Genomic DNA, 124,689 nt, shown 5'->3' with positions numbered 1-124,689 from the left:
ATTTGATGTGTACGTTTTTCAACATGGTTTGAAATTTTCTATTTCTTCATAAATTTAGTGACAAATAATACTTTTTTTATATACATAAGGACAAAAGTCCAACATGAATTTAGTTTTATCAGTTGAGATCTACATTTTCAATCAAAATTTCCTATATTCAATCTTCTTATTTCATTTTCTGTGAAACTAAAAATTAAAATGAATTTTTTTTTCAAGAAATTCAAACGTTGATTAAATTTTGAAATGAATTTAAATTTAAACATTTAAATGTTTGGATATAATTTTTTATCAATATTTATATACATAATTTTGTCTTAATTATTTTCTTTGAAATGATTATTTTCTGATCTCATTTTTTAAAAATATATTTAAAAGTTACCAAACACTTTCTTTTTAATAATTTTATTCAAATTTAAACACTTTAAAGGAAACACATTCTCAATTTATTAATATTTGTAATTTGTGAATGAAGCATTCAACATCCACTCCCACAAATTACGTACAAGATTTTTCAAAAATAAAAAACTTGATTGATTTTTTTTTTCCCCTAAAAAACAAGATAATGAGTCAAAAACTTAATGGGTTCCATTTTTCAAAGCAAAAAGTCAAGTTATTTGATTCATAAAAGATTCTTGTACTAAACAAGAATTATTTGTCACAAAAACATTATTATAAAACTTCATTAATTTCTTGCTCCCATTCTTTAGACTTTGTTCTAACCGTTTCACTATTTAATTAACGTTGTCCCATATATCACTACTACTGTCTCTCCATATCTTATTCATTAAAGAAACTAATTTTCAAACAAATTAAATAAATGAGATTCAAATTTACATTTTTCTCTAAAAATAATTCAAACCTTAGACCTTGTACGTAGCTACTAACACGTCTTTATATTAATTATACTATCATCATGTGGATAATTAATCGATATGAATCTAATATAAAAGTGAATTTTATATACGCCTTCTACTAAATAAATTTATTAAACTAGAAAAAATAAATTTAACAATAATTTACTAAAAAAAAAAAACATACATTTCAAATGGGATAATAGTTAACCCATTACATTTTCACTCATCATCCATTATTAAAATATATATCATTTAATTTGATACATATATTTTAAAGTAGGTTTTGTTTTACTTTCCATCCAAATATAATTAATATATTTTCAATAAATTTAAAATTTAGTTCTTATGTTAAAACGATGTTTATATTTTTCTTAAAAAATATTTTGTAATTATTAATATCATTCACTATAAATAGATCACATCCACATGTTATGTCGCAAGAAAATTGATGTTATTAAGTAGATCAACTATTGGATTTTTATTACACTTAAAATCATGGTATTTAATAGACTTTGCATACATAATCTTTTCGATGCAATTAATTGTTTTTTTTTTTTCTTTTAAGAAAATGTCTCTATAGTTGTTATTAGTTAGAAAATTAATTGAGCATTACAAGTTTCAACCTTTTATTGGATATCCTCAAAGACTTTTGTAAAACCTAGCTATATGAATGAGAGACCCTAACAGGTTCTTCAAATCAGTGTAGATTTTGGGGGTTGAAAACCACTTTCAACCTAAAAACTAATTATTTGATTGGTAATTATAGAGTCCCTTTGCATTAATTTTTTCATATGATTGGACTTTAATAGCTATTTCATTTTCACGTAAAGGTTACAATAATTTCAACTACTAATACAATCTACTTATATGAAACTACACTTACTATAGTTATATATAACATGTCATAAATTTTTTGTAAATAACTACATTAAAATTAAAATGATTATCTAGTTTTGAAGTGATCTTTTAATTATGGAGACAAAATCTTTTTTTTTTTTTCTTTTGTCATATTTTGTAGGCTCAAAATGTGCTCACCACTCACAGTACTCAAATACCCTTTCTCTTTAACTAAAAAAGATAACTCCTTTTTCCATCCATTCCAAATCTTTGACCCTAAAAGTATATTTATTTTTTGTTTATGTTTATATGAATCTTATTTATATTAATTTTTTTCCTTTTCCTTAGTTAATATTCTATGAAAACCAAATCAATGTTAATTTGTATGGTTTTTTTAAAAAATTATAACTCATTCTTATATTTATTTTTCGCTTATATTTTAATTTAAATTCTATCCATTCATATCAAAATAAACATATCCCAACGTTAATTTGTATGATATTTTTTAAAAAAGAAATTTATAATTTGTACGAACCTCTTATTCTTTCTCCTATTTCCATTATTTTCATTTAGAGAAGATCTAATTTCATTTATATGAAAAATGAAATGTTTGCTCTTAACCATTTTAATTTAAATTGATTCAACTTAAAAATTTATCCGTGAAAATTTATATTTTCTCTCACGTATTAAATTTTTGTCTTCACTATGTTTTTGGGTATATTTCATGTATTTGATTCAAACATTAGATGTGAAAGATATTTATATTTATGCTGTTATATTGTTAAAAAATTAATAAAACGTAAACAAAATGTTTTTAATTTAGTGGCATATATTTTTAAATATAATATAAGAATAAATATTTTGACTAAAAAAAACAACAAATAACATTTTTTTAACACGTGTGTTTTTTTTCTTCATTATACTGTAACCTTTCTAAAAAATATCAAATCTCCATGCGAATTTTATCGATAATTCCTTTAAAGATTTTCATAAAATTAGTACATTTATATTTTCGTCGACATTGATATTTTAAAAATTACTAATATTTTCTAGAGTGTTGACTATGTATCCAAATAGGCTTAAATAATGCAATTAAAAATTCAAATCAATTATAGTTTTAAAACGACCAAATTTTGTCACTTTGAAAGTCAACTATTAGAATAAGTATCATCATGTCGATCATGTTTTACTTGTCAAACATTCAATGTCATTTTTCCATCCGTGGTTGGTGGATATCATAGTATGTATATGTATCATAAAAATTAGTCTATAAATTTGCATTTAATAAAGATTTATTTTCTAGTTTTATATTTTTAAAAATTGCTCTCATTTTCTCAAAAGAAAATATTATAGTTTTCATATCTCCTTAGAGTAAAAATGTGAATTCTTAGCCATTATACGAAGATAAAAAAAAATTGAAAATATATATGACTGGGTCTGGGATTTTATTATAGTTCTTTAAATTCTATTATTAGATAAAAAAAATCAAAGATTTTAGGGGGGAAATTTTTAAAAGACTTTTGAAAAGTTTGGTGTTAAAACTTATAATTTAATATCAGATTGGTTTTATATTTTCAAATTTATTGAATTCACCAAATATATATTTGGTTTAATTTTGTAGTTAATTGAGATTATGTTTTCAATTCCTTTTTTAGTTTAATACATCCTTAATTAAAATCCTTATACTCATAACTTACTCAAACCAATAAACCAATAAATACAAAGAAAAAGTAATCACAAAAGCCAATAAAAAACAAATTATCCACTTTGTTTTCTTTAAATCTTTTATTTTTAGATTGTATTCAACCTAAATTATTCGATAAATGAGAGTCTCCAAAACATTTTTTTTTTCTTTTTGCTTGGAAAGGCTTTAAAATCTATTCTCTCTTAAACAAATTGAAAATACAAAATTGATTATGATGTTTGTATAAGATCGGATGCAACAAAATGAAGCCGAAATGCTTTTTTTTAATGTAACCTTAGAAAGAGACAAGAAATTGAAGTTTGACTAAGGAAAGAGATGGGGTTGGCCGACATCCCCACCTTCATTCTTCCATTTGACTTTCTTTTTCATTTCTTTCTTTTTCTTTTCAAAAGCATTGTATTTATCTGTTTCAAACTTGAATTATAAAATAATTTAACCATAACATACGTTTGAGTTTCGACATTCTCTCCTTAGGTTAAAAACTAAATGAATAATAATAATAATAATAACAACATCAATTTTTACATATGTTCAGTTAAAATTTTATTTACTATATATGATTTCGAAACCTAATTTTACTATTTCTTAATGAATCATTTCAATTTATACCTAAATTCTAAAAATTAGAAAGAAAAAAAAAATTATACAATGTTGTTTTGATTTTAATAAAATATATAACAAAATCTATAAGTAAAATTAGTATTTATATTAAGAATTTAATTTTTGAAAACAAAAAGTAAAAAAGAAACAAAGAACTAAATGCACCACCAAAAAGGATCAAACTTTTCCTTTCTTTTTTTTTTTTTTTAATTTATGGCATGTAGACTTTTTTTTTCTTTCTAATTTAGACCATTTAGGTTTTTATTATTATTGTTCTTGTTGTTATTTTCAATAAAATTTGTAACATGTCATGTTCTTTTTCCCCAAGATTCTTCTAATGGAAATGGAGAAAAGATAATATTTTTATTACAAAGCAAAGATATTTGTGGGGAAATTGGCCTCCCAACAACAAATATAATGCTTTTGAATCAAAGTGGTTGTTTTTTTTTATTCATAATATAATTGTGATTTAATGATGTTAATCATTGACACTTAGCTTCATATATTAATTTAATAATGGATTTATCTAATTTGGGTAAAGATTGAGAGATTACCCTACTGCCAAAATGTTTGATTTGGTGGTATGTAAGAGTTGAAAATTAGTGCTTTTATAGGTGGGGATAAGATCGTTTAAAATATATTAAAAGTCACGTAAAAGATAGTCTAAAAAGTCTAGATCTTTATTTTGATATCTAAACTTTCATCGTAATCTATTTTATTATAGTTTTCAAACTTTTAGATATCTTGTCTCAAATTAAGGATTAAAATATGGTTGACACATTATATAGGTATGTAGGTAAATCGAATAATTTCACATTGCAGATTCATTGATATCTTCACTGTCTTATTTATAAAATCTAGTAAACTATTAAAAGAAATTGCATCTATTCAATTAGAATATGAACAGAAACATTTAATGATAATAGTCTTACTTAGTTTAATTTGGGAGTTAAAAAAATTATTATTAATCCAAATAATTTATATAATTTTTTACTTGCAAAAATACCTACGGTACATTCGTGAATTTAAAATCTTGATATCGGTAAATCTATCTAACTTCCAAACATGATATTCTAATATGAAAGAAAATTGGAGGATTACTTTTTCTTTGGAGATTCTTTCAAAAATAGAAAACAATAACAAACTATTTACATCTATAGAATAAAAATCATTAAAAAAATTTGTTATACTTAATCTTTTATAAAAAAATGTAAATATTTCGTCAAATATTTTATTTTTTATAATTTTCATTTTCTTTAACTATTTTTAACCAAAAAAGAAAGAAATTGTTATCTTATATTCAACATCTTTAGTAGGTTTACCATGCATGTTTTAAAATATTTGTTTGTGTCAACTATATTCATTAAACATAAAATATTTGTAAATTCAAAAATCAAAATGCTACAAAACATGTTGCTTAAATACTAAAATAAAATTTGAATACAGAAGTTCATTGAATATGTTTTCATTTAACAAATTCTAAAACCTTAGAGTTTAAGAAAATATGAAATTTGTAAACCTATGTGAAAGCAAAGTTTTGATTTGGGGGAATGAAATTGGTAAAAATTTGTCATCTTTAATAATAATAGTAAAAAGAAAAACAAAACTTTAATTTCTTGAACTAAAATTTATTACAAAAGTGAAAGAGTCTTTTCAAATATAACAAAAAAAAAATCATAAAATATTTATACAAAATGACAAAAAAAAATCACATTAAAATGATTTATACAATTATAACTAATTCTTTTATTATATTTAAAAAGATTCCTATCTTGTCAACCAAATAAATACGAATGATATTTTAATGAAAAGAGAAGCGTTATTTTAATTAATAAAACAAACAAAAACATAAGAATTGTTTTATGTTATAACATTTTTGGGGGACCCTTTTAACTAAATTAACTATAAACTATATGGCCATTTGAAATGAATGAAGAAAAGAAAAATAGGAATAAAAAAGGTCAATGTCGTTGAATATATAACAATAATATCAAACCCTTTAGTCAAACTTTTCGCACAAAAGAAGATTAAAAATAAAAAATAAAGATATATAATTATATTACCGACTTCAAATCTCAACTTTTTAAGACAAGCATTAGTGACCCATTGATAAAAGTTGGTCGGAAAATATCCATATTTAATAATTGAAGGAAAAAAAACAAACTTAAAATTAATGAAATAAAATAAGGTTAGCTTGAAATTTAGGGTTTCTCAAATTTTGTGTAAGAAAAAGGAGGTGGGACAAAGCATCTAATGAAGATTGACACTAATATTGGACCTCTTTTTTATTATTATAAATAAGCTTTAACAATATGAGTTTATATCCATTTTTTTCCTCAAACTTTTAATTTCATTTAAAACTTAAAAAACTCATAAAATATGAGAAAAAGAGATTTTTTCCGATTGTATATATGAAGAAAGGGAATCCAACCTTTAATTATGGAGTCAAACTATATTAGTTAAATTGAGTTTATAAATGTTTAACTAAGAAAGACGATAATCAATATTTAATTTCTCATTAATTAGTTTATGATCGCTTTTTTTTTTCTTTTACAAAAGTTTAGTGGGTGATTTGAGAAAATTGAAGGGTAAAGTTATAACCTTTATTTAGTTTCAAAGTTCAATTTGACGAAATTTTTACAAACTTCAACTTCAAATTTAATTTAGCTTCTATATCTATGACATAACTAGAAAAAATGATCGTAAAAAATTTGAACTTCTTTCAAATTTAAATTAGTGATATATATTTTTCTAGACATATGAGTATTAAAATCATGTGTTTGTATTAAATATTTTTTGTTGAAAGGTAGAAAAATCGTCATTACAATGTTAAGACTTTGATATTAAAGTAAAAAATATTAAAAATAAATTATGTTAGAATGTATTTGTTTTTAATATTCAATTTTAGTCACTGTATATTATTTTCAATAATCATATTATCTCTATTATGAAAACAAATTGTAAATATAATAATTGTTTAAAAAGAAAAAAGAAAAGAGGTTAGCTTGTAATGTTGGGTTCCTCAAATTTTGTGTAAAAAAGAAAAAGAAGAAAAAGGAGAGAAAGCACCTAATGAAGATTGATATAATATTGTACCTCTTTCCATTTTTGCTATTATTTTAATTAAAAAGCCTAAAAATTTTCTCCCTTTTTGGACCCCTATCTCTCATTTTCATTTTCAATCATAATATATATCTTTTCCATTTTTTTATTTTTTTTTTCTTTTTAAAAAATATATATACAAACACCTTGATAGATATTAGATATCATGCCCAATCATACTTTCTTCTATTTCTCTTTCTTTTCTCACTCCTTTTAAGACATATCGTATTTAAAAGATTATCGGTCAAATTCAATTTGAATTTGAATGTTTATTCACCAATGAAACGTTGAAGATTTTGCATTACTTTACGTTGAAAAGTTTATGTTGTCGTTTGATTTTCTCATTCTTTAAGTATGTTGAATTTTCTGTCCATTTGATTAGTAATTTGGTTATATCACCCTTTATCATTTTAAGAATGTAATTTTAATCTTCTTGATATTTCCTATGTACAATTTTTTGTGGGCTAAAGGATAAAAATGATGTAACGAAAAAGGAAAAACTTTCGGGTCAAGTAAACAATAATAAATAGAAAAACAACTTAAGTCAAACATCAAACAGTTGCTATATTTATACACTTTTTTACTTAAGAATTTGAGTTTGTGTGTCTGGCACCACACCGACGTATAGATCCTTTCATTTTCTTGGTCATGTTCTTCTCCAAATCATAAAGTTACAATTGTTACCATGTGAAGGTTTGATGTGTTTTTCCATCCAAATTTTGACATCAACTGTTTTGGATTTTGGTACCCATAGGGAATTTGAATTATTCGAGAGGAATCAAATGATAGCATACATCAAAAAGATTCTAACGTTAGTGTGGTGCTTGACCACCCACATTCTAACGATCAAGTTAGTAATCATTTAGAGAGAGAGAGCTAGAGTACAGAGAATTCAAGATTTTTTTGAAGCATATCTCAAATATCACTTTTAATTATAAGAAAATTAATTTCTTAACGGTCACACTTGGCTAAATTTATCTCAAATTTATTTATTACAAACAAAATTTATTCGCTATAAATAATCTCAATGTTAGATCCAAACACATGTAGTTGGCCTAATAGTTTCAGAAGAATCCTTGAACAAACACTTCATCCATCGTCACCAACTTTAAGAGTCGGTCTTCAAAAAAGTTGATCTTTTTATTCTTTATAGTTGATCATTCTCTTGAAACTCGTCCTTCTTAGGATCATACAATTAGCCATATTTTTACCAACAACGACGAATCACTACTACATATCTGTGATATGTTATTATACCAACAAGTTTATATTTGAATTTTTTTTCTACAATTCATGATGTAAATATTTTTTAAAATAAATTACAAAAACGGATCTTCTGATTAATTTTTCACAAACTAATATTAGTTATGCAAAATCGATATGTATATACAAATTCTACATAAACTTCGATCATCTTTTGAAAACTAATTTAATTTATAATTTATATTATTAATTCTCAACCCTTCAATCAATTGGGTTGATCCAAAATTAGTAATTTATTACTCCTTTTTTTGTTTCGGAAATATTATTAGTTTTAAAAATATATTTCTTTATTTATTAAAGAATTATAAATGCATATATATATATCAAATTGTAATTCTTTACCGCTCTTAAAAATAAATATTGAAGTCATTGAATGAAATGGAAAAAAAATGTATATATAATAAAATAAAAATCAGAAAAGGAATATATTTAAAAAAATCATAGATTTAGGATTTGAAAAATGAAGGCCATGAATTTAGAAAAAGAAAAACAAAGATAGCATGATTTTAGGGAATGAAATCCCAAAATTCAGATTTCTTTATTATTTATTCTTTATTTAATTTTCTTTTACACACCTTTAGAATTTAAAGAGAAATGAATTTTAACACATTTTCACACTTACATCAATATGGTTTTTTTGTCGATGGACATTGGTCTACATCATATCTACCCATAAAATAATATATCTTATATTTATTTCATCTTGTTAATTATTAAGAACCAAAAGATGTGATTATTTGTTTAGTATTCTCCACCATTAAATTATGATATTAGCTAACCACATCCATATATGCGAGAATATGTGATTAATTTTATTGTGTTATCATTTCGACTAGAAAATAATGTAATTGTCCATTCCATATATCTTCATTGTTAAGTGTGTTACTTTTTATTTCTATGGACTAGATCACGTTCATTGACCATTTTATCTTCAACCACAATAGTTATATAAAATATCGTTAAAGTAAACATTGTTGGGGTGAATTTGGACACAAGTAAGTATGTCAAAAGAAGTAAAACTTATTAGGATTAGGAAAAAGAAATCTTATCCTATCTTAAAATACAAGATCTTAGATTTAAACTTTTAATTTCTTTCTCTATTCTATAATTTCTCAGTTACACATTGAGATTATTCTATTTATTGTTTAGTCGGAGGTAGAGATAAAAGGTGCATCTCTTTTAGCCAAAGTTTAGCGTCGAACAAACATAGTTCAAAAGTGGGAATGAAAATTGTGGAGGGGAAATTTCGTAAGTTTCACTTCATAAAATAAAAAATCTATTAACTATTTGGTCATTATCTTTGAAATTAATGATATTTTGGAAATGTTATAGTGAGCCCAACTATCTTTTTCAGTGGGCCTAGGTTTGACTAGTTGACCCCACGGCCCAAAGGGAGTCTAGAAGGCTTAATAAGTAGAAGCCCAACAGTTTTTTTTTAAAAGAAAATAGCCCACGTTTTTCCCATGACTCCGTGGGCTAACCGTAAGACAGCTGTCCGAGAGAGAGTGTGAACGCCCACTTAGAGTGACACAACAATAAATACCTTAATTTATAAGATACTTATGATTATTATACCTAATAATAATTTATTGAAAATGAGATTCCAACCTATACATAATTCTTTTCTTTTTTAAGTCTTCAAAATTTTGTCTTACTTCGTTGATTTGAATATAGTTTTGTGTAGGTATAGTTGCCGTTGAATTCAAAACATAAGTTATTAAAATATTTTACGTCTTACTCAATAAATCAACAACAAAAATAGTTATCAAAACCAACCGTCTTTGCTCTCATTAATATCTACAATAATCCCATTTTATATATATATATATATATATATATATATATATATATATATATACATAAAATAGTTATTTTTTCTATTAAGTTATTTGAAATTATGGAGTTATATAATCTCTTACTTATGTAGCAACAATTTAAATATAGAAAATTTGTCAAAAATAGAACATTGAGCAAAATATTTAAATAATCAAATGTAATGAATTTTACCTTCTAATGATTTTGTTCGATGAAATATAAATAGTTTGTCAAATATTTTATTTTTTAAAAAAATTCCTTGTATACATTGATTAACCATATATAGAAAATTACATGTTTTAGCTACTATATTTGTGCAAGAGGTCGTTACCATCAGTAAGAGTAATAGTTTGTTTCGTTTTCTCGATCCAAGAACCTAGTGCGAAATAATTGGTTTTATAAAATAAATAATCAAGCCAATGTTCAAGAAAGGACAAAATCAATAGTTTGACTTTTCATTAAATTTATTTCATTTTGGTTTGGTATTAGATTTTGAGCATAGTTCACCATTTACATTAATTTACATTTTCTTTTTCTTTTTCTCTTTTCTTTTCTTTTTTACTTTTCAATTAAAGTTTGGAATTTAATTTTGAAATGAACATTTTTTGTTTCTTTTAATTACAAATTGGCCTTTTTTTTGTTTTTAAAATTTAAATGTGACAGTTTTTGTTTCTTTCCTTTAAATAATAATAATAATGGAGGTTTTTGAAAAAATAATAATAATAAACATACATGCATTATAATAGTTAAAATACTTGAGAGTAAAAGTATTAAGACAATTATTTTGTTTATTTAACAAAATAAAATACCAATGACACATTGTCCATCCAAATATAAATATATATATAGTTCAATTCAATTTTGATTTTCTCCGTCTACAAACTAAATTTTCCAATTTTACTCTAGAAAAATAATAAATCCAATCAATCGACTCGAATTTGTTCGATATATTAGTTATTTTTTATTGCAAAGCACACCTAATGAGCTATCTATAGTGCATGATGCTTAAATGCATTTTGACAATATATATATTAATAACAAACACTTACCATGCATCGTTTCAAAACTAAAAAAGTTGAGGACAATTGTAATGCATGAAATCAATTAACACATGAATGTTATTTATATTTTTTATAAATAAATAATATTCGAGTATATAAATTTGTATGTATAGTGCATCTCACACGTAAATTCTTGACTCGGACACGTATCATTATTATTGTTTTAGGCACGATAACTCTGGTAGAGTTGCATTGAAGAAGGTGTGTGTACACAAACTTATTTGGCCTTTCTATCTACGGCGCAACATCTCAATTCTATAGCAACCTTTTCCATTTTTGTTTCATCCTTTTTTATGGACGTCTCTCCACATGCACTACCTCGTTTATATAATATGATGTATTATTGCTTTGCAAACTTTCAACCAAAGTTTGATTTTTTGAGGTCAATGCATGCCAAAGACTACGTATTATATATATTGATCCTATGCCAAGTTTGATTTTGTCTTCTTACTCCACTATTTTTGGTAGTTTTTCTTAATTGAATATCATTGATATCAATCCAATTAGGAACAAAGAACCGTTTCATTGAACGTAGAAAAGAGTAGAAAAAAAAAATCATCCACCAAATTGGATATCACATACACAACTTCCTCATGGTTACATTCAACTAATTATCATATAATTGTTGTGATCAACATTGAAAATTGAATCTCCAAAGAATGATTCAACAATGACTCTATATATAATTTAGCTATGTATTTATTTATGTGTGTATCTTATGAACATGAGTACCTAATTTTCTTTTACGTTTGACTAATTGAATATTTGTATTAATCCTTGTGTTTCCATTTTTTGCATGTGTCTAAAGTAGTTCTAACTTACAACAAATTTAAGACTCCTTAAGAGTTTGTCAAAAGAAGTTCTTTACAGCATTCACTTTGTTGTTTAAAATTTAATAAAAATATTGATTTTATAATTTAATAAAGATAAATATTTGTTAACTTGAATCCTCAATTATATTTGAATTTTTTTCAAAGTAATCTGTTTTTTTTTTTATATATTATCTAATTAAAATACTTCCTACGAATATATAAATTTTTTTAATCAAATCATGAAGTTGAAAAATGAAAATTATACACACACTTGTTTATTATGGTTAATTTAAAGCTAAAACATATTAGGGGATAAGAAAATGGAAATTAATTAAAAAAAAAACGTGTTGAAACTAAAACTGTAATTTTAATTATAAAATAATGAGTAGACATTACCAAATGGAATCTTTTTGTTCCTTAACAAAAACCCAAACTTAACACCGAAGATCACACGTCATCAGACACAAACTTCGATAATAAAATAAAAACTTATGTCTTTTAACTTCTCACGTGCGGATTCATTCTACACACAATTCATGCGCTGCTCACACGGCCCTCTAAGATTACTCAAAGCCCATAGAATTTTTAATATTTTTGTACTACAATTTTCCTACCTTTTCGTGGTTTTTTTTTCTCGACCAAATAGTAAAAAACAACATTTCTTATTTCAACGGTAAAAATTGAATCGTTGAAAACTTATATGACTATTAATATACCTAGAGTTGTATAAGTTTGAGAGTTCAGTTTTTATAATTAAACAACGTATCCATCGATGGTTTTTCTTATGTACTTTAATTTAGTAATACGTCTCTAAGGTTTGACTGAAATTCGAATAATAATTAAAAGGTTTGGAACTAAAGGTTCTTTCTATACTAATTTGGATTTTAATAAACAAGGTAATATTTAATAACATTAAAATAATATCAATTAAGGTAGAATTTTAACGTGAACAAATGATATATGTTATGTGTTGGAAAAAAAATTCTACATTCATGGATAATACTCTCGTTATTATAAGTCAATGTTATTTAATAACAAGTTCATTGACATTAATTAATTAAGATAGATTCAATGGAAGAAATATATAAATATTCTCTTAAATGGTTAAAATAATAATTTCAACTTAAATACTCTAAGTTATTTTATCTTTCTTCATATACTTTTATTAATTAACTCTTTTATGGTGTATTTGAATTACATTTTCAAATGTTTAATTTAAAAAATAAGTTATTTTAAAGAAAATTAAAACATTTGGAAATCACTCAATATAATTTTATAGGTGTATTTTAAACTATTGCAAAAACGAATTTACATTTTTTTTAAGTCAATCCAAATCCACCATTATCTTTCAAGGTTTTTTTAATTAAAATGGATCAAAAATTAATTACAACAACAATAGTTTTTATACATGAAAAAGTAGTATATAAATATACTTCGATGAAGATGATTAATAAACCTATAATTCTAAATGTCATTTCACATATTAAACATGATCATAAATATTGTCAAACATCGAATCGACATTATTAACAAAAAAAAAATATAGTTCAAGTTAAAATAACTCGAGGTAGAGTTATTAACCAAGAGGTCGATTGATTGTATAAATCTTAATTCTTCGTTCTTGGTAACTTTTGTTGAATTTAAAAGTTCAATCACTCAAATTCTAACTAAAACCAAAATGGAAAGATTAAAAATAGGTGGTTTTTCTTTTAATGGTTTATTAAGAAGAAAGAGATTATAGTGAGTAAGAAAATAAATAATTTATTTCAAAAGAAATAGAATAAATAAATAATTTGATTAAAATTGATTATTTGAAAAAATGATTAAAAGTAAAAAAAGAAAAAAAAGAAATTAAAAAATTAATAAAAAAAATTACAAACTATTTAAGATAAAAATTCATTATACTTTATTTAACCATAAATTATAAATAATTTGTCGGGCAATTCCTCGAAAGAAAACTGCGGCTAAAATGAACAAAACAATGATAATAATAATATAAATGATGACTTCGCAACGTGGCAGCATTTTATTAGCTAATTTGACTCCTTTTTGCGTGTGAATTTCGCTGCTCTTCACCACGTGTTCAAATCCCCTGCAGCCGAAATATATAAACTGCTCACTCCCAATTTTTCAAGTCAGCAAATCAGAATTTCCCCAATTCTCTTGCAATCTAATTTCAAATTTCACACACACAAAACTTCTATTCAATGGATTGGTTCGCTCAATTTTCTGACCCACTTCCTTATTACCCCAATTGTAGTTACAAATCTGAATCCTCTTCTACTCTTTCCGACGCCGGAACACCTCCTCAAACAGTGGTTAACTCCGACGAAGAAGTTATTCTCGCCTCCAACCGCCCAAAGCGCCGTGCCGGTCGCCGAATTTTTAAAGAAACTAGACATCCGGTTTACAGAGGAGTCCGGCAGAGGAATAACGACAAATGGGTTTGTGAGCTGAGAGAGCCGAATAAAAAGACGAGGATTTGGCTCGGGACATACCCAACGGCGGAGATGGCAGCTCGTGCACATGACATAGCGGCACTAGCGTTAAGAGGGAAATCCGCTTGCCTAAATTTCGCTGACTCTGCTTGGCGGTTTCCAATTCCGGCGAGTGATGACCCGGCTGTGATTAGAGAGGCGGCTGTGAGGGCGGCGAATGAGGGTAGAGATGAGGAATGTAATGTGGGTCGGGAAGAGGATGACGGCGGTTCGAATCAGCAGGAGGCGTATCCTGACCGGACGGATTATGTGGACGATGAGACTATGTCGAATATGCCAATGTTGCTTGCCAACATGGCGGAAGGACTACTTCTTTCTCCTCCATCTTTTTGTGTCAATGAAGACGTGGAGTGGGATGATGTGGCAACGAACGACGATGTGTCATTGTGGAGCTTTTAGAAGTAGTTATAGCGACTAGTGATTTGAGCACCTGCTGCCTGCCAACAAAGCAACCAGACTTTTGTTCGAGGAAGTCAACCTATATATAATTCCATTTTTCTTTTTCAAAATGGACCCTATCAAATTAAAGCTGAAGCTAAAAATTGCATTAAACACCACTAAAAAAATAATTGTATCGAGTCAAGAATTTAGTTCCTATTTTTAGGTTAAATTCTGTTTAGCTTTTTAGTATTGTGGTAAAAGCTATGATTCTGTAAATCATTTGAAGTTATGATTTTGTGAATCATTTTTTATTATTATTTATATATATTTTTGTGAACTACGATCAATTTTCATCAATGAAATTTCAATTATATAGTTTTAGCTTATGTATAATTTATTCTTGAAATTTTAATTAAAATAGAGATGTAAAGAAGACCGAGTATAACTTGATATTGTCACGAGGAAATTCAAAATCTTTGTAGACCGGTTTATTTTTTTTAGGTCGAAGAATAATAATTTGAAAAGCATGGTTTAAAATATTTATTTATAGAAATACACGTGGGAAAAAGAAGTGATGTTAAGGGGAAGAAATGGAAATAAAGGGAAATGGTAGGGGAGGGGTCAAAGAGGGCTTTATCCGTTGAGAAGGATAAGTTAACGGAATAAAAAAGAATATAAAATTGAAAAAGAAGAAACCCGTTTTATGTGTTGGAACCGTGAAGCACGTAGACGACGTTTCCGTTCCGTGTTACAGTCTATGGCATCGGGGAAGGCGATTTTACGATTCTGTCCTTGTGAGTTAGAGTAGGACTATGTTGCCCTTTGCCCTTTGGGGAATGTCACAATGTGAATCTTTGTGTGTAAATATTTTGGAGTATGAAGAATATGGTTCTTTGACTTGGTCACTCTTATTGTTGAAGGGTTGATTATCTTAATTGGATCTCCTCTATTCTTATTGGGTGATGTTTCATTTAATTAAGTATTAATTAGTTTTTTTTAGGAAAAAAAGCTTTGACAATTACTTATTACAATCAATTACTTTGAATTTGAATCCTTAGCATGCATAATTTAATCTTAATTTTTCATGCCAAAATTCGAATAACGAAAAAGTATATGGTCTTCATGTGGTTTGTAAGTTGAGAAAATTTACACGTCGGTATGATGTTTGTCACAAAACACTTTAATACTTGATAATATCAAAGATGTGTTATTTAGTCTCTCCTAGTTCAAGATCGTTTCGTGATATTATGTTCCTATTTTGATATTTTGTAGATTTTGAGCTAACTAATGGTAGAATTTGATGTTGATGTCAAATTAGATTGTCAATGCCACGATGCCTTTATATATATATATATATATATAAAGTGATTTCTCACCCTAGGTTAAGATAAATCTGATTGCTATAGTACTTTGCACGATTTTTCTTTAATGTCAGGGATGAGCTAAGGTACTATTTTCTAACTTAGGTTCCTAGGATTTCATTCTCTTTCTTGGCTTTTGTGAGGATTTGAATTAAATTATCATATTGTTAGATTTCAATTCTGAATCAAATGACTATTAGTGAGATTGTAGATGTTCATGGATTATATGATATGTTTGCTTGATTGTTAATATAAGTTCCTTGATTGCATGAAAATTGCATGAAGCAATAAGTTAGATTAGCTTGATAGCACAAAATTTGTGCATTGTTTTAATCAACTTAGACTTAGATTATTTAATAATTAGCTAGACACATAAAAGTTAACTATTCATACCCTAATTTTCCCTAAATCTTAATGCAATTAAGTTGATTCAACTTGGTATGTTTTTCTTCCTTTCGAATTAAATTCTTGTGTCGTCATTTTTTAATCCTCTTTTAATTTTTCAAAATTTCTACTTATCTTATTCTTGCGGTACAGTAGTGAGAGGTTTTCCCAATTTAGTAGTATACTAGTTTTGATCTTTGTAGGTTGGGTTGGGTAAAAAAAAATGTAAGAAAATTTGGAACGTAACTTTGGGTTGGACCATGAATTTATAAGATTAAGGTCCTGGTCTACATGACCTAATTGAAATAAATTCATGGTCCGACCTGAAAAGCGAGAGGTGGAGATCTGATAAATGAGGTTGAGGACCTGAGATTGGAGTTGATCAGGTCCTCATTTGTCAGATCTCCACCTCTTTCTTTTCCATCTCTTCATGATCTCTGCTTGCCCCTTCAATCGCTCACGCTCATCTATTTTCTTCACGATTTTTGGTCATTCATGATCTTGAGTTCACAATCATTTCTGATTATTCTCAATTTGCTCATGATCTCACGACGCTCACCCAATCTCACTTCACATTTATATATTCTTAGTTCGCTCAAAGTCTCCTCCCATCTTTTCCATCTCAAATTCACACTTGCTCGCTCAATTCCACCTTCTAGTATATCCACCAATTTTCTCCAGTTTTCACTCTCTTTTCACAACCGCCCAATGACCCAACCTGAAAGTCTTGGATTGGGTTGCATTGGATTGACCATTTAAAATGGAACAATGGGATTGAATAAAGCCAACCCAAAATTTCAAATTGGTCCAAAAAAAACGTCTATAGCTGGACCCAACTCAAACGATGTTAATAGTAGATTTCATACAATAAAGGGATGCGGGTTAGGATTTAGGTAGGAGAGGGTAAAGACAGAAAAATGAAAAGTAAACGAAGTTGACTGATACATGATTACTGACCACATTTCACTACTTTGTTTTTCTTTTTCCTTTTCCTCTCTCTTAAGCAATTTTAAAATTGACATTATATACGAAGTTATTTAGAGCAATTTTCCTATTGGAAATAAAAAAAGAAAAAAAAAAAAAAAAACAAAAAATGTGGTCCAATTCTTTTCTTTTTGCTTACCAATATGTATATTTGTCATTTGAGGGACACCATAGTCCAATATAATCCGAACCCACAAATAATTTAATTATGATTGTCAAAGCACTACTAGAGGTGTCCAAACAATTGTATATTTAGCAGTATATATAATTCAATTTATCTAACATATATATATATATATAACATATATAAGATAAATGGCCCTCTTCATTGTTACATCCCCATCAAAATTTAATGCCACAACATGGAGGAAATGGGCTATTATCCAACCTAGTTAGTCTTTTTCAAAGTGTTCTCTCTTTTTCTTTTCTTTTTTACAAATGCATGATTATATAAATTTATGATGTAATATTCTTTAAAAGAAATTATAGCATTTAATCATTGAATGCTCCAATTATAATTAAATAGATATGACATCGATTAACGTCAAATTTGAATATTGAACTAAAAGTCTTTTTTCTTTTTGCTAATTCTTGTTGTTGTGACGAGCTGAGCATCATAAATATGTCGATTTAGCAAGTATACCTACTAACTCGTATCATATCCTCTTTTATAAGGAAAAATGCATCACTTTTTTTATATTAAATTTATCATTGGGTCTTGATATTTTGTAAGAAGGTTGAAAAACCCTAATGTAAGTCTCCAATATTTCTCTATCTCCAACTTTACCTCATAAAATATTCATTTATTAATTTATATAGCTTAATAATATTATGAATTTCTTTTAATTTCTAAATTTTAAAATTCATGTACAAAATTCTTGAACTTTCATATGTCTCTAATAAAAATTAGAATCTGAATAACGATAAAATGTGTGTTTTTAATTATATTATAAAAAAAAATTATACACTACACAATACTAGACAATTAGAAAAATGAATACATTACCTTTTAAAATGCACATATGTCAATGACTTATACTCTTAATCTCCAAAACCAGTATCTTTATAATTGAAAAAAATATGTGAAAAGCAAAAAAAATATATGATTGTTCTCATCAATAGTTGAAGTTTGACAAAAACGAATTCAAGCATATTTAATTTAGATATAAAAGATATGTGACATCAACAAATACATCAGTTTTCTAGAGTGTACAGTAGACATATATATCAAAAGATAACAATGCTTACAAAACTAAAAAAATTAAAATGTGAGTGAATGGTATTTCAATATATAAATCATTTTAAATATATGAGCAATAGATCTCTAATCATAGAAATAAATCTTTCACGAATAAACATCATGAGAGCCTAGACTAATGTAGCGTAGACAATACTATATATTAAAATTTGAAAATGGACTTCTATTCACTTTCTTCAACATAAATAAAAACTTCTGAATATCATGTTGGGTAATTCATGTGCATCACTTCTCAACAACATCGTTGTGTGTGCATGCTTGTATATATATATATATATATATATATATATATATATATATATATATTCCTTTTCCCTCCAAATTTTATAATAGCTAACATTAAAATTTAAAATCAAGTTCCTTTTGCATTTTTATTCACTATTATAATTACTAAAATTGAATTCTTTTTTAACCCATAACACCCATTAAATACATATGAGAAATTTTGAACAGTATCAACTTTAAATTTTGTTGATTTTCAATTTAATCTTAAATTTTTTAAGGAAATTTATCTGAATCTTGAAATGAATATAAAATTAGAGAAACAATTTTTGTTTGAAAATGTAGATTGAATTTGATCACAAAAAATGACACATAATATATATCCAACTCCAGTAGAAATGTTTGCATATGGGAATAATAATAGAGAAATGTAAACCAAATTTACAGAATCAATATTTTTGTCAATGCTGCAAAATCCTTAACACAAAAATCACAAAGGATCCAACACCTAAATTGAAATCAAAATCTGAAAATTCAAATGAATTAAAAACCAAAGGAATAGATATTATATATGAGAGTGATTTTGTAAATGGTCAAAATTGCCTTTTTCATGTTAAAAACTTACCCTCAACATTAGTTTTAATTTTTTCAATATTTTGATGTCGGCGAGGCCTACTGTGAATGAAAAACAAAGAGAGAAAGCCAAAAGGGAAAAAAACCTATCTAAGATTCAATTGTTCAAAAAAGAAAATCACCCAATATTTCTTTAGTAAAATGTAGGAGGTGAGAATTGACAAAATTTAAATTTATTATTTAAGGTAAAAATCCCAGGCCTTATTTTTTTATATATATAAAATAATTAATGAAAATATAAAAATGTAGTGTAGACTGACAAATATGAAAATACAATTGATTCCATTGTAAGAAAATAAAAAGAGAAATAGAAGAAAGCAACAAGATAGTAAATATATAAAATTGAAAAGAAGGTGTAATTTAGTTTGTTTATAATTAAAATAGAGCCATGCATCATGCATGCACACGTGCTACCGCGCGTGAAGAGTGGAAATAGTCAGAAAGAAATTTGAATAAAAACAAAAACCATTCATATTATTTTATTAATATCAATTCTTCTCTTTTAGATTTAGAAGGTCAACTATGGGTCTATCCCTTTTTCAACCGATCCCTCTTTTTCAATTCAAAATATATTTGTCTTCCACTACTTTTTTTTTTCTTTTCTTTTTTTAATTTTGTGTGTAATCTATTTAAGTTGCTTAATCATACTTTATTATGTTATGATCATTTCTTTAAACAAAAAAAGAAAAAAGATTGTTTTTATTGAACTATCTCACCCTTCATGTGCACTCGAATATTAGTCTTTACTAATTAAATTCCTCTCTCTCTCTCTCTCTCTCTCTCTCTCTTTTGTTTTATTTTGTACATATTATTTCCATTGTCAAATATTATTTTGCTATTGATTCATATACTTTTTATTATCAAAATTTTAATTAATCTTAAATTTAGTTATTTTATTATATTTTGTAAATACTTTTAAAAGTTTTTACTATTAAAATAAAATGGTTAATGGTGTTATGAAGCATACCCTTTATAAAAATGAATAAATGAGTTAATTGTTTTTTTTTTTTTTGGCAGAAAATTGCAAAGACTAAAATGAAACATAGAGAAAATCTTAATTAAGAAGATGGACTAACATGTTGAACTTCTTTTTAAATTTAAAACAATAATAAAATATTCCAACTTCAGATTCAAATTTTTAAAAACTTTCACTTCCAAATCCCACGCGAAGAACCATCCTGTAACCTTCTTCTTCTTCTTCTTCTTCTTCTTCTTCTTCTTCTTCATCATCATCATCTTCATCTTCTTTCTCTCTTCTTTTATATATTTTGCTTTCTTCAAACCTCTCCATTTGTATCTCTCTTCATTTAAACAAACAAACTGAATTTATGGATGTTTTGTTTCTTCCTTTTCTATATACCAATTCACCAGTACTTTGCTTTTAATGCTTCACTACCCTTTCTCTATCTCTCTCTCTATCTCTATCTCTCTCTCTCTCATCATTCTTCACAAATTCAAATTCTCTGTTCTTTCGATATCCCCTCTAAATTTTGAATTCTCTCTTCTTCCATTATGGCGTCCACTGATTCTTCTAACTGGACTCTCATTTCCAACCCTCCACTTCAAAAACCCAAATCCTTATTGCTCAAGGATTATCTTCTCGACGATTTCAGCTCTTGCTCCTCCAATGGCTTCCGATCATTTCCCCGCCGCCAATGCTGCTCCACAACCGTCCGATTCCTCCTCGAAATCGATCTCAAAGTTAAAGATTCTTCCTTTACTAAAAAATTCCTTCCTCGAACATCCTCCCGAAAAATCGCTCTCTCTACCATCTCCACTTTGCAAAGAGCCTCCGACGCTGTTCTTAGAGCCTTCAAGCAATTTCCCTTACCTTCTTCACGGAAATCCTTTTTTCCTAGGAGCATTTCGCGGAAACTAATTTCCAAAGCGTTCCGGAAGAAGTCGGATATCGTCGATCCAAACAATAGGCGGTGGAAATCGTTCAAGGAGTTTCTTGATGAGAAAGAACCGCCGTCGTCGTCATCGTTTGAACAGAATCACTCCGACTCTGCCGTGTGTACCGCCATCGCTGTTGCTGGAAGAAACTCGATTAGTAGTTGTAGCAATAGTATTAGTTGGACAGAGAGTGAATTTACATCGGAGATTATTCCGTCGTCTTGTAGCGGGAATTCCGAGAGTTGCAGCGAAAACGGCGCCGTTAAAGATGATAAGGATTCACCTGTTAATCTCATTGGCAAAAGAGATGGCGTAACGTTCGGAAAAGATTCCATGGAGGAAACAGGAACCCCTTCGGCCGTCGCCGCCGCCGCCGGTGAGTACCGGGAGGATACCGTTAAGGTCAGTATTATAGTTTTCTAATCACATGCTTTGCGTGCATTTCATAACCGTTTGTGATTAATTTCTCCATTCCATCTCCACCGTTCATTTTACAAAAAAATAACTAATTTAAAATCTAAATTGTAAATTAATTTGGTGATTTGAAATAATATTCGTAGAATTAAATTATAGAGTTTTCTGTAGATATAAAAATAATAATAGATAGAGAGAAAAATACAGCTGGATTTTGGGAGTGTATTAATTTCACGTGTGGGGTATATCTTGGGAGAAGTTAGACTACAAATCAGGGACATGTTAAATTAAATACATTTGAGTTCATCGAGGCCTACGATCTCGCCATCTGTCTCAAAGCAGCGGGATCTACGGCTTTCAAACTTACAAGACCATTTGATTTCATGGTACACGCGATACTAGATTGCGCCCTCTTTCGCGATATTTACCATTTATGCCATTCCATGGAAAACTAGTGTTTAATTATTAATTGGTCTGTCATCTGCTGGCTTTATAATGTGTCGGTAAGAAAATCGTACGGATTTTTTTTTTTTATTTAATTTAAAAATATATTTTGGAGATTTTGTTAATGCTTTCTTTTTCTTTTTTCCTTTTTCTCTTTTTTTTTTTTTTTTAATATTTGTTATTTATTTATAAATGTTATCTATTGTTGGATATGTCAAATTAAGCCAACATCTTTTTTTTGTTTTTATGTGTGTTTTGGAAAGGTATATTTTATAACCTTACTATTATTATTGATTTCCTTTTTAAGAGATATGAGAATTTGCTTCTCAAGTCTAAAGTAATGAAAATTAGTAACAAACAACATTAATTTAATGCCAATTACTTTCCTCATTAATAATTGTTTTTAATGTGATGAAAAGAAGTAATAATACAACCTAAGTATGCATAGCTTGAATAATTCCTATCTAACCCTTTTGTTAATAAATTTACATTTAATAAAAAAATGACACTATGTTCTAAAGCGTGAGTTGGGGAGATTGAATCTTTTAGATAAACAGTAACATATACTATTATGTGAGGAATTATATTATTGAGTTAAAGAATAATAAACGGGCATGTTCTATTTTTTAAAATTTGTGTACTATGACTTATAATTATAACATTGGAACTAAAAGTTTTGTAGAAGTGTTGGTTTTTTATTTGTTTAGTGAATGATGAACTAAGATAGGTTGTTTATTGTATCATTATCAAAACAGAAATGGCAAAATAATGAAGAAGAAAAGGAACAATTCAGTCCAGTTTCAGTGTTGGACTTTCCTTTCGAAGATGAAGATCAAGACATTTCCTCGTCGTTGAATTGCAATATTCACCTAATGGAAGGTCTATCTCGTCTCTTTTAGATTGTATATAAATGAAGCTTTTAATTAGTAAGAAAGTTTCAATAAATTTCCTATATGATATGATATGGAAAATTTTACATCTATAGATCATTTTATTGGGAGAAAAAAAAAAAGAACTTTTAACAAAATACAATTTAATTTTTTGAATTTTGAATGTTAAAGGGTATTGTGATTAATGACAGGTAAGAAGCAAAAACAAAGAGATCAGAAGACGAAGAGATTGGAGAAAGGAACGGAATTGGAGCCTGTAGACTTAAAGAAACGATTCACAAACATAAGTGTTATTGCTGATCACCAAGATCATTTCACTTTAATAACCAAATTAAAAGAACATCAAATGGAAGAAAAGGCTTTGGAGTTTCTAAAGCTTCTCAAATCCACAACCAAATCAACAGAGAATCTGCTTCTTGATTTCTTTCATCAGAAACTCGACGAACATGAAGCAACTTCAACCAATTCAGATTTTGATCAGCCACAGCTTTTGGAATTCGCCCAAGATTGGGTCGATGGAAACGCCGGGGAATTGACGGTAATGGGAAGATGGGAGTTACCAGAAGAACGGAATTTCTACATTAAAGATATGGAAGTCGCGGAAAAATGGAGAAGTTTTGGCGGAGATAAAGAGGAGTTAGTGGCAGAGTTTGAAGCCGAGGTTTGGATATCTTTGCTTGATGACCTTTTGATTGACCTCTCCCTATAGCTAATTAGACCGGCAGAAACTTGTAGTACTTCTGCAGTATCATTCCAGTTGTCAAATTATGAATGTGAGGAATAGATACTGTGGCAGTACTGAAGATTTTTCAGTAGGTTTTGTCTTAAAATAACGTTTCATAAATCTCTATGAAATTGGAGTTTAAATTGCATTCTGGAGGCTCTATTATTGCTATGTATAGTGTTTCAACCTTTTCTTCATATATTTGGTTAAAGCATTCACTCTCATATCATTTGGCTTTTATTTAATTTAATCACCTTAATGATGATATGGGTTTTTAGTTTTGGATAACAAAAGTTGAACTATACGTTAAAAAAAGGTAGCAATTTTTAGAATAATTATTAAGTATGTAGCAATATTCTAAAAAAATTGTAAATATAGCAAAGTCTATCAGTGATAGACTTATATCCCTATGGTTTACAAATGATATACCAACATTTACTACATAGTCTATCAGTGATAAACTCCTATCATCGATAGATTTTGACAGATTTTGCTATATTTACAATTTTTTTAAAATGTTGTTATATACTTAATTATTTTGAATATAATTGTTACATTTACAACTATCCAGCTAATTACTTCTGGTTGTTGATGGGTCTTAATTGTAGGGCATTAAAAAAGCCCATGGGCATGCCCATTCTTTTGTCTAAGAATATTATAAAAACAGGGACAACTCTATTAAAACACAATTTATTTGTTGTCAAAAGTGACAATTTCATGATGTTTGAATTAGAAATTTGGGATCAACCATAAATAATCAAAACCATAAAATTGTAAATTATAAAACTTTTGTTATCAATCCAAAGTCAGGGTTGAAAATGAGGAATTTACTTGTGAGGAATTTTCACTTTTCTTCTTTCACGTTAAAAGGTTTAGAAGAGGTGAAAGAGCATAAATACTAAAGAAGTTTAATTTGGAGGCGAAATATGTTGGTGGTGATAACAAATTTTATATGTTGGAGGCAATAGCTAATTTTTTTTATTACCTATTCGTTTAAATTTATAATCTTTTTTATTTTTAATTAATTTGGTAATTAATTTTCTTTGGTATCCGGTTCTCCCAGTATTCGGTTCGTTCAGCCGTTCGCCTTCACTTTTGCCCTTCAGTTGTGGTATATAAGACAGTTCGTCATCGCCATTTGGATCATCGAAAACCATCTCATCTTCCAAAACCATCTATATTTTCTCTTTACTGTTTAGAGTATTCATCATTTTGTTTCTATTCCTTATTCCAAAGAGTGCCGTTTGAATAAGATAGTTGCATTAATCTCGAGGAACAATGAACGATACAATTGGTGGCACCTCGATCAACCATAAATACTTTCAGGACAGTGATTCGTAACATTTTCTTTGTTTGACATTCTAATCTTATTTTTCTTACGAGTCGGACAAATAATGACATAGCTTGATAATATCATCTGCCTTCATCGCAATTATTGTATTAAATAAATTGGTTTCTGTGCAATTGAATCATAATATTTGGGTTCTTAGTTAACTTAAAAATAGGTTATTTGGACCCAAAGACCAATAGAATATACCAAGCCCAACTAAAGGAAATTTGTGGCCCATAAACAAGTTATGAACTTTCATTAAGAAAATAACAAATACACTCTTAACTCACATTAATCTTGAATTTGATTAATTTCAAAATGTTTTTATCACCTCGTACTTATATTTTACATTCACATATTTAAATATTGAAATCAATATCTTTACTAAATAGTTTAATTTTATTTCTCATCTTCATTGTTGATTAATTTTCAACCTAATGCATCCAACTTCTCAAAAGTAACCAACCAAAAATCTGTACTTTATTTAGAATCATCATAGTATTGATTACACTTTAAAATTTGATTAATCCTTCCTTAGAACAATTTTATCTTAGTTAAACAGTATAGGAAACTCTCTTCGATCAAAGTTTTGTTAAACTATACTCATTTTAATTAGACAAAATTTAAGTTCTAATTTTAAAAAGTATCTCGTCGTAAAAACAATTTCACAATATATTTATTCATATTTTAAAACTATTGATTTTTAATTACTTGTTTGCATAGTCATGTATGTAGAGGGTATATATGCATTCGTCAAAACATTTATTCTCTACTCATTGTTAATATAGACAATTGTATATTATTATCTATACCATAATTAAAATAGTACATATCAAATATAGACATATAGTATATGTCTATATAGACGTATATTTATCGTTTCGTTGTCTTATTTTGTATATAAGTCTCAACGATCCATTACTAATCGCACCTTTCTTCTTCTAAAATCACATGAATGTGATGTGACAACCACATTTTTCACTCTTATATTATGATTAAGGACTTTGGGGTTCATCGAAATACTAATTATTTTCATTCAATGAGTTTCTATTTCTCAACTCATTTTCATTTTGATTCATCCCCTCCTATTTTGGTCGGTGTTATAATTGAATATTGGTTTGTATTAAAAGAAAAAGTTGCTCATAGGAAAAAAAAAAAAAAGAAGAAGAAAAGCAAGAAAATGAGAGGTTAGGGCTTTAGAGAAACTATTAAAATAGAAAGAATAATATGTTTTAATTTAACACACCTTTATTGAGCATTAATTAATGATAAAATCTTTTTCATTAAAGATAAAAGAATATCCAAAAAAAAAAGGTGTGTGTGAGTGATTACATAATTGTATCCGTCTAAATCATTCATAATTGATATAATGATGTAAGATTAATGAGCTAATTATATATACCTAATTTGAAGAGAGATGATTTTGTGAAAAGAGTATCGAGATTTCCTACCTCATTTGGAGAAATTTAATGATGGTAAGAAATCTAATTTTGGTGTATAATACAAACTCAAATTGTTATTGTTTGAAATAAATTGTCATCTTATTCTAAAATTAAAAATTGTCCCAAAAATGCTCAAAGTCCGACTTAAATGGAATAGGTTATAGGTGATCTTATTAATTTAGTCCATTGTATTTTTGGATATTATCCACCATTATATATTTTGTATTTTTCTTATTTAAAAAAGAAAAAAACTCAACAATATGTATTAATCACCCAAATTAGTGAAGTAACATATAAACTTTAAATGGTAAATGCCTCGACATAAATTATTGGTCAATTGATCAATTACCAAGATCATTATTGTGCTAATAAAAGAATATTAAAAAAGGATTCTTTGGTTTTTTTTTTTCAAAAATTGATTTATAAAATAATAAATTTTGTTTTAAACAACATAAACTCATCATGATATTTTTCTTTTCTTGCATATTAAATTTTGATTCCATGGAAAAAAAAACACGTTAAGATATAATGGTAATTATAAATATATTCTCAATCTTTCAATTATAAAAAATTATAAATGCTTAAAAGGTATAAATTTCATTGTTTAGGAGTCTAATTTCTTTAATGTTTGTATCGTTAGATTTGCAAACTTAACACTCGTATAAGTATTTTATCAATTAATAATGTTATTTTTTTATTTTGTTATTCTCACAATATATTTATCTGAACGAAAGATAATAAATATTTTAAAATAATACCTTAATCAAAGTTTAAAACATTAATATTTGTGGTCCTTCAACTTTTCTAAAAATAATAATTTTGTCCTTGAAATGTATTAGTAGCAATTTATTTTCTATATTAAATTCAATTGATAGGCTGTAATTCGTTACAATTTAATTCCTATAGTATAAAATATTATTATATAAATGTATTTAATATAATAATATTGTGTAATTGGGACTAAATTATTAAAATTGAAGCTTGAAATGGTTCCTTATTTAGGACAACACCTCTATTTTTTAACCTAATTATTATCTTAGAGTTTTAATTTAATATATATATGGATATTTATTTGTCCAATAAATAAAATCGTAATTTCCAAAGCGGCGGTGACTCGGTCATAGAATTTTCTGAGGCGGCTGCCGAACAATCACCAAAGCAGCCTATAAGACTTTTTTCAGCCGAGCCCATTTCTGTCATTTCACAACAGAACTCGGTGGCCATACGAGGCCAAACCGGAAAACACGCCTTGTAATAAAAAACCCATATCCGTAATTTCACAATCCTCTTCCTCTTTCTTTTCTTTATTTCTTCATTCCTTCCGGTTGCAGGAAAGCTTTAGAAGAAAAAGCCAGGCCCACTCACAATCGTTTCTACTTCTCGTTTAAGTTTTTTTTTTTTCCCCTTTCTCTTCTTCTCTTCACAACAACGTTTTCTCTTTCAAAACCTCTGTCTGTAGACTTATAGAGAAGAAGAAAAATTATTAAAAAGTTCATTTGATTCCTTCTCTGTTCATATTCCTTTCTTCCCAATGTAACTGATACCCCTTTTACTTTTTCCACTTAAAGAAATATTACCAGCGAATTAAAGCTGCGTTGGGGGTTTTTTTTTTTGGTTTCTTGGGATTGCTGTTTGGGTTTTCTTTGTTTTGTAACGTTGACGATTGTGGAAGATGAAAAACGAGGACCAAACCAGGTCCCTCTTTGGGATTTTGCTCACTGATCGACCTAAATGGCAGCAGTTTCTCATTTGTACTTCTGGGTTTTTCTTTGGCTACCTTGTTAATGGTGTTTGTGAGGTTTGTTTGTTTCTATTTTCTTTTGGGGTTTCTTTGTTTTTGAATCTTTTTTCTGATGGAATGATTTTATGTCTATTAGTTTAATTTGTGTGATGATTAGTCTTGCATGTGTTTGATTAGCTGTTTGGTAACTGAGAAAACCCAGGGGAATTTTGGGTGCATGGTAATGGAAGTTAATTCTATGTATAGGAAAGTAAACGTTATGGTCCTTGTGAATTCACTTTTACAATTCTTATTCTATTCTCTCTGAGAAATGGCTTTTCAAAAGTTAATCCTCTAGGCTAATAGCCATGATTTTGCGTGTTAGTTTACTGTTAACGATTTGTTTGACTTTCTAATGCCAAATTTTTGTTTGATACTGACACAACATGTTCTTGATTTGCAGGAATATGTGTATAATCGTCTTAAATTCAGGTATTTGATCTATCTTTTTAGTTTGTGTTAGAACTATCCCATCCCTATGGAACTTTGTGTTTTATGCTAAATCCCTTTTCTTAAGAGATTTTTAGTTCTGCAGTTATGGATGGTACTTCACATTTGTGCAAGGATTTGTTTATCTCGCACTTATTTATCTCCAAGGTTTCACCACCAAGCAAATGGTTAACCCATGGAAGACATATGTGAAGCTCTCAGCTGTTCTTATGGGATCTCATGGATTAACCAAGGGCTCCTTGGCTTTTCTGAATTATCCAGCACAAATTATGTTCAAATCTACCAAGGCATGTTTCCTATCCGGAAAATTTGTTTGAGATTTTCAATGACATTTATAGATTTTATACCTTTTCATCTGTCTTTGAATTGAGTTCCGGTAACTTAATTCGGTGATTTTTAGATTGACCCTTGCTATGTAAAACTTCAGGTTCTTCCTGTTATGATAATGGGAGCCTTCATTCCTGGCTTGAGAAGGAAATACCCTATTCATGAGTATATCTCTGCACTTCTTTTGGTGATTGGATTGATCCTCTTCACCTTAGCAGATGCACAGACTTCTCCAAATTTTAGTATATTAGGCGTTGTTATGATATGTGGTGCTCTTGTCATGGATGCCTTTCTCGGGAACTTGCAGGAAGCCATTTTTACTATGAATCCTGATACTACACAGGTAATCTTCAACCCCCTTCAGTTTTACCCATTCTTAAATGCAACAATGAAAAATAATGTACTTCAGATAACTATTCTGTTCTTTCAATTCTTGATATAATTTTTTGATACTCTTTGGCAGACCGAAATGTTATTTTGCTCGACCGTAGTTGGCCTCCCTTTCTTAGTAGTACCGATGGTGTTAACCGGAGAGCTGTTTCGAGCCTGGACTTCCTGTGCTGAAGTAAATAACTTTATCCAAGCTCTCTCTTGATTTTCTCCTCTTTATTGCTAGCCTAATTTACCATTCACCTATTGGCTTAAATTTGTAGGCTTAAATTTGTGGGTGTATGGGTGGCGTAAGACTATACTTGTTTTTCATTTCATTATAAAGAAATGCTTGTCTACAACTTGGTGGCAAGTCATGTAATGGTTAACATGTTTGCCTCCATGTTTCTTTTTTTTTTTTTTTCTATAATTCAACTCTTCATTCAGTCAACGCATCCATTTGATTAGTTCAATTATGTGATAAGAAAATGTCCCACCTGTAACTTAGTCAACATATGCCCTTTCTTATAATATAAAATCAGACACTGCACTTTCTTAATTTATCACTATCATTGAAGACAACAATCTTGGCAAGGTCAACAAAGAGAGGATTGTAAAAAATTTCTCGACTTAGCTATTTAATTATGAATATACAGCTAATATCTTGACTTTTTACTTGATGTATCACAGCACCCATATGTCTACGGAGTCTTGGTGTTTGAAGCCATGGCAACATTTGTTGGTCAAGTGTCTGTTCTATCCCTCATTGCCATTTTCGGTGCTGCCACAACCGCAATGGTATGTCCTTCTTCAACTTCCATCATATAGTTCAAGCGAAACATTTCTTGTTTTACCGTTTGGTAAGCGGGTTTCGATCTTTACTGATATATGCAGATAACAACTGCAAGAAAAGCAGTCACTCTTCTACTTTCATACTTGATATTTACCAAGCCAATGACAGAACAACATGGAAGTGGGCTGCTTCTTATAACAATGGGAATTGTTCTGAAGATGTTGCCTGAGAACAAATTGCCTTCAAGAGCAGCAAAATCATCACATAGAGTAGATGAAAACCAGTTAGATAAGGGAAAAGAAGAAGATGAAGAGAATAGGCCTTTGGTTTAATGGAGAGTTCATGGAGTGTGCCTATCAATAAAGAGTTTTTTTAGGGTTTTCTTTTTTTCTAAAAAAAATAATATATATATTTTTTTACTTAGATTTCCATATGCGTTTATTTATTCTCTTTTAATTTACAAAGTTGTTACTAAAAATGATGTAAAGATAGAGAAAAGAGAGAATATTTATACCCACAAGCTTATTTTTCACTTCTTGTTACTCAAATTCATTTTTGGAAAATTGGAAGTACAAAATGATTGGTAAAGAATATCCTTCTTCTTAATCCTTTTTATTTGTTTATTTTTGTTTAGGTTCGTTTCAATTTCAATTAGTTGTACATTCTTAATTTGAAAAGATATTTGTTTTGACTTTTTGACCTTTTAAGGAATATTTTTGATTAATACAATTTGCAATTTGCAATATTTTCATTTAAAGAAGGTTGATGGAAATCTTTTCAATTTTATCTGTCGTTCTCAAAGTCACATCAAACTCACATCCATTCAAATGTTTTACTACAAAACGTCTATTCAACATCAACATTTTAATTTAATAAATAATCAATAAATTACTTACTCAACATTTTTTTTAACATCAAAAAAAAAAAAAAAAAAAGAAACGAAAATGAAGTTATTCTACAATTCAATTTTGATATTAAATTTTAATTAATTGTAAATTGAATACCGTGAAAATATAATTTTAAAATTTATAATATAATTATTAAATATTAAGTAGATAATAAGATTTTCTTTTTTGGAAATAAAATGATATATAAACTAATAGTTTTTATGAAACTAATAAAGTATAGAGATTAAAAATAAAAATTTAAAAGTAGGCAATTAAAATGGAACAAATTAGTTTAAACCAAAATGATAGTTAAAATAAAATTATATAAAGAAATTTGACAAAAGATTCAGAAAAAGTTTTCCTAAAATTTCTTTTTAGAATGTATTTGTATATTTTTATGAAGAGGGTAGGAGTATATTTGTAATTTCACGTAAATTTTTGTGTAAATGGGAAAAGACGATGGGCTTCTAAGGCCGAGTTGGTGGGCCAGATAAGCAAATGGGCTCCACATGGGAAAGAAAAGACAAACAGCTAAGCAAAGCCGAAGGCGAAGACCACGTGGTGTTTCTCTCCGCGGCGAACAGATCCAAGGGCTCTAATTGAAAATTATGGTTCGCTGATGATCCAAGGGGCGATATGAATTGCATTTAATTAATTAGCATAAATCTCAGTTCCCCACTACCAAAAATGTTCCTTTTCTCCTCTTTTGAGCAAGCTACTCTGAAGCAAAAAAAGTTGTAAAATTTCGGGAAAACCCTAAATCATAATCTTTCACTGTTCTTCGCTTTTTTCACACGATTTCTTCAAAAATCATGGGAGGAACTAAGCGCTCGGCCTTATCTGACTCGATTCCCGACACTTACGATTCTGTGGTGTGTTCCTTTTTCTTCTTCTAACTTGATTCGTTCTTCCTCATATCCTACTTTTGATTTTTCTATATATTTTTTTACAGCTTCGGTGATGATTATGAACTTTTTTTTTCTTTTAATTTTTATTTTTTTTGTGTGTATGAATTGGTATAGACTGTGCTTTGCTTCATTGAATTTTTTTACTTCCTCTGTTTTGTTAGGATTGAGCATTTTCCCCAATCTTTAGAATCTAACTAGCTGAATAGTTCCATCTAGTTGAACTCCGTTGGGTTAATTAGTTTCATTCAGTCGGTGCTTTTTGTCTGCTTATAGTAATCTTAGCTTTTTTTGTGTGTTTGGAAATCTTCCTTTAAGTTATAAGGTTGACGCGTTTTTACTTTATTGAATTATTCATTCCGTTCTATTTGTTTTCTTTTTCTTTTATCGAATTTTCTACAAAAGAACAGGAAGTCAATTAATTACGGGTTTATTGCTAATTGATAAAGCACTCCCTGATTGAAGAATGAATCACATGATGTCTGGAAAGCTTTACTATTGTAATTTTCTCTCTCTCTCTCTCTCTCTCTCTCTCTCACGCAAATTTAATGCAGTTTGGTAACAAAAGAATATTGGCGGGATCCTCATTTGATATTCAGAGGGCAGAACCATCTCAACAACAGAAGACTAAAACACCTACACTTGATGTGCGCCGGGCGGAGTCGTCTCGGCAGCATGTGAGAGCACTTAACACTCAATTTGCAAGGTCTAACTGTGAATACCATAATTCAAAAGTGTTGCTTTTGCTTTATTATTTTCTAATACATGTTCTTGATACCATATATTAATAAATTCAAATGAACCTCTTGATCATTTCTTATCTTGCATTGTCGTTTCTTATACTTACTGAATTTGCTTGTTCTTTTTTAAAGTAGCTAGTCGTACTTGCAATTGTTTATGATTTTAGAATGTTGGAAGTGTTAATATTGGGATTTCATGCCCACATGGTATTAATTGTTTACTATATCTTTTGTTTATACAGTTGGGTGCAGTCACAATTAGCCAATCATCCAGATGAACTTTGGGAGGGTGGTGTTCGTGATTACTTGACTCATGCCTCAAGTATTATGGTAAGTGCTCATCATGTTTTGTTCTGCTTTTATCTGAACTCCAGCTTGGGATTCTATATTCCTGCTTCATGACTTCATCAAGCCCTTGTAGACGTGCAACATCTTTAACACAATAAGAAATCAATTATTTGTCAAATCAGTATCCAAATTATTTGTCAAATCAGTATCCATGACTTAATTTTTTTGTATTCAAAGGAAAAGTTTAGTGATATAGTTGAGTGGCTCAAAGCAAACGCTGTTAAAGGAGAAAGTTCACCTTCTACTGGATCTCCCACAACTGAAAAGAAGACAGAAATTGAACACCAGAATACTGATTTAAAACCATTTCAAGGACAAACTGGTTTTCCACCTACCAGTGCAACTACTAATAGTGCAACTTCATGGACCTCTGGGGCATTCTTCAACCATCAAGCTCCTAGCATATTTGGTAACTACTTTTCTAGCATTGCAACTTCATGGACCTCTTATGTTATGATGTGATCTCAATGAATAATTAAAGATTGACATTTTGTTCAAGTTCCACTTATTCCAGATGTTTATATTTGATTAGGCTCGGACTAATTCTTTTATTTTTTTTATATATATATGAATTGTTTGTAGGAAGAACCACGATAACAACCATGTTTTTTTTATTTTCGGACTCAAGTTTTTGCATTTGATACATGAACTTTTAACATTTACTAACAACTATTAAACTATCCCATAATTCCGTAGTTGGTTCTGAATGGACTCCTTTTCTTCTCTTCCTTTGGCTAGGATTACAAAATTCAGTTCCTGCCAATGGTGTTTCTGTTGGTCAAACTGCAGTCCCAACTTCAGAGAGTGCGGATGATGGTGAGATTCTTGAGTTTTTGCACTTTTCAGTTACAATGTTGCATCAAAGATGACCTGAGACTAACAAATTATAAATGATTTTGAGTCGTCATGTTGATGAAATCTATTATTGACCGTTCTTAATGCTCAAATTTCGAGCTCAAAAGGGTGAAGATTAGATGGATTATAGATCATCTACTGTCAGTTCTTTCCAAATTTGTTGACTTATCTTCTACAGAAAACTTGGACTCAAATTTTATAGAATGACACATCTTATGACTCATAGTTTTCAAGAATCACTATATGTGGGGAGGGAAGGAGTGGGGGAATTCGGTCAGGATTGGTTTTTTGTGTTGATGCAAATGCCTTACAGCATGTAAATTGGGGGAGGGAGAGAGGGCTGTTTTAAATTGAAAGATGGCGTTGAGGGGAGCAAGGATCTTAATTGTGAGTTCAGAATCTTCCTTGGTCTGGGGCATATTTGATTGTTATTTTTAATTATATAGTGCCACGTTCTTAGTTTAAGGCCTTGTTTTGGTTGTAGAAAATGACTTGGAGCAGCCAAGCAGCCCTTCTGTAAAGAAGTCTGAAGAGAAAGGGGTGGTTGTAGTGCATGAAGTTAAGTGCAAGCTTTATGTGAAGGTATTTGCTTCTGAAAAGTGGAATGTAAATGGTTCTATTTTCAGCATAAAGTTAATTAACAGCTCAGAAAGTCATTCTATTTTTCGATGAACACTCTTCATCATTAGCATTGCGAAGATTTGTTATAAAATACACACACACACACATTCATACATAAATAGATATAGATTTGGTTAGATGCATGTTGACTTTATTTTATGACCTCTTACTGGGAGGGGGAACCATTTTGTTTGAATATTTCCTTCTGGTATTCTATTGCTCTCAAAGGAAGAAAAGAGGTAGATGAGAACCAGCACTTGAAATGCATTGTTATGATTGCTGTGAGAGTTGGGAGCGGATAGCTTGATTGAGCTACTTGTTTCCAATCAGAGACAGTAGTCTGTTCTTACTCTGTTGCAGTAGTTTTCGCTTGCAACTTTTATGTACGAGACAGTAGAATTTGAGTATGGATATTATTATATGGTTTCTGCTGAAGGGATGAATGCGAAATGTTGCAAGTGATTTTAGAATATACGGGAAAGTTTGGTGATGAATATAGTGCACGAGTAGTTTTCTGGAGGTATCCTCGGCATTCCAATTATTTTGTGGTTGGCTCATATCAATTGGAGCATTATTTTTGGAAATTGGGGAGGGAAAATTGGATGATCGAATGGATACCAATGGAAGCACAAACACCTTTTGGAGGAGTATGCAAGGCACAAAATTTTCTTGGAGGAGCAGCTGACAAAAGCAGTGAATTAATTAGTGACTAAGAGATATCTTCGGCTTTGGAGTCTAGAAAACCTCTTTAAATTCTTCAAAACTTGTATCTGTTGGTGTTTTCAATAGCCTAATTGTCTGAATATAATCAGTTTATCATGATCCATTAGCCTAACTGTCTTGCATCTTGAATGCGAATGAAGTTGTAAAGTAGTAAAAATGGAAGGAAAATAAAAGTTATATTAGTTGCTTCATGATACTATCCATATATAAAATTTACTGTTGATGGATATATTGCTTCTGTCTTCCGTTATTTTTATTTGCCTTGTGTTTAATCTGACCTGAGCTTTAATTTTTTTAGTACTCTTAGGATATTGATTAGTTACTGTATCCTTGCCACTACATTTGTGTGTTGTGTACACGCAGTCCACCGATCCAGCAGATAAAGATGCATGGAAAGACAAAGGCACAGGGCAGCTTTCCATAAAATGCAAGGAGGGTATCAGCAAGGGTTCAAAGGAATCCAAACCAACAATTGTAATTCGAAATGATGTACGATTTATTATAATCTTTACTCTTTGATAATAATACTTGTTTATCCCCGCTCTCTTCCCTCAAGTCTTTATTAACAACCGTGGTTGTTGGTTCATTTGTTCGTTTGTTTGTTTTTTTATCTTTCTCTATCTTACTATGTGTTGTATATTTTACTTATAGGTGGGGAGACTGCTTCTGAATGCTTTAATCTATCCAGGGATCAAGACAAATACTCAAAAGAATTCCATTGTTGCAATATTCCATACTTCGGTAATGTTAATCTTCATACTGATTATCAACATATTTATATAGCTTGGTCAGAGATAATGTGTGTTTTGAAATTCCCAAATACATCTGTAGCTAATAGTGTTTTTGTTCTCTTGTAGAGTGAAGGCGATACAAACGATAATAGCGATAAAGATAAAGTTGTGGCACGAACATACTTGATTCGATTAAAAACAGAGGACGATCGGAATAAGCTGGCAACAGCAATTCAAGAATGTGCTCCAGCACCTTGAGAGGAGAAACTAAAGATGGTGTCTTCAGAGGAAGGCACTTTTATATGAGAAGAGAATTTTGTGAGTCTTATTTTATTTGCCCCCATTTGTGAAGGGGGTTTCTTCGGAAGACAAGATCAGTTTAAAATTCTAAATTGATCTCTCTACCAAATGAATCTACTTCTTTTAAAGAGAGGCTGAGGCAGTTGTACTATAAACAAGATAATTCAATGCTCTGTTTTATTTAGTGTAGCAATACAATAATGCAAAATTTCTTGGTTTCTCAATTTCATCTTTCTGTTTTGTCATGGCAATTTAGTGGATCGGATTTATCATTCTTTTGCCCTATTCTTACAAACAAGATGAGAAGAGACTCTGATTTCTTGTTTATGTCAATAAATCTGGAGAGAATGGAAAGGATCTTTTAATATACTTTAGACCCATACTCTCAGATAGCGTTTGTAGTCCAACGGTTAGGATAATTGCCTTCCAAGCAATAGACCCGGGTTCGACTCCCGGCAAACGCAATTTCTTTTGCCTTTTTTCATTCCATTTTTCTACCTAAAAACACTTCTTTCTGATTCCACTTCAAATTGAGTTTATAGTTTTCTTTAGATTAAAAATCTTGGAAGTGGTATCAATTTATTATTATTTTTTGCATAAAGTATAGATTAATTTGAATCACTAACTGTTAAGAATTCATTAAGAATGTATACCGACTAAGAAAAACTGAATCTCATAATTGAATAATAGTTTTGAACAGTATTAAATTTGATTGATGCATACGGTTGAATAAAAATTTCCTACTAATCACAAATATTAATTTTAGTTTTCAAGTTAAACTTCTCATTTTAGATAATTCCAAAACTACAGTGTTTTTACAATTACATTTCAGAACTTCCAATATTCTAATAATTTCCCCCAAACTTCCCCCTTGGGTGACATTTGAAAATGGCCAGATCTTGAGAGCTCCTCCAGTACAAGCTTGAAAACAATGTTACACACCCAAAAAGGGGGGGGGGGGGGGGGGGGGGGTTGGAATTCAACACATTGAGGTTGTAATTATATTTTGAGTAACTATGCTAGAAAGTTAGGGGAGTTCTCAGAAAAGGCCAAGCAAATGCAAAACCTCTCACCTTCTGCTTAGTGACTACTTCCAAATATAACAAAGCATCAGAATCCCAATACCACCACATAGAAAATTATAGAACAAAAAGAAGAAAAAAAGAACTGCTCTGCCCGGACTCTATATAACAACAGATTTCACTTTCCTGAGACTGAAACGTTAAGAAATCTCGGGATCGTCGGCTTTTCACGTTCCTCTTTAACAAACTGGAAATGTTAACAGACAAGTGATAGCCTAAGGGATGGAGTTGTTGGGATATGTGTGCATGATGCCCATCGTATAACTGATTCGGTCACGATTAGATTGAGCTGATCGAGCTCGCCAAGTCCGATTGTATGATTCCTTTTGCTGGGAATGTTGGTCCCTCTAGATCCACCTCCCTTTCTAGTTTCTTTCCACTCCATTTCTCCAAACCTGTACTTGGCTGGAATTGTAGGTTCTAGCAGAAGAGAAAGCTTTCTCTTGATTGGTTCTGCATTTAAGATAACATGGTCCGTTGTAAAACTAAGGAAATCATCTCCAACTAAATGATATTCATAGAAATCCCAATTAGTTGCTGCTTTTGAACGAGGTATTGATAGCCATTCCAAAGATGAAGGAAATGGTTTTTTTTTCTTTGGATAAGAAACCGTTTCATTGGTTGCTGAAATATCAAAAGACATACAAAAGAACTCTGAATAAAGGGAAAACAAAACATGAAGGAAAGGTTTTCGAGTTCTTTTTCAACATTTTATTTTACTATACCACTATTCCAACCATATGATCAACATAATGAAAAGGATCTGAAAGTGAAAAAAACAAACCTTCATGAAGCGCTTCTGACAGTGACAAATTCGCTTTGAATCTCATCGAACTGTTTACTTGATCAACTGTTGAACATGGACTGAAGAAAGTAAAACTGGGAAGCTTCGGAATTGGGGATGAAAACTCAGTAGCCGTATCTAACTCAACGCAACTGCTGAAAGAAAATCCTCCGGGAACAGAACTAGGCGTGCCAACGTTGTCTAAAAGGAAAGAAGAGAACGATGATTTGCATGTGAAGACAGGGGAATGCCCCATTTGGTCCTCACAAATAACAGGAGTTCCATCACTGAAGCTAAAATCCCGATTTCTAACGATGAATGGAGCGGGCGAAGAACTCATGCCCATTTCCACCAGTCTGCAATCTCGAGCATCTTGCTTTTCCTGCTCTTGAGATGCTTGGGCAGCATCTTTCATCCATGAATGAGCTACAAGAAACATAAAGTTGTTTGCTTTTCAGAGAAGAAGAAACAAAGAATGGCGCATTCTGTTGGCATGTGATGCATGGGCTTATTCCAAAATTGAAAGCTAACACCAAGCGTAGGCTGACATATTCCAGCACGAATGCTCAAGGGTTGTATTAGTCGATAATCAACAATTTGAGAATTATGCAAAATCATATATGTTAGTTCGTCACACCATACCAAATTCCCAAGTAAACAAACCTTTCTAAAAGCCTGACATTAAAATATAAAGAGTACACTGTACAAAGTACTAGTCTACAATATTCGTGTTCCCATTCTCGGGCCCTGCAGAAGGGCGAAATTACAGATAGTTTAATCTGACTTTTGGACTATGGACAATGATGATAGCCGATAGGACCCAAATGTATTTCGAGGTACTTGAATCATCTCTTCTTGAGATCATTGTAATTTAATGTATTTCCTGACATTAAAATACAACGATGATAACCAAATGGCATAACAAACTCCCTAACTACTTACTACTATACCTTTAATAGCATTCCTATCACATAATGTTTGGCAATGTGGAAGATGGTTCTCAAGGCATCCAAGAAACAAATCTCGCATCCTTCTTCTTTAAGCTCTTCATTGTTGTTTTTTCTTACATGTTTACTAGATTATCTAAACAGATAAATAGAAATTCGGCCAAAAAAAGTCAGAGGATTACCTAGAACCTCCTCAGCAGTGAGCCGCTTTGAAGGATCCATGCAAAGCATCCTGGATATCAAGTCTTTCGCAGATGTTGATACGTGATCCCAAAGATTAGAAGGAAAACGTAATTCTGCAGCTCTAACAGCTTCAAAAATTCTTGATTTCGTCTTACCCCAAAAGGGTGGCATCCCGCTGAGAAGGATGTAAAGAATAACTCCAGCACTCCAAACATCAGCAGCTTGGTTATAGCCTCCTGCAAGGACTTCTGGGGCAATGTAAAATGGGCTCCCAACAGTACCATGCAAATTCTGACCTGTTGTCAGCATAAATGGTCATAAAACAGAGTTTTGAGGGATGGTTTATTAGTTTATGTTAAATACTAACTGGAGAATTTGAAAATTGTAGATGAGTTACCAGGTTTGATATAGGTTGCAAGACCAAAATCTGCCAACTTAATTGGAGATGAGGACGAGGTTGTGGCTAATAGAATGTTTTCCGGCTTTAGATCTCTATGAACAACACCATTCTCATGACAATATTTGACCACTTGAATTAGATGCCTGAAAATAACCCGAGCATCAGATTCCGAAAACCTGCCATGCTTCTCAAGCTGGTGGAAAAGCTCCCCTCCAGCACATAACTCCATTAATAAGTGCACACATTCTTCCTCCTCGTAGACTGCCTTTAGATTTACAACATTTGGATGCCCAGACAATCTGGACATAATTTCAATTTCAAGCTTAACACTGCGCACATCATCAACTGTCATCAATCTATCCTTGGCAATGGACTTGCAAGCCAACATCTCGCCAGTCATCCTATCAGAACATGATCGAATCACGCCAAATTGTCCCCAACCTAATCGTTCCCCCAAAACGTACCGATCTTTTAAACTTCCAACTTGCGTGGTTTCTAAAATTGTTTCACTGAGGCTTGAAACTTTGAAACAGTTGTAGAATTGTATAGATTGCCCAATCTGGTCACTTTCAGTTTCAGCTAGGTCCATACTAGGGCAACAGAGTTTAATGGCAGGACAGCTGAATTAACCTCACTACTATATCCTAACTTATCCAATCACACTCAACGACGTTTCAGAGACGATGTTCCTGAAACGTCTTTCCATGAATAATCAAACAAAAAACATAGAACAATGCAGAATCATGACCACATCCTGGACCAACCAGGTTGAGCTGATACTATCCAAGTTAATTTGCCATATGAAATCCAAGTTCAAGCATCAGCTTCCAGGTACTACCTAGCAAGTAAGGTGCAAGAATTACTCTTTAGATAGCAAAATCAAAATCCAACCTACTTCTCTCTTCTCAATCTCCCCAAAATTTTCAAATTCAAACACACCCAATCATCAAAATTCAACAAATTGATGAAACAAAAATTTCATTTCACAAAAAACACTACAAGAATCACAAGCCACTAAAACGAAATTGAAACTTCGAAAGCTGAAAATTTTTAAAAACAAAAAAAGTCCAAAAAAAAAAAAAAAAAAAAGACCCACCATCAAATACACACTTCAACTACTGATGAAAATCGAAACAGACCCAAATGCAAGTAAATCCAAATTCGGATCAAGAGAAGAAACCAAACAAAAAAACCCATCACGATCATAAGTCCAATATGAGAAAAGAAACAGTACAAGCATCAGAAAAAAAAAAACCCCCAAAACAAAATACAGAAATCGCGTACCAGAAGAATCATCCGAGCTCGATTCCTTTGTCCCCCCAACCTTCAATCAAATGACTGAAAGACAACAAAAATGGACAACTGAGAGATGAAACTGAAGAAAAAAAAGAGAAAGAACTCTTGAAAATGCCATCGTGGAACAAGTCCAATCCATTAAACCTCCATATTGTTCAAACCCAGTCTTCACTTTCACACTATTTCAAAAAAGGCTCTTCTTTTCCTTTGCCTCCTTCTTAACCGGCTACCGGCTAAACCCAACTCCATTTCCCTTCCCCCCACTTAAAATTAATTATTAATTAATTAATTAATTAATCAATCAATAATCATCATTAAGAAAAACACACAAAGCATCCAAAATTAAAGCCATGGGAAAAAACCACGCCACAAAAGTTTGACACGTGTCATCTAGCCGTTCTTTATCTATATAAACAAAAAAAAAAATTAAAGCATAATTACGATTTTGTCCCCCACATGTACATGTGCACCAATTATGGCCTCCGTTGCTGTACAACTGGAAACAGCATTACTTTATTTATTTATTTACCAACATTATCTCTCCTTTAAATTCAACGACACTTTTATTAATATTATTATTATTTCCCTTTTTTAAAAACCTTTTTGCTATGCCACCAAATTTTTAATTTAACCAATACATATATATATAATTTTACAAACAAAAAAAAAGTTGGCATTTTATACATAAGCATGACGAAGTTTAAAGTGAATACTGAATGGTCACAGTACAGTAGCTATCACATGAGCAGTTATATGTTATATATGTTTCATGTGATTCCGCGACGTGGAAGAATGTGAGTGGCTGTCATAACATTTGATTGTACCTCATCGTGAGAATAGGGGTACACGAACCCACTTGAATGGGAAATTATTTATGTTTCCAAAAATAATTATTTTTATTTTATCTTCAAATAAGAAATTGGTCAACATCAAATATTTTCCTCTTTTTTCATATCGTCAACGTTTTAGAAGAGAATAATAATATATATATATATATATATACTTTTTTTTTTTTTTGGTAAATTCACATATGATTGAAAGACTATTAATTTTGTGTGAAAGTATGCATACAATTCCAAGGATATTTCTAGAAAAAAAACATGAACATGAGAAAACACAATAATTTTCCCAAACTAAAAGAATTCAAAATGGAATCTGTTTGGTTGTGTCTATTGAGATAGTTTTTTGTTTTTTTTTTTTTTTAAATTGTTTTGATTTATTCAAAATGTGTGTTTATTAATTAGATGGAACTTAAGTGGAAGATATTATGCCAAATTACTCTATGACAGAAACAAACAAATTTCATCTCTAAGTTTGAGAGGAGACTCTCAAAAGAATATGTATAATATTCAAAGATGATACCAAAAGTTTGTAGCATAGTTCTAAAATGACTTTACAAACTTCAAAAAGATACTAATTTGTCTAAATTATATGGATAATTTATTTTGTTTTTCGCATTTAAATGAAAGTACTTTCCATCTTTTCTATGCAATTCTTTTGAGAAATTAGTTAAAGTCAAGAAAATTTGTTGAAAATATTTTAAAACAATAATAAAATTTTAAATTTCTTATCAATTTTTATTGATAATATAAATTAAATTTTGTTATATTTTATAAATATTTTGATTCATCATGTTATAATGGGTTTACTGAATCTTTCCCATATGTTTTTCAAAACTTAGGTTGAATTTTAGAGTAGATAATAAAACTAAAAAAGTCCACCTATAATTAGGTATAAGTAGTTAACAAGCTTTATTCCTTCCACCTTAAAAATGTTTTTAAAGGTAAGTCAAATATTAAAAGCTAAAATAATATAGTTTTAGAAGAATTTATATTGTTAAGGGTGTGAAAGTTGGAAACAGCTTTGGTATGGGGGCCTTAATTAAACTATTCAACTTGATTTATTATAGTATGGAAAGATTTGAGAATTAATTTGTATTGAGGCCAAGTGTGACAAAGTCAAATTGATCTAAACACTCAACAAATAGTTGACCTTACAGGTTGAGTTTACAATAAGATTATGGAGATATAAAAGATAGCCCTGTATCATCATATTCTTTTAAGCTTGATTTACTACCATATAAGAATAAGATATATCATTGGCGTCAATCCATCTCATTCTAATAATAATCATTAATAACATATATATGTCAAAATTTAAACTAGAAAGTATATTTGTTTGTACAGAAAAAGACGATAGGAGAATGTCTTCCAAAAGAGTGGCATTGCACACACTGTAGTGGATGTACTCACGACCACTTCAATACTCAAGTTAGTAAATTAATTAAAGGAAGAAGGACTAAGCTTCAAAGGATTTTTAACATAAGTCTCACATGCCTTAATCTTTTTAGATTATATGTTTTGAAGATCTACCTATGAGAGACTGATCTTTAAGGTTTTTGAGACTAAGTAAAGCGAGTGAAATATTTCTAGGTTGATTGTCCAGGCTCGATCAAGGAACTTTGATTGGGATCTAACTTACTCTTTTCATTGGTTCAAAAGGTGTAAATGAAATAATTCCCTAGTTGATTTTGTCGATCAAGCTCTAACATATTAATTACTTCCTCTTGAACCACTTCTTAGTTTTTATGTGTTATTTCTCACTTTCATAAATGTATCGCAGTATTTAAAGACTATTAACAATCTACAAAGAGTTAAAATTGGGTAATTTGTACTTGCATACAATATACAATATACAGTACGTTTGTTTATGCATCGTAAAATCTCATGAACTCACCACAAAACTAATAAACTTCTAAAACTCAAACTTTAATTAATATAAAATTTTCATTTTTATATATCTCATAAAAACTTATGAACAAATTACAAAATAAAATAAAACTGTGATCTAACTACAATTTAATTAATATTCATATGATTCAAATAATATATAACTTTATTATAACGAGAAATATCAACTACCTCAATTCACATAAAATTTATATTACAAGTTTCAAATTGAATAGATGCAATGATGAGTTATAGACAAGAATTGGAAAAATGAAAGGAAAACACAAAAGAAAGTGTTTGAGGAAATATATATACACACACACATGTATATATATAGAGAGGATGGTCAAAGGGCTTTTCTTTGGAAGAAAAATAAAAAGAAAAAGAAGAGGTGGGAGAGTTTTGTCTAAGAGAGGAGAGACAATGGATAAAACAAAAAAACATATATGGGAAAAGAAACCAAGTGGGGCTCATAGTCATATACTTAGGGTTTGGTTTTTGTCTTTTAAGGCCATACATTTACTATCTCTTTCAACTTCAATATTATTCAAACCCCTTTTTTTTTTTTTCAAATTTTTGTCCAACGTTGGTAGCCCATAACATATATAAATCATAATAAGGTTTACTCAATTTTTCAATAATAAAATGATAAATTTAATCTTCCATTAACTTTTATGTTCCCTCAATTTGATCCCTTATACATTAAAAAAATGTACAACAAGTTGGACAAGTTGTTATTTTAATAAGTTCTTGATTTTCTAATTTTTGGTCCATTAGATTTCTAAGACATTGAAAATGTGACTAGTAGATATAAATTAAATTTTGTGTATATAGAACTGTAAATTTTGTATTTTGTATTTAGTTGATTCTTGAAATTTGAATTATAATTAAAAAAGATTATAAACTAGATTTATACTAAAATACTTAAAAGTTAAAAATTAAATAAGTACAAACAATAATATAGTTAAAGTAATAAAGATTATTGTAAAAATTGTATTTTTCTCTTCTTTTTTTTCAAGTATTGTCTATCTTTATTTTATTAACTATTTCTTCCATTATTTTTATTTATATGGTTATTGATTCTATTTAGATTTTTCGTTAAGAGTTAGCTTAAATGATGCTTAAGTATACTTTTAACTACGAGATTTATCGCTTGAATCTTAATCTATTTTAATTTTTGGATATTAGGTTTTTTTCATGACCCTTTTGCTCCCAAGCTTTTTCTCTCTCTCTCTCTCTCTCTCTCTCTCTTTTAACTTTTCTTCTCTTTAGTTTATTTAATTTTTTTATTTTTCTTTTTTACCTCCTTCTCTAAATTTTAGCTTTCTTGATATATTTTTTGCTCTTTTTTTCCTCTCTCTTTATAAAGTTATTTTCCACAAATTCTGGCAGTACCCCCCAAAAAAAATGATGTCATTTATATCTAACTTTTATTTCTCTCTTTTTTGAATTTTTGTTCTCCCTATCCAAATTCTCTCTGAATTTTGTCCAGATATAATTTGTTCTTCCACCTACTAATTCTTTTCAATTTCAAAGATTATGTTTTGTTCACAGTGATCATTCTTAAATCGCTTTTGTTCAAATATAGAATCAAATATTAACATAATTTACAACACTTTTCCAAAATATTCAAGTTATTGAAAAACCACTTTTAAAAATATAGAACCAAGCACATTAACAAAAAAAAAAACAAAAAAAACACTTGTTAATAAAAGCAATTTTGTTGAAATATTTACTTGTAAAAATTCTCAAACATCCCTTTGACCACAATTATAAATATCTTTTTTAAAATTCAAATTCAAAAGAAAAGGTCAATAAAGCTGAGAAGATAAGAAAAAGTGAGAAAATAATCAATTAGAAAAAGAAAAAAGTGACATAGAGACCCACACTAAGTTAACCATATCACTCAATTTTAAATTATTAGGAGATGGTTAACCCAATAATAATCAAAGATGCCAAAAATGAAGACTAAATCTGTTTCTTCTTATTTTTAATGATCAGGACTAATTGAGCACACGGTCAGCAAATAAGATATAGGTATCTTACGCATTACTTTGATTTATTACACACCTATTCGATAAATTATAAAAAATAACAAATTTGATAAAATATAGTAAAATTTCAAATTATATCAATACTGAACATTATTATCGATAGATATCGATATACTTCTCTCAGTTATATCAATAAATAGCAATAAAATTTTATCAATATCTACTATTAATAGAATCTAAAAATATTATAATATGTTATAAATATTTTAATTTATTTTATTATATTTAAAAACGTCCTTTTTAACTTATTTAATCAGAAGAGGCGAAATTAGGAAGTGACAGAAAAATAGCAAAAATTAAGTTGCAAATTGTCAAAATGTGTGGGCCAATATCATGGGTTAATTTTTATGTACATCTATCATATTTTCAAATTTTAGGATTTGCCATATATGTTTGAAATATTTCCTATCATATCCTAATAAAATTAATTTGTAGTTAATATTATTGGATGAAAATAGAAAAATATTAAAACTATTTATCAAATATAACCAACAAAAACTTTAATAAAATATAAAATGTTTGATAAATTTTGCTACATCTTGTAAATAATTTCAATATTTTGCTATTTCTAAAAATACTTATAGTATTTATAATTATTTTAAATTATAACATTAGTTCATAATTTTTTAAAATTTGAATTCGTATATAACATCTCTCTAAATTTTAAGAATTATCCAATAAATTTTTAGATTTGTTCAACGTAATTTATTTTAAAATTTCATTTATACTTTTATATTTATCTATTTTTCTTTTTCTTGTTTTCACAAGTCGAACAAATAATGATGGAAAAATAGCTGTGTTAACTCTTAGATCACACTGGCCTCTTGATTGAGATCATACAACGCCTTTTACATTATTTTAAACGATTGTTTTACGTTTTGATCATTATTTAGATACGTGCAATTTTTTCTTATTTATGCTAAAGTAAAGTATATAACATTCCATTTAACATTTATCACTCTTCGCTCTGTATAAAACAAGATCTTAGAAGTATTTATCTACCTTCATATATGTACCCATATTGATCCTATACAATATGTGACGTAATTGTCATCTAGTACTCATTGAATTATTGAACAAATGTCATTTGTACGTTTTAAAAGTTCAAAGTATTATTATTGAAATAAAATTACGATAATTTTCATTTTTATCGTAAGAGTATTTTTTTTAAAACGTGATTTAGAAGTTTAAAGATATTAATAAAATTTTTAAAAATTTAGGTATATTTTTTAAATAAACTAGAAAGTGAGGAGTATTTATTTAGTTCACAAAGAGAGAATAGACTAAAGAAAGCCCAATACGTAGTTGTAAAGACAGCCCAATATACTTTAAAGTTCAGAAGTTGGGTTGGGCCGTTAATGTCCAAAATCTTTTAAGGCCCAGAAAGCTGTGGGCTTGAAGCCCTTCAACAGCAGCAGCTGTTCCAATACTCATACCTATGATTCAATTTCTATGATTTCTGTTTTCTTAAAGAAAAACTTTTTCACCCAATCTCATATCCTTTATTAGATTTATTCTTTAAAAAAATTATAAAAGAAGTATAAGTTAATCTCAATATTTCAAATTCATGTTCAAATAATAAAGGGAACATTTGTATTTCAAATTTAGTATTTGGTTCTAAATACTAAAAATCTGAATAAAATCATACTTTTGTTTGTTGAAGTTTTGATTTTAAAATCAAAAAAGCAAGTCCTTAAAATTAGAGTGTTTTATAGTTAACAGAGATCTTGTATATGAACACAGTAGATTTGAAAGGAGTGATGTGATGTTTTTACTTGGGCGTCACTTTTATGAATACAGAATGTGAAAAATAGACCCACTTTATTATATTTATGGCATTGGTGTTTACCAAAGTAACGAATGAGGATAAAATATGGAGTCTACCTCAAATTCGGAATCACATTCCAATTATTGATTCCTAATCTCATTCTCATTTCTTCTTCTTTTTCTTTTTCTTTTTACAATTTACACCATTTGTTTTTCTTTGTTATCAAAATTATTCACACAACAAACACACAAAATCGTATATGTATTTAAGTCCAACGAATTTACATTGTTTTTTTAAGACAAATTTATTGACCTTAATGTTTGAGTTTTTAGAGTAAATGTCTCCCACGATAGAACAAATTAACTTTCTTATAAGAGTAACACCTCGTCTAAAAGATCAATAAACGAAGCTTTGTGAATCTACCGAATATCAAGATTGTTAATAATTGAGAGAATTCTCTTTGAAGAAGACATTGGATTATAAACAATTGTCTCTTTTCCAACCAAAAAGAAAAATGATTTTATTTATAGATTTATCTGTGGTCATTCGAAAAGTCAAGTCATTTTCTATAATTTAGTTATTAATATTTTTCACGAAGAAATACAAATAGTTATTAGGTTTTCATGATGTAACTTATCCACTCGTGATACATTTATTAACGAAGAAATACAAATAATAACCATTTATTTCAACAACAACTTCTTTTGTCCATCTTTCTTTTTCCTTTTCTTTTTTTTTTATCGAAGGAACAATTTGAAGAACAGATGAGAAACAAAACTCTAACTTCTTGATCAAATAAATATCTAAACATGTCATGTTAGTTTTTTTTTTTTTAGTTTCTTTTGATATAATTTCTGTAGTTAAAGAATTTTTCTGTTTTATCCGTTTTAACTTTTAAGAATTAGTTTGGAGTAATAAAGTTTAAACAATTCGTTTTTTTTTTTTAAAAAAAGTGTGACTATATATAAAAATAAAAGCATCGGCTATATATATATATATATATATATATATATATATATATATATATATATATTCTCTTTTACGTATTTTTAAAGTTTGAATGTCACATCTTTCTTATCTCAACCATAATATTTTCTCAAAAAAAAAAAAAAAAAAAAAACCGTAACTAAGCAACAAATTTGTTTTATTAAAAAAGTGTAAAGGTACATATATTCAACTAATTTTACTGAGAATCAAATTAGAGCACATCCTAAATTTAATAAGAACGTGTCTAATACTTTATTTTATCAAAAGCAAAGTTCAATCTACTGTTCATCTTTATTTCTTGGACCCTACAACCTTTTATATATATATATATATATATATATAAGTCATTTCTCTCTAGCTATTTTAACCTTTTCTTACCTAACAAAGAATTTAAAAAGATCCAACTTAATTCTCAATTGAAAACATGTCTTAACCATTGATGAGAAACAAAAGGCTAATATTTTTCATATCTAATATGCTTCTCATTTTTTTAGTTTATTTTGATGAAATTTAACTATTAATTTAATCTTCTATGGAGTAGAGACAAATTAAAAAAAAAAAAAAAAACGTATCCTTAAAAAGAGCTTAAAATATGAAGATTAAATTTGAGATGTTTATTTATAATTATGATTATAAGGCAATGGAGAAAAAAGAATATTGTTTTAATTAATGAATGTTCAAATGATTTGATTAATAAAGGTGGTGGTCTAGGGGTGGCGGGTACGAATTTTTGGTAACCACATGTAGAAATTTGGCCCACACATTCTTACATTAATCACCAATCTTTTCCATTTTTATTTCTTCTCCTTTCATTTTCATATTAATTAAGCTTTTTATTATTCAATTTTATTTTTATTATTTTGTTCTTCGTAAGTTGTGTCGTAATTATTAGACGTGCACGTTAACATAACCTTCTTTTGTCCCACAAAAAAATAGTAATAATTGAATGTATCCATTTATAAGTTTTAACTAAATAGGTTCTCTTTTTGTTAAAATTGTTTAAACGATAATGAGTGTGAGTTTCAAGCAACAAGGCCAATATACTTGAATTTCAAAATGTATTTTAGAGATTTATTGAAAGCCTAAATACAATAGGATTGAAATATAGAGCATTTAAACCGTTATATATAAAATATTTTATAGTTTGTTATGTGGGTTGTCAAGAAATAGTTCCCTTCGAATAATATTAGGGTTAGCACATTTTGTAGTGGAATTAATGCATATTTTTGGATAAGTGTATCATTGTGAACCTCGTCAAGGAGTTGTTGGCTTTGTGGAAGTAAGATTGATCTGTAAGGACCGATCAAGTTGTAGGCTCTTGTGAGAAGGGTTGAAGCCACGTTATATTTAGAGAAGTCTAAGTTCATTTTTTTTTTTTTTTTGTTGATGGGACTTCATTTTTGGAGAGCCTAAGTAAGTTTGTTTGAAGTATTGTCTCAAACAACTTTTTAGAATGAATGTTGTAGTAGTAGGGATGAAATCTCAAGCTTAGAGTGCCTAATTTTAAACATTAAGGAGTATATTATACGTGAATGATGGTAGAAGATATTTGACTGATGATTTATAGCCAGGTTGATGTTTTTTTTCTTGATTTAAAATTTTCAGTTTGAAAATGTAAAGTGTGTTTGAAGTACATTTTCAAGTGTTTAATTTAAAAGAAAAAGTTGTTTTGAAAAAAATTAAAATATTTAATTATCACTCAAAATAGCTTCTAAAGTATATTTTAAATAGTTATTTCATCCGAATAGTTTAAATAAAAATGATTTTTTAAATAACACTTTTTTCTTAAGACAATTTAAACGATGCATATAGTCGATGGAGAAAAAAAGAAGAAAAAAAGCGTTGGGAATCGAAGAAGATGAAGATAAAACATGCTAAAATGAAGAGTAGGATGAGAAGAGGGAAGAGAATATAATTTTCATGGACGTTTGAATTTTTAACCCTCAAATTAAGAAAAATAATTTCACTTTTCAAGAAGTAAAATAAACATATAAATAAAAAGTCTGTTACTTATAAGATCAATTTTCAAAACAATATAATGGATTAAAATATCTATAAAATACAGTAATTTTTTAAATATATAATAATTTTTTTATATTTTATAAGTATTTATAGTATTTGGTCATTTACAATCATTTTTAAAAAAAAAAATCGTCAAAAAAGAAAGGGTTAATGTAACAAATAGATTCTAAAATGTTTGTATGTTTAAGAAAAAGATATCTACATTTTTTTTTAGAAATCTGTTATCTTTTTTTCTTTTCAATGAATGAGGTAGTCGACATAAAAAGATTATTAATAAACTTGTTATATTTATGCCCTTGTTTTTATTAAATATGAGAGAAATAAATATTAATCAATGGTTTTATAACCTCCCAAGATAACTTATGAGGAAATGAATTTATGAAATTAATTAATTTAAAACAAATTACGTTTAAAATCATTAAAAAATAAGATTTACAAGTGTTTAGTGGTTAATCATTCTTTAATTTGAATATTATATAATATTATCAAAGTATTCTTACTTAATCCTTTACTTCGCTATACCTATTTCTTCAACGATCGAACTCTAAAGACCACTTTTGATGATTATCTTTAATTATTGAGCAACGTAACTGGACAATCTTATTCAATAATCAACCCTAGACGATAACTATATTAGCTCCACCAACCAACTCTATCAACCAAATATGACAATCCAACTACCAAGGATCATCTCCAAAGAGCAACTCAATCTATCATATGATAAAAGAAATAATAAAGAAAAGCTGTCTTAGGGCTTTAGATTTCTTATACTTGTTCGTTTTTAAAATAAATTGCAAGGAATTAATAAGTTCTTTAAAAAAAACAAAAAATAAATTATATCAAGGAGTTTGGCAACTTGAATAATTTGAGAGAGTTAAATTTGGTAGGTAAAGAAAGACCAACTCACCTATAGGTTCACCAATAATTTAAAAGGTTTATTATCTCGTTATTCATATCAACTCACATTCCCTGCTAAAATACTCACATTTCTCGCTTCGTTAGTCATTTCAACTCTCCTAATTACTTTTCTATAATTATTACTAAGTCAACTCAACTTTTTGTTTTTATAGCAATCCAAACATTTATAAAAGACAAAATTTTATTACATCGTATATTTGTCAATTTTTATATGTGTGACGATTTGATAACTGAAACTATTGATTTATTAATAATATATATGTACACACAGTCCATTGCATATCACCATGGTTAATTTAGTATGAGATTATTCTTAATAATTATTATAATTAAAGTATTCACTGATTAATTATTTTGATAATTTGTAAATATTTCATGACCATATTTAATTTATATAAACTCTTCAAATTAATCCCATCCAATTATATTATTAATATTTTTTACTTATAAATGACTCCTTTACAAAAAAAAGAAGAAGCATAAATTATATATTTTCTTGTAATAAATTATTTGATTATTAGTTAATTAACCTTTGCCCATACTTTAAATTGTATTTTTAAAATAATTAGTCCTATAAAATTATATAATGTTATCATGATCAATAGAAAATTTACTTCCGTCGACGAGAATGTTACAAATAGTTATAAATATAACAAAATTTCATAGTCGAAATAATAGATGTTGATAGACTTCTATCAATATCACTGATCGACTATCAATATCAGTGATAAACATTCAAAGAAGTCTATTAGTAACTAAAATTGATAAAATCTAAAATTTTGCTATATTTTATAAATATTTTTTTTATTTACTTTATTATATTATATAACATAACACATAGTTTATCTCTATAATTAAAATCTACGATATTTTCCTACACAACAAAACAAATAATATTTGATCTTCAACTGTAATCTTATACTCAAAACAAATTATCTCCAAATATTATTAATAATTTAGATTCGAACTATTATAATATCCTCTTTTAGGTCTCACGTTATTCTTATATTTTATTCCCATGCAACAACTTTAGTACTATTTCTTTAGAAGAACATGCAAACCGCATTAATTAAACCTCTGTTTTTGAGTTGTGTCGGATAGAAAAACTAATTAGGAAAAAAGAAACCAAAAGTTCATTTATACGATATCAGTTTCTTTTAGCATAATAATTTTAAGGGGTATTTTTTTCCTCTAATAAACAAAACAGGTATTTAAGAAATAATTAGGAATGAGATCTGAGCAAAAGGTGGATCAATAGTATATTAGTACATGTTCTTTTATTCTCGTTGTTCCCACTTAAGACTTTCTACATTTATATTGGAAACAATATAGTCTGTTTTCGTCCCCTTTTTATTTTAACTTTTAAGTATAGTTTTTATTCTAACGTAAATTTGATTTTGATTTAGTTTGTAGAGTTTAAAACATTACATTTTACTTTTTAAGATTTGTGCTTTAAAATCTTGACACTAAATTGAAATTTTTAGTCGGACGATAATTGTAGGTCTTTTCAAGTCCATGGGTGATACACTTTTGGCCGCTTATTATTGTTCTAGTCGATAACAAATTGTGGTTGTGTTTTCTTTCTTACTCTTTTTTTTTTTTTTTTTTGGAATCTTAATTAATAAATAAATAAATAAAAGGTAGTGCTGAAGTCCTACGTGGCGCATGGCCATAGGCAGGGTTGGAACTTGGAATAAAGAAGCACCGAATGGAGACAGGTGTAATATGTGGGTCCCATAATGTCAGACCGACAGCTTTCCTGGTGGCTAAGACTGGTCAACTTTGAGCGGCCACCTGTCTTCCACGTATGATTCTACGAACTCGCATATATTTGTCGCTTCTTCGAATCCCTAGATGCACTTTCCCTTTGTTCGATCTTTTTCGACAATGTCACATTTCCTATAGCATTTGTTTTATATATATAATTTCGATTCAATCTACCTTTATATATTATATAATTTATATTGTAAAAGAATTAATAAAATATTTATATGGACATTTTGTAATATCAATGCCTCAACGTATCTTTAACCTTCCTTCTTCCTTTTTGAGGAGTTTTATCGTAATAATTGGAGGATTTAACTAACCTTTTTCTACAAAACATTTTTATAATGTCAAAAAAATGATTTTAAATATTAATTAAGTGTGTAATATATATATATATATATATATATATTGTAAGTATTTTGGGAACTTATATTAGTTTTGATAGTTGTTTGAAAATTATGTTTTTAGAGTCACAATCAATAAAATAAAAAAGTGATAGTTGAAAAAGAAATATTAAACATTTAGTATTATTCATAGAAACAAATAAATAATACGTAAAGCAAATGGGGTTTTGATATTTAAATTAAATTGAAAAAAAAAGTTGGAAGTTTTCAATATAAACAAAAATGGTTGTGGTGGAATGCCACTTCAGTGGGGGAAGAAATTGAGACAGTGACATAAAATATATTTAATAATAATAATAGTAAATGTGCCATCCATTTACCTCTCATAGTTAATGCAACAAAATAATGCAAAAACTAATATAAATTAATAAGGGGATGTCTTTAAACCTATTCGAAGGCTATAAATTACTTGGAGTGTCAAATAATGAAATTAGTAAAGTACATTATAATTATAACATTTTAATAAGACGAATGTTTTTTCTCCACATATTTTTTATCGATTTTTTTTTTTATTGTCAAAGTCAACAATATTTTTTTTTCTTCTGGGATTTTCGCTGCCTTAATTTAATTTTCTTATATTTTTTTAGGTATTAAATCTTGTCAAGTTTTTAATTTTTATTATTTTAAATAATATAATGTAATATAGTTATTGAAGTGTTCATTTATGCAAATAAACAATTTTACTTACTCAAAGACTATAGCATGATCCAAAAGTTAATCTCTTACGCAAGTTTAATTTATATATTACTTTAACAATGTAGATTAAAATTATAGATTATTTTTAAATATAACAAAACAAATTAAAACATTTACAAAATATTACTAGTTCAAATTAATCTATTATAAATAAAAATTGATATTTTAATATATTTGTAAATTTTTTTAAAAGAAGTTTTGTTATTAAGAAAGCTCTAAAATTTGTTAGAAAGAGTTGATATAAAATCAAAGTTTAAAAAATCCAAATAATAATAAATAAAAATTTTGGAAGAAATGTGGTAATAATTAATAAAGAAAATGAATTGACTCACTGTTCTGCTACCAGCCAACATAAGATATGGTCACCAATTCGTTTCGTCCATAATGATGGCTTCCATTTAATTATTTGTAGGGCCAAATCATTCATTTTTCATTTTTACATTTTGAAAAGAGCAAAAGAAACTCAACATTATCAATATGATACCATTTGATTTTTCATAATCTTTTTAATGCTCTAATTTAATTCCATCGTATAAATTTGTATATTTATTTATATATGTATGCACCATTTTCAACTCGTGTTCATTAAAATAGTAGTTGAGACTTTTTATTTTATTTTTTATTAGTTGTATCTTATTCTATATGATACTGTTTTTTTTTTTTTGTTGTCAAGAATCTCATTTTCTCTAAGGTAATCGTTGAGACATGTTAATTGATTTTTTTTTTTTTAAATAGTTGTATTTATTGAATGATTATATTTAATCAATTCCGTTACAAAATTCTTATTTTGTTGATTGACACCCCTTGCCTAATTAACTTTAGAAGATTTTAAAATGTTTCTTTCAATTGAACTCGAAACTTCGAAAAATTTTATTTAACTTTCGAAATTTCGTTTTTCTTTCTTTTCAAACAAACTACTCTTTAAAAGTTGATGTGTTAAATTTATGAATATGCGTAAATCTAAACATGTTTCGAAAGTAAATTTTATTTTTTATTTTTTACTTTTTTCATTTACATGTGTAAATTTGTTTACATACAAAAATTTCCACAAAATCTTCCAAACATTCACTACAACAACTTTGATTTTAGTTAGTGGTAGCTTGCTTTGGTAGATCTCACGTGATTTTGTAATGGTCCAAATTCGCTTTAAAATAATATCAACTCTAGATTACATCATGAATTGCTTTCACAAAATCATGAAACGAGTATGAATGGAAGTGATGGAGGATTGAAACAGATCTTATAATTTCGCCAGTATACTTTTATTAATTGGACCATCTATTTTGCATAATTTATTGCTGCATTATAATGTGGGGTTTCTCTGAGGGTCGACGAAAAAAAAAAAAAAAGAGTAAAAAAGGAAAAGCCATATTTGTTAGAAGAATATAAGAAAAAAGTAGAAGATATATAAAATAAACAAATTTGTTTTTTCTGATTATGAAATGATGATGCATATGGAAAGTTAGGGTACAAAAGATATAATATAAAAGGAAATGGATGAAAATGATTACAGCCATGGAAAGCTTGTTATATAGTTACAATTTTTGGAAGTCCCAATTTTCTCAATACTTTATGCAAAATTAATAATAAGATAAAGAGAGTGATAGAGACTTTGTGTTGCAACTTGTGGATTTTTCTCTTTTTAATTATTTTCTTTTTCGCCAACAAAGTTACCTAATAGATAATCATCCTATCTCAGAAGTCGTGTTCCTTTCTCATTATTTTAAAATCATTTCAAACACATATTGGAATAATATTTATATTCCTTTTATATAAACTAATCTCTTGTGTTATTTGATGGGTTAATTCTAAATCATGTGAATAATAAAAATAGTCTACCAACTTACAAAACCGTTGAAATCTTGTTGAGCTTAACTAACTTTAATATGTTTTTTAATTGTTAGTTTCGAGAAGATTTAGCTAATTACTATTTCAGAAGTGGAAGATTTGATTCTATTTTTTTAGTACACTTAAAAAAAAAAACGTTACATTTTGTTTTTGACTTGTAAATATTAGAATATATAATCCTTTAAACTAAGAAGATATGCGCAGCACAAATAACATTTAAGGAAAAATTAATAAAATATATAGCACGGGATAAAATAATTGCATATATAGCACAAACACTATTAGAAGACCTAAAACTCACATGCAGCCACTATTTTGTGTGTTTATTTTATTTCTCAAATTAAGAGTTATCATTGGTAGCAACTATATGTGAAAGCAATTGTCGATGATATCTACTATCAGTTGTAGTTACCATCAATTATAACTATTTGTTATAATTACGAGTGTTTCTTTCCAATTTTCTCAAATTAAAAGTTAGCAGTGATAACAATTGATAGCTACCATCAGTTACGTAGATAGGTGATAACTTTCAATTTGAGAACTGTGTTATTAATTGCTACCATTGATATCAACTATTAACGATGGTTAATGAAGAGCATATTTGACATTTTGAAAAAATTTACTAGTTGAGCGATTTACCACTCGGATATAAATTCTTTAGAATTTTATACGTACATTAGTAATGTAGTGGTAGTTTATAACAAAAATTTATTTCATTTACGCTATTTTAAAGTAATCTTACATTGTCACAATCGTTTATAGAATTTATGTTCAAAGTTTAAAACACGTAGGAAATTCAATGTCGATGTTTCAATTTTAAGATGGTCGTAAATATTTCAAAAATGCAAAAAAAGATATTATGTAACTTAGACTACAAATATGTACTTTCTATTGTAGGATATAAATTGACATTTTCTCAAAATTTTAAAGCTTTGTTAAAAATATCTCATTAATGATTGAAAAAATTACTCACATGATGATGCCAACTTGTACTGCATAAAATGCAGCTATGTTCTACTATACCAATAATACACAATGTGAATGTGATGCCATGTTTAAACATGTTTTTATTGAGACTCTTTTTTTAGAGTAAATTTTAAATCTCAGTTTGTACTCTCTTTGACTTAATATTTTTAAATACATTTGATCCATAATTGTTTTAGATATTTCATTATATCTAACCAATATTTATTTTAAATAATTAAATCATTAAATTTGTGTAATCATTTATTTACTTTTTTAATTTTGACGCGTTTTATTATTGAAATTCATACTTATTTTCGTAGTTTAAAATCTATTGACTTTTTAAATTTTGACTTTAATTTAAGAAAAAGTAGGACATATATGTTTACAATCATTCAAGTCCAAAAATAAAATAAAATATGAAACCCAAAATAACAAAAAAAAATAAAAATTGTTAGACTAAAGTGTAACTTTTAATAAGTCATAATAGTATTTATATATAAAATATTCATAGATATATTACAATAATGTGTGAACATGACAAAAATTAGATATAGTTTTTAAAACGTATCAACGATAGACTATATTACGGGTCCTATTAAAATATTTTCAATTTGCTTAATTATTATATATGCTTTATAAAAATTTAAAATTCTATACCATTTTTACTTCAACAACTAAAGAAATGGAGAAATGGACAGATTTTATTATTGTCTTATCCAACCAACCAAGTTAATTTAAATTTTATACTAACGACTCCCAATTAACCAATCATGATTAGCGAAATCATAATTTAGGCGCACGTTTAATGATTTATAAGAAAAATTAATTAACTAATTAATCTCATGATTTACAGATAGGATAAGTAAATCATATTGGTGAAGTGTGATTATTTATTTTATATTTATATTTATCACGGAAAGAAAACCATAAATCCAAGACATGGTCATATTATAACATACAACATCTCCATCTCCATCTCCATCCCCATCCGCATCCGCATCCGCATCCCGGTGGCCTTTTCCAAAAATTTCTCCTCTTGATTCGCCATTTTTTCGAAATTTCTAAATCGACGGAAGGAAAATAAAAAGCGTATCAAAACAAAATCAATATTATTCGAAAAGAGGATTCTCTGTGCGGTTTTTCGAGCTGTCTTCGTCTTCATGATCCATCTTTCAGGTATGTGATTCTCCCTTCTTCGCTGCCATTTCCTTGTTTTGCATGCTGATAGAAGATTGTTTTCTTTTTTGTTTCCATTGCTAGAAACAAGTTCGTTGACGGTCATCTAAACCTCTCGTTTTCACCTCTTTCTCAATCCCAGTTTCCAGATTTTTAGCTCTATTACGGTAAGGTGCTTTGTTTGATTTTGATTTTATTCCGTTCGTGTTTCTGGAATTTTTTATTGGCGAGAGGAGAAAACGAATTCGTTGTATCTGTTGATTTTACCTTCTTTTCCTCTTCTTTTCGTCTGTTTCAGTACTCTGTTATTGTTGTCTATGAATAAGCCTGCTTCTCTTAAGCAAACCAAGTAGAGGTTATGGTTGGAGAGATTAGGTAAACTTACGATTCATGACTAATTCATTCAGCCATGGCGTTTGATGTTCAAGCTTTGATTTAACTATACCTTCTTGTATTATCTTGTTTCGCACAAGTTTTTGTTCGTTGTTGCCTGGCGTACGTGTGAGGTTGTTTATCGAGATGTTAATCTAATCTTGAAATTGTGAGATACTGCGATCTAAGGAAATGACGATTTCTATAACCTTTGTTATTATTTTTATTTTGGCAAATGTTTCTTTCTCAAAATTGTATTGAAATATGAAATTGGATTGCTTACTATCGATTGAAGTGGACTGGAATTTCCTTTTGGAGCTCTTTGTATGCATGTGAGCTAGGGTAGTAAGTGTAAGCATTTAATGTGACATTTGATGCTCACATGTTCATAAACTTTTTTATTTTTAAAATTATACAATGGAGTATTGGGTGCATCTTAAGAATTTAGTAGTTATTCTCATATTTCTATAAGAGATGTCCATTGTTTTTCAAATTGTATATTAATTTCTGTGAGTGGATTAAACTATATTAATTTGTCTGCTCTATATATTCAATGCTTTCCCACAAGGATTTAGCCTCATCTATTTTTGGGACAATGAAATCTCACCTAACTATTTGGCCCACTTTATTGTTATGAAATGCTGTGAAGAATTCGAGAAACTGATCCTAGTAAAATAGGCATTTCACTGTGTGATGGTATCAATAACTTCTTGTTCTCCTTGCAGACTGCATCTCTGTGTATTCTTGGCCTGGTTTTGAGTACTGAAATTTAGAAAGCAAAAGATGGTTGCCTTTGGAAAGAAGTTAAAGGAAAGACAGATTGAAGAATGGCGAGGGTGAGTGTGATGCACCAATACTTGTTTTGCATTCTCTCATTTATCTTTTCTGGTGGTGTGTGCTAGTAACGAGTCTTTTGATTCAAGGGAAATAGTTTGAGTTAATAATACAGCTAAAGTAGATTGATTAAAATGGAATTATGATTTTTTTTAATATTTTTTTTAAGTTATTGCCCTTGCATTTGAGAAGGGAAGGAAAAACACGCTAAATATCAATTTCCAAATATGATTTGGAATTGTTAATTATGCTACAGCTGCTGTTATTCTGTTTCATTATTTTGTTTTTGTGCAGATATTACATCAATTATAAACTTATGAAGAAGAAGGTAAAACAATATGCTCAACAAATGGAAGTTGGAACACAAGATCGTCGGCACGTTCTCAAGGATTTTTCTAGAATGCTGGACAACCAGGTGTATATTGCATATCCCTTTCATGTAGAAGAGTTAATTAAGACTTTGATTAGTGATGATGCATGTGATCGATTAATCTCTTTGCTATGCTTTTTGTTAGTAATTTATTGTATTGCTTGCTATATGATAGTTCATTGTTATAAATCCCAAATCTCTAATTCAACTGATGAGCATTAGGAATTTTCTAATTTCATTAGATTGTTGTTCTTTATGCGGTAAGCTCATAAGAACTGAATGTGGCATCATGCCATTAATTTCAGCAGTCACACACACATGCAGATAAACCTTATGTATATGAAAGGAAGCAAAGCACAACAAATTGTGTGGCAATTACGCAGGAGGCTTAGGAAGTGCTCCCCATCTCTCTTTGGAATTGTGTGTTTGTATAGCACGCTATATGCACTCAACCATGTACAATTCCTTTCCTTCTAATTGAAGTGGTGGAATACTTTTATGAATTTAGGTTTTGGCATTATTTTCTGTGCTGAAAATCACTTTTACTATTTCTTTGCTGCTTTGGAACTACATATATTATATGAAATTGTGTAATCTAAGTTGTGCTCACATCTGTTAACAACTTTAATATGCATTTTCTGAAAAATCAGATTGAGAAGATTGTACTTTTTCTGCTGGAGCAACAAGGCCTTCTTGCAAGCCGTATAGCCAAACTTGATGAACGGCTTGATGTTCTTCAAGAAGAACCTGAAATATCCCAGATAACTGAACTGAGAGAAGCTTACAGAGAAGCTGGCCAAGACCTTTTAAAGCTCCTATATTTTGTTGAGATTAATGCGATTGGCCTGCGTAAAATTTTGAAAAAATTTGACAAGCGGTTTGGCTATAAATTTACCGATTACTATGTCAAAACACGTGCCAACCATCCTTATTCCCAGCTGCAGCAAGTTTTCAAACACGTGGTAATATATCATAGTCCAACTTTTATTTTTGTATTCTTCTTGTCTCATATTACTTCAAAGGACTTCAGATATGACGTCTTGGAATTCTCAATATTGTTTAAGTTCCTAGTTGCACGTCTGATTTTGGCACGACTGTAGTGATTATGTGTAGAACAACTTGTAGACTTAATTTTCGTGAATTTTCACTAGCTAAAATGAACTTTAGGGAATAGGAGCTGTTGTTGGAGCCATATCACGGAACTTGCATGAACTCCAGGACCGTCAAGGAAGAAGCTATCTATCAATATATGATCAGCCTGTTCTTCCTCTCCAGGTTTGCAGGATACTCATTTTATTGATACTGGGTTTAGTTGTTAACACTTCTCGTAGATTTTCTAACAAATCTAGCAGTACTCAAAAAGTCACTTCATCTATTTTATTTATTTGGACTCCCATTTGCAGGACCCTGTAATCGATTCAATTAGAGCTGCTGTGGACAGGCTAAGTAACTCAACAAACTTCCTAAACTTTTTAGCACAACATGCCCTCATTATGCAGGAAGAATTGCCTGCTCCTATCGGGGAACAAGTTGATGATAGCAATTATCATTCCATGTCTCTTTTCTTGAACTTAGCAAATACCTTCCTATACATGGTCAATACATATATTGTAGTCCCAACAGCCGATGACTACTCCATGAGCCTTGGAGCTGCAGCGACTGTATGTGGTATTGTAATTGGAGCAATGGCAGTTGCACAAGTGTTCTCATCAGTTTATTTTAGTGCATGGTCAAATAGATCTTACTTCAGACCTCTAATATTTAGCAGTGTAGCTCTCTTTCTGGGGAACTTGTTATATGCTCTTGCTTATGATCTTCAATCACTCTGGGTTCTTTTGATTGGACGGCTTTGCTGTGGGTAGGGAATCTCTTTTATCCTTTTAATTTATTATTCTTATTTTTCTCTACTGAATAGTTAATTAGAATACAGTCTCTTATGATGTCCATATTTTTATCATTCTTCATGTTCATCATGTTCTAGAATTTTACATAAATCGTCTTTTGGTGGCATCCTTTTCTTTTGCATTCAGAACCTCATATGACCGTCGAGACTCCAAGCATCTGCGCATCCATAAATTTCCTCCAGGAATTACCACTAACTGCCAACTGGAGACGATAAGAAAATGATTGCACAAAATTGCCCTAAATTGTCTATTATTTCATATATGGTTTGTTCCATTTAGATATACATCCACAGTGCTGTATGGCATCTGACTGCCCATAATCTAAGGATGCTTATGTCTCTAAGCTGATGTGCCTTTTCTGATGTTAGTTTTTGGTGTAGAGAATAAATAATACCTTGGCTTATTTTCTTCATGTTAATCATTTTAGTGATGTTTTGTTAATTTGATGATTAGCACTTCAAAATTTTTTAGTTTCATTTTTTTGCAAGGTCTAAATAGCCATGCCTTGAATAGTGTTTAGGAGCTTTTAAACTTAATAAATTAGAAGAGTTAGAGTTATTTCTCTCTTTGTGGAGGGTTCTCCCAATGTTTTACCATGGATTTGGCCTAATCATGAAAACTTACTCCATCGCTCTTATCTACCTTGCTTCGAAGTCTTACATAAAATGAGAGATTGTATTTTTGGGAATGGTTGACATTATTTTGTTATATTGCGTGGAACAAATATTCAGAAGAGACTAAAATCTAGAATGATTTTGAACTCTCCCTGTTGTCTTTAGTAGGGAGACACTGAAGAAGTGTGTTGAGAAATGTTAATTATACTTATGATGTCTGACAAAGCTGTTCTTTTCTAATACAGGTTGGGTTCTGCTCGGGCTGTTAATAGGCGCTATATCAGTGATTGTGTGCCACTAAAAATTCGCATGCAAGCATCAGCGGGCTTTGTTAGTGCCAGTGCTCTAGGAATGGCTTGTGGTCCAGCTCTGGCCGGATTACTTCAAACGAAGTTTAAGATTTACAAGCTTACTTTTAATCAAAACACTTTGCCTGGTTGGGTTATGGCTGTGGCGTGGCTAATGTATCTAATATGGTTGTGTATCTCATTTCGTGAACCTTCACGGGAAAGTGAAGAGAATACACCACAGGAATCACATCAAGGTAATTTTATTTGCTAATTTCTTCAATCTTGTAAATGTCCACATGAATGACATTTCATTTTAATCTATCTTTCTATTTAGATAAAGAGATAAATGAATGGGGTTAGGTCAAGTGCGAGTTTAATAAAGAATAGACTTTATCTGGTCCAATTGGGTCTTTTCTATTTAGATAAAGAGATAAATGAATGGGGGAGTAAAACTCCAAACACCCTATTGGTGAGGTACACCAAGACTGGTCCAGTTGCAACTTTTCACTACTCTGACTACTTTTGGTATCAAGTTAAAGACGTCTCTAGATGATCTAATTGCACATTTCTTCCGCATAGTAGCAATCTTATTTTAGGTTATATTACAAGCTTAGTTCCTAAACTTTCAAGTTTGTTTGTGTTTTATAGTTTTTTGATCAAAAGTACCTTATTGGTCCCTAAAACTTGATTTTTTTGTGTTAGGTCTCTAAAGAGTATAATTGTCTCAATCTTTGAATTTTGTTGTTGTTTTGATTTTGTTTTGTTTAATTTTGTCCCTAATAGGTCTAAGACATATTGGACATTTTCTAAAAATAAATGGATCTGTTAGGCACGAGATTTAATATTATGTCTGATAAAATCTTTTAACTTTCAATTGTGTTTAATAGGTTAGTAAATTTTAAAATATGTTAAATAGGTCAAGAGCATGTTAGACTCAAAATTTGAAGCATATGGACTTCAACATTTACTTAGAGTCAATTAATCCAACATATCATAAAAAACACCCTAAATTTATATTTCATGTCAATGCCAATGATCAGTTCAAAATGACACACTCGAAAAGGGTCTTCACCAGCCATTGCTTATAACTTCACTAGAGAAGCCATCAGATGAAGATGGTGACCCAGAAGTTGATGACAGTGAAGAAGCTCCTGAGGAATCACGCCTACCAGTGACCTCTATTGGCTCAGCTTATAGATTACTCACTCCTTCTGTTAAGGTACCTACTATAGTCTGGAAAGTACTTGGGAGGTTTTACATAATTCAGTATCGTTCGATTAACTGATTGATATATCTGGTGTCTTCATGATGAACTTTTTTAGCCTTTGAGGATTTGAATAAATTATTGAAAATTATGTGACTAAAGTGCCCGTTCTTTCCATACCAACAATCGTTTTCCATGAGTTTTGTTTGTGGTTTAAATGTTTTATGGCACTCAAGTTTTGTTTATGGCCGTGCAATTTAAAAGTTGCAATTTTTTCGAGAGCATTTCAACAAATTGCCACATTACATTCATAATACAGGGCGTTTAAAACCAAAACTGAAACTCTTAATAAATCCTTTGGGATTGTAATGCTGAATGATGTGGTTCTCATTGTCAGTACATATAATAATCTACTAACTGTTGTTGTGAATGACCCTGTTTTTTTTTCTTCCCTTTCTTCTTAAGTGTTCTTTTTTCTTTTTAAAGATAAACCTTTCTATCTAGCTTGCTACTGTTGTTTTAAAATGATGTTTTCAACTTCCTTACACAACTCTTTCTTTTGAGTTTTCTTGTCATCATATTTTAACTGAGCATATGATGTCAACAGGTTCAATTATTGATATATTTCATGCTCAAATATGCAATGGAAGTTTTGCTTTCGGAGTCTAGCGTTGTTACCACATACTACTTCGGTTGGTCCACGAGCTCTGTGGCAATTTTCCTGGCATGCCTTGGTCTGACAGTTCTTCCGGTGAATATATTTGTTGGTAGTTACATTAGCAACATGTTTGAAGATAGGTAATTACTTCAAAGGGATTATGGAGAACACGTTTGTTGGTTTTAAAAACTTTCTTCCCTTGAACTAACTTCTCTCACGTATTTTGTTTTAACATCTTCCTTGCAGGCAAATACTGTTGGTATCTGAAGTTCTTGTCTTGATAGGCATCCTTTTAAGCTTCAATGTAATAGTACCATACTCTGTGGTTCAATATGTGGGCTCTGGACTTATCATGTTTGTGTCGGCAGAAGTGCTTGAAGGTCAGGAATTTACTAAATATTTTTTCATGTTTTTAAAGAATTTACTAATTCTAAACATTTTTCAACTTCTAATGATGGTTGACTGTGTTACAAAAGTTGATTGGTAACATTTTAAAATGTTTTACAAAAAAAAAAAGAAAAGAAATACACAGGTGCATTTTGGACTACATCGATTATCTTTAGATAGGTGCAAGCTCAAGATGCACCAAACATTTCTCTTTTATTAGAAAATCTTTCCCCTCTCCTTTGGTTAGTGAGGAAAATCTTTATACAAGGAAGTCTGAAGAAGTTCTCAAACTCTTGCAATCTAAATTTGAAAAAGAAAAAAATCTGGGAATTTTGTTCACTTGGTGAAAAATATTTACTGAGTTTTATATTATTTATTTATTTATTTTTACTTAACAACTGTTAAAAATAGAACATACGAGGGATTTAACTGAAACGTGCATGGAAACTCGTTTATCTTATTTGGATTATGGTATTCTTTTGGTTTAGGATTTTGCTATTTTCATAGAGCTCAACCACACAAGTTTTTTTTTTATCATCAAGGATTACTTTTTTTCCCCCTTTCATTTGAGAATGACACAAATTTTCTTTTGATCTTGTCTGACACAGGTGTGAACCTTGCACTTCTCTCACGAGTCATGTCATCTCGACTTTCACGTGGTACATATAATGGTGGATTGTTATCAACAGAAGCCGGAACTATTGCACGAGTAATTGCAGATGGAACTATAACCCTTGCTGGTTACTTAGGCCGAAGTAGGCTCTTGAATGTTACACTCATTCCCTCCCTCCTCATTTGTGTAGTCTCCATTGTTTCCACCTGCTACACCTACAACTCTCTATACTGATGATAGACATAGCTCATTACATTTGGTTTCTTCTATCCGTCAAAATCCTCGATTCTTTCCCAGTGTCCATTCCTCCATTTTTCTTTCCTTGCACTCGCTAGTGCCATTTCAATGAAAGCGCTCACTAGTTTAGATCATCTATTCGATTCTAAATTTATACTCCCCTCAGTACGTAATATGTCTTACATGTGGGATAGGAAGGTTCTCGTCTTAGAAATAGAGATTATTTATCTTGATTCCTATGTTGGCAGATTTGTAAGATTTTGTTTGAAGTTTATTGTTCTTCCTCCTGCTTATTGGAAAAAGGCACCCGAGAGATTATGGACCACTCATTTACGTTTTAGAATTAGTAAATAGAAAATGCATAAGAATGGTCCAAATTTAGCTGGAGGCTGCCATTATTGTAGGGTTTCCGAATTGTAATCTCATGGTAATAAAATTTATTTTGGGTCTTACAAGTGATGAACCGTCTTTTCTTTGTATTGCTGACTACACCGATAAAAACGAGTGGGTAGAAGATAGAACCTGAACCTCCAACTTCCAAGTTAAAATGTGGTTGGTATTAAAATGAAATGAAAATTTTCAGTACTTACATTTAGATGGTTGTGATCAATTTGTTGATCGCTTGTGATTTCAACTGAATAAAGTCTAAGTAGTTTTTACTTTTTTTTTTTTTTTTAATTTCCTTTTAATGTATAAATATAAATCTACGGTACGCTTGGAATTTAAAAATAGGGTGGTATACTTCAACAGATTTTTAGTACCATTTATTGTTTCTTGGAATAAGAAATTAATGTGCAGCTACAAGAATGGAAGTGGAATGACTGAGATTTAAATGAAGTTGAGCTAATTTCTAATGGGTCGTTGATTTCAATTAAAGCCTCCTTTTAAGGTGTTTGTTTATTGATCATTGCTTTTCTGTACTTTTTGATAAAGTAATTAAAATTTATACTACTGGATATTGAATTATCAACTTTTAAGGTGGTAATGTTTTTATCTACTAAGTTACGGTCAAATTAAATTAATCGTACTATTATTAAATTCTTAAAACAAGCACTTTGTTAATTGAGTTCAAATTAATTCAATAATTTATTACCCTAGAGAAATCAAAGTAGGTATTTGAAATTAATTCGATAAAAGCTACTTAATTGTAACTACTACGACTTGTTTCAATCTCTATATTGTCTTATATGGATAGTATTAAATATATGTGATTTAAATGTTTGAGATAATGAATTCATTTGGATATATGTAAGATAAGTTTTGAGTTAAATGGATATGCATGATAAGTAATGTTTTAGGATTTAAAGGTGTTTGTTTATTTTGCAAGTTTAGTTCTTGAGATATAGATAGCGTTTGAGAAGAGTAGAAATGTGTCAAAAATCTTGTTTGAGTGATATTTTTTTTTCTTTTTTAGGACTAAATAAGAGATTTTATACAATTATTATATGCATTAATATAAAGAAAATTATTAAATTAAATTGTGTTTGTAGTTTAAAATTTGAAAATAAAAGTTTTAACTAATGTTTATTTTCTTTCTTTTATATCGAAAGTTCAATGTTTTTTCTTCACCTATTTGAAATGAAAAAATTTAAACAATTTAAAAGCAACTAATCTTACCCCTTTCTAGATATTTGCCCTATTTTCAAACTCTCTCCGAATAAAATAACACGGATTAGATTCTTATAATACTTTACTGCAATTGACATATTCTCTTTCATCTAGAATCGTTTGAATTCGCTCAAGAAATAAAAATATTTTTCAAAAGTTTATTTTTATTTAAATATTTTTTTTATAAAAAATGTTTAAAATACATTTCAAAATCAACTTTTAGGGATTGTTTGATCCAAGGTTATTACTATTGCGTTGGTTATGGTAACTCAACCCTTGTTTGGAACAAGGGGTTATCATAACCTCTTTTCACACTCTCTCCTCCTTAAACATTTTTCAACTCCACATCATAATCCTATCTCTTCAACTCTCCCATACAACCACCTTTTTAAACATTTCCCCTATTCACATCTTATCATAAAACCACATTTTAAATCATTCCTCCAAACACATATTATAATAAAATCATGTTTATCATAATACTCCATAATCCAACACTTTTCCCAAACGACCCCTTATTATTTGTAAAAACACCGAAACTTTTTCCAAAATGATCTATTTTTTAAAATTAAACATTCTCCACAAATTTCTTCATCGGTTTAAGCTTATATAGCCTTATAAAAGCATATTACTCCAACTTTCAATCTTTACCCTAATTAGCAATGGATTAGGTGGGATAAATTTATTACACTTCATATCACTTTTTTTCAAGGAAAAAAAAAAAAAAAACAATCCACAAGAAAATAGAGAAGGTAAAATCATATTCATGAAATTCATTGCGTTGACATTTATATATAAATCCAAATCACAGTCCCCGATGATGAAAACCATTTGCCATTTTCTCTTGCAACTCGCAATTACTACAATCCATCTCTCTTTCTTTGAGTTTCATAGAAATTCTTTCAAATTCCCAACCATTGTCAAAGCGAAGGCATCGGAATAGTTTAGGAGTTTCACAAAGTGTGCATTTTCTTTAGACCTCTTTCTTCTTTGATTTCTCCGATATTGCTGAGAAAATAATCTTTGTATTCCCTCTGTAATTTCTCCTCATTGTACTCACAGCTTAGTTTATTGCTAATACTTTATATATAAACCACTCATTTTCTTGGGTTTCATTTCATTTCATTATATTTGTTTTTGTTGACAAGAAAATGAGTGGTTTTGTTTGGGGTGGATTTTTCACTTCTGCTCTTACTGCTTTTCTTCTCTTCCATGGTTTTTCTTCCTCCCAACAAGGTACCCTCTTTCTCCTTGAACAATTCAAACTTCTAACCTAACCTTTTGATCCGATTATAATAACTTTATTGGTTGAGTTTGTATGAAGTAATTCTAAATTTCATTGCTTTCAATGCTATTTTCGATTTTGGTTTATTTTAGTTTATAGTTTTTGAATATTTAATTTTGATTTGAAAAAAATTCATTTCAATTGGTGATGTCATTTTTGTTTATTTTACTCGTGTGCACGTTTAAAATTTGACTATTTGGTTCACTAAAAAGATCAAAATCGTTACTTTTGATAAAGGTAGATACAAAAAAGTTATGAATATTTTAAAAATATAGAGATAAAAATAAATCTTAGAAAATATTAAAGCAATTTTAATTCTCTATGGTATTGGTGATATCAACTAATTAAATTCACTCAAAGTAGTTGTTCTCATCCATCACTGTAATGTTTAGGCTAAATATATATATTCTTTAAGGTTAATTGTACTTTTGAAATTATTTTTTAAGAAAAATAGGCTCTTTTTAAAAAATAAATTTGCTAAATAATATTTTAATTTTTTTTAACTGCTCCTGTGAGATTTGCAAATTCTTTCTTTATATATATATATATATATATATATATATACATTTTTTTTTTGTATTAACGTTTTTTTAATTCTTATTACCGATGAATAATCCTTTCTTCTTCTCCTCTTTCCAAAGTTCCAATAATATTTTGATCTATCATTAGCAAATAAAAATTATTTTTGTCAGATGTTGTCATGGAAAGAGATATTTTATAAACACCTTTTTGGGTGTATTTTACATAACTTAGCCCAAAAACATAAGTTGATGGGTTAATTTGAAGTTATTAATCCCTTGCTTTATTATATAGGAAATAGGAAATCCATTTAATAGTTCCTCTGCTTTCTACAGTTCCAAAATTTAGTTTCTTGCGAAATGCAACCGATGCTCCGATGGTATCATACTACGACTACATAATCGTCGGAGGTGGGACGGCGGGATGCCCATTGGCGGCCACCCTATCGGAAAATTATAAGGTATTGATGTTAGAACGTGGTGGCTCGCCGTACGGAAATCCCAATATTACCAACTTATCGGCTTTTGGGGCTGCCCTTTCTGATTTGTCTGCTTCTTCGCCGTCGCAACGTTTCGTGTCGGAGGACGGTGTTATCAATTCACGCGCTCGTGTTCTCGGCGGCGGCAGCTGCCTTAATGCCGGATTTTACACACGCGCCTCCTCTGATTATGTCAGGTTCTCCTCTCACTAACACTAATTTAATCAATTATGCAATCTAAAAATAATTAGGTATTGTTTGGATAAATTGACAAAGTAACAAAAAGAAAAGAAAGGTACCAAAATATTTTCAACTATAGTAATATTTTTAGTTATTGTTTTGGCATTTAGAATAATTTTTCTTAAAAAATCATTTATAAGCAAAATGAAAATTTAGGATCAGATGAAATCAATTATTAATTGATGTATGTATTTTTAGATTTGGTTTATTTTGAGTTTCTAACTCTTTAAAGTTACCATTTTGACACTGTAAATAGAACACAAAATGAAGAGACCCAAATGGTCACTTCTTAAAAATATAAAAACACAAATAAACACTTGTGAAAAAGGGCCATTTTTTAAAATAGAAAAACGAATCAAAATATCTTTAAACATAATAAAATTTCAAAATATGTTGAAAAAAACCGATAGATTTTTATCAATATACTAATAGATATTGATAGAAGTCTAAACACAGACCAAAATAAATTAAAAGTGAAAACTATCAATAATATTTAAGTCTAAAATTTATGAAAATATTAAAATTGTTTAGGGTATAGTATATAAGAAACGATTAAAGGTTAATATATATAAAATTGTGAATGCTTTTGTTCTTCTTTGTATAGGAGAGCGGGATGGGAGAAAAGGTTGGTGAAGGAGTCATACGAGTGGGTGGAGAGAGTGGTGGCGTTCGAACCGCCGATGGGGGAGTGGCAATCGGCGGTGAGGGACGGTCTGATTGAAGCGGGCGTGAAGCCTAATAATGGGTTCACCTACGATCACTTATACGGTACTAAAGTGGGCGGCACCATCTTCGATCATCATGGCCATCGACACACCGCTGCTGATCTTTTGTCCTATGCCAATCCTTCCAACTTAGATGTCTTGCTTTACGCCTCTGCCCATTCGATCATTTTCCGACCTCTAGGTATCTCAATTTATCCTCTCCTTACATTACATTTTCTTTTAATCTTATGTCATATATTATCATTTACAAGACTATAATTATGGCTGTTACTTCAAAAATTACAGCAAACAGTACCACCATCTAAGAAATAAACTATAAATATATGTTAAACAATAAAATATTTCTAGAATTAGCAAATGTTAGACTCATTAACTTGTAAATTTCTTCGAGCGATAGCAACTTATAGAAGTTATTAATTACTATCACTAAGTAGCTATTAATGATAGTCTTTAATTTGAGAAAACTAAGAAGAAACACTCATAATAATGATAAATAGAAAGTTATCACTAATAATAACCGTCAAAAATAGCTTTTATTTTAAAAAATCAAGAAAGAAGTCACCAAAATAGAGTTGTTTGTGTATTCTTTTTTAGTATTTTATTGATTTTTGTATTATATATGCAATTGCTTTATAGTTGTAATATATATATATATATATTTATTGGCCAAAATGCCACCAATGGAAGATGTACTAATATCTTCGATCTCTTTCATTAATATCCCTTATCGTTTACCTGCTATGTGAATAGGGGAAGAAAGGCCCAAGGCCCACGGAGTGGTCTTTGAGGACTCGAAGGGAATAAAACACAGAGCCTACCTTAAGTATGGGCCCAAGAGTGAAATAATCATATCAGCGGGCTGTCTTGGAAGCCCACAACTCCTAATGCTAAGTGGGTTGGGACCAGCCCAACATCTTAAGGCCCATAACATAACAGTGGTTTTGGACCATCCCATGGTGGGGCAGAGGGTGTCCGATAACCCAATGAACGCCGTTTTCGTTCCATCCCCCGTTCCGGTAGAGTTGTCGCTGATTGAGGTTGTCGGAATTACCCAAAACGGAACGTACATTGAAGCCGCCAGTGGCGAGAACTTCGGCGGCGGCCCTTCTACCAGAGACTTCGGCATGTTCTCTCCTAAGGTACACCTTCGAGGCTATATTCCTAAATTTCATCACTCCTTTTGGATAAACATAGATTTCAAAAATACCTTATAATTTGTTTCCATAATACTTTATAATTTCAAGTTACGTTGTTACTCTTGATTTCAAAAATACTTGGTAAAAATTAAAAAACATTGGGCAGATCGGGCAGCTATCGACAGTTCCACCGAAGCAAAGAACGGCGGAAGCCATAGCCAAAGCCACAGAAGCAATGAAGGCACTGAACCAAGCCGCATTCCGAGGCGGCTTCATCCTCGAAAAAATAATGGGTCCAATTTCCTCAGGTCATCTGGAGCTCCGAACCCGAGACCCGAACGACAACCCCTCCGTCACATTCAACTACTTCAAAGAACCCACTGACCTCCACCGCTGTGTCGCTGGCATCAACCTAATCCGCCGCATAATCGATTCAAAATCCTTCTCCAGGTTCCGATACAACAACGTTTCGGTAGCGACGCTTCTGAACATGACGGCGAGTGCACCGATCAACCTGCTGCCGAAACACGAGAACTTGACGAGGTCGCCGGAGCAGTACTGCAGGGACACGGTGATGACGATCTGGCATTACCACGGCGGCTGTCAGACCGGAGCGGTGGTGGATAGGGATTATAGAGTTTTGGGAGTGGATTCTTTAAGGGTGGTTGATGGATCAACTTTTCATGATTCGCCTGGAACTAACCCTCAGGCTACAGTGATGATGCTTGGCAGGTATCTTCTTTAATTTCCCTTTTTTCTCCCTATGGATTACTTTTTTCAATTTATCAAACTAGCAAGACTTGTGGTTTTGACGTCGAAGTTATGGAGGTTTAATTCTATCAGGAGATAACGAGTTTGGTGATCTTAACCTAATTAGTTTGTTCTTCTTGTCAACGTTGCAGGTACATGGGAGTAAGAATATTGAGGGAAAGGCTTACAGTCAGACACCAAAAATAAAATGAGAGAGAAAATATTATGTTTATCAATGCTTATATATATCTATAATATATATGATATTGTTCTTTTTGCAGTTAATTTTATGTAACTTTGTTGCACATTTGAAACATCATACAAGTTTATGAAATTATTGAGACAAAATTCAGTAGAAGTCAATTCAATTTTTATGTGGTATATATTTAATTAATCGTGTTTAAAAAACTTAACTATTTCATTATATTTATAGCCTTTAAATTTAAATTCTATAGTTAATTAAGTAGAGATACACCAATAATGCTTATTAGATAAATAGTTAAATTTAAGGTTGATTATAACATTTTTAAATATGTAGGTTATTCAATAATTGCAAATTTGATATAATTTAGGAACTGTTCACCATTGTTTATAGTCTTGATTAGAGCATTTCTTAATAAGGTAGATCCCATGCTCAGATAATTCCTTCACTATTGTTGGTGATTTCATGTAATCAACCGTTGGTGACTTTTGCAATCATCCCACCAAAAAAAAAAGAAAAAAAAAATCTAAGAAAAGGAATATTGTTTATGTTTATTTAAGAATGTCCTAAAATAAAAATAGAAAAATACTCTCGAATTTGAAATTAATAATGGGTAAAGACAGAACATAAACTCTTAGAATAGTAATACCATGCTTTAAACTATACGTTAAACTCATAGATAATAATAACAATTGACTTGGATGATTGTCCAAGTATTCAAGGCCCAAAAACATTTTACAAAATTTAAAGAACCATATTTAGACAGCCAAACTTAAAAAAACAAGATAATTTGTAGTAAAAGGGAGGGAAGAAAAAAGAATATGAGATAGGATATTCCAAGTTAGTATAGGTAAAGAAAAGCATCTATCTTCTCTCCATAACTTTCTTTTTGGCCATTGCCCATTTTAGCACCTTCATTTCACGAGGCAGAGAGATGAGAATGATGATAAGTCAAGATCAGTATGAGTAGAAGAATCTGTAAGAGAAATTAGGGCTTTTTACAAGGAAAGGGAATAATAGTGTAAGGAAAGAAAAGGATATCCAATGGCATATGCTTATGATCCCATATTCTTTTTCCGCATGAAATTTGAGTTCCCTATAAAGGTCTCTTAATCGTGGTGCTGCATAAAAGTATAAGCTCCAATTTCCTCCATTTTCATATATATATAAATACACAGACACTCGAAGTGATGCAAATGTTACATATTATTTTATTAAGCAAAATTAGTAGAAGGGCTTCTCTCCATTGGCAGGCATAATGACTTTGGCTTTCATGTTCTGCCAAAGGAGAGTTGCCCTTCATCTAGTTTTGCTTTACTTCTCAAACCACTCTCCTAACTTATTCAAAGAAAAAAGGAAAAAGAATTACATCCTCTAAACCTAAAGACGTAGGCTCAGGATTCAGATCATGGGAATGTTGAGACGGTGTGGTCTCTCTTGGACGTGAAACTTTATACACCAGAAAAACCTAGTTGGGTTTCAAAGCCAACAAAACACAATGAGGCTAGTTTTCCATTTTAATTTTCGATTTTTAGTTTTTATGTTGGGTTTCAAAAACCATTTTTCGTCTTTTACAATCTTTTCTTAATTGATCTATTCTTTTTCTGGTCCATGTAGAGAGTTTTGGCCGACGATTGCCAATGTTTCTTTGGACAAACTTCTTGATGGTGGAGATCAAGAAATCGATCGACAACTAATTTTGAGTGTGGTTTTCTGGGGTTATGGTGTTCATTTCGTCGATTAAGGATGATGGCAAAGAGTAATTATTATTGCTTCAAAATGTTGCCCTTTCTTCTAAAGATGAACGAACGACAACAAACCTCTTTGGTATTAAGATCTCGCCTACTTCGGGCTTAATCGCAAGCAGTTTTCCATTGGCCTTAACCTATTCTTCGAGTTTAGATCTTTGTATTGGCCATACACTATGACGAGCTTAGGTTAGTATCGAAAATTACTAATTCAGTAAAAGCTTGAGTCTCTAAAAATTTAAATTTTGTTTTAAAATCTAAAATTAGGTTTTAGATTTTTGGATTTGATAATGATTTTGTTTCTTAAAACATTAGTAAAAAGTAAATAACAAACCAAAAAATTTGGAGGTAAAAATGGTATCATAGTCTCCATTTTCAAAAACAAAACGGTAAGGAATAGAAAATAAAAATTAATCTTTCAAAATTGGTATTTGTTTTTAGATTATTTTGAATAAGAATCGAAAAATATTCTTAAAACATACATATACAAATATATATGAACATTTAGATATGAATTTATTTAATCATATCTAATGTTTAAATTTCTTTCCTATCTCGTAAACTTTTGATATTTCGTTTTTATTGTAAGTTTAAATTTTTTTTTTTTTTTTAAGACTGGATAGAAACTAAATTGAAAGTTTAGAATATCTTATATTAAATATTAAGTTCAATCTAAATCTAATGTATTATTTAATTTTTTATAAAAAAATTTCAAATGTGTTTCTAAAATAATCCTACTAGGTTGGATAACTATTAGGAATAACTTTCAAATGTGTTATAAAATTGAAGGTCTTAAAACATGACAGATTCTTCAGAAATCATTTCAACCAAAATGCAACCCCAAGGACCAAATATCAAACGTCACTTCGGGTGTGACATATATTGGCATTCCTCTAAATTAATGTAGGTAGACCACAAACTATTCCCTCCTCATCATCCCTTTTATTGTGCCTCAAATCTGAAAGTCAAAAGTGTTAGAAGATAAGGTCGATCAGAATTATTGCTGTGCCGTGACGAACCATTGCCCTGAAAGCAATTTCGGCTGACCGTGGTGCTAATCGTTATGTCGTTTGCTCCCCAAGGTTAACACAGCTTCCCTGGTACGAACGTGCACTTGTAAGTACAGGGAATAAAAACAAAGGGCTTATAAGGGCTCAGAACACAGGACGAATAGAGGAAGAGAGGATTGAAGTAAATTGTGTGTTTTGATGAATGAGTGCTCTCCAATTTATAGAGGGGTGGGGGAGGAAGTGCATGGAGGAGAGTCTTTAACGGGAAGAAGGGGATGAGAGTGAACGGCAGAGAGAACGTTGGACACGTTTCACGTAGGTTTGAACCGCCTAAAAGTAATACTGGATGTTCTCTTGCTTGAGGTCGACATGCAAAGCCTCATGATGAACGCAAGATAGGCCTCTAAGTTTCATTTTAAGATAGTCTTTCACATAATCTGTTGTCTGATCAAATCAGCTAAAATCACTACAGCAGCATGCTCTAACCTAAGATTATAAAAAGCATTATAAGGAGAATCTTTTTCTACGGTAATCTCATCTCCAAAACATTATAAATGAACAATTTCTAGACAACCCATGGAATGTTTCAAAACTTGTTCTTTCCATAACAATAAAAATGAAGTTGAAGAGGGGATACTTTAACGATCAAAATATAATAAAAAGTCAAATATTTTTCGTTCTGCTAATAGCACCGTGCTATAAGAACCTTCATCCAAAACTTTGATTGGACCAATTTATCATCATTGTATATAAGAGATCGTTCAAGAAAAAAATTATAAACTAATTGAAGATGGATTTTCGTGAGTGATTATGGATTAAACAGAAGCGTTGGGGACAATCTTATAGGGTTTTAGAGAAATTCAAAAACTAAAAGGAAAGGACGGTATGAATAATTGTATGCACATTTTTAAATATAGTAAAGAAATTGAAATTATTTACAAGCAAAATCATCCAATTTTCTATAGTTTATTTTATTTTTTTTCTATATATTTTGTTAATAGTTTCATTATTTTTTTTTATTTACGAAAATTCTTCTATTTCTATTTCTCGGAATAAAATTAGAAAAACTTATTATTATTATTTATTATTTATTATTATTGTTGTTTTTGTTATTTATTTGATTTAATCATGCCACTTCGTTACTTTATTAATTCATGTAAAACAATGAAAAAAAGTATATTTGTTTTATTACTTTTCATTCACTTCAATAACTATTTTAAATTAGTTAATATAGACCCATACGAAGAAGACTGAAAAATGTCCAATATAGTACTTGTATACACAAAAGTTAAACTTAATGTCTGATATAACATTTAGTTTTCAACATTTTCAATTAGATAAGAAATCTAGTGGATGCAAAATTGATATTTGGTGAATCCTTTTTCAAAAAGTGAGAATTCAAGGACCTGTTAGACCATTTTTAAGGTTTAGGGATTTTATCATATGTCTACAAATCTAGAAGTTCGTATATTATACTTCTAGCTTAACTAAAATCTATCTAATGATCTCCTCCCAACAAAACATAATCAAGTAAAAGTAGAGAGACATTCTAACACTTTTTTAAGGACAATTGGAGGGTAAGAGGATTCAAACCATTGATTGATCTCTTACTAACACACTCATCTCTGCTAAATAAGCTATGTTTGAGTATGTGAGAAATTTCAACCTTACTTACATGGAGGTAAAACAGAGCATATTTTTTATGTATATCTAGCCTAATCTCTACTTTTAGTTACATAATTACCAAAGTGAGACCAAACCATGTTGATTTTTGAAAGGGTAATAAACGTTAACAATTATATGTCAACTTTAGTTAATAACAAATCACTTGGGATGGCAGTAAAAGTATTCGAGCCCAAGATTGTTTTAGAAGATGTGAGGAACCATTTGAAGTACCAGCTTGAAGAAAAACAAGAGAAAGGTGAAAAGGGGGAGAGGAGGAAAAGTGAAAACGAATATGAGATATATAGGATATTATATTTCGAGTTTAGTATAGGTAAAGAAAAGCATTTGTGTCCTCTCTCCATAACTTTCTTTTATTGGCAATTGCCCGTTTTAGCCCTTTCGTTTTCAAGAAGAAAGAGAGATGAGAAATGATGAAAGGACAAAAGGAGTATGAGAAGAAGAATTTGTAAGAGAAATTAGGGTTTTTTTGAAAGGAAAAAGAATAATAAGAGGTAAGGAATGAAAAGGATATCCAATGGCATATGCTTATGATCCCATATTCTATTTTCTCAAAAAATTTGAGTTCCCTATAAAGGCCAGTCTCTCAACCGTCGCGCTGCATGAAAGTATAAGCTCCAATTCCTCCGTCTTCATAAATATTATAGCTACACTCAAGACCATACATAGTTTTAGATTGATTAAGCAAACCAGCAGAAGGGCTTCTCTCCATTGGCAAGCGAATTATGGTTTAGCTTTTCATGTCCTGCCAAAGGAGAGTTGCCCTTCATCTAGTTTTGCTTTTTATCTCCTAACTCAATAAAAAAAATGTTAATTATGTGAGGTTGCCTCATAGAGGCTCAAAGCTTAGGATTTGGATACGTATGTTGATGTTGGGATTCTGTGTTCTTAGATCTAGAGCGCTACTCCTTAAAGGCCTAAAGAATAGCACCTTTTTCAATTCTTAGTAATTATCCAACAGATACAACGAATAAGTTACGACTCTTTGTCTTTTTATTCCTTTTTGTGAAGTTCTGGTGAGAATTTTATGAGCGAAAAAAAAGAAGAGAAAGAGTCATAACTCCTTAACATTTTGTTAAACGATCAAGAAACTGACTCTTGGGAAAATAGTACAGAGAGTCGTAACTTCTTGGTGCTTGTCAAACGATTAGGATAATATGACTTTCTGTTTTTGTTCCTATAAAGTATCGGTAGAAATTTACGGGAAAATTGATAGAACATACTCTATGGAAAAACAACTAACATATATATAGAAGAATGCCTTCATCCGTATGCCCGTTATTGTAAAGAGATTTTACGGTTTATATTTCAATTCCTTAAACTTAAAGTCAGAGCATGGATAAAGCTTGTATCTCGATTTCTTAAAATTAGTAGCTTTGCGTTTTGGATTCGTTGACAAACAAAATTTTGGTTTTTCACTATGGTCCTACAAAAAATCACACATAAACACTCCTCAACAATAGAATACCAAAACCAAACGGCCAAGGAAAGGAAATTGAAGGTACTTGTGTGTACCTTTGTAAAAATCAAATTCAGATTAAGGTACTTCCGACGGACACAAATGAAGAAAGATACCGACGAAATGGAGGGGTCTTTTTTTATTAATATTTTACAGAGGAAAGGATTTTGTTTAGAGTACAAACTTCTCAAAAAATTCAAGTCCCGTTTTCAAGTCACTATATATGATAAATGTGTAACATGAACTAATGCATAGTTTATAAGTTCTTTCAATAAATATATTACTATTCTGACAAAGAAAATTTCGAAATTAGGTTGAAATTTGTAGAGATGCAATTATTGCAGAAAAATATCTAGAAGAGTTTTCATGAGTCAAAAAGCTTAAGGATTTGATCATATTTTCCAAGTCAAGAAACCGTAATTGTCTCATCATGCTTTGCCATTCTTCCTACATGCTTGTGAAAAGGCAACTCAAATAATCAAACAACTTTACGAATACGACACGTTGTTTTGTGAACGCATTAACAAAGAAAGAAGAGGTTGAAATTGACCATTCTCCTTCTCTGATATTTTCCATGAAAGAGCCATCCCAATCTCACCCCAAAGCTTTCCAATTTGCCATTTTCTATTTGTTAGCTTCCTTTTGAAGAAGATCCCATTTGCTTCTACACCGATGTCGAAAGGCGTTGTTAAGACAACCGCAGCCACGAATTGAATGATCTTTTTGTTTCTGTTTTGAAGTTTCACCTTCCATATTAATGAGAGATCTAATTTGTTCTCCATCACAACGTGGTTGTGACAATTAAACTATTGACCAAAAAGGTTGTTTCTTTCTTATCAATGTACCATACAGATCAAACTTCAGAATTATGCAGTCTCCTTGTATTAGAGAGGCTTCACAGGCCTGCCTTCGAGGCTGCTGTCGAACCCCATTTCTCGGACTTACCGATTCTTCACAGACTGCAATAGACAGATCTTCTGCAGCTTCGACTCCTGCATACAACTTTCATGGCATAACGGAAACATCTCTCCATCCAAATGCTCGATTCTCCGATCATGAATCCATCCCTTCTCTAAAGGATGCTTTTACTTACTTCATTAGAGCATACCCTCTCTACCTTGACACACAACAGATCGATCGAATTCGAGCTGATGAATATAATCATCTTGCTCTCTCCAAACACGTTTGTCTCGATTACAATGGTCAGTGTCTCTTTTCTTTTGCTCAACAGCAGAGTTCTCCAATGACTCCAGCTGCTTCTTCCTCTTCTCCATCAGGCTCCCCTCCTCTAATTCTGCATTCCCCAGGATCACCATTCTTCAACATTTCCCATAAAGCAGTCAAACCAAATTCCCAGGTAAAGAATGGTGGTCAAGAATCAGAATTTGAGTCTAGAATCAGAAGTAGAATTATGAAGTTTATGAACTTATCAGAAGATGATTATGCTATGGTGTTCACAGCCAATCAATCATCAGCCTTCAAACTATTAGCAGACACTTACCCTTTTCAGCAAAACAGAAATTTGATCACAGTTTATGATCACAAGAGTGAGGCAGTTGATTTGATGGTTGAAAGCTCCAGGAAGAAAGGAGCAAGAATATATTCCGCAGAGTTCTTATGGCCAAACCTAAACATTTCAACCGGAAAATTAAGAAGATTAATAGTTAGTAAACGGAAGAGGAAGAAGAAGATGAAAATGACAATGAAGAAAAGGGGGTTATTTGTATTTCCACTTCAGTCAAGATTAACAGGAACCCCATATTCATATCAATGGCTGAACATAGCTCGAGATAACGAATGGGATGTCTGCCTAGATACATGTGCACTAGGGCCAAAAGACATGGAAACTTTAGGCCTCTCTCTTTTCAAGCCTGAATTTCTAATTTCTTCTTTCTACAAAGTTTTTGGCGAAAACCCATCAGGGTTTGGCTGTTTGTTCATCAAGAAATCCAATGTGTCATTCATGGAGAGTTTACTCACCTCCCCTGCAAACATTGGCGTTATAAGCCTTATCTCAACATCACCATCATTTCCATTTCCAGAAGAACCTGAAACTACAGAAATCGAAACTCAACAAATTTCAAAACCCACCCTAGAAATTCAAAGTCTAGCTAGACCAGAGTCAGGAAATTCACCTGAAATCACTGAAGCCACAGAAATCGAAGAGGAAGTACTCTCAATCACAGGAATCGTCGAATCGACAACACCTTTCGTATCCACTCGATCAACCAACACAGAAATGAACTCATACTTGGATTGCAGAGGCTTAGATCACGCAGATTCAATAGGTCTAAGATTAATAAGCATTCGAGGAAGATACCTGATCAATTGGCTAACAAATGCATTGATGAACCTACAACACCCAAATCCAGAAGGAGGGATTGCTAAAGCTCTAGTGAGAATCTACGGCCCGAAAATCGAAATCAATCGAGGACCCGCCGTGGCATTCAACATATTCGACTGGAAAGGGGAAAAAGTAGACCCAGCAATGGTTCAGAAGCTTGCTGATCGGAGCAATATTTCGTTGAGCAATGGAATTGTGAAGGAGGTAAGTTTCTTGGATAAGAATGAAGAGGAAAATGAGATGAGGAAGGAGAGAGCAATGGAAGAAGGAGAAATAATTGATAGAAATGAGAAACGGCATTGTCGGATAAGGGTGGTGAGCGCAGGGATTGGATTTTTGACAAATTTTGAAGATGTTTATAGGTTTTGGGCGTTTGTTTCAAGGTTTTTGGATGCAGATTTTGTGGAGAAAGAGAGATGGAGATATATGGCTCTTAATCAAAAGACCATTGAAGTTTGAAAATCTAAATCTCCTTCTCCTTTTCTTTTTTTTCTTTTTTCTAATAATTTCTCAATTTCTTTTTTAAACTATAATTTCACAAATCTTATTCATGCTTTTATTATATTGTTATTATTCTTTGGATAATCATGATTTTAAGTATTTTTTTTCATAAACTTATAATCTGGTCGATAATATATATTCCTTGTTTTTGGTAATCAGGTTTAGACATATCAAAGATTAAATCGAATTTTTAATTATGTAGGTAATTTTGAAATCAACGACAAAATTAAGATTAAACCAGTCTAAAAAATGTATATATATAGAAAACAAACAAAATTCAAGGTCAAGTTACATTTCAAGACCTAATCAAGTCGGAGAAAGAAGCTTGATTCCTTCCTTTCGACCTTGCCCAACATTTGTCTTTATGTCAAATATATGTCCTAAGTCCTATAGCCCAAGGATTGCATAAGGAAAGGAGTTGAGCATACGTTCAAACCACTAGTTAGCTTGTGTAAATGCATGCTACTGATTTAAAGATCGGCCAAATTTAGCTTCCTAATCTTGGATACGAGAAAGAAAGAAAATCCTAAATCAACCGTTGTATAACTACATGGTTGTGATTCAAAGAAAGTAAGTTTACTGTTCACTCTCTAAACCATAAGCTTGTTATACTAAATATAGGAGTATATGTGATGAGTAAAAAACTAATGGATAATTACATGTCATCTTTTTTTATTTGACGCATGTGAAAATCAGATGTGTCTTTTCTTTTCTTGATTTTTCCATTATAATTTAAAAATTGTGAAATGTAATATCGAATTGTCGACATTTAAAATAGTAATTTATGCTTGTATCCATTATATTATATTCGATTTTCGGTTCCAACATATTATTGTCAATCTGGAGAAGAAAATAGTGTACATTAAAAGCTACACCAATCTTTGAAAGAGAATCAAACTTGTGATATTAAAGAGAATCTCTACCTCCAGCATGAGTATAGCTGAGTAGCATAAAATTTATACCAAATAGAGTAATTTTTTATTGGAGTAATCAGTAAGATTTTTCGAATAGTTTATTCTTACTTAATAGATTTGTTGGCAAAAGCGAAGTAATAAATAAAGACAGCGACTATTTTTATGTAAGAGTTTTGCCTTATAATTTTTATAAACACCGACACAATTTTGAAAAAAAAAATTCTAAAAGTTAAATTACAATAAATAACACCTCAATTTTAAAATAAGTTTCCATTATGTTCCTATATTTTTTGTAATTGAAATGTTTATGTATTGTGTATTACTATTATTTACACCCATATTTTAACCAAATTTAATAATAATTGAGATCACAAAATGTCATCAAAATTAATTTCTTTAACAAGAGTAATAAATGAGGAAATAATGCTTTTTCTTTTTGTGATTATGAGCCTTTGAGATGCAATTGCAACAGTTGAGAAAATTGACAACTACATTAAAGATGATTTTCATCTTACAAAATAGAAACCATAACTGATAAAGCACAGAAGTTCTCAATAATGTTTTAGACCCAAAATCAGCAAAGTTACAAATACCAAAATGCTACATCTTGTTCTCCCCATAACATGGCCTAAATTGAAACTCCACACAAGATCATTTCAAGCTACTTTTATTCAATAATGATAAGAACAAAATAATAGATATGGTATTCGAATATGGATCATAATCAAGCTTCTATGTCCTATGCTAAAGGGGAAAAGATTTGATATTCAAGAGCTCGGCGCCAAAGATTCGAATCAACGGAAATGGCAAAGAACAAAATACAAAGAAGAGGAAATATGGAGCAGAAAATACCACTGGGGTTTTTAAGCTGTGGGAGTTTTCTGATTTGGCTTGAACACATACTTGAGGAGAGAGTCCTTGATGGACAAGAGCTCAGGGAATTCGTTCTTCAACTTGGTTGCATCGAGCTCATTGTTGCTTCGTGGGGCGACGATCACTTTGGCTTGCTCCTCCAGATTGAAGTTCTTCCATGTGAAATTGGGGTCAATGAATTGCTTGTACATCTCCAAGATCTCGTTGTGGCTGACCACTCCTGGGTTGGTGAAGTTCCATATTCCAGTGAGGTTTCTTTTCGCCATTTCGATGGAGATCGGAAGGAGTTCGTCCAAGATTGTCATTGAGTTTGGGATGTCGACAACCTTCTCATATCTAGTAATCTTGGTAATGAAGTTGCGAGGATTTGATAAGTCCGAGGATATAGGCATCCGAACGCGCAAAGTGCACACATTCTCATAGTTCTTTAGTAGATCCTCAACCTTTAACACCCAAAATGTGAAAGTGACATAAAAATGGGATCAGCCCATCATCAAGCTCAAAAAACACATTTGATACATTTTCATCAAAAACTAGAAGTAATCAATTATCAGAATATTCGAGATAACAAAGTACAATGCTGCCCTGGATTGAACCTTAGGAAGTTTCATTTCTAATGAATGTATTAACTATCCAGATCTAAAGAACATTCAAAAGCTCCAGCAAGTAAAAATCCAATCTCAAAATGATCGGTTTGGCTTTAAAATAATCCCAAATATCAATCACAACAATGACTGATTTCAATTGCTAAACAAAACCATTCACTCTGGTCTTACAGATCTGAACTCAAATCTCCACAATGCAACTAAAAATATACAACTTCAAGTTTTCCAAAAACAAAATTAAACAAAAGGGGGGAAAACAACAAAACAACAATGAAGCAGTGAAAATCAGTAGCTCACCATAGCTTTCGTCTTGGAATAGAAGGATCCAATAAAATTAGGGATTTCATCCTCCTTGAATCCAATCCCCGAATTGATAGGATGTGCGGAATCATACTCGAAAATGCAGCCAGTGGCATAATTAATCAAGATCAAGCCTCTCTCACGGCACACATCGGCCAAGGTCAAGGTTCCGACCACATTGGTTCTAATGGTCTCGACCTTATGCGATTCGCACCAATCGACGTTGGGGCGGCCAGTGACTCCAGCAGCGTTGAAGACATGGGTTGGCTTGACAGCGGCGATATCAGCCTCGAGGGAGGCGCGGTTCTCGAGGCGGCCAGAGCCGTAAGTGAAATCGATACCCTGTTGTTGGCAGAGGTGGCCAAGCAAACCGCCAATCCAGCCAGTCCGGCCGTAAATCAAGAACTTGAGAGAAGAACCTGACCCACTGTCAGCGAGAATCCCCATGGGTAATGGCAGAAGGAAGAGGATTGAAGAAGAAGAAGAGATTGAGAGGAAATGGGAAGAGTAATATATTTAGGATTTGGATCCAAGAAATTGAACCAATTCTTCAATCTGAATCCTCGAGGATTTCATATATACACACACACACACATTAAAAGAAATAAATATATATATATATATATATATATATTTACATGTGAATTAAAATCAAATACTAATATTTCGGTTTCGGGATGAATTAATGTGGTGTCAGAATTTTAGGAATTATCACTTTTAATAAATACTCCAAATCCAAAAATTAAAAAAAAAATTAAAAAATTAAAAATTTTACAATGAATAAATTTTGTCAATTTATGGTTATGATTTACAAAAACATAAGTAAATAACATGTAATCAAAGGGACTTAATTGTTCATCATTAGCCTAAGATCAAAATTCAACTCTACTTATTTCTCATCTAAAAATACAATTTTTAATTCCAACTACTTCTATGGTTACACTTTTAGTTCTAAAATTTTCAATTTTAAAAATTAATACATAAACATTTGTGACATAAGACTTAAATTGATTATTTAATCCATAATTCTTTAGAATTAATTATTAGATATTGGCCTTAAAGATTTAAATTAAGTTCGTCGTCTCAATATTCATAAATCTTAAACATTCAAGAGCTAGCTTTTCCCTTTTCCTTTTTCTTTTTCAATAATCAACTCAATCTTTTCTTTTCTTCTTCTTCTTCCTTTTTTTTTTTTTTCATTTTCAAGAAGAAGAAATCCTAAAAAAATACGTAAATGAAAGGTGTTTAGATTCTTACACTTCAATTAAATCAAAAAATTACTAGAGGGAATTTAAGGGCTTTTTTTCTATATTAACGTTTTAAATATGTCAAATATAAATTATACCTTAAATTTTAAAATTAATTATATAAGAAATTTTTTAGGGTATTCATTTACTCCTTCTCTAAATATAAGATAAACTTATAATTTAAATCAATTAAACTTTTAATTTTTCGCTAGTTAATCAATTTAAAAAGAACGTTTTTTTTTTTAATAATTTACACATGAGTAAGTGCAAGGATTTTGAAGGAAATTTTATTTAAGTTAAACTTTAAAATGATTCCTTACGAGAAGTTTCTAAGTTCAATTGAATTATATATTTTCGTTAAATTTCTATCGAACAGAATGTATTGATGTGAAAAATAAGTATAATTATAAAAATTTAGTATTTAAATCGATACAATTATAATTTCAAAGTCATACTATCCATCATCGTGTTTTACTATAAAAATGATGCTGTCCCTTTTTATTAGGTTTAGACACATATTTTAGTTAAAAGGCTAATAAACACAACATACATTTTTTTCCCTCATAGTTCGAACAACCTATAGAGTGTGGATAAGTTAAGGACTTAAAATAGAAAATGTTTTTTTAGAATAAGTCAAAATTTTAGTTCTTAATCTTTTATGTCTATATTTATATATTAACATGATTCTAAAATTGCTAATTTTGACCATTAATTTACTAAATTTTCAGCAGATTTTTCAATAATATTTAATATCTACGTGTACTTTTTTTTATATGAAATTGAAAATTTAAAGTAATTTAATTAGATAAAATTCGTTTTTTAACAAAGAGATTGATTTTTTTAAAAAAATTATTGAATATTTAGACTTTTGAAGTTAACCTAATTAAGTTTAGAGATTAGTTGAACTTCATTTATTTATTATTTTGAATGAACAATGAGTAATATTTATTTTATTAAGAGATGAGACGGATCCACTAGATTGGTATATTAGAGTATATTAGTAATGTTGACTATAACACATTGAACCATTCTTCTTTGCATATATTCTATTAAATAACTTTAATGTATTATTTACATAGTGTATCACGTTCTCCATTTTTAGATTTTAATACAAAGTGCATCAAATTTTGTTGGTCAAATAAATAATTAAAAGATAATTATTTTTCTAGTTCAATTTCTAAGGAAACTTCAAGTATTATATGTGTGTATGTAACATGTATATAGATATCATTTTTTATCATTGTCGGTTGGGTACTGAATTAGAATTAAATATGTTATTTAAAAGTCTTAATTTTAATTTCTTGATTAGTTAGGTTGAATTGATTTACGTAAAATTCTTATTTAAATTAATTGTTCGTTAAAAGTATATTAATTTATTTAATTAGGGTACGAGTTAGATTTCATTGTCTAAATTTGAACCAAATGATAAACTTGAACTATTCATGAGAGCTAGTCTTAATGGTAATACCAGGTCAAATACAGAAAGCACAAATGATTTCTCAATCAACAAATCATTGTAAGATTAAACAATAAAAAATGTTTAAGATTGATCTACTTTATATAAGTAATACACAATTTTGCTTTTGCTCTAGAGACAACTTCACGACATTGATGGAACTTCTCACACGATACAAACTTATAGCGTCGCAGTGCTATGTACATTTTGTGCATAAGGAGAATAGAGTCTTATAGCGTTGCGACGCTATGAGACAGAGGCAAAATTTAGTCTCTCTTTACTCCCTTTATTCCAATTGATATATTAGAACTTTGATTTCGTTCCTTTTAGCCTCGATTTGACATAGACATCGAATTCTATCATTGATTTACTCGTAACTTATAAAATAGTCATATAAAATGTAAAATTATAATAAAAATCTCAAATTAAAACTAGATTAGATAGCATATTTTTTATTTTGTATGTTACCAAAAGAGCCGATTCAAGGGAGAAAAAAAAAAAAAAAAAAGAGACTTCCATTATTTGGAATATGACATTTATTTTGAATGGACATGGTTGGACCTTTTTGTGAAATCGAGGCCCACGAAAATCTTGGGAGCCCATTATTGGGCCCTAACAGCCCACACTTTGAAATAAAAAAATACAAAAAAAACAGTGTCGGTTGCATAGGTAAGTGTCGTAAAATTGAGCATTTTAGAAATGGTAGAAAAATGATAGGGTGTGTCATGATGTACTATCCTCAGCCTGTGTATACTTCAAATTAAATTACATAAAATATATAGTGTACCCATCAATCAAGTCTTTCTATATTTGTGTGACTTAATACTCTAAAAAAAGGCCTTGTTTGAAGTCGATTATAGCAAAATTATTTTCTTCTCCATTAAACATTCAAATTACTTTTATCAACTACCTTAAATTGTTAAGGTAAATCAATAATAATAAATAGTTGTAGATCAAGAACATAGTTAGAAATATAGTTTCATCCCACAGAAGACATCCATATATCTCACCACGAGTCTGAAAAAGATTTAATTAAAAGATACATTAAATTCACTACTCATTAAAAGTTAATATTTAATTATTTGAATTTATAATGATCTCCCAAAAAATAATTACTTTTTTTAAATCAATTATATTATATTTTCCTATTGATTTTTCTTTTTTGAAAGAAAATCTTCTTGTGAGAATTGTATATAGCCGATGTCTCGTGAAATTAACCAAAAAAAACTTTGGAAGTAATTATTTTTTAAAAAAGATAAAAACTATAGAGATATTGAATGAATTTATTAATTGTCTTAATCCACCTTTATCTCCAATTAATTACCAAATTAAAACAACCATTAGTAAAAATAATTATGTTTCTCCTAGATGCAATTGCCATGCATAAAAGAAGGGAATGCATGCAATAATGTTATTAACATATTTTTCTCAATTGAATTAAAAATAATATGAAAAGAGGTTTTTTTTTTCTTTGAAAAAACTAAATAAGTATAATATTTTATACTTTTTAAAGTTAAAATATTTAATATTATTTATGTTATTTTTACTATACTAACATTTTTGTTGCTTTTTTATAATTTTATAATTTTTTATTATGTAATAGAAATATTGATTCGCTCCCTCATGCTCGTGTAAATCTCATAGAAAACTGACAATATTAATAGAAATTTAGAGATAAACTTAATATTGTGTCGATAGAGTGGAGTATATATTACCATGTAAAACTATAAGTTTAGCAACCAAAATTTGTGTTGCGACAAATTGGAGCATATTTTTGTGTAAAAGTATTTTCAATACACCCAGTAATCAATCCTTCAATTTTGTCGTATGTTTCTCTAAAAAAAACATCCAAGACTTGAAAAAAGATCGCTACTACAAAATATCTCAACTCCCGAACAATAGTAGATTTAGAATGTGTGGAAAAAGTCATAAAAACTCATTTCAAGCCTTTTATACAGGAAAACAATGTTTTTTGGTTTTTTTGAAATTCATGATAGTTTTTTTGTAAAAAAGTCGTTAAAATCAAATTTTGTTCTAGAGAAAAAGACGTAACTTTTTAGATATTTTTTTCAAAATTTATGATAGCTTTTCATGTCATTAATTTAATGACATTAGAAAGTTTAAAGTTTTAAAATCCTATTATATATTTTTAGTTCTTTAAAGAATCTATTTAACAAAATTAACAATTAAGAGATCTAATAGACACTTGTGAAAGTTGAATACTCGATAAACAAAAATCTACTTAGACGAAACTTTTGTAATTATTTAACCTAAAAGCTATAAACTCTTACCTCGAATGAATCAAATTGATATATATATATATAGAAAAGAGAAATGAAAGCGCAAGAAATCTAGAATTTGATGTATTGAAAAAAGCCAACAATTTACAACCTTAAAGAAAAGACATGTTAATCAAATCTCTGTCATAATATCCTTAATTCTCTAACCTCATTTTACAGTAAGCTTAATCCCATGTTTTTGTTACTCTCTCTGTCAGCATAAACTTTTACCAAAAGCTACAACATTTATATTTCATATTATATAATTTGATGAAAAATTTTCTCTGTCTCTTCTTTTTATCGCTTGCGCTTGGACTTCAAAGATGTCACTGACTGAGAGTTGCTGTGCCAGTTTCTCTTTCTTTGGTTGATGAACCAATTGTTTATTTGTTTCAGCTGCAATCCTGTCTCCTCCACAAGCTTGGCCTTATCGTCTTCCTGAAAAAAGAAAGACGAGATATTATAGAGGTTCGAACATGTAATTATTCATCGTTTCCATTTTTGAAGATGGGAGTTTTGTTTGTTTGTTTTTTTCTTTACTTACAGTTGGGTATGGCCATTTAGAATGTTGCTGCCACCAGTTTTTCAAAACTGTTGTTGTATCCCCAGGTAACTTCCCTGCCCTTCTTTTTCTTAATATTTCCTCTCTCACATCTTCAATTCTCGACTTGAAACCCTGCAAAACACCACCAAATTTTAGACTCCAAATCAGGTTCATCCCCAACACCATAAATGTATTCATATGAATTAGTTCTTTGTCTTTCCCTTTTAATCTGCAATGTAATGCATGGGAAAGTTTTTTTAATCATGAAAAAAGGGAACCTGTTTTAGCTCAATCTTTAGTTCTTGGCGGACCCTCTCCATCAATGACCTTTCGGATTCAGTTGGAAGCAGTGGCCCAAATCCCATCATGTCGTGTGCATCGGCTCCAGATTGATCGAGCGAAAAGTCCATCGGAATGTCATCTTCGTCGTCTGACATTGTTGCACCGGTTCCTTCACCAAGGCTTACTCCTAAGCAACATGATAAATAGCAAATGAAGTAAATAGCAAACGAAGTTGGTAAAGGACACTTCAACCTTTAATGTCTCTCCATGTTTGGTAATGGAAAATGCTTCAAATATCCAAGAGACCAAACTTTGACCAAAGTTAATATCAGCAACTAAAGAAGCAATGTCTAATCTACTTTGGCGGTGTCAATAATTGCAGCAATCATATTTTTCCATTAGAAAATAACAATGAGGGTTCCACTTCCATCATTAACTAACCGTACTTAAAATCTAATTATATTCTAACAACCTTTTCTCCTACACAACTTGATATGACATTAAACCCACATTTTATTTGTTATTTCAACGTATCCTTGACTTTCTTTCCTACCAAAACAATAAATAAAATTAAAGGTGTGATAATTCAAAACCACCGAAAGTTTGTAGAATAAGATAATTTTATATACTTTTAGCAACTAGTCCTTTTAAAAGTTTATAGTAAAAAAATGAAAATCCAGCTGAATTTAATTTAAACAAATTAAAGCATTTTTAACTTTCTTGCATAATAGATTTTTAAAATAAAGGAGATAGAATTTGAATCTCCAACTCAAAAAGAAGGCATTAATGTCAACATTTTTAATGATAATAATAAATAGTTTGACTTGTTCAGTTACCAAATCTTGGTGTCTTATTTAGTTTTTAACATATCCAAATTTAACAGACCAAAAAAGCCGAATAAAGTGCAGCATTTAGTTAAATACTGTCAGGATGAGCCTCCAATGCCCTTTAGGCGGCCTAGGGTCCTTAATATAAAAGCTTGTATTTGTATTTAAGACCCTACACCACAGCCCTTAGGTCCTCAGCAGCACCCATTGGCAGAAGCAGTAATGAATAGTTTCTATGTATTCTCAATGCTAGGGTTCAAAAGAGAGACTTAAAAAAGACAGAATAACTGATCATGAACTTCATGGAGGTATGGAGATTGAGAATAGGGACCATTGTAGTTGTAGGTGGGCAGGTCTGAAACTGGAAAACCCAATCAGTAAGCAACAGATTACTTTATGATAAAATGCCTAGTTTCTTTAACCCCTCCAATCAACTGCTTGAATGGTAACCCTTTCATTTACCAGATTGTTTTGTTAAATCATATAACTAGAAAGGTCAATCACTCACCCATGAAAGAGGTTTTCTTTTTTATTAAAAGAAACTAAATTATAAATTTTGTACTTATAGTTTGAATAAAGTTATAATTTAAGTACATATAGTGTTAAGAAAGTGCTTTATGATTGAAACATGCTCATGTGTGTTTATCTTTGTTAAGTTAATTTAGTCCAAGTTTGTTCCTATTTCTTAGGAATTAGTCATTCATGATTTGTAATCATGGAGAAAGTCTAGGGTCATGTTGATTAGTGGAGAAAGTTTAGGGTCATGATGTTAGTGGAGAAAGTTTAGGGTCATGATGTTAGTGGGTAGTTATTTTTAAGACTTTAAATACTGTATTTTTCTTTGAATGTAATTGAAATGAATTTGTCTTCAATTTTCCATTGCAATATTTATTTTTACTCTAGAAAATAACAATTGGTATCAGAGCTCTCTTCTTAAGGGATCTGTGAGTGTGAGTTGTTGTGTCATGGACGCCATAACAAGTTCTAGTTTCACTTCAATTTCTCCATTGATATTTGATGGAGACAACTACCAAGTTTGGGCAGTTCGTATGGAAGCTTATATGGAAGCTTTGGATATTTGGGAAGCAGTGGAAGAGGATTATGAAATTCCTGCTCTTCCAGACAATCCTACCATGGCACAAATCAAAGCGCAAAAGGAGAAGAAGACAAAGAAATCCAAGGCAAAGGCATGTCTGTTTGCTGCAGTCTCATCTACTATCTTCACTAGAATTATGACTCTGAGATCAGGATATGAGATATGGAATTATCTCAAGTCAGAATATGAGGGAGATGAAAGAATCAAAGGAATGCGTGTGCTAAACTTGATTCGAGAATTCGAGTTGCAGAAGATGAAGGAAACAGAATCAATTAAAGAGTATTCTGTTAGGTTATTGGACATTGCAAACCAAATCAGATTACTTGGTTCTGTGTTCAAGGACTCAAGAATTGTAGAAAAAATTCTTGTATCAGTGCCTGAAAAATTTGAGGCATCTATTTCTGCCTTAGAAAATACCAAAGATTTGACTCAAATCACTCTTGCAGAGATACTCAATGCTTTGCAAGCGCAGGAACAAAGAAGAGCCATGAGGCAAGAAGGTGCTGTTGAAGGAGCCTTGCCAGCGAAGCATCATGAGAACGTTAGGAACAATAAGAAGAAGAAGTTTTTCAAGAAGAATCAAATTTCTACTAGAGAATCTTCAACTTACAACAAAGCAGGAGTCAAGAAGGGATCCTATCCTCCCTGTTCACATTGCAATAAACAGGGTCATCCTCCTTTTAAATGCTGGAGGAGACCAAACGCCAAGTGCACCAAATGTAACCAAATGGGGCATGAAGCTGTAATTTGCAGGAACAATAATCAACAACAAGGTGTAGAGGCCAAAATTGCTTATCAGGAGGAGGAGGAGGAGGATCAATTGTTTGTGGCAACATGCTTCGTGGGTGGTGAGTCAAATGAAAGCTGGCTGATTGACAGTGGATGTACCAACCATATGACTCATGACAAGGAGTTGTTTAAAGATCTGAAGCCAACAAATATCACCAAAGTCAGAATTGGCAATGGAGACTACATCTCAGTCAAAGGAAAGGGGACTATTGCGATTGCCAGTTGTAAAGGTACAAAGCATATACAAGATGTTCTTTTTGTACCTGACATTAACCAAAATTTGTTGAGTGTGGGTCAACTTATTGAAAAAGGTTTTAAAGTTACTTTTGAAAATGAATATTGCTTGATTAAGGATGCAGCAAATCAAGATATTTTCAAAGTAAAAATGAAAGGAAAAAGTTTTTCACTTAATCCTTTAGAGGAGAAGCAATCTGTTTTTGCTCTCAAAGAAGATGAAACACAGCTTTGGCACAAAAGAGTCGGTCACTATCATCATCAAGGGCTGCTACAACTAACGGAGTTGGCACTTGATTTTCCCAAGCTTAGTGAAGAAATCTCAAGCTGCAAAGCGTGTCATTTTGGAAAGCAAAATAGGAAGTCATTTCCCAAGTCATCTTGGAGAGCCACTCAAAAATTGCAGCTCATTCACACAGATGTTGCAGGTCCTCAGAGAACACCTTCTTTAAAAGGTAGTCTCTATTATATTGCTTTTATTGATGACTTCACCAGAATGTGCTGGATTTTTTTCTTGAAGTTTAAATCAGAGGTTGCTCATGTCTTTTGGAAGTTCAAGGCAAGAGTTGAAAATGAAAGTGGTTGCAAAATTCAAATGGTAAGGTCTGACAATGGGAAGGAGTATGTTTCGGCAGAATTTGACAAGTTTTGTGAAGATTCAGGCATAAAACATCAACTTACAGCTCCTTACACTCCTCAACAAAATGGAGTTAGTGAGAGGAGAAATAGATACATCATGGAGATGACAAGATGCATGCTGCATGAAAAGAGTTTGCCAAAGAAGTTTTGGGCAGAGGCAGCAAATACAGCTGTATTTCTTCAAAATAGGCTTCCCACAAAAGCATTGAAGGAAAAGACACCATTTGAGGCATGGTATGGGTACAAACCATCATTGAAATTTCTCAAAGTATTTGGTTGTTTGTGTTTCACTCATGTTCCACAGAGCAAGCGTGACAAACTTGATAGGAGAGCTTCACCAGGTGTCTTTATAGGCTATAGTTCTATCAGCAAAGCCTATAAAATTTTCCAACCACAAACTGGAAAGATTGTCGTGAGCAGGGATGTTCACTTCGAGGAAGATGAAGAGTGGAACTTTGATGATGCAGAGAAGAAAGGTCAGACCTTGGAAAAGATGAAATTCAAGTTTTTTGATTCAAGCATTGAAGAGGAAGATGACAGGCAGAATGAAATAGTAGATGATGCTTCCGTGAGAGGAACAAGGTTGCTTTCTGATATTTATGAAAGGTGCAATGTTGCTGTGTGTGAACCTGCAAACTATGCAGAAGCAAAGAAAGATCAAAGGTGGATAGCTGCAATGGAGGAGGAGTTGTCAATGATAGAGAAGAACAAAACTTGGATCCTTGTTGACAGACCTCAAGATAGGAAGGTAATTGGAGTTAAATGGGTGTTTAGAACCAAGCTTAATGCTGATGGCTCGATTAACAAGCACAAAGCCAGGCTTGTGGTTAAAGGGTATGCTCAAATCTTTGGTGTTGATTACTCTGATACTTTTGCTCCTGTTGCTAGAATGGACACAATCAGGTTACTATTTGCAATAGCTGCACAAAAGGGGTGGAAATTGTATCAGTTGGATGTCAAATCAGCTTTTTTGAATGGTGTCTTACAAGAAGAAATTTATGTTGAGCAGCCCGAAGGATGTGAGAAGCAAGGTGAAAGAAATAAAGTCTATCTTCTCAAGAAGGCTCTTTATGGTTTAAAACAAGCTCCAAGAGCTTGGTATAGCAAAATTGATGAACATTTACTGAGCTTGGGATTTTTGAAAAGTCTATCAGAATCAACCTTATATGTTAAGCACAATGGTACTAACATTCTTATTGTTTCACTGTATGTTGATGATCTACTGGTTACAGGAAACAATGCAGATCATATTCAAAATTTCAAATGGGAGATGATGAAGATGTTTGAAATGACAGATCTCGGGCTCATGTCCTACTTCCTTGGCATAGAGATCAAGCAAGGGCAAGGTGAAGTTTTCATTTGCCAGAAAAAATATGCAAAGGAAATACTAAAGAAGTTTAAGATGGATGAGTGTAAGGCTGTAAGCACTCCAATGAATCAAAAAGAGAAGTTGTGCAAAGAAGATGGTGCTGACAAAGTTGATGAAGGATATTTTAGGAGTTTAATTGGTTGCTTGATGTATCTCACAGCAACAAGACCTGATATTTTGAATGCTGTGAGTATTTTGTCTCGTTTCATGCATTGTGCAAGTGAATTACATCTTAAGGCAGCAAAAAGAGTGATACGATATGTCAAAGGCACAAGTGATTTTGGTGTTAAGTTCACTAGGGGCAAGGAGTTCAAACTGATTGGTTTTTCTGATAGTGATTGGGGAGGTTCCATTGATGATATGAGAAGCACTTTAGGTTACTGTTTTACTCTTAGCTCTGGTGTTTTCTCTTGGAGCTCGAAAAAGCAAGAGATTGTAGCCCAATCCACTGCTGAAGCAGAATTTATTGCTGCAACAGCTACTGCCAATCAAGCTTTATGGCTGAGGAAAATTTTACTTGACCTTGATCTGGAGCAGAAGAAAAGCACGGAGATTCTTGTTGATAACAAAGCGGCTATTGCTATTTCTCATAATCCTGTGTTTTATAAGAAGACTAAACATTTTAACATCAAGTTATTTTTTTTAAGGGAAGTGCAGAAAAGTGGAGAGGTGATTCTTGTCTACTGCAAAACAGAAGATCAAGTTGCAGACATATTAACTAAACCGTTGCCTACTTGCAAGTTCGAGTTTCTAAGGTCAAAACTTGGTGTTTGCAACTCCTAAAGCAAGGAGGAGTGTTAAGAAAGTGCTTTATGATTGAAACATGCTCATGTGTGTTTATCTTTGTTAAGTTAATTTAGTCCAAGTTTGTTCCTATTTCTTAGGAATTAGTCATTCATGATTTGTAATCATGGAGAAAGTCTAGGGTCATGTTGATTAGTGGAGAAAGTTTAGGGTCATGATGTTAGTGGAGAAAGTTTAGGGTCATGATGTTAGTGGGTAGTTATTTTTAAGACTTTAAATACTGTATTTTTCTTTGAATGTAATTGAAATGAATTTGTCTTCAATTTTCCATTGCAATATTTATTTTTACTCTAGAAAATAACATATAGTTTTGAAAATGAGATAAAATATCGTAGTCTTTATGTTTCAATAAAATAAAATTAAAAACATTTCATTAATAATCCAGCGTAGGATGAGTGGTTTCTTTAATAAAATACTTGAGTGTCGTAGGATCAGTTGGTGTACAAGAATATTTCACCAAGCACAATGAAAATATATATGAGCGCTTTATCAAACCATAAGAATTAATTCTACTTATAAATCACATAGACTAAACTCTAACTCTTTATAAATCATAGGAGAGCCAAATTTGCAAGTTAAGTTAACAAAAAATCATAACAAAGCTTTGTTGTTTGGTATATCCATATCCTAAAAAATATTAGGTCACTTTGAATGATTAAAAATGATCAGTTGGTGATTAATGTAATCATATATGATAAGTGTAGCTTTTTTAGTCTATTTTTATATATAGAAAGAAAAAAGAGAGGAAAAAGAAGTAGCTAGCTAGGTTCATGTACTATCTTTACAAAGCAAAAAGATGAAGAAATATAATAGTAGGGAGAATATTATTATTGTTTACAGTGGAAGGTATTGCCAGGGGCAAGCAACCTTATCTGTTGGTGTCCCCTATTGGTGGTACCCTCACCGAACCCAACAGACCAATCCTTTTCCCAACTACAATCTTGGTATTCACAAGTAGGGACCTCTTTTGCACCCACTTCCATGGCTGCTTTTCACCATAATCCTCATCTCTCAACCCCCAAAAACAAAAAAACCCCTTTAAAAAATTCCTCCGGTCTTTGTTTTTTTACCCTCATTTGGACCCGAATTAAAACCAAAACGAAAACCCCCCTTCGTTTTAACATTTCTATACACTCATAACACAAAGAAACCATGCATATATTCATGCTCTAACATTTTCAAGACTTTTATGCACATTCAAAACTGAAGATAAATCATGGGTTTCTCTTTGTTTTTCTTGTTTTAAAGGGATTTTTGTTAAGAATTGAGATGAGATAGTTATATGTATGTACCTGTAAGAGCTTGTAGAGTGTTTTCAATTTCACGGCACGCCATAACAGCTTCAACTGCGTGGACTCTCACATGTTGTTGAAGCTGCTCTTTGAAAGAACACAAAACGATCATGTACTGTGCCTGAAAAAAAAAAAAAAAAGAAAAGAAAAGAAACCCCATCATAAATTGAAAAACAAAGTTCAACCCACTTTCCAAAATATGACTAAATCTTTTCTTAAAAAAAAAAAAGAAAGAAAAGAAAAATCACCAGAAAATTGTCAAGCTCTTGTCTCTCATGAGGCGTTAAGGAATGAGCATTTTGGTGATGCTGTTGAGAAGCATAAGAGCGCAAAATATGGTGGGATTGAGAAAGCTGGGCATCGATCATCGGAAGCTGATCAATCGGAGTAGCAACACGAAGACAAGCAACATGAGCTGAAAGAAGCTGCTCATAAAGTGGATGAGTAGCAATCTCCGCTTTCAATTGACTGTTATGAACTCCCTCGCCGGAAACCGAAACGTCGCCGCTTAAGCCACCACTAGACCCACCTGCAGCAGTCATCATTCCCAACCCAGGTTCTTGCATTTCAAATGAACCCCTCGAAAAACCCAAGTTAAAATTAGCAGAAAAAAGCAAAAGGGGTTGTGTAAGAAAAGGTAAATTAGAAAGAAAAGAAGGAAAGAAGAAGAAATGAGTGAGCCCAGAGAGTGAAATTGGTGATTGAAGAAAGAAGAAGAAAAAAGGGTTTGTTGGGATTTAGTTTTGAATGAATATGGTGATAGAGAAGAGTCAGTTTTCTCGTTAATGGTGTGAAATGAAGAAGAAAGAGAGAGAAGAGTATATAGGGATCCGAGACACAAAACTTTCTGCACCAGGTCTGAGAATTTCAGAAAATTTTACAAACAGAGAAAAGGAAGGAAGGGAAGAAGAAGAAGGAAGAAATAAAGAGAGAGAGAGAGAGAGAGAGAGAGAGAATTTGTTTTGTATTAAGGGTAAGAGGTAAAGGAGCATTGATAAAAGAGAGCTACGGAATCATTACTAGGAAAGGGAGATAAAGCTGCTCTTCTATGCCCAATCCCTGACACTTTTCAATTCCTTTTTTTTTTTCCTTCTTTTCTTTTTTTGGACTTTGATTCTTTTTCTTTTTGAGTATTTTGATTAATTAATTAGGTTAGGTTTAGGGAAGATAAGATGTCCAAAGAAAGACCTAAAACTTGCCCAACCAATTCTATAACATCTAAGTGGTTGTTGGTTTCGTGTGAATTCAAAGTTCTTATGGAATCGTCATCTTGATTATCGTACTTGTTTTGCAGTAACATGAGATGTTTTGTCACTTAAAGTATTGACTTTGTTATCATAGTAAGTAAGGATGAACATGTTAACCAAAAAAATCAAAGACGCTCAATTGGAGAAGAAGAGAGGTTGGTTGGCTTTGATTTGGAAAACAATCCAAACTAAAATTCTTTTAAAAAGGCTTTTACTCCTAAACAGCTGAAGTGGGTTTGAACATTAACTAAACCAATTATAGTTAGTTTTGATAATAATTTGGTCCATAGACAACCTTGAATGACCTCTGCACACCTCTAATATAATTAGGGTTATAATAATATGTGTTTGAAGTGTATATTATTTTAATTTGTTATATACATAATAGTCTACGTTGGGATGAAAATTGTTCTAATCTAGGTTGCAAATGGTAAAAGACCATAGACACGATAGTAAAGGTTTTCAAATAGTCCTAGCATAGATAAGCGAGAGAGTCAAACATTGAAGGACTATAATAACAAACTCCACTTAAGACAAAGTTGGAGATTCCAAACGGTCGTAAATATAAATTATGCATTTTTTTTTTCTTCATATAACATTTTTATTATTATTTTTGACATCCATGTCCATCTAGGAGGGATTGGTATCTATTTTCTAAAACAAAAATAATATGTTGGTTGGATAAAGATATGGTTGGTCTCTTATGTCTTTATTCAACCGATCTTTGATCAATAAGTCCTCTCTAAAAAAAGATATTTATACTTTTACTATGAATATATATTTGGGATGAACTAAAAATAAAAATAATAGTGGCTTATAAATGAACAAAAACTACTAATTTTCTCTTTTGAATTTCCAAAATTAAGTAAAGAGACAACAAAAAAAATAAAATATGGTCAAAATATATTGTCTCATCTAAAAAAAAAAAAACTTTGATTTTGATATCATCTTTTCCAATATTGAGATTTTTTTTTTAAAAAAGATAAATATAATTCCAAGTATGTACTTTTAGTTTATAGAGCACATGCATTATTTATTTATTTATTTTTCGTTCATGTCCTTGGATGTATTAAATCCCACCCGGTGTTTTTTCTTATATTATTAAGAAATTAGTCATAATCAATAGAAATAATATATTAATAACTAATGGAACTAAAAAATAAAAACTTTAGGCTAACATAAGAAGATTATTATTCAAACAAAAACCCTTACTAAATTCTTCTAAGTATATATTTCTTTTTGTTAATTACAAAAAAAAGGCATAAAATTATCATAATTAGCTTGTAATTGGTACAGCAAAATAAATAATATGTGTTTTTCTTTTTAATTAATAGAATTTGATTTTGATAGATAAAAAGAAGTTTAAATTAACATTTAAGAAAACTGGTTGAGAGTTGAGCTGTCACGATTGGGCATGGTTGAAGCTGTTGTCTTATACTTCTTTAAAAAGAAGAAAAAAAACATTTTCATAATATAATAGAATACAATACAAGAACAATATATATAAATAAATTGAAATTTGGAAAATTTAGAATTAAGGAAAGGGTTGGTTAGACACAAAATGACTTGGCACCAACTCCTCTTGGAGGAGCGTTTACGCGCCAAGTTGGTATGCCGGTGGGTCCTACTTCCATCAACTACCGGCTAATCAGCTTTCTTCCTTTCATCGGATCCATCCTAGCCGTTGGATCAGCCTCCTCCCCTACCTCCATTTCTTCTTTAAAATTATTATTATTATTATTATTATTATTATTATTATTATTTTCTTTTTGTGATAGTGTGAAATGGAGTATTAATTGGGCAAATCGGATGGGATATGTTAGTTGTGATGTTTTGAATTAAAAAATACAAATCATTCATTTATATATATATATATGTGTGTGTGTGTATGTAATCACATTGTTATATTAATTAATTTTATTATTATTGTCTTTATTCGTTTCTCTTAAAATTCAAAAGTTTCAGCTCATGAGACTGTATAGTTTTGTAAAATGATTAATTAGATAGCAAAAGAGAGAGAATGGAAACAAAAGTAGCAGTCGGATTTGTCATAATTGGACGGGAGGATTTGACTAATCTTTGCATAAATATATATATATATATATATATATATATATATATATATATATATATATATTTCCTTCTTAGCTTTTGAAAATTTGGAGATTGTGTCCTCCATATTTAAAATGCTTTTAGGAGGAAACTGACTGATCAGATAATTATTATATTTTAGTCAATAATTTAGATGGATTGGTATTCAATTAGTTGATTTTATGTTTTTTATTACTTTTTGAATTATTAGTTTAAGTTTGTAATATCAATCTTGAAAATAAAGATTTAATTCATCCACCTTACCAATCGGACGACGGAAGCTTTTGAGGATTTGACTTGTATCTTTTTCTAGTTAAATCGAGAAGAATTATCGAGAAGAATTATCGAGAAGAATTATCGGACAATTAGTATATTTTACTTGAGTATTTTTTTTAGCTTTAGTTTAGATTAATTAGTATTTAATTTAGTTATTTTCTTATTTTCTTGTAAGGTTATAGATAACTAATTACTTTTAGGTTGTAGTTGAAAACATTTCTGTATTCTCGGGATTCCCTCTCAATTATAGGGATGACTTCATTTATTTGGTGATGAATTTGGTCTAATACCCTTCGCTTGTTATATCGTTGTTTGTTAAGTTCTTAATTGGAAACTATCTACAAAAATAACAAAAAGAAAAATAGAGTTTTATCAACATGTATCAGTGATAGATTTGTATAAGTTTTTATTGTTGACAGTATCAATGATATGCTTCTATTTAGTTTCTATCATAAATAGACTTCTATTAGTTTCTATTATTAATAAACGTTGATAGAGTTCTATTTACATCTATCTAGGTTGTAAAAAATGTAAAAAAATTTGCTATAACTTGCACTAATCCTCCATGCATTTAAAAAACCCTTAAAGTTTTCGCATCATCAAATTAATTTGTAATTAAAACATAGATAAATTATCAAAAATAGAACATTTGACAAAATAATTATACTTCATAGAAAAACAAAGTGTAATAATATTTTTCTTTTAATCGTCTCGTTCTACGAAGTATAAATAGTTTGTCATTTTTTTCTATTTTTTTAAATCCCTTTTACCATATTTAAACGTGGCTGAAGTTACTAAAAAGATGAGAGTATTAGAGCCAATTAAGTGTACGAGCAAATAACAAAAATTAATTGTTAAAATATGTATAAAATGATATCCCTAGAATTAAGGGACTCCTCAAAGACAAAGTTCTATATATAGAGTGATATCCAGAAGGTTTGTATTACAACCTTACAAAGTGACCATATTTATTATAAAATTACGAAAACAACTAATTAATCTAAATTATGAAGAAAAGAAAAGAAATATTAAATAAAGTATAGTAATTCTAATAATTCTTCTCATGAACCATCTTTAATGGAGGAAGGATAGTAAAAGTTAAAACTTGGAAATGGATGGGTATGACTGCCTTTGTACTTTGCATATACATATATGAATAAATGAGTAAGCAAAGTTTAGAGAAATAGATATATATTAATGGGAGGGGAAGAGGGGTTGAATATTTTGAGCTCAATCATAGGGTTATGACTTGTGTGTGTTTCACGTTTTAAATAGCATTCTATGATCATAGGCATCCTATGTATCTAATTAATATTTATTTTGTTTTCTAACTTAGCAAATGAAATTATATCTATATATATATAAGTACTACTTCTATTCTATTCTACCCTACACTTTTTCTACTTACTCTTTATTAATTATTTAGTTTGAAATTTTAAGCAAAATTTTGAATTAAACTAAAACTACATAATTATTAAACCAAAAATGTAGTTTATATATATATATTTCTTACTTTTTTTTTTTTTTAATTTAGCTTAAAATTTGAATATGCTCTTAAGAATGTTGAAATTTTTCTTAAAAAATTTTGGGGTGAAAAAACATGGTTTTTAAAAACATAAGAACAAAAAAATATAATCGTTAGAAAATTGAGCCTTCAATGTTACTCAAATATCTTTTTGTTATTCAATTTTAACGTTTTTTTTTTTAATAGAGTACTTTTTAACGATGGATAATTAGAGTTATTTGTACAATATTATAATAATCATCTTTTGCTACAGTAAATAGTATTTACTATTTAAGAGTTTCCAATTAGTTATGGCAAACACTACTTTGCAAAATCCTAAATTGGCTTCATGATTTACTATTTGTTATTCGTTTTTACTATTTTACTTTTTTTTTTTTTGTTACGGTGTCTACTATTTTTTTATTAAACTAAAGTAATTGACACATTAAATCCAAATTATTATAACTCATCTAGAATAACTTATTTGCTGGTCCCAAATGTCCCCTTAAGCGTTGTTTATGTCTATAACCCATGTAGTGAGATCTTGTTTGTGAGGTTGGGTTTGGTAATTATTAATGTATGGTGTCTATTCTTAATGTGGTATATTGAGATCTTGTTCGGTAGTTATTTGTTTTTGTTTTTGAAAATTAAGCCTATTTCTTATTCATGTTTTATTGTGAAGTATATCTTTTTTAAATACAATGATCGAATTCATAACCAAATTTCAATCTAAAATATTTTCATTATTATTTGTCTCTACATCTCTAGCATACAATCTTGTTGGAATAAGGAAAGAGTAACGATTAGTTTGCACCTAATTCAATGCTTCCTATTTTTCATACATGGTAAAAAAATTTGTCACATAACAAATATTTATTAGTGTCGAGTTTGGACTATACACAAATATAGTTGTACCTGATTATTTTAATATACAAACACAAAATTTATATATTCAACGTAAATAAAAGATTTAAACTAATATAAAATTGAAAATTCACAAGTTTAGATTTCTTGTGTGCCAAATGTACCTAAAATATTTTCAAATCCTCTATATATAAAAATAGACACACACACTTATTTTCCTTCCTTATTACTTGTTGGTATATCTTTCTCTATTTTGAGATGGGACATAAGAAATAAACAAATCATTCTGAAAATGATTCCACATTAAAAAAAAAAAAAAAAGCATATAAGTGATTAAATAATTTGACATTATTCAAGATAAAATATCTAATTGTAAATAGCATATATAAAGCTTCAAAGTTCTCATACCCATTATTTCAATTTTCAATATAATCAACCATATGAAAAACAATAATCCTTAATTAAAGCATCCCCACCTCCCTAATACCATAATCTAACAAGTAATTATCCTAATTAACATCACCATATATACAGGATTTTTTTTTACCTTTTTAAATCTCATGCAAATATTTATAAGTTTTCTATCGGAAAAAAGTTAATAAATAGATAAAAAAGTACGAGGAACCAATTCGAATGTAGTTCAAATCCTTCCCTTTTCTATTGTATTAAAAAAAATGTTTTAATAAACGACAAAACATTAATATTATATTATTATTAAACAATTAGATCTAATCATCGACTTTTAAATTTGTTAAATATTTTGATTCCTCAATTTTTAAATTGATTGGTTTTTTTTGTCACTTGAACTTCTAAAATTATTTCGTTTTGATTTTTGAAAACGTTTATTTAAGCTAAAATAATAACAATCTATGTCCTTTATCTTACCTTTATTTTATTTTAATAAATTAATAACATAGTTTTGAATATCGGTGCATACTAGGATTGTTATAATGTTTAATATGATTTCAAATTATTTAGATTTAAAGTGAAATATTCAGCGAGTGGATTTAAGACAGAAAATAATATAGCAAGTAATAAAACAATTATATTTTAAGTTGTAGAACAAAATTAATCGTTTGAGAGATATTCATGTACTTAAAATTAAATAAACTTGAAATTAGGTAGTCGATCTAAACCTATCAAATAAGAGGAACCAACCAAATTAATATTTTTTGGATAGTTTTTTTCTTTTGAATTTCATCGGACTTTGAATAAGAAAAAATTTCAAACTTCTAACAACTTGATTAAAAGATATGTATTTGATAGATGATTAGAAAGACTTGTACTTTTATTATTATATATTTGATAAATATAAAAGTTATTAACTTCATTGAGAGTGAAATTTTGTAATTGTCATTGGAATCTCATTTTTGAAAATTCTAACAAAGATAAACTAAATGCTCCAAAGGATAAATTCTTATATGGATTAAAATAACACAAAATATTCTTGACTTAATTTTGTAACATACTTTGACACTTTTTGAAAATGATAATTTGATCATTAGAATATTCTCCATGCTTTATAATAATCATAATAATAAAATAGAGAGAATATTCTCTATTCTCCAAATTTCTCTTTTAATTTTTTTCATTACCATTTACCATAATTAGTGACAAACAAAATATTTTTTGTATTAATCATTATGAACCAAAGGTTTAGAGATGTGTCATATATGGACCATTTAACTTTAGTGGTTCATATATACCATCGCCATTGACCCATCATTAACGTCTATGACTTAAAATATAAATATAATTGACCTCGTTAGTTATTCAAATTTCATTCGAACTTCTCATATAATTTTATATTTTTCTTTAACATTATTTTTCTAGATGATTTTTTCTTAGCTCACCAACTTGCTTTCATTTCAATTCTTTATTTATTTCTCTTGAATTTGTAGATTTTTTTTTCTATAATGTTGTTAAAGAGCATTAATGTTGTTTACTTAAACCTTCTTATAATCAATCTTAACAAAAAGAAAAAGAAAAAAAAATTACTTTAGATATTAGTTTTGAGTAGATCATTATAACTTAATGATTAGTTAGCTAGATGCTAAAATAACACAATTATCATAATTAAAAGTCACTATAGTTACTCATGATACGGATTTTTGTAATTAATTATTTTTTTGTCCTTATTAGTTTGCCTTAATTTAATAATATAAATTAAATCATCATTAAATACTCTTGATGAATTAGCATTTCAAAGAATTGAACTATGTTTACATTTTTTTTCCAAAATAACTCAGGAAAGGCTTTTGTTGTTTAATTGATGGAGGAATTTTTTTTTTTCTTCTTTACTTTTATGTTAATTGAGAGAACAACAATTGTTTGGATCTTCCAACTCTTTTTGTACTAAGAAAATTAGCTCATATGACAAACAGATATTACAAAGAACTGAGTGCCAATTGTCTAATCACTTTTCTACTCAAAATATTTTCTAAAAAATATCTTAATAATTTTTTTTAAAAAAAGAGGGAAAACTAAACGAACACAACGGCAAATAAATTAAAAAAGAAAACAAAGGCAAATGGAAAGAACCCTAAAGTAGAAAGATAGAAAAGCTTGCAATTCTTTTTAAAAAGATAAAAAAAAAACTAATAATAATATAAATAAATTAATTAAAAGTACCATAAAAAACAAATAATAAAAAAGTACCATAAAACAATAATAATAGATAATAATAAATAAATAAATAAAAGGTACCATAAACGTTGGTCCATATATATTGGAGGCATGGAGTTGAGTGGGTTGGACGACAATATTATAATATTATGAACATAAAAAGTTGTTTTTGTTTTAGTACAAAATTATCATTATATTATGCTTATTCTAATTCTAATCTAATTTGATGTGGCATCAAATTAACACAATTAATCATATTTCAAAGTAGTTATAATTTAATAATTAGCATAAAATGTGTTATTAAAGGTTAAAAAATTTCTAATTTGTAATAAAGTTATTTCTTAAACTTAAATTCATTTGGTTAAAATGTCTTTTTATATAATTATATTTAATATGTTAATGGCTACAATATTATTAAGAGGATATTTCAAAAATCGCGCGGCTTTGGGGGTTGTACACTTTTGAGCCGTCCGATTGAGTGAAAATATCAATAATAAATTTATTGAAAAGAAAAAAAGAGAAAAGAAATGGTGGGTGGTGGAGGTGGCGGCAACTAGTGGGCGGGGTCCACCTAACAGCTGTTGCTCTTTTGTCGTGTAATCACTCTTCCCCTTAGATAGCGACGCGCGTCCCTGTGGTCCCCACACTTTTTTAAAAAAAAAAAATTAATAAATAAAAATTTAAGAATTAATAATTAATCCCTAATTTCTTTATAAAACTAAGAAAAAAGGAAAATTGGACAAAAGAGAGAGAGAGAGAGAGTAGTCAAAATCAGGGAGGTAGGACCCGCAGAAAACCTTGAGCTATCGTTTTCTTTGTTTCATCGGCTCTCTCCAAAGATTTCTTCTTTTTTTTTTTTGCTCTCTTTTAAAAAAGAAAAATACTTTAATGGATGAATGTTCTAAAGTCAATACATTTGCTTAAAATTATATCATCTTCTTTTTATATATATACATATATTAAATTGAAAACCGTAATTTGATAAATAAATTAGTGGGAGTAAGTTATATATAAAGCTAATTTGGTTTCATTCAGTCAAAATCATTTACCTTTTTCTAATTAAAATATAATATCATTTCAAAAGAAAAAAACAATATAGTAAAAATATAAACTTAAATAAATTATAGAAGATTTAAATAAATTTTGTTACACTTTCTATTTCAATTTTTGTTTGTTATATTTGAGAAATGTTTCAAAGTTTTACTTTTTAACATTCTATTTATAAATTTTTGTACTTCATCTCTAAGTTTAATATTTATTAAAAGTATAAGAGATTAAATCCAGAAATGAAATTACTAATCTTAAAAAAGAGGGATTGTAATTGTATATTAAAAGTTATAAGCTTTAGGAATTGTTTCTTTTAGAAAAGAAAAAGAAAAAAGAAGGAGGAATTGTTAAATTTTAGTTTTTTTTTTTTTTCATTTTAATTGTTAGATTGGAAATGAATGAAGTGTTCTGACATTAAAAGAATCAAAGGGAAGTTGTACATAACTTTGGTTGTATCACCTCTGCTATTAGCATCTATTTTTGGATTTTCTAAAACCACATGTTTTTTAGTTTTTACCAACACTATTTGTATCGATACATGTGTATTTAAATTACAAAAATTGATCCATATAATTAGAAAAAATGTTAGAATTTAATTTCCATAATTCAAAAAAAAAATTAAAATGCAGTTCTAAACCACCCTTATAAGGATTATATTCTAAATTATGTACTCTATATGCTAAATTAGACTAAATATGTAATTTGACTGATGTAAAACTTTTCTAGACATCAATTTACTTTCATCTAGTTTTGTGAAACGTAAGATTGTTTTGAAAGTACTGTTTCCAACCAAATCCTTTGCTATTAGCATAATGTTTGATGTAACGTTAAACTATCGAATTTGTGTTTAAGAATCGAAATTGAATGGTTTGTGACCTACTAAACAGTATATTGAATTAAGAATCTTAGAACCAAAATAGATAGCATGGGATAAAAATACATAAAAAGTGAAGTTGTAATTTGAGCTGATCTCAGTTTAGGTTAGGGTGTAAAGGGTTTTAGAAGACAGGCATTTCATACTCTGCCCCTCATGTATATAAAAGGTGATTAAGAAACGTGGAAAGTAATAGTAAATTAGTAATGGGATTTTATGGGAAAAGGGAAAAGGAAAGGACAAAAGATCCAACAAAATTATGATGCCGTGTCTTGTGACGTAAAGAACAGTCGAATCAGCCAAGAACATTTTCAATGTCCATGGCAGAAACTTGGGCCTTCTGGCCCACAGCTCTAATGGGATAGGCTTTCATCCACATAGAAAAAAAAAACCCCAACTTAGGAAACACATAGAATGTGTGAAGAACAATGAAGGGAAGTTCTATATTAGCGGTAAGAAAAAAGGGAATGTACAAAGAATTGCGATAACGCCAAAGAAAAATAGACTGCCGACGGTTCAACTTGGTTGAAATAACCAACAAATCAACATCTAGAGACCCTATTAGTAACTTTTTTTTGGGGTACCTTGAGATCAAATCTAGTGGAGAGTAATCATGACAGAGGAAAGAGACTAAAATTGGTGATCAACAAAGTCAATCTTCAAACTGTTAGAGACAACGACTCTCAAAATTTCTCTGTAATCGTATGATTCCTGAAATACTGACACTTTTAAGATGATCAAGTGTCAGTGTCGGACATCGACACCATAATCCCAATTACATGCTAGTTGGCGTGTCAATTTTTCTTTGTAAACGTCCAAACACGATTAGCACGACTGGGACACGACTAGAACATGGAACTTGTGAATTTGAGAAGAAAATTTACTAAAATTAACATTTTAAAAGTCCAAATGCCCAACCCAAAGACCTCCACGATATCCCTCATTTCACCACGCCCAAAACTTCTAGTCCAAAATTCATGGATAAATTCACACCCCAACATTCGCATCCAAACTTCTCGCCCATGTGTAAATGGTCACACCCCAACATTCGCATCCAAACGGAATATTTCATAATATGTTTACATGGTGTTTAACATGTTTTGATGTTTTCAAATGAAATATTTCATAATATGTTTATATACACAACATATATTTAATTCTTTTTATAAAAAATAACGTGTTGTATCCTACTTTTCTTAAAATTGGCATATGACATATGTTAGTATCTATCCTTCTTAGGGTATGACATTCCATTTTGAGTATAAACCTTCGTAGTTTTTGATTTCATCTCAAAATATAACATGACAAGGAGATAATTACCCTCCCATATGTACCTATGATTATTTCAATATCTAACCAATGACTATTTCAATATTTAACCTGCGTGAGACTTCGATCCCATTCTTAAAACACAACTGATTTGGAAGATTTGGGAGAGCTTTTGCATACTCCAAACAAGGCTTAAGTGAGGAGCTAAAGAGTACTTTATTCTGTAGTGAAATGAGAGGTAGAAAGTACACGGTTTTCCGACTAATGTTTAAGAGAACAGAGAAAACTCTGCATTTCTTACATATGAATGTCTATCTGATGTTAATATTCAGAAGAAAAGACTTTATGAGCTTCTAAAGAAATGAGGGGAATGGGATATATACTCCACTATATACAAAATGGAAAACTGTATCCATACTCTCTTAAGGAATTAGGTTAGTCAACAGCATGTGGTTCCATTGAGAAGACAACAAACCATTTACAGGGGAATGAAAATAAAATAAACAAAAACAAAAATGAAAATGATTTTCTATCGAATCTGCAAACCAAAATTCACATCACACTGCACTTCTCCTTTGATTTCGTGTCAGTCCTTGAGGAAGAAGACGGCGGGGTTTTGCCACTAGTTCTAGGCACCTGCAAAATAAACTCTACTTATTTGAAGTAAATGGGGAGACGGAAATGTGGCGGTTTTTAAATAGTTTTTAGTATAGACCAAAAACTAAGGCAAAGTCATGTCGAAGGTATGGTGCAAATTTGAAATATGCTTCTTTTTACTTGATAGAAAAAGAAAATAAAAAGCAAAAGAATTGGATTATCAGTTCATTTAGAAAATTGCCTTGATAGAATTTTGGTTAGTTTACGGCTTATGAATTTAGTTTAGTCCTAAACTTTCAAACTTGTATTTAATAGGTTCAAACTTTTATGAAGTGTACAAGTCAATAGACTTTCAATTTTTTTCAATATAGAAATGAACTTTAAAAGGTACAAAATATTGATTAAAGTTTAAGATTTCATACACACAATTTCAAATTTTCAACTACAACTTATATATAACCTAGACTTCTCATCGGGAGGTATGTTCTTTTTTGGTAGTGTATCCTTCACATGCTTGCAAACGAACTATGTCATGAAATATAAAAGATGGATGCAGAGAATCTATAGCATGAGGATAAAGTATAAAGCCATATGAAAACTTTACCTGAGGACCCACGACCAACCTTGAACTGCCACCTGAAGATGGCTGCTGCACATTTTGTCGCTGTGGTTGTTGTTCAAACTCTTGCTGTTGCAGGGCTATTGCTAGTTGCAGGTCAGAACTGTGACAAAAATGAAAGCAAAAAATTTAAGTACTCCTTCAGCAGTCGGCTGTAGACTCTAGTCTTAACATATGCCTCAGATTTCTATGTTCAAAACTCACAATGGATCTGGCGTGTACTCCGAGTTTGAAGTGAATTTTTAAGAGTTAGACATTATGTGTTTCCTTTCTTTTCTCTTTTCTTTTTCCTCTCTCTCTCTCTGAAGGACAATTGGGTATTCTAATAAACTTCAATTCCAGTTTTATACAGACGAAACTTAAATTTCCAGCTAACCAATCTATGTTACAGTGCGTCAACAAAACCATGCATAACAAGGATTGGGCGGGGCAAAACCATCGCTTTTTAAGTTCCCCTCTGTAAGGCCCACCCAATGTTAAAAAACATAAAGATAAGAACATATGTACTACAAGACTATCGGTAGCCATAGAAACAAAATTTAGTGTTGAAAAAACATGAAGTGTACTATTCATTTGCATGTTCTTGTAAGTAATATACTAAAAATAACAAGAAAGGAAGTTACTTCAAATCCAATCCGGCATGTTTAGTAGCATCAATGCTTGCAAGATAGTCCTGCGGCATGTACAAAATAGTCTAGATAAATTGCTAAAGGAAAAGAAAACAGGGCATCAAAATTGTTGAAATATTTATAACACAAACCGCTGTGCTTGTCATGGCATTTTGTTCATCCCAAGACTCATTTGAAGGACTTTCTACTTTGAATTCTTTGAAATTACTCGTCATAAATAAAGTGTCTCCATTTACCTGCAAAATATTTGAAGTTAGAAGTTGGATAGAATAATTAACGAACAGAGTAAAAGCAAGGTTCCATTAGTACAATTGCAACTAGCAAGGCCTGATTAGGATTTAAGATAGCTAAGAGAAATGTCATGGTGAACATGTGAAAGATGTTTCCAAATACATTGAACCATCAATATTCCTGTAGTGACCATGGACCATTACAGTCTTTTAAAAAGTTTAATATTATTATTATTTGTAACGAAGCAATGCACCCGAAGGCATCTATGCCATATAGAAGAGTTAATTAAGTAGATTGTACCTCATTTAGCTTTTCCCACACCAAATCAGGTTGATGAATGTAACCTTGGTCTGTAGCTAAAAGATAAAGCTGGCCATCAAGCTGAAGATGAGATGAGACAAGTGTATAAAAGTATGGGGTCAGCCAAATGTAAAAGCTGAAACCCAATTTTCTTAGTAACTATTAGCCAACAGCTCTGGAAGCCAACACACACACGACATAGTACAGTTTCAATTCTCACTGACCTTAAACATGGTGCTGAAGTGGTTATTACGGAAAAAAACACAAAGCTCACGCTCCTTAAGACCCTCTTGTAAGCAGAAAAGGCTGCAAAAGAAACAACAATAACTATGGAGGAACTACACCATACCAGCGAGACTAAACAAAAATGTCCAGCAAAGAAATTGATAATAGCAAGCAGGAACCGACCCATAAAATGTTAGCTGACTTGCATTATTCTTCAAAAAATTCCTGATCAGCTCCCCTGAGAACAATTAAGAATGGATTTTACCTGATGAGTTTAAGGGCATAAATATAATGGCAAGTGGAAAAATAATTAACCTTTATGGTATTCACTTCTACCTTGTCTTGGACTAATTTCAACCTTTGACTGTATATTACGGAAATTTATGGAGCTTCCACATCCCTGTTCTGCAAGAACCACTTCACCTTCATATACAGGCTCTCGATCTTCAAGAACTGTACTTCTTGGATCCAATATACATTCCTCACCTTCATATATGGGCTCACTACCAACAGATGAAGTCAAACCTTCAGGTGCCTCAATACATTGGATTTTACCATCTACTGAATCTGTACAATTAACAGATGGAGATGGCCCAGATACTTCGGTTGGGTCTTCCTTATCAACTGGTCTATGATCAACTGTTTCACAAGCAGCTGGAAAAGAGTTATTATCATTCATTGGAGAAGAATCCTCGTGACTCTCATTTGCCAATGCACCATCACTTCTAGAACTGGTGACAGTCTGAACCAATGTTTCATGATTGTTCTTCTCCAACATATCAGGGCAAATCATATGCCCTTCAGACTCCACAGTCTGATCAAGGTGTTTTCCAGCATCAGGCTTCAATGGTGAAGAGCTTACTTGCTCTGTGGCATTGGGAAAAGGTGAAACATCTCCATCGCTCTTGCTTACTGAGGTTTTGCCAGTATCTGCAGTCAATGAATCTGACTGTTCGTTAAGATTATTGTCTGCAGCACAGATGTCTTTTGCTATGGTCTTCTCTACATCTTCTATGACTGAAACATTTCCAGGAGATGGCCCCTCATCCAGTTTAGTAGATTTAGTGTTCCCCTCAGCACAGGCAACACCATGATTATCCATTAAGATTGGTGTTTCAGATTCAGACAATCTCAAGGCTTTCAACAACTCTGCCTCTTCTTCAAGATCCCCTTTTCTCAATGGTTGCTCATCAGAGATTGAACGAGGTGATTCATCAAAAGATCTAACTTTTGAAAGATTTGGCGACGGAACTCCAAGTGTGGCTGTTGTTGCAGCAACAAAATCAATACAATCATCTTCAGGATTGTTCTTACACTGATCCTCCATGTGTTGCGTTTCTAGAGCAACAAGCTCCTCCATGATAGCATTGTAGGACTTGGAATCAATTGCACTAGCAGTATCGTGATCCTACACAGAGGAGAATAGAATGAAAAATTGGCCAGGAGAGGTGTTAAATGAAAAGGTCAAACCAAATGGCAGCCTAAGGAATACCAGATAATCCTACACCCACTATCAATAAAGGGTCTGTAGAATTTTCAAAACTATAATATTTGAGTTTAAAGTCATAACAAATATATCTTTGTGCCAACTGCCAACAAGTTCTAAGGTGGTGGCATATCAAGATATAATAGGCACTAGGTAGACTTGGAGAATGCAGCTCAGTTCTTTACTTCTTTAGGGGTGAGTCCAGAGGGTCCAAGTGACCATGAGCCATGAAAGCAATATCACAGATCATTCCGAATAAAGGCCAAGGTTTTCCACAATTCCTTCGTTATCAGTCCAAGACAATCACCCTGCACTTCCATTTAACAGTCTCCCCTAATTCTGTAATAATTCCAAAATCCTATGAACAAAACAGGAACTCCAAAAACAACTATGGCCACCAGAGTTTGCCAGCAACAAAACATTTCTCCAAGAAAATTCAAATACCTAATACAATAATAATAGTAAAAAAAAAAAAATATCATAGAAGTCTTGGCACAGAATCACAAATACATAAATATATACTGGAAGAATCAGAAGAATATTTTGGACTTCAAAGAAATTGATAAAGCCACAAGTCTTTATGTTATTGGCTAAATGATAAGGACGGTTTTATTTAATTTACAAGTCTTCGTCGTAGGATAAATCTTTTGGTTGGGTCGGTTTTCCCATTTGTCTAAAGATTCAGAACTCAAAATTAATTATAAAGTCATGGCATACTAATCAAGTAAAGAGCAAAGTTGTGGAGAAAAATCTGCTTGCAGTTAATTTGCTAGGTAAGAAATCAGAATCATTCTTCTCAAGAAAGTAGCTCCCGAAGAAACAAAAAAAGTATGACTAAATCCCAAAACTATCCAATAAAATAATTTTTTTTTATAAGTGACAATTACGTTGACATATGAAATTACAAAATTGAGGGAAAAAGGAACCCTGATACGGAAGAAGTTTCAAAACTATAACATTTAAAATGTTTAGTTAATTTACACCAAGAGATAGCAATGTTAATCACATGGTAGAAAATGAGGATGTTAATCACATTGATATATATCCAATAAAATAACTTTATTTGTTTATTTTAGAAAAAGGAGTTGCTTTCTTCTGTTGGAGACTTTCATCCCATCAATTCAACATCCTCATTTTATACGATCCCTGCAAAGGTTCTGCCAAACATTTAAACAGATAATGCCTTCTGAACTGTATCGGTTTCTCAAAGTACTTCTATTGAAGGTAGACAAATTTTAGATCCAATATTAATACCCAAGGAAGTTCTTGAAGAGGTAAAGAGCATAGGGTTAAGATGCAAAATGCATGGATTTTAAAGCTTTGCATTGAAAATGTTCCATAATCAGTTATAATTGGGGCTTTCTTGACGAAGAATTAAAGTATTTTGACGTAACATAGATTCAATTAATCCAGGGCTACATTCATAATCCTAAATTCTCTATTTTCAAATTCAACAATGGTCATTCTGGAAGTAGAGTTCTAGCTGCATGCGATCTTAAGGTTGGAGATCCTCTTTCTCTTTCCCTGTTTCTTGGTTTTCAACGTTCTTGGTGCACTTGTTGAAAATTGTGTTCCCAGAGGCATAAATTAAGACTTTAAAACGAAAGAGGACAACAAACAATGTTCAGTTCTTCAATTTTCAAATGACACTTAATTAAGCTGATTTTATGCGGAAGATTTTAATCAAAACACCTGAGGTAAAAGTTTTCTACTTTCTATTCTCAAAATTAATTGGCAAAAGTTTTTTATTGGTTATTAAATTAACGTTAAGGATTCATAGAAGCAGCTCAATTCTTCTCATTTTAGTAGTAAGACTGAGTCTCTGATTGAATAAGATATGAACTTCTCAATAAAATAGTGAAAAGAGACTAATACTTAAATGATACAAACTCGATGAAAAGTAAATGCAGAAAAGATGGAAAAACCAAAGAGGCAAAATTTAAAAACAAGACAACTGAGCAAAGATAAAAGCATTCAATTTTAAGTATATATCATGAAGAGAGAAGTCGCCAAAAGCTCTGGAGAGAGAACACCAAAGGGAGTCTTTATTATGTACTGCATCTAAATGAACAAGCCAAATTGTATACTTCTCTTCAAAAATACGCAAAGTCCCTTCAATTCATATTTCAATAGCAGCTTCTAGACTTAATTTGCTAGAACCGGCTGAAGAGTGGTATTTGACAACTGAATTACTTCTAGAAAACTGTTGAAGTCCCCAACTTGGTCGGCCTCTTGGAGGTCACCCAAGAAATGTTTCATTTTGACAGGCCAATCGTTGACAAAACTGAAAAGAAGCTCGATTGCTGGAGAAGTTTAAACTTCCTAGAAGTGGAAGATTCGTCTTATGTACGTCGGTACTTTTTAATCTCTCCTGCAATTATGTCCCTCTTTCTTGTTCCTTTTAATATTAGTTGAGGAATATTCTTTGGGAAGGAAGCATTGATGGGAGGATAAATCATCTTGTTAGATGGAGTTTAGTCTCAAAATGAAGTGTAATGGATGTTTAGGTATCCGAGGATTTAAAGAACAGAAACTTAGGTTTGATGGGGTTGGAGATATATCAATGAGCCTCAAACCTTTTGGAGGAAAGTCATAGCTAGTATACATGATTCAGATTAGTTCAATTGGCATACTATTAGGAGATCAAATTTTAGGCCTCAGCCTAATAGAATAGTATTTCAAAGGTCTGGAAATCAATGGAATCTTATGCTCTATTTACTTAAGAAACTGGTCCAAAAATTCTGTTTTGGCATGATATTTGGGTTCATTATGTTCCTTTGAACAAGATTTTTCACTGATCGTTCAGCATTTCTTAGTTTCCAAATGGTTCAATTTCTGTTTTTTGGAATCTAGGTGTCTTTCCCGGAGCATTATTTTTTAACAATGGACTTGTTCATGACATTGTCGGAATCTAAAACCTTCTATTTCTTGCTTTAAGAAGGGAATTTCTTGTTGGTTCAAATTGCTCGGCATTTTCAATTTGCAGAGGGTTCTCCCTTCAGATGCCAAAAAGTAGCGTCCATCAGGTTATATTAGGCATTTCCTTGCCTTTGCATTCTCAAATACTTGGTGCCCTCTTTCCAACTCTTTTATTGCTTGTCTGACATTTGTTTAAAATGGAAAGCTTTCATATGCACTTCCTTTTCAAACTTTGTTTTTCAATTTCTTTTCACTCCTTTTGAGTTTGTATCTTTTACAACTTAGACTCTTTTCATTTTCTTCAATGAAAATGTCGGTTGCTTCTTGTTAAAAAAGACACTGATAAAGCAAGCCACATGCCTACAACTCAAGAATAGGGCCAACAAAACCAACATAGAGCATAAGAAACCATATAGTACTGTTAATTAAATTTATAATAGTAATTAGAAAGAAAGTATATAAGAACCTGCGGATCAACTATCCAACCATGATATAGAGGAATGTCCAGCAAATCAAAAATCGCACATTCTGGAGTGAATTCAAAATCATCAATTCTGCAAATACAACATTAAACTTGGTTCAGAAAAGGCAGACGAAAATAAAAAGACTAGGTGAGGATTTAAGCCTATACTACTACCTCCTAAACTTAATATTTACATCTATCCCTGTTGCTAGACGTGGCAGCAGATCAATGGCATCAGCAATGTTCTGCTGTTGATTCTCAACAAAACCAGCATCTTTATTCTGTTAACCAACAAGTGAATATCAAAGAACTGAACAAGGTGAAACCAGGGTGGGTGAAAATTTTCATATAGCATACAAAAGAAGACTATTTACATCGACATTACTATTCGAATCAATCAACCGTTCAGCAACCAGAGATAACAATTTTTCCTGGGATACTTCAGTAGCATCTGGACCCAAATTTAAGTTATTCCGCAACAAGAGGACATTACCTGCAACAGCCCCAACATAAACAACCAAATATGAATACATGTACTGATTTAAATACATTCATTTCATATCCATCTCATTCAAAAAGAACTTTAAATTCATAACACTTTTAGTCTTTAAATCATCTACTGAATACTGATCGACTTTCTTGGAATAGGTTATAAAGGGAAACTTAAAATAACTTCCTAAACCCGAAAAAGAAACAAAAGAAGAGCGAGAGTAATCAAAGAACAGGAAAAGAGGGAGTAATAAACCCTAAAATGCCTATTACTACTCAAAATCTAAATAAACCAGTAGATGGAGTGAATGGAATTAAAAGCAATCATACAACAGACGAATTGAACGCTCCATCATCCCAAATAAAAACATAATCCCCATAACTATTCAGCATTAGAGGAGACGGACTCATACATCACTAAAACATACAGCGATCAAGAAAACAGAAGAAGATAAATCCAACTTCGAATCTCCAATTCGAAATGCAGGTAATCCATCAAACCCCATGTGCCCAAACAATTACCTACTTCACGTGTATCAAATTCAAACTAAAAACTCCAGCCATCCGAAAACTTACACATAAAGCAACCAAAAATGTCGGGCGGAGGAGAAAAAGAAAACAATCAAGAAACAAAACCCTAAGAATCGGAAGACAAAGATAAATAGGGAGAGAGAGAGAGATGATTTACATATGGCGAGAAGAGGGCATGGGCCATTATCGTTTTGGAGAACAATAGGCGTAGGGCGACCAAGAAATTGAATGGGCTTGGTCTTGTAAACGCACTCTTTTTCCTTTTCCTTTTCCTTATCTTTGAGTGGGAGTTGGTGGTGTTCTTGTGGAGGTTGATTTTGAGATTCTTCGGAGGAAGAAGACGACGACGCCATGGCCAATCACTCGAGAATTGCAATCCGGTTCGGTCTCAGTGTGTGTTTTATACTTTGGAAATGTGAAGAAGAAAGAAATACAAAATTAATGAGAAAGAAATTGTGATTGTTAATTGTAATGGGCGTGTGGGACGGCAACGACCCCCCCCCCCCCCCCGGCCTTTTTTTTCCTTTTCTTTTTCTCTTTATTCTTTGTTTATTTTTTATTTTGCTAATAAATAATGGCTCATTTTATATTTCATGGTAACGCATTAAGTTTGGTTTAATTAAGCACTTCAACTAACCCGCCTTTCTTTTTTTTTTTCGATTTTGGGTGATGTTTTTAATCTATAATGTTATATTTTATTGTTATATTATGTTATACATAATCCAAACACACCATATATTTTATTATGTTTTGTTAAGCTAATGATATCAATGTTTATAAATGAGTATTTAATAACAATAATAATAAAAAGTTGACTTCCAGTTCACGGTTTGGAATTCTAACCCAAAAAATTAATGAATGTTAAGATTATTCTTATTTGTAAATTAACGGAAGATCACTCAATAAAGGATTGTTTCAAACTAAACACATCTAACTTTGAAGTCTTTGTAGTCGAGTCGAAGGAATGTGCAATTTGTTGGTATAAGTAGTAACTCTTAATTTCTTTTAGGACTTTCTTAACCTTAATTTCATGTGCTCGCGATATCGATCCATTCATATCTTTACCTAAACTCAAAGCGTTACAAAAGTATTGAAATTTAATAATCAAAATGAAACAAAACTCGAATTTTTAGGGTAAATTTGTAACATTTTGATAGTTATAGATTAAATTGAAACTAAGATTAAAACTTAATAACTAAATGTATAACATTTTGAAATGTATAAGACTAAATATAAACTATGTACTTTTTTTTCCCTATATTATCACAAAATTTGAAATGGGACATAAGTTGTACTAGAAAATAGAAATGGGACGACGTCAATGACTTGTTCATTGTCCTGGATATTAATGTCTCCTTTCCCCTTATCAATTTGAATATTGCCTAATTCGTATGTATTTTAAAAAAGAAAATGTTAGTTTATTAAATAAAGTTTATTGAAAACACTTTTCTCTAACTCACTCTAAGATTAAACCAAACACACTCAATCTCCTACCCCATTTGTAAATGTATAGTAATATTCCATTTCTTAATAAGTATGGTTATATGGATATCAATACATACACACACACACATATATATATATATATCCATATTTCTTGGAGTAGGTTGAAGATTCCGATCCATGTCATATCTTACGTTAATGCGCACCTTCTATTTAGTTGGATTAGGTACAAAAGAGAGGTGAATTTCAAGGCTCGTGTGCCAACACAAATTTCCAAAAAAAAAAGAGAGAGAGAGAAACAAGAAACTTTGAAATTGGTATCAATATTCAATTTCGTAATAAATAAGTTGTCAATATTAATACTTGGGAATCTTGCATGTTTAAAAAAAAAAAAGTCTTGATTTTTGAGAAGATTCTTGGTATGAAATTAAATATTGAGATCATTTTTAACTTTTGATTTTGTCATAGTTGAATGTTTGACTTTCATCCTTTTAGTTGTTGTACTTGAAAAACGTAAAAAAATTACAACGATCTAATGAAATTAAGCAAAAGTTATTCCTTTTAGTTCCTCACGTTTCAAATCCATCATTTATATCATGTTTGATAATTAATTAGTGAAAAAACTAATAGTGTATACTTAACACAAACAATAATGTTTGATAATTGTGCCTCAAACGTAATCTTAGAAATGTTCATCAAAATTGAATCACTCATAAAACAATTATACATTTTGCACAAATCTTATAGTTAAGCTTGAAAGAAGGTATTAATCAAAATATTTATAGGAGCTTTTAAGTTCTGAATGGATACAATTATTAATATGTTTGGTGTAATTTGAAAGGGTTTATTTTAGGAAACAAAAGTTCATAAATTTCCCAATTTATTTTGATCCACAGACACACGAGTTTGGGTTAGAAGAATGGCCCAATAAAAATTGAGCTCGAAAGCCCTCTCCTTAGCACTTTCCTAAGTTGGCTCTAAAATTTCAAGATTATATGCCTTCAATCCTACGATCAAATTGAAACCAAATTAACAATCAAATTATAAAGATTGAATGACCATGGTTTAGCTTATAAACATTATAGTATTTTTTTTAAAAAAATAACAAAGCTTCGACGAGTCTATATAGACGAGAAAGAACTTAAATATATCGTTAATACCTAACTCTACGAGTCTTTGGGTTCCTAGCATTCAAGTAGTTGTACATATTTGATTCCAATTTCATATGTAAGTAAAAACCAATGAGATTTTGATCTTTACTGTTTCATTATAGTTAAAGTTGATTATTTTTATTATGAAAAAGTAGATGTGGGATTTGATGCAATATTATTACGATCATCAACGTAAAAAATTGAACGAAAAGATTATTTAGTTAACTAACATTGTGTTTTTAAGTTGATGTATTTTTGTTAAATTTATCGTTTAACTCAAAGTTAATGTTATTTTTAAACTAAAATAAAACGTAAACAAATGAATACAAATTTAAAGTAAACTTACAAAGTTAGCGAACATGAATCGTCGTGTCTATAAAATCTAACTTCAATTAAAAGATAATATAAATTTTTAAAATAAATTTTAAAATGTCCATAAACATTTAGTTTTTATTTGGTTTTCCATTGATATTTATAGCAATTTGATTGTTTACATTTTGAGAAGGGAATACTAAAATTAATTAATAGTAAAAAGACACAAATTGAGTTGAGAACTACTCATCCAATAATTACAATTAAAAATGAGATAAATGAAGAATGTATATTGAAGTTTGAAGAAGTTATTTTGTAAATATTGGATTTCTAAAAATTTAACCACCAACTTGCTTTACAAAAGTCATAAACTATAAAGTGAAATCTTTTTATTCACTTCAAAGTGAATGCACATTTAACTTTTTGGTACTTTTTCCATCCCATTTTCCTTTTACTACAGTATACCATTTGCAAGTTGAAACTAATTATTGGGATTTTCACTTTCTTTCTATTTTTTTTTTCAATGAGGGAATCAACAAAGTTGAAATTCTATCAACCAGATTAACTAAGAACAATGTTTGATTAATAAATAACTTAATTAAATCACTACCAATATAATATTCCTCCTGGTCATGTCATTGTTACTAAATATAGTATATTGGCTGATTTGAATAATTTTGAAGCCAAAGTTTTTTGATTTTATTAGATTAATTGTACTTTTTGTTGAATTTGATTTTTGGTTCGTATAGAAAATCTTATGTGAAATTGTTGACAAATAAGTATTAGAAAAGTTTTTTTGTTTTGATAATTGTTTTCGATTTTAATTTTTGTTCGTAATATTTGAAAACTAGCCTAGAAAAATAACATTATTGCTTTTTCATCGGTAAGATCATTCATTTTATTCTATGTCTTTTAGAGTTATTAATTAGAATACAAACTAAAAATTTGAACATTAAAATCAAGATTGTATTTGATTTTAACATTTTGTTTTACCGCAATATATATATATTGTAAACAAATGTAAATATCCACAATTTGTCAAACATTTTTCTTGAGAATAAAGGGTAAAACGGAGGAAGGAAAACCCTCCTCTAAAGATCTTAAACATGTCTTACGTCCCGAGTCTAGAAAAGACCTTACATATGCCTTATGAGAATAAGAGAACATTAAATAGACTTTATGATTCTCTTACCCTTACTCCAGTAATGCAATACTTGAGTGACTATACAAATAAACGAGGTAGGTATACTATACCTTCTAAGATCAAGAAGACCCCAAGGAAGATGTGAAAGCAATCAGATATTACGAGCAACAAACTTGGCAAGAGAAATGGACCCCTTTCGTGTGAGCACAAAAGAAAGGAAAAGAAGCCATGTTAGTCATCGATCCTTGTTTGATATTGATTTCAATATTTTAAATTTATAATTAATTCTCTCTAGTTTTTTAAATCATGGTTTTGACCTTTCTTAAATAAATACTTAGATTCCTTATCAAGATTTAAAAACAAATTAAGACTTGAAAAATAAATATCTATATCTTCTATATATTTCTTTCAAAGCTCGGCTTAATTTTTAAATATATTAGAAGAAAGTGGGTATCAAAATATAGAAATCGTTGAATTGAGTGTTTATAAAAATAAAAAATTGAAAATGCCAAAAATGCCAAAATATTAAAAAAAAAAAAAAAAGGCTAGAGGAAGTCTAATGAATTTTACCTTGTAAATATTCTCAATATATATTTTTTTTTTACAATTTTCATAAAAAAAAAATTAATGTTTCTTCTAAAAGTATAAACATTATTCTGTAAAGATAAATACAATTTTAAAACTACATACACTTTCAAGTGAAATAAACAAACCGATTCCTCTGTCATATCCATTTCGCTAAATTGCTAAAGTTAACTATAAACAAAATTTCATTATTTGAAAAGGGTTAGATATTTTGTTAACTATACATTATTTTATATATATATATATATATATAAATTTTGCTTGAAAATTAATTAAGGCCGCCCATCTTTTAGGTGTGTATCAAATATATAATTGATCAATGGAGGTAAAAATAAATAAATGGAACCTACCTCGTTATTATGTCATATAAATAAATTTAGAGTCCACTACAAAAAATGTAATCATATTTCCTAGTTCCACTATACCAGAAAAGTCTTTGATCGAATTTCAATTGATTATTAATTATATGAGATTCGTTTTTTTTGGACTTACTTTCTATAATTACGATTTTTGTAAACACTATCAATGTGATGGCAAGATCAAGAGCTAGTAATTAGCCTCTAGAATTCATATCTACATTTATATTTATAATTAGAGATTCATATCTTTATTGTGTCCAAAACTACCGTTGGAAAGAGTTAGTAAGTTCCTTTTTATTTGGTATTTTTGCAATGTCATATTCACACGAGACGAGTTAACATTTATGTCTTTTATGTGTGTGATTTTTGGCTTTTTCTTTTTGTCAAATTTGTGTGAATGCAATGGAGAGAGATTTTTTTTCTTCCATCCTTAATTTTTTGTTCAACATGTTACAAAAATATACCTTTAAAGCAAATTAACTTTTTTTTTTTTTATCAAGATTACATGTTTTCTTAAATCAAATTTTGAATTAGGGTACAAGATTTAATTAAGATACTTACAATTTAGTTTTTAAAAACTCAAAATTCCTACAACTTAATTTAATTATTTTTTTTCCAAATGTAAAAAAATTAAACAAGTAAACAATAATAAAAAATCTTCATAGGTTTTCGTAACATTTTATTTAACCTAGACTAAATTTACGACTAATGTCCGCATATCGATAAGAAAATCTTTGAACTCACAAAACCGTAGAGTTTGCAAAACGTTTACGTTTAAAACATATGACTGTAGACTTTTCACCTATCTCAATAAATATGATCATTGAGGTGTTTAATTCTATGAGATAGTATACCTACCACTTTCGTGTTAAGTACCCCATGAACATAGCTTAAAACCGACCGACATTTTCCAACAATGACATAAATTTCAGACAGAAACCTTAAATTTAACCTAAATTTAAAAATATGAATCACAAGGAAGACAGCAATTTAGGTAATAAGAAATATGGCAACTTGTGTGTTTTATTAGTGAAATAATTATTGCAAATTGTAATATTTATTATCGATATTTTCACTCACTAATAGGATCAAGAATAAAATTAAAAAAGAAAAGAAAAGGGTAAAAAAACGCACCAATCAATAAGGAAGAGCCACGTGACAGAGTAAGACGGTGTTTCCCAGCGAATGACGTGGAGGGGTCCGATTGGTGAAGGGGTGGAGCGAATCGTACGGAACAATAAACGCATAAAAATTATAATTATAATACGTACGGAGAAAACATTTGTTTAAAACCTTCAAATAAAAACAGCTTTTACGGTATCCGACGAGTGCTCCAAATTTTAGCTGCAACCCGAAAACCTGAATTCCCCAAATTACCCTTTTCCCCCCGTTTACTATACTACGCACCCGTTTAACTGGCAACCGACAAGAATGTTTGCTGTCCTCAGCTCCAAATGCCTCCTTTGCCTCTCCAAGGGTCACCGGCTGCAGTGGTTGTCAGTCACTTTAACAACGTGTCACTAACTCAGCTAGTTGCACACTAGCCCTCGTGCACCGAAATGTGACCGAAATTTCTTTTTTCTTTCTTTTTCTTTCTTTTTTCTCATAATATAAAATAAATTAAAGGGAAAATAAATTAAAATAATAATAATAATGGGTTTCTCAAGTGGTCGCATTTATTCTGTTTGGTTTCTTTTTTTGGGAGGTTCCTATTTTCTTTCTTGAGATTTCCCAAAAAAGAAAGAAAGAGATCAGGTTCTTCATCAAAATTCAATTTCTCTTTCCTTCTAAAATTTCTATCTTTCCATATCCTTTCTTATTTATACTCCATTTCTAGGGTTCTTTCTTTCTAGTAGACTCTCCTCCAGGAAAAAATAAAAAAATCCCCCCCATTTCTAGGTTTTTTTCCCCTCAAGATTTCC

General features: G+C 30.3%; 12 protein-coding genes and 2 non-coding genes across 21 annotated transcripts in view; 10 read left to right on the top strand and 4 right to left on the bottom strand.

Moving 5' to 3' along the window:
• The first annotated feature begins 14,202 nt into the window (after positions 1 to 14,202).
• On the top strand, positions 14,203 to 15,229 carry LOC103482707 (dehydration-responsive element-binding protein 1E). Its single transcript, XM_008438987.3, has one exon. The coding sequence runs from the start codon at positions 14,257 to 14,259 to the stop codon at positions 14,944 to 14,946; it is 690 nt and encodes a 229-aa protein (XP_008437209.1). The 5' UTR covers positions 14,203 to 14,256; the 3' UTR covers positions 14,947 to 15,229.
• Positions 15,230 to 20,874: 5,645 nt separating this feature from the next.
• LOC103482706 (uncharacterized) lies at positions 20,875 to 24,362 on the top strand. The gene is made up of 3 exons (XM_008438986.3): positions 20,875 to 22,068; positions 23,280 to 23,403; positions 23,606 to 24,362. The coding sequence occupies exons 1-3, from the start codon at positions 21,283 to 21,285 to the stop codon at positions 24,121 to 24,123; spliced, it is 1,428 nt and encodes a 475-aa protein (XP_008437208.1). The 5' UTR covers positions 20,875 to 21,282; the 3' UTR covers positions 24,124 to 24,362.
• Positions 24,363 to 28,212: 3,850 nt separating this feature from the next.
• Positions 28,213 to 31,161, top strand: LOC103482704 (UDP-galactose/UDP-glucose transporter 2). The gene is made up of 7 exons (XM_008438985.3): positions 28,213 to 28,708; positions 29,094 to 29,122; positions 29,226 to 29,427; positions 29,568 to 29,810; positions 29,931 to 30,032; positions 30,527 to 30,634; positions 30,731 to 31,161. The coding sequence occupies exons 1-7, from the start codon at positions 28,583 to 28,585 to the stop codon at positions 30,959 to 30,961; spliced, it is 1,041 nt and encodes a 346-aa protein (XP_008437207.1). The 5' UTR covers positions 28,213 to 28,582; the 3' UTR covers positions 30,962 to 31,161.
• Positions 31,162 to 32,192: 1,031 nt separating this feature from the next.
• LOC103482703 (uncharacterized) lies at positions 32,193 to 36,963 on the top strand. Of its 2 annotated transcripts, none has more exons than XM_008438983.3 (9): positions 32,193 to 32,388; positions 32,976 to 33,127; positions 33,404 to 33,491; positions 33,687 to 33,918; positions 34,248 to 34,325; positions 34,849 to 34,946; positions 36,072 to 36,197; positions 36,360 to 36,449; positions 36,566 to 36,963. In XM_008438983.3, exons 1-9 carry the CDS (start codon positions 32,329 to 32,331, stop codon positions 36,695 to 36,697), a joined length of 1,056 nt encoding a protein of 351 aa, XP_008437205.1. In that variant the 5' UTR covers positions 32,193 to 32,328; the 3' UTR covers positions 36,698 to 36,963. The 2 variants fall into 2 exon arrangements, with proteins under 2 accessions (XP_008437205.1, XP_008437206.1); XM_008438984.3 differs by having other exon boundaries at positions 32,220 to 32,388; positions 32,976 to 33,098.
• A 168-nt stretch (positions 36,964 to 37,131) lies between these two features.
• TRNAG-UCC (transfer RNA glycine (anticodon UCC)) lies at positions 37,132 to 37,203 on the top strand. Its single transcript has one exon. It is a non-coding gene; the product is annotated as a tRNA-Gly (tRNA).
• Positions 37,204 to 37,726: 523 nt separating this feature from the next.
• On the bottom strand, positions 37,727 to 41,640 carry LOC103482702 (calcium-dependent protein kinase 26). Of its 4 annotated transcripts, none has more exons than XM_008438979.3 (5): positions 41,420 to 41,640; positions 40,133 to 40,973; positions 39,735 to 40,031; positions 38,606 to 39,031; positions 37,727 to 38,274 (listed from the first exon to the last, which is right to left on the bottom strand). In XM_008438979.3, the coding sequence occupies exons 2-5, from the start codon at positions 40,722 to 40,724 to the stop codon at positions 38,018 to 38,020; spliced, it is 1,572 nt and encodes a 523-aa protein (XP_008437201.1). In that variant the 5' UTR covers positions 40,725 to 40,973; positions 41,420 to 41,640; the 3' UTR covers positions 37,727 to 38,017. The 4 variants fall into 4 exon arrangements, with proteins under 4 accessions (XP_008437201.1, XP_008437204.2, XP_050945810.1 ...); XM_008438982.3 differs by having other exon boundaries at positions 37,727 to 38,445; positions 41,420 to 41,618; XM_051089853.1 differs by having other exon boundaries at positions 37,727 to 38,445; positions 40,133 to 40,969; positions 41,420 to 41,618.
• A 16,895-nt stretch (positions 41,641 to 58,535) lies between these two features.
• LOC103482700 (SPX domain-containing membrane protein At4g22990-like) lies at positions 58,536 to 66,383 on the top strand. 4 transcript variants are annotated; one of them, XM_051089852.1, is made up of 14 exons: positions 58,536 to 58,766; positions 58,851 to 58,933; positions 59,065 to 59,141; positions 59,864 to 59,974; positions 60,267 to 60,387; positions 60,648 to 60,798; positions 60,993 to 61,304; positions 61,510 to 61,617; positions 61,746 to 62,200; positions 63,106 to 63,404; positions 64,191 to 64,369; positions 64,962 to 65,152; positions 65,259 to 65,392; positions 66,008 to 66,383. In XM_051089852.1, the coding sequence occupies exons 5-14, from the start codon at positions 60,311 to 60,313 to the stop codon at positions 66,244 to 66,246; spliced, it is 2,145 nt and encodes a 714-aa protein (XP_050945809.1). In that variant the 5' UTR covers positions 58,536 to 58,766; positions 58,851 to 58,933; positions 59,065 to 59,141; positions 59,864 to 59,974; positions 60,267 to 60,310; the 3' UTR covers positions 66,247 to 66,383. The 4 variants fall into 4 exon arrangements, with proteins under 4 accessions (XP_050945809.1, XP_050945808.1, XP_008437200.1 ...); XM_051089851.1 differs by lacking the exon at positions 59,065 to 59,141; XM_008438978.3 differs by lacking the exon at positions 60,648 to 60,798 and having other exon boundaries at positions 58,537 to 58,766.
• A 2,302-nt stretch (positions 66,384 to 68,685) lies between these two features.
• On the top strand, positions 68,686 to 73,380 carry LOC103482699 (protein HOTHEAD). The gene is made up of 6 exons (XM_008438975.3): positions 68,686 to 69,093; positions 69,997 to 70,336; positions 70,984 to 71,285; positions 71,855 to 72,243; positions 72,407 to 72,972; positions 73,143 to 73,380. The coding sequence occupies exons 1-6, from the start codon at positions 69,009 to 69,011 to the stop codon at positions 73,195 to 73,197; spliced, it is 1,737 nt and encodes a 578-aa protein (XP_008437197.2). The 5' UTR covers positions 68,686 to 69,008; the 3' UTR covers positions 73,198 to 73,380.
• Positions 73,381 to 74,419: 1,039 nt separating this feature from the next.
• MIR399D (microRNA MIR399d) lies at positions 74,420 to 74,500 on the top strand. The gene has a single exon (NR_120697.1). It is a non-coding gene; the product is annotated as a microRNA MIR399d (primary transcript).
• A 4,936-nt stretch (positions 74,501 to 79,436) lies between these two features.
• On the top strand, positions 79,437 to 81,998 carry LOC103482698 (uncharacterized). The gene has a single exon (XM_008438974.3). The coding sequence runs from the start codon at positions 79,961 to 79,963 to the stop codon at positions 81,893 to 81,895; it is 1,935 nt and encodes a 644-aa protein (XP_008437196.2). The 5' UTR covers positions 79,437 to 79,960; the 3' UTR covers positions 81,896 to 81,998.
• Positions 81,999 to 83,323: 1,325 nt separating this feature from the next.
• Positions 83,324 to 85,309, bottom strand: LOC103482697 (bifunctional dTDP-4-dehydrorhamnose 3,5-epimerase/dTDP-4-dehydrorhamnose reductase). Its single transcript, XM_008438973.3, has 2 exons — positions 84,627 to 85,309; positions 83,324 to 84,167 (listed from the first exon to the last, which is right to left on the bottom strand). Exons 1-2 carry the CDS (start codon positions 85,074 to 85,076, stop codon positions 83,715 to 83,717), a joined length of 903 nt encoding a protein of 300 aa, XP_008437195.1. The 5' UTR covers positions 85,077 to 85,309; the 3' UTR covers positions 83,324 to 83,714.
• A 4,358-nt stretch (positions 85,310 to 89,667) lies between these two features.
• Positions 89,668 to 98,551, bottom strand: LOC103482695 (homeobox protein knotted-1-like 7). The gene is made up of 5 exons (XM_008438972.2): positions 97,736 to 98,551; positions 97,488 to 97,608; positions 90,434 to 90,624; positions 90,156 to 90,287; positions 89,668 to 90,049 (listed from the first exon to the last, which is right to left on the bottom strand). Exons 1-5 carry the CDS (start codon positions 98,051 to 98,053, stop codon positions 89,909 to 89,911), a joined length of 903 nt encoding a protein of 300 aa, XP_008437194.1. The 5' UTR covers positions 98,054 to 98,551; the 3' UTR covers positions 89,668 to 89,908.
• An 11,125-nt stretch (positions 98,552 to 109,676) lies between these two features.
• LOC103482694 (uncharacterized) lies at positions 109,677 to 118,258 on the bottom strand. The gene is made up of 12 exons (XM_008438970.3): positions 117,931 to 118,258; positions 117,128 to 117,246; positions 116,928 to 117,034; positions 116,757 to 116,844; positions 112,222 to 113,293; positions 112,069 to 112,123; positions 111,885 to 111,966; positions 111,661 to 111,741; positions 111,261 to 111,365; positions 111,124 to 111,173; positions 110,486 to 110,603; positions 109,677 to 109,920 (listed from the first exon to the last, which is right to left on the bottom strand). Exons 1-12 carry the CDS (start codon positions 118,124 to 118,126, stop codon positions 109,837 to 109,839), a joined length of 2,157 nt encoding a protein of 718 aa, XP_008437192.1. The 5' UTR covers positions 118,127 to 118,258; the 3' UTR covers positions 109,677 to 109,836.
• A 6,189-nt stretch (positions 118,259 to 124,447) lies between these two features.
• The window catches only part of LOC103482693 (agamous-like MADS-box protein AGL19), a 5,604-nt gene continuing 5,362 nt past the window's right edge, over positions 124,448 to 124,689 (top strand). Inside the window, exon 1 of the mRNA XM_008438969.3 lies at positions 124,448 to 124,689. This exon is cut by the window's right edge and continues 53 nt beyond it. The gene's annotated coding sequence lies outside the window, so the exon portion shown is untranslated.

This window comes from Cucumis melo, chromosome 9 (assembly GCF_025177605.1).
Source record: "Cucumis melo cultivar AY chromosome 9, USDA_Cmelo_AY_1.0, whole genome shotgun sequence".
NCBI lineage: Eukaryota > Viridiplantae > Streptophyta > Magnoliopsida > Cucurbitales > Cucurbitaceae > Cucumis > Cucumis melo.
This window is presented reverse-complemented; position numbering and strand designations above follow the sequence as displayed.

What these genes read in the sequence shown, in the direction of transcription:
- LOC103482697 (XM_008438973.3), bottom strand. Translation starts at nt 85,076, where the DNA reads ATGGGGATTCTCGCTGACAGTGGGTCAGGTTCTTCTCTCAAGTTCTTG. An exon ending in ATTCCAAGACGAAAGCTATG is followed by an intron (nt 84,168 to 84,626) that starts GTGAGCTACTGA and finishes TGGGTGTTAAAG; the next exon opens with GTTGAGGATCTACTAAAGAA.
- LOC103482703 (XM_008438983.3), top strand. Translation starts at nt 32,329, where the DNA reads ATGGGAGGAACTAAGCGCTCGGCCTTATCTGACTCGATTCCCGACACT. An exon ending in CCGACACTTACGATTCTGTG is followed by an intron (nt 32,389 to 32,975) that starts GTGTGTTCCTTT and finishes AATTTAATGCAG; the next exon opens with TTTGGTAACAAAAGAATATT. An exon ending in CTCATGCCTCAAGTATTATG is followed by an intron (nt 33,492 to 33,686) that starts GTAAGTGCTCAT and finishes TTGTATTCAAAG; the next exon opens with GAAAAGTTTAGTGATATAGT.
- LOC103482702 (XM_008438982.3), bottom strand. Translation starts at nt 40,724, where the DNA reads ATGGACCTAGCTGAAACTGAAAGTGACCAGATTGGGCAATCTATACAA. An exon ending in TGCAACCTATATCAAACCTG is followed by an intron (nt 40,032 to 40,132) that starts GTAACTCATCTA and finishes TGCTGACAACAG; the next exon opens with GTCAGAATTTGCATGGTACT. An exon ending in CACTGCTGAGGAGGTTCTAG is followed by an intron (nt 39,032 to 39,734) that starts GTAATCCTCTGA and finishes TGTTTCTTGTAG; the next exon opens with CTCATTCATGGATGAAAGAT.
- LOC103482699 (XM_008438975.3), top strand. Translation starts at nt 69,009, where the DNA reads ATGAGTGGTTTTGTTTGGGGTGGATTTTTCACTTCTGCTCTTACTGCT. An exon ending in GCCTCCTCTGATTATGTCAG is followed by an intron (nt 70,337 to 70,983) that starts GTTCTCCTCTCA and finishes TTCTTTGTATAG; the next exon opens with GAGAGCGGGATGGGAGAAAA. An exon ending in TCGGCATGTTCTCTCCTAAG is followed by an intron (nt 72,244 to 72,406) that starts GTACACCTTCGA and finishes AACATTGGGCAG; the next exon opens with ATCGGGCAGCTATCGACAGT.
- LOC103482698 (XM_008438974.3), top strand. Translation starts at nt 79,961, where the DNA reads ATGCAGTCTCCTTGTATTAGAGAGGCTTCACAGGCCTGCCTTCGAGGC.
- LOC103482694 (XM_008438970.3), bottom strand. Translation starts at nt 118,126, where the DNA reads ATGGCGTCGTCGTCTTCTTCCTCCGAAGAATCTCAAAATCAACCTCCA. An exon ending in ATGCCCTCTTCTCGCCATAT is followed by an intron (nt 117,247 to 117,930) that starts GTAAATCATCTC and finishes GGGCTGTTGCAG; the next exon opens with GTAATGTCCTCTTGTTGCGG. An exon ending in GTTGGATAGTTGATCCGCAG is followed by an intron (nt 113,294 to 116,756) that starts GTTCTTATATAC and finishes TCCTCTGTGTAG; the next exon opens with GATCACGATACTGCTAGTGC.
- LOC103482707 (XM_008438987.3), top strand. Translation starts at nt 14,257, where the DNA reads ATGGATTGGTTCGCTCAATTTTCTGACCCACTTCCTTATTACCCCAAT.
- LOC103482706 (XM_008438986.3), top strand. Translation starts at nt 21,283, where the DNA reads ATGGCGTCCACTGATTCTTCTAACTGGACTCTCATTTCCAACCCTCCA. An exon ending in ACCGGGAGGATACCGTTAAG is followed by an intron (nt 22,069 to 23,279) that starts GTCAGTATTATA and finishes TTATCAAAACAG; the next exon opens with AAATGGCAAAATAATGAAGA. An exon ending in CAATATTCACCTAATGGAAG is followed by an intron (nt 23,404 to 23,605) that starts GTCTATCTCGTC and finishes GATTAATGACAG; the next exon opens with GTAAGAAGCAAAAACAAAGA.
- LOC103482700 (XM_051089851.1), top strand. Translation starts at nt 60,311, where the DNA reads ATGCTCAACAAATGGAAGTTGGAACACAAGATCGTCGGCACGTTCTCA. An exon ending in CTAGAATGCTGGACAACCAG is followed by an intron (nt 60,388 to 60,647) that starts GTGTATATTGCA and finishes CATTAATTTCAG; the next exon opens with CAGTCACACACACATGCAGA. An exon ending in ATTGGACGGCTTTGCTGTGG is followed by an intron (nt 62,201 to 63,105) that starts GTAGGGAATCTC and finishes TTTCTAATACAG; the next exon opens with GTTGGGTTCTGCTCGGGCTG.
- LOC103482704 (XM_008438985.3), top strand. Translation starts at nt 28,583, where the DNA reads ATGAAAAACGAGGACCAAACCAGGTCCCTCTTTGGGATTTTGCTCACT. An exon ending in TTGTTAATGGTGTTTGTGAG is followed by an intron (nt 28,709 to 29,093) that starts GTTTGTTTGTTT and finishes CTTGATTTGCAG; the next exon opens with GAATATGTGTATAATCGTCT. An exon ending in CCTGGACTTCCTGTGCTGAA is followed by an intron (nt 30,033 to 30,526) that starts GTAAATAACTTT and finishes GATGTATCACAG; the next exon opens with CACCCATATGTCTACGGAGT.
- LOC103482695 (XM_008438972.2), bottom strand. Translation starts at nt 98,053, where the DNA reads ATGCAAGAACCTGGGTTGGGAATGATGACTGCTGCAGGTGGGTCTAGT. An exon ending in CACTCTACAAGCTCTTACAG is followed by an intron (nt 90,625 to 97,487) that starts GTACATACATAT and finishes CATGTTGCTTAG; the next exon opens with GAGTAAGCCTTGGTGAAGGA. An exon ending in TAAAGATTGAGCTAAAACAG is followed by an intron (nt 90,288 to 90,433) that starts GTTCCCTTTTTT and finishes GGTGTTTTGCAG; the next exon opens with GGTTTCAAGTCGAGAATTGA.